General features: G+C 44.7%; 4 protein-coding genes and 1 pseudogene across 17 annotated transcripts; 1 reads left to right on the top strand and 4 right to left on the bottom strand.

Annotated features, from left to right (window-relative positions):
* Positions 1 to 26,514: 26,514 nt before the first annotated feature.
* Positions 26,515 to 29,636, bottom strand: SAT1 (spermidine/spermine N1-acetyltransferase 1). Its single transcript, XM_055269053.2, has 6 exons — positions 29,313 to 29,636; positions 29,021 to 29,072; positions 28,847 to 28,930; positions 27,301 to 27,402; positions 27,167 to 27,207; positions 26,515 to 27,041 (listed from the first exon to the last, which is right to left on the bottom strand). The coding sequence occupies exons 1-6, from the start codon at positions 29,376 to 29,378 to the stop codon at positions 26,871 to 26,873; spliced, it is 516 nt and encodes a 171-aa protein (XP_055125028.1). The 5' UTR covers positions 29,379 to 29,636; the 3' UTR covers positions 26,515 to 26,870.
* LOC129476266 (uncharacterized) lies at positions 29,314 to 29,452 on the bottom strand. Its single transcript, XM_055269054.2, has one exon. It carries the CDS (start codon positions 29,450 to 29,452, stop codon positions 29,363 to 29,365), a length of 90 nt encoding a protein of 29 aa, XP_055125029.1. The 3' UTR covers positions 29,314 to 29,362.
* Positions 29,637 to 29,695: 59 nt separating the features above from the next.
* On the top strand, positions 29,696 to 103,248 carry ACOT9 (acyl-CoA thioesterase 9). Of its 10 annotated transcripts, none has more exons than XM_055269042.2 (17): positions 29,696 to 30,139; positions 39,784 to 41,220; positions 70,229 to 70,326; positions 71,936 to 71,962; positions 73,080 to 73,125; positions 75,621 to 75,791; positions 76,043 to 76,080; positions 84,042 to 84,125; positions 85,134 to 85,237; positions 93,949 to 94,022; positions 99,285 to 99,352; positions 100,476 to 100,587; positions 101,071 to 101,161; positions 101,335 to 101,420; positions 101,848 to 101,935; positions 102,084 to 102,234; positions 102,944 to 103,248. In XM_055269042.2, exons 2-17 carry the CDS (start codon positions 41,168 to 41,170, stop codon positions 103,030 to 103,032), a joined length of 1,380 nt encoding a protein of 459 aa, XP_055125017.1. In that variant the 5' UTR covers positions 29,696 to 30,139; positions 39,784 to 41,167; the 3' UTR covers positions 103,033 to 103,248. The 10 variants fall into 10 exon arrangements, with proteins under 10 accessions (XP_055125017.1, XP_055125018.1, XP_063490834.1 ...); XM_063634765.1 differs by lacking the exons at positions 29,696 to 30,139; positions 39,784 to 41,220; positions 71,936 to 71,962 and adding exons at positions 44,503 to 44,597; positions 52,608 to 52,723; positions 55,746 to 56,051; XM_055269043.2 differs by lacking the exon at positions 71,936 to 71,962 and having other exon boundaries at positions 29,849 to 30,139.
* A 2,959-nt stretch (positions 103,249 to 106,207) lies between these two features.
* Positions 106,208 to 140,539, bottom strand: PRDX4 (peroxiredoxin 4). 5 transcript variants are annotated; one of them, XR_010119621.1, is made up of 9 exons: positions 140,150 to 140,501; positions 136,006 to 136,123; positions 132,571 to 132,687; positions 128,144 to 128,266; positions 125,270 to 125,400; positions 124,129 to 124,163; positions 123,165 to 123,306; positions 121,667 to 121,717; positions 121,321 to 121,433 (listed from the first exon to the last, which is right to left on the bottom strand). XR_010119621.1 is itself a non-coding variant. In XM_063634768.1 (8 exons), the coding sequence occupies exons 1-8, from the start codon at positions 140,388 to 140,390 to the stop codon at positions 121,430 to 121,432; spliced, it is 816 nt and encodes a 271-aa protein (XP_063490838.1). In that variant the 5' UTR covers positions 140,391 to 140,516; the 3' UTR covers positions 121,321 to 121,429. The 5 variants fall into 5 exon arrangements, 3 of the variants coding, with proteins under 3 accessions (XP_063490839.1, XP_063490838.1, XP_055124381.1); XR_010119620.1 differs by having other exon boundaries at positions 121,667 to 123,306; positions 140,150 to 140,513; XM_063634768.1 differs by lacking the exon at positions 123,165 to 123,306 and having other exon boundaries at positions 121,671 to 121,717; positions 140,150 to 140,516.
* LOC129476641 (uncharacterized) lies at positions 114,904 to 115,074 on the bottom strand (annotated as a pseudogene).
* Positions 140,540 to 142,550: the final 2,011 nt, after the last annotated feature.

The raw sequence follows: 142,550 nt of genomic DNA, 5'->3' as shown, positions 1-142,550 counted from the left end.
AGCAGGTAGTTCTATTTTTAATTTTTTGAGGAACCACTATACCGTTTTCATCTTTTGGTTTTTAACTCAGATATGTAAGTTTTAATCTGTTTGTTGATTAAGAAGTGTACGTCAGGCCAGGCACAGTGGGTCATGCCTGTAATCCCAGCACTTTGGGAGGCCGAGGCATGCGGATCACCGGAGGTCAGGAGTTTGAGACCAGCCTGACTAACATGGTGAAACCCTGTCTCTACTAAAAATACAAAAATTAGCCGGGTGTGGTGGCACGTGCCTGTAGTCCCAGCTACTTGGGAGGCTGAGTCAGGAGAATCGCTTGAACCCGGGAGGCCGAGGTTTCAGTGAGCAAAGATCATGCAACTGCACTCCAGCCTGGGCAACAAAGTGAGACTCTGTCTAAAAAAAAAAAGAAAAGAAAAAAGAAAAAGAAGTGTATGTCAAGGAAACACCACTATTTTGTCACACAATGAGAAAAAAATGGGTGGAGCAGAATTTATATCAAATTGAAATTACAAAATGAAATTATAGCAACCTTCCAGTAGTGAGCCTTTCATTTTGAGATCAGACTCTTCAAAATTTAGCTTCATTTTCAATCTATGATGTTTCACTTCTTTGTACTGTTTTTGTTCTCATCTCATCAAACTTCATTTCCTCTACTAGAATGAATTCTCAGAGATAAAGAGGAGTTAGAAATCTACTTTTTTCTCCTTTGGAGCTCTCTTTAATTATTAGACAGGTGAAATAAAACTAGACAAAAAACAAAGTTACTGCATGCTCACCATTACATATTTTTATGGCTAATATTTTGTATACTTTTGTTCAGACAGATGGTGCTGTTAAGAAGGAAACTTCTAGCTGGGCGCAGTGGCTCATGCCTGTAATCCCAGCACTTTGGGAGGCCAAGGCGGGCAGATCACAAGGTCAGGAGTTCGAGACCAGCCTGGCCAAGAGACCAGCCTGGCCAATATGGTGAAACCCCGTCTCTACTAAAAATACAAAAATTAGCTAAGCATGGTGGCAGGCGCCTGTAATCCCAGCTACTCGGGAGGCTGAGGCAGGAGAATTGCTTGAACCCGGGAGGCTGAGTTTGCAGTGAACCGAGATTGCGCCACTGCACTCCAGCCTGGGCGACAGAGCAAGATTCCGTCTCAAAAAAAAAAAAAAAAAAAAAAAAGAAGGAAACTCAACCTCCCAGGCTCAAGCCATCCTCCTGCCTCAGCCTCTCCGAGTAGCTGGGACTACAGGCGCCCGCCACCACGCCCGGCTAATTTTTTGTATTTTTAGTAGAGACGGGGTTTCACTGTGGTCTCGATCTCCTGACCTCGTGATCCGCCCGTCTCGGCCTCCCAAAGTGCTGGGATTACAAGCGTGAGCCACCGTGCCCGGCCGAAGAAGGAAACTTCTTGATGGAGCTCTGCTGTGCTATACCTTTACACCAAAGTACTCTGATTGTTTGTTAAAATACACACACACGGCCGGGCGCGGTGGCTCACACCTGTAATCCCAGCACTTTGGGAGGCCGAGGTGGGCAGTTCATGAGGTCAAGAGATTGAGACCATCCTGGCCTACATGGTGAAACCCAGTCTCTACTAAAAATACAAAAATTAGCTGGGCATGGTGGCGGGTGCCTGTAGTCCCAGCTACTCAGGAGGCTGAGGAAGGAGAATTGCTTGAACCTGGGAGGCAGAGGTTGCAGTGAGCCGAGATCGTGCCACTGCACACCAGCCTGGTGACAGAGCGAGACTCTGTCTCAAAACACACACACACACACACACACACACACGGTCCAATCTCTTTTTTTGTTTTGTTTTTTGAGACACAGCCTCACTCTGTCACCCAGGCTGGAGTACAGTGGTATGATCTTGGCTCACTGCAACCCCCTGCCTCCTGGGTTCAAGCTATTCTCCTGTCTCAGCCTCCCAGTACCTGAGATTGCAAGCGTGAGCCACCAGGCCCAGCTAATTTTTGTATTTTTAGTACAGACGAGGTTTCACCATATTGGCCAGGCTGGTCTCAAACTCCTGGCCTCATGCAGTGCCTCGATCTCCCAAAGTGCTGGGATGACAGGATGACAGGCGTAAGCCACTGCGCCCGGCCAGAACTTTGCATGTTTCAAAGAGCTCCAGGTAGGCTTTTTTTTTTTTTTTTTGAGATGGAGTCTCGCTCTGTCACCCAGGCTGGAGTGCAAGTGGTGCAATCTCGGCTCACTGCAATCTCTGCCACCCAGGTGCAAGCGATCCTCCTGCCTCAACCTCCTGAGTAGCTGGGACTACAGGCACGTGCCACCACACCTGGCCAGGCTGGTCTTGAACTCCTGACCTTGTGATCCGCCCACCTCGGCTTCCCAAGGTGCTGGGATTACAGCAGTGAGCCACCGTGCCCGGCCTCCAGGTAGGCTCTTACTCGGAGTGTCCACTCGTAGGTTCCCGTGCAGTTTTGCTTCTAGTGGTTCTAGTGAGTATTGAAAGCTAATGACTCACCGGAATATTTACTCTTTTAATTCTTTCAACAGTCAGCCTGCGGGTCTCCTTCTACCTTTGATGTTAACTGGCTAACACTGTGGTTCATTTCCTGTTATTTGCAACTTTGGAATTAAACTCATACATGAAGTCAAAGCAAATGAAAGGCGCAGGTCAGCTATCTTGTTAAGGGCTACAGCTGTGGTTCTGGAAGCTTCCAGTCCAACAACTAGCTTGTTTTCCCTCCTCCCCGCCCCCTGTGGAGGCCTCTCTTTCCTAGGCAGGGTAATTAAGGTTGGCCTAAGGCTCTCTAAGCAAATGTGTGTTCTGCACCAGTGGTTAGTTTTTCCTACACTGAGTCACATATCTTGCTGCTAGGGAAATCTATTTGACAAGACTCAAGTGGAGAATTTGTCACAGTTTGTTTAGCATGTAAGGCCTTGTCCTTGAATGCCCTTTACCCCTTAGATTCTGGATATAATGATATGGTGGTACAAGTTTGCTTATTAGCTGGTGGGAGGGGGTGAAGAGGAGTCTTTATGGGTAGTCGTTTTCTTTTCTTTTTCTTTTTTTTGGGGGGGAGACAGTCTTGCTCTGCCGTCCAGGCTGGAGTGCAGTGGCGCGATCTCGGCTCATTGCAAGCTCCGCCTCCCGGGTTCAAGCGATTCTTCTGTCTCAGCCTCCCAAGTAGCTGGGATTACAGGCATCTGCCACCACGCTTGACTAATGTTTGTATTTTCAGTAGAGACAGGGTTTCGCCATGCTGGCCAGGCTGATCTCGAACTCCTGAGCTCAGGTGATCCGCCCACCTCGGCCTCCCGAAGTGCTGGGATTACAAGCTTGAGCCATCGTGCCTGGCCATGGGCAGTCGTTTTCTTACACAGAATGTGGAGTCAGAGGTACTTGTTTTCATCTCTTTACAACCGGTTCAACGTTCCAAGGTAATAAACTTACACATCTACCTCATAAATTGCTTGTACAGATTAAACAAGATAATGTAAGTTATGTGCAATAAATGTTGTTCCTCGAGTAGCCGCCTATTTAATCACGTATTAGAAAAACATTCTCAGCTGGGCGTGGTGGCTCACACCTGTAAGCCCAGCACTTTGGGAGCCCGAGGCGGGTGGATCACGAGGTCAGGAGATCGAAACCATCCTGGCCAACATTGTGAAACCCCGTCTCTACTAAAAACGTGGTGGCAGGTGCTTGTAATCCCAGCTACTTGGGAGGCTGAGGCAGGAGAATCACTTGACCCCTGGAGGCAGAAGTTGCAGTGAGCCGAGATCGTGCCACTGCACTCTAGACTGGTGACAGAGCAAGACTGCATCTCAAAAAACAAAAACAGAAAAAAAAGAAAAAGAAAAACATTCTCGCTGTATTATAGTTTCTATCATAAGAAAAGCATCAAATTGGCCAGGCGAGGTGGCTCACGCCTGTAATCTCAGCACTTTGGGAAGCCGAGGGAGGCAGATCGAGACCATCTGGCTAACACGGTGAAACCCCGTCTCTACTAAAAATACAAAAAATTAGCTGGGTGTGGTGGCAGGCGCCTGTAGTCCCAGCCACTCGGGAGGCTGAGGCAGGAAAATGGCTTGAACCCAGGAGGCGGAGCTTGCAGCGAGCCGAGATCGTGCCACTGCACTCCAGCATGGGCGACACAGCGAGACTCCGTCTCAAAAAAAAAAAAAAAAATCAAATTTAGGCTAGGCACGGCGGCTCAAGCCTGTAATCCCCAGCACTTTGGGAGGCCAAGGTAAGTGCATCACGAGGTCAGGAGTTCAAGACCAGTCTGGCCAACACGGTGAAACCCCGTCTCTACTAAAAATACGAAAATTAGCCAGGCGTAGTGGCGCACGCCTGTAATCCTAGCTACTCAGGAGGCTGAGGCAGGAGAATTGTTTGAACCCGGGAGGCGGAGGTTGCATTGAGCTGAGATCACGCCACTGCACTCCAGCCTGGGCGACAGAGCAAGACTCTGTCTCAGAAAAAAAACAAATAAAAAAGGATCAAATTTACCAAGTCTTATCTGGTACTCTACTACGTGCCAGGCCTGTGGGTGCTGTGAAAGGTAGAAGGCAGAAAAAAGCATAACATGACATGCTGGCAAGCCATTTAGGACTCAGGCAGGGAGGAAAGCTACGCCATGTGATCTATTAAGTAATATGGGTCAGTCTCTAAGTAAGAGGTACAGTTCTGAGTGGGACTGAGCCCTGTGACCTGGGGTGGAGTCTTGCACTGGGAGTTCAAGGACTGAGAACGGAATAGGAATTCCCCAAAAAAGAAATCGTTCAGGCTTGGTGGCTCACACCTTTAGTCCCAGCACTTTGGGAGACCCAGGTGGGCGGATCACTTGAGGTCAGGAGTTCAAGACCAGCCTGGGCAACATAGGGAGACCCTGTCTCTACAAAAAATAAAAAAATTAGCCGGGCATAGTGGTGCGCACCTGCAGTTGCAGCTACTTGGGAGGCTGAGGTGGGAGGATCGTTTGAGCCCAAGAGGTCCAGGTTGCAGTAAGCTGATATCACACCACTGCCCTCCAGCCTGGGCAACAGAGCGAGACCCTGTCAAAAAAAAGAAAGGGCCGAGCACAGTGGCTCACGCCTGTAATCCCAGCACTTTGGGAGGCCAAGGCAGGTGGATCACACAAGGTCAGGAGTTCAAGACCAGCCTGGCCAACATGGTGAGACCCTGTCTTTACTAAAAATATAAAAATTAGCTGGGCATGGTGGCAGGTGCCTGTAATCCCAGCTACTCAGGAGGCTGAGGCAGGAGAATTGCTTGAACCCAGGAGGCAAGGATTGCAGTGAGCCAAGATTGCACCACTGCACTCCATCCTGGGCAACAAGAGCGAAACTCTGTGACAAAAAAAAAAAAGAAAGAAAGGAGGGAGAGAGGGAGAAAGGAAAGAGGAAGGAAGGAAAGAAGGAAGGAAGGAAGGAGAGAGAGAAAGAGAAAGAAAGAAAAAAAGAGGCCGGGCGCGGTGGCTCAAGCCTGTAATCCCAGCACTTTGGGAGGCCAAGGCGGGCGGATCATGAGGTCAGGAGATCGAGACCATCCTGGCTAACACAGTGAAACCCCGTCTCTACTAAAAATACAAAAAAAAAAAAAAAAATTAGCCGGGTGTGTTGGCGGGCGCCCGTAGTCCCAGCTACTCGGAGAGGCTGAGGCAGGAGAATGGCATGAACCTGGGAGGTGGAGCTTGCAGTGAGCCGAGATCGCGCCACTGCACTCGAGCCTGGGCGACAGAGCAAGACTCCATCTCAAAAAAAAAAAAAAAAAAAGAAAAAAAAAAGAGAGAAAGAGAGAGAAAGAAAAGGAAAGGAAAGGGGAAAGGAAAAAGGAAAGGAAAGAAAAGGAAGACAGAGATCATAAACTGCTGTGCTGTTATGTCAGTGCTTGGCTCAGATTCCCACAGGTCTTGAATGTGCAGGAGAGTCAAAACTCTTCTCTTAGTGTCCTGGCTGGGCCTGAGAATTAAATTGACATAAAGTATATTAACAGGAGAAAAGCATACAAATTTAATGTAAGTTTTATGTGACTCAGGAGCCCTGGGAAGGAAATGAAGACCCAAAGAAGTGACAAAACCAACAGGCTTTTGTATTAGGTTGAACAAAGAGAGGCAATTGTGGAAAAGTAACTAAATTATGTGGGGAGTTTGTTAAAGGAAGGTAAGAATTAGTTTCGCAAAGTATGTTTGTACAGGATTCTCAGAGCTGTGACTCCCCGGTGAAGAATGTTACCTTTTTCCTGGTACAGGGAGGGCATGTTCACATGGGAGTTTCTCTCTCCTGTTTGCAGGAAGCAAAGGGGAGATTAGAGTGCCCTTTTTGTATCTGCTGTTTTTCAAGTGCCTTTAGCTTGAAGTAATCCTTACGTCATGGTGGCATATTTTGGCATAGAGTATTCTGACACCCTTCAGCTGCATTTTGTAGCAGGCGCACCCTCAAGGCAAGGAAGATGACAGCCAACAGCCCCAGGCTACAGCCTCCAGCTTGCGAACTATTGTGAAATAGTGTTAGCCATGAAATCCTGGCTTGGCCCAGTTCGCCCAGCCCTGAGCCAACTCTTTGGGAGGGTCTTGGAGAGGGGCAGGGCATCATGACTGATCATTTTACCAGGTAACCATGCAAGCAGTAGAGGAGTTCTCCAAACGAATGAAAGGAAATGGGGGCACTTTGGGAGGCCGAGGCGGGTGGATCACCTGATGTCAGGAGTTCCTGGCCAACATGGTGAAACTGTCTCTACTAAAAATACAAAAAATCAGTCGGGCATGGTGGCGGGTGCCTATAATCCCAGCTACTCAGGAGGGTGAGGCAGGAGCTTCACTTGAACCCAAGAGATGGAGGTTGCAGTAAGCCGAGATATCGGCACTGCACTCCAGCCTGGGCAACAGGAGTGAGACTCCATCTCAAAAAAAAAAAAAAAAAGAAAAAAGTTTAATATGTTGCTCATTTCTCAGCCCCTGCTGTTCAGCACGTTTTCCCCACAGGTTCTGACAACTCCTTTGTTTTTTTTCCTGCTCACTTTCCTTGTCCTACTTGCAAATCATGTGATTCTACTTTTCAGTGCTTTCTCTTTCTCTTCATCTACCTTATCCTTTGGACTCTTCATTATGTCTTGTTTTGGACTTTTTCTAAAACAAAGCACTAATAATGAAAACCTTTCCTAAAAGTTGTTAGGGTACTGTATGCTATATATAGTGGGATAATTGGGCCTGTTACCCTAGGAACCACCCCAGACTGCCCCCTAAGAGTATAGGTGGGAATGTATAGATTGTGATGATGATATGATTCTGTTTTATAAAATGAAAGAAGTTAGACATGAATCCAACAGCATCAGCCATAACAGCTTCAAAAAGAAGTCTTCCATATAAATAATTCATATTAAAAGATTTTTTTTTCAGTTAGAATAATCCCCTTCTAAACCTTTAAATTATCCAGAAAACGTATTTGATGTTTCTGTCCCCAAGTATATACGTGTGTTTTATTTTTTATTTTATTTTATTTTTTGAGACGGACTCTCATTCTGTCACCCAGGCTGGAGTGCGGTGGCATGATTTCGGCTCACTGCAACTTCTGCCTCCTGGGCTCAAGCGATTCCCCTGCCTCAGCCTCCCAAGTGAGTGGGATTACAAGTATGTGCCACCATGCCTGGCTAATTTTTGTATTTTTAGTCGAGATGGGGTTTTACCATGTTGGCTGGGCTGGTCTCAAACTCCTGGCCTCAGGTGATCCACCCGCCTTGGCCTCCCGAAGTGCTGGGATTACACGTATGAGCCACTGCACCCAGCCTATATGTGTGTTTTATATTCTTTGCTTATTTTCAGTACTCAAATAGTAAAGGCAAAGGTTTATCTGAGTTCTGATGATAGCTTCCTTAACAGGAAATGAAACTGCCAATGTTCCACAAAGCAGACAAAGTACCTAATTTGTTGAAAAAAATCATGCTGAATCACCAGAAGAAAACTGTCTTAAGCGTAATCAACTGAACATTTGTGTGTAAGTATTTTTAAAATTAACTTGCCTTCAAAATTAAATGGCTCTATAGACAGTCATGTCATGGCGTGATCCACAATTTAAAATGTATTTTTAGAATTTCCGACTTACATGCTGATTAGAAAACCTGCAAGTCACAATCATTTGACATTTTGGAATAGGGCAGTTAGAGTTGGAAGTGGGAAGAAAAGTCACTGGAAAATTTTAAGAACAAAGTAATGTTAGGCCATATATACTACTTTTTATTTCTTTATAGTCTAAATTTTTTGTGAACTGCTTTTACTTTAACACGATTAGAAAATTGCATAGCTTTACACACTGTCAAAGGTTTTTGGAGGGCTTGTTTTTATTTATATTTATTTTTATTTATTTATTTATTTTGTAGAGACAGGGTCCCACTGTGTTGTGCAGGCTGGTCTCGAACTCCTGGCCTCAAGCAATCCTCCTGCTTTGACCACCCAAAGTGCTGGGATTACTGGCGTGAGCCACTGAGCCTAGCCTTGTTTTGTTTTTTATTTTTGTTTATTTATTTTTATTTTTATTTTTGAGATGGTGTCTCTCTCTGTTGCCCAGGCTGGAGTGCAGTGGCGTGATCTCAGCTCACTGCAACCTCCATCTCCTGGGTTCAAGCGATTCTTCTGCCTCAGCCTCCCGAGTAGCTTGGACTACACGTGCGCACCACCATGCCCAGCTAATTTTTGTATTTTTAGTAGAGACAAGGCTTCACCATATTGGCCAGGCTGGTCTTGAACTCTTGACCTCGTGATCCGCCTGCCTCGGCCTCCCAAAGTGCTGGGATTACAGGCATGAGCCACCACGCCCAGCTTGTTTTGTTTTTTTAAGTAACTACTTTGTTACTTGATTATTTGGTTTACCTCACAGTCTTCCAAATTACTTTTTACTTTTATTGGTTTTTAAAATTTTAAATTGAGACGGGGTCTTGCCATGTTGCCAAAGCTGGTCTCGAACTCCTGGGCTCAAGCAATCTTCCCACCTTGGCCACCCAAAGTGCTGGGATTACAGGCATGCGCTGCTGCGCCTGGCCTACTTTTTATTTTTATTTTCATTTATTTATTTTAGTTTTTTTAAAGACAGGGTCTTGCTCTGTCACCCAGGTTGGAGTGCAGTGGCACAACAATAGTAGCCTCAAACTCCTGGGCACAAGGAATCTTCCTGCCTCGGCCTCCCAAGTAGCTAGGACTACAGGCATGTGCCACCATGCCCAGCTATTTTCTTAATTTTTTTGTAGAGACAGAGTCTTACTATGTTGCCCGGGCTGGTCTCAAATTCCTGGCCTCAAGCAGCCCTCTCACCTTGACCTCCCAAAGTGCTAGGATTAAAGGGATGAGCCGCTGCACCCAGCCCCAAATTACTTTTTAGAATATATGCTTTATCACTTTGCTCACTTTACACAAATGAGAAACACTTTTTACTAGAGAAACACACTTTTCTACTAGAGAAACTGGAAAGCAAAATACTAGAATTCCCAGACTCCCTTACAGCTAAGGGTTGCCAGGTGACACGTTGCAGCCAATGAAATGTAGGTGGAAGTGCTTGGAGATGGCTTTCTTCGGAATTTAAAAAACAAAAAAAGGCCAAGCAGTATGAGGAAAGGCTGTGATTTTTTTTACCTGCTGCCTTCCGCCATTTCCCTGTGTAGAATGGACACATTGCAGGAAGCGACATTGAGCTGAGAGCTGAGGGGTCGGGCACAGTGGTTCACACCTGTAATCCCAGTGCTTTGGGAGGCGGAGGCGGGAGGATCACCTGAGGTCTGGAGTTCGAGACCAGCCTGGCCAACATGGTGAAACCCCCGTCTCTACTAAAAATACAAAAAATTAGCTGGGTGTGGTGGCAGGCACCTGTAATCCCAGCTATTTGGGAGGCTGAGGCAGGAGAATCGCTTGAACCCAGGAGGCGGAGGTTGCAGTGAACCGAGATCGCGTCACTGCACTCCAGCCTGGGCGACAGTGTGAGACTCTGTCTCAAAAAAAAGAAAAAAAAATTAGCTGGGCGAGGTGCACACCTGTGGTCCCAGCTACTTGGAAGGCTGAGGCAGAAAAATCGCTTGAACCCAGGAGGCAAAGGCTGCAGTGAGCTGAGGTTGTGCCACTGCACTCTAGAGTTGGCGACAGAGTGAGACTCCGTCTCAAAAAAAAAAAAAAGTTGAGAATTGAGGAAGAATTGGTAGGAGTTAATTAGATGTAGGAGATCAGAGATCTTCAAAGAATAGTGCCCTGCCAAGAAATTACGTTTAATAAAGAATGATTGAAGGACTGGATATCTGACTTTATCTTCAAATCATCAAAAGCCTGCTCAGTGGATGAGGGCAGTACTCCTGCTTCAGCAGGGCAGAATTAAGGCCACAATTGGGTGAATGCAAACAACCGAGGCAGCTTTCAACCACGCTAGTTGAAGATTTTGACAAATAGAACTTTCAAACAGTGCTTTGAGCTACCAGGTAGGTAGTAATTTCCCCATCATTGAATGTGTTCAACCAGATGCTGACCGATGCCCACCCAGGAACAATAGAAATGGTAGTCCTGTGTCAAGGCAGTGATTGTAGTATTTCAGTTTTGTTCAAACAGTTTTGCTCACATATGCCCTAAAAGAATTTTGAATAGCTATATACCCCCTCACCTATTTTGTCTTTTAAATTTTTCATTGTAAAATTTTCCTCCGTCTGTTTCAAATATATGTCTTATATTTGTAAAATCATAGGTTTAAAAGTTGCAGCCGGGTGCGGTGGCTCACGCTTGTAATCCCAGCACTTTGGGAGGCCGAGGCAGGCGGATCACGAGGTCAGGAGATCGAGACCACGGTGAAACCCCGTCTCTACTAAAAATACAAAAAATTAGCCGGGCATGGTGGCGGGCGCCTGTAGTCCCAGCTACTCGGGAGGCTGAGGCAGGAGAATGGCGTGAACCCGGGAGGCGGAGCTTGCAGTGAGCCGAGATTGCGCCACTGCACTCCAGCCTGGGCGACAGAGCGAGACTCCGTCTCAAAAAAAAAATAAAAACAAAAACAAAACAAAACAAAACAAAAAAAGTTGCAAAGGGCCAGGTGCGGTGGCTCACACCTGTAATCCCAGCACTTGGGGAGGCCGAGGAGGGCGGATCACTTGAGGTCAGCAGTTCGAGACCAGCCTGGCCAACAAGGTGAAACCCCCGTCTCTACTAAAAATACAAAAAAAAAAAAAAAAAAATTAGCTGGGCGTGGTGGTGGACGCCTGTAATCCCAGCTACTTGAGAAGCTGAGGCAGGAGAATTGCTTGAACCTGGGAGGCGGAGGTTGCCCTGAGCCAAGATCACACCGCTGCACTGCAGCCTGGGTGAAAGAGTGAAACTCTGTCTCAAAAAAAAAAAAAAAAAGTGCAAAGAGTGTGATTTCTGGTGTAGTATACATTATGCACATGGCTTACATCCGTTTTTTTCTTTTTTTGAGATAGAGTCTTGCTCTGTCGCCCAGGCTAGAGTGCAGTGGCATGATCTCGGCTCACTGCAACCTCTACCTCCTGGGTTCAAGCGATTCTGCTGCCTCAGCTTCCCAAGTAGCTGGGATTACAGGTGCCCACCACCGCGCCCTGGTAATTTAAACCTATTTTTATTGCTTCAGAATCTTGGCACAGCTCATTTAGCTTGTTCGGTTAATGGAAAGTGCCTGTTCTATAACCTAATGACAAAGCCAGTCCTTACTATCAAACCAATCAGCCAAATCAGACTAACTTGTAAACGACTGTGCAGACCAGGCATGGTGGGTCATGCCTGTAATCCTAGCACTTTGGGAGGCTAGGTGGGCACATAGCTTGAGGCCAGGAGTTCAAGACCAGCCATGAGCAAGCTGGCGAAACCCCGTCTCTACAAAAAAAAAAAAAAAAATTAGAATAAAAATATTAGCCAGGCATGGTGGCGTGCACCTCTAGTCCCAGCTACTCGGGAGACTAAAGTGGAGGATCACTTGAGCCTGGAAGGTTGAGGCTGCAGTGAGCCATGATCTCGCCACTGCACTCCAGCCTGAGTGACAGAGTGAGACCCTGTCTCACAAAAAAAAAAAAAAAAGCAGTTTGTCATCTGGATTAAGCAGCTGCCATTTTTCTTTGTTTCTTTTTTTTTTTTTTTTTTTAACCAAAGCTCTCTTCTTTCAGGTCTTGAGAAAGCAAATTGTCCCAAACTTAATCTGGAAGAGAACTTTTAGGGCTGAGGTAATTTATAGTCTGTTCCAGGACGTAATCAGCAATCCTGATGTAATGTTTGAGTAATCTTTTTCTGGAAAGTTATGGTTTCCCCCCAGCTGCCTGGCTGCTGAGACTCTGTAACCCATAGTTCATTTTATCACTTTTATCTCTACCAAGAAAGAAGTCTTTGAACTGACTTGCTCAGGAGCTTCTTTCTTTGTGAAACTTGAAATAAAACCCCAGTACACGCTCCTACCTAAGCAGTCTGAGAAGTGGTCTCAACTCTCTGGGAACTCTTCCCTCGAGAGCTGTACATTTCTGAATTATTCTTTGGTTTGGTGCCCAGAGGTTTTTACGCCTTGGGGGTAGCACCCTCTGCTAAGATTCAGCGTAGGTTAGGGGTACACCTTTCTTTAGTAAGGTGGGAGAAGGGCATTTATTTATTTATTTTAGGGAGAGGGGTTTCACTGTGTTGCCCAGGCTGGTCTGGAACTCCTGGGCTCAAGCAATCCACCCACCTCCTCCTCCCAAAGTGTTAAGAGTACAGCCGAGGCCAGGCACGGTGGCTCACCCCTATAATCCCAGCACTTTGGGAGGCCAAGGCAGGTGGATCACCTGAGGTCAGGAATTCGAGACCAGCCTGGACAACATGGTGAAACCTCATCTCTACCAAAAATACAAAAATCAGCAGGGGGTGGTGGCAAGCACCTGTAATCCCAGCTACTCAGGAGGCTGAGGTAGGAGAATCACTTGAACCTGGGAGGTGGAGGTTGTAGTGAGTCAAGATTGCACCACTGCCCTCCAGGCTGGGCAACAGAATGGGACTCTGTCTCAAAAATAAATAAATAAAAAGAGTGCAGCTGTGAACCACCCCATCTGGCCAGGAAGGGCATTTATGAAAGAGGAGAGAGGCAAGAGGAGCCAAGTGTGTCCTCCTATTATTATTATTTTAAATTTTTTTCTTTTTTAGAGACAAGGTCTCACTATATTGCCCAGGCTGGTCTCAAACTCCTGGGCTCAAGGGATCCTCCCGCCTTGGCCTCCCCAATTGCTGGGATTACAGGTATAAGCCACTGCGCCCAGCCCAAGTGTGACCTCTTAACCTCAGGAGCATTTTCAGGCAGATCATTTCTGGAAAGAGTATATATAGAAGTTGAGGTTTGGAACCCAAGTTCCTTAAAACTCAAGTACCTTGGAATGCTCTTGTATACCTCAAGCAACAAATGTTTCCCAGTTTGATGGCCCTAAACTAGATGTCTCCTATATGCTTGTGGCAGAGGCTTATATAAATGACCTAGAGAGTAACTTATCAGAGATGATGTCAAGTGATTATTCTGAAGGCCCTTGGGGCAGCATCCTTCTACATCTTTTCTAATTTCCCCAAAGTCCGCTCTTCTCAGTTCCAGAGAGATCATATGGTCCCCATTAAAAATAGTCTTTAGAGACTGGGTGCGGTGGCTCACGCCAGTAATCCCAGCACTTTGGGAGGCCGAGGTGGGCGGATCACCTCAGGTCGGGAGTTCGAGACCAGCCTGACCAACATGGAGAAACCCCGTCTCTACTAAAAATAGAAAATTAGCCAGGTGTGGTGGCACATGCCTGTAATCCCAGCTACTTGGGAGGCTGAGGCAGGAGAATCGCTTGAACCCAGGAGGTGGAGGTTGTGGTGCGCTGCGATTGCACCACTGCACTCCAGCCTGGGCAACAAGAGCAAAATGCCATCTCAAAATAAATAAATAAATAAAAGTCTCTAGAAGGCAGGCCTTGATTGAGTACATTTGAAAGAAACAAGCTGTTCTGAATCTGTCCCCTAGAGGTTGGAGCATAAGAAACCTAAGGGTTTGTTTTCAAAGGTAATTCTAAAAAAGTTATCATCTGAATCAAGACTTGTGTATATTTCATTAGAAGAAAGGCATATTCTTTAAACGAATACTTTTGGTTTTGGCTTTTATCACTTACAAATGTCAACTTTAAATTCTCACTTCTTCTCTTGGTCCAAATGTTATGAAAATGTCATTCTTTCCTACAAGTCATTACCAGGAAATACTTAGGTCTTAAAAGGTACCCTGGGCTTTTCCCCACTGAGTTGTAGTTAGAAAGAATAATAAACATCACGAAATTCAAACCTAGGACAATATACTCGGAAAAATACTAACACAATAACCTGGGCTGCAAAACTTGTTTAGCAAGTTTCAGCTGGAGGTTAATTAAAATCGGCTTGGAAACCTCTTAAAATACAGACTGGAATGTAAACCACACACCCACAGCACCACCTAGATTCTTCCCTGAGGAGCTTTCTCCTCTCTACTTCCCTGGATTTCGGTGGGAACGTTTCCCCAGAATTCCATCTGGTCTGGCTGAGACCATGGTGCCCCTGACCGTAACACAAGCCTTTTTCTCCCATTTCAGGGGAGGAGCAAGAGGACAGTGGATAGACAGGCCCCTCCTTCGCAGTTCTAACAAACAGCACCCCCACATTCATCTCCTTAAGCCTTTGAGCCCTTTTGGAAAGTGGGGTGGTATTGGAGTAGGGGTCGGGGCGAATGGAGGATTGAAAGAATTTCCCCCAATGTTACATGTTTTTGGCCAGGCACAGTGGCTCATGCCTGTAATCCCAGCACCTTGGGAGGCTGAGGCAGGTGGATCACTTGAGGCCGGGAGTTCGAGACCAGCCTTGCCAACATGGTGAGACTTCGTCTTTACAAAAATTAGTCAGGTGTGGTAGCATGTGCCTGTAATCCCAGCTACTCCAGAGGCTGAGGTGGGAGGATCACTTGAGCCTGGGAGCTCAAGGCTGCAGTAACCTGTGATTGTGCCACTGCACTCTAGCCTGGGCGACAGAACAAGACCCTGTCTCAAAAAAAAAAAAAAAAAAAAAACAGAGGAGTTTAAGTGACATTGTTCTGGACAGGACAAGAGAGCGTGAAGAGGTCAAAGGCAGAACAGGAGAAGGTAGAAATGCCGCCTGACATTGGACTCGCCTGTAAGAGGCTATTGAACTGGCCGAAACTTCTCGGACCTTAGCTGTGTATTTCTTCAGAAGTTCCTCAGGTTACCGCTATTATTCCTTTTGTCTGGACTTGTTCAGAATGATTGTCAGCTAACACTCCGTTGGTGGATAAGCATCTGTGAGATGTGCAGGAAACAAGGCTGAGTATAATTATAAGATAATTCTATAACAACATTGCCCAAGACTGCCTCAGTACTATATGCCAGAGTACATCATGACTATCTTGCTGACAGGCATTTGGATGGCGATTAGTGTTGGATCCCGTCTGGGAATCAGGCTTGAAGCCAGAGAAACTGGAAAATGATTTTTGTCTTTTAACTCCTTGGAGGCCTGTGTGGAAAATTCAGGAGAACAAATTTTTGTTTCTAGCAACAGAACTCATACGTAATTTGGCCAGGCATGGTGGCTCATGCCTGTAATCCCAGCATTTTGGGAGGCCAAGGCAGCTGGGTCACTTGAGGCCAGGAGTTCGAGACCAGCCTGGGCAACATAGTGAAACCCCCATCTCTACTAAAAATATAAAAATTAGCTGGGTGTCAGCGCAGGCGCCTGTAATCCCAGCTACCTGGGAGGCTGAGGCAGGAGAACAGTTTGAACCCTAGAGGCAGAGGTTGCAGTGAGCTGAGATCGCACCACTGCACTCCAGCCTGGGCGACAGAGTGGGACCCCATCTCAAAGACAAAACAAATGGCCAGGCGCGGTGGCTCACACCTGTAATCCCAGCACTTTGGGAGGCCAAGGCGGGCGGATCACCTGAGGTCCGGAGTTCGAGACCAGCCTGACCAACGTGGAGAAACCCCATCTCTACTAAAAATACAAAATTAGCCAGGAGTGGTGGCACATGCCTGTAATCCCAGCTACTCTGGAGGCTGAGGCAGGAGAATGGCTTGAACCCGGGAGGCAGAGGTTGCCATGAGCCGAGATTGCGCTATTGCACTCCAGCCTGGGCAACAAGGGCGAAACTCCGTCTCAACCACTTGCCTTGCCTCAAAGCTGCCGTAGAGGCCAAGGGAAATCTTTCCCTTCGCCTTCTGACGGTTCACTGGAAAATCAACTGACAAAAGGCAGATTAGTAGGAGAAATGGCATACAAACTTATCAATGTTCGCGAAGGGAAATCACAGAATGATTACTGCAATCCACTCCCCGGGGATACAGAAGTTTATATACCATCTTGAGGTTACAGAAAGAATGGGGCTTGGTAGCTGGGCGTGGTGGCAGGCGCCCGTAATCCCAGCTACTCGGGAGACTGAGGCAGGAGAATCGCTTGAACCCAGGAGTTGGAGGCCGCAGTGAGCCCAGATCACACCACTGCACTCCAGCCTGGCGACAGAGCTAGACTCCGTCTCAAAAAAAAAATTAATAAAAATAAAAGAATGGGGCTTGGATCCTGGCAAAACAGGTTGGAAGAGAAGGCCTCTTCCAACCTGTTTAGGGGGAGAAGAGGAGGCCTGGCTAGCAAAGTGGGTCTTGTTATGTAGATCAAACCTCACAAGTGGCAGCCCTTTTTCAGGCCTCCAAAGGCGTCAGACTCTCAGTTAATCTTTCCTAGATCTGGACAAGTGAGGGCCTCCGAGAAAGCAGGGCTGCATCAATGCGGATTTTCTCTACACATACAAAGCTCCACAAAAGGCAGCTTTGCAGCTATTCTTGTATTTCCAGCCCTTCTGAATCGCCATCTTGAAATACGTCAAAGAAGTATGTTTTGGGGTGAAACATTTTGGTTTCCTTCACTGGTCTTTTGTGGAAGTGTTGAATTTTCTTGCAGAGCTGGCAGAGACATGTTGAGACAGGGAACAGTGGATAGGAAGCCTGCATTCTCCCTGTTCCTCAACGCCGAATCTAAGCACAGGCAAGACCTTTTCCAGGTTTCAAAGAAACAGTCTTAGCCCTAAAGCGCCACCAGTGTTTAATGAGGAAACAGTACCATGAATGGTTAGTGAGACTAGACCATGAGCTGTAGTTCGTGAGATATACGTGGAACCCGGCTACCCAGTTCAGATCTCAATCCTATTGCCTCCTGGTTGTATGACATAAAATAAATTGATTTGCACTGGGCATGGTGGCTCAAGCCCATTATCCCAGCACTTTGGGAGGCTGAGGCGGGCAGATCACCTGAGGTCGGGAGTTTGAGACCAGCCTGACCAACATGGAGAAACCCCGTCTCTACTAAAAACACAAAAAATTAGCCAGGTGTGGTGGCAGGAGCCTATAATCCCAGCTACTCGGGAGGCTGAGGCAGGAGAATAGGTTGAACCCGGGAGGCGGAGATTGCAGTGAGCCGAGATCGCGCCATTGCACTCCAGCCTGGGCAACAAGAGCGCAACTCCGTCTCGAATAAATAAATAAATAAATAAATAAATAAATTTGCTTCCTACATCCTGCCCTCCTCATACACAAAACGATGGCTTTGCTTTAAGGATTAAATGACATAATCCATGTATAACATGTGGGATGTAGAAAGTGTCCTGTAATATTAGCTTTCTTTTTTCAATTAGACTGTGATTCTCAAAATGGGTGTCTGTTATAGGCAAAGAATGACATTAGAATTGATTTCTATCTCAGTTTCCCCCTAAAACGGAGACTGATTTATTCCATTTATTTAATGAATGTTCATGAAGTGTTTAGTATGTGCCATGTATGGAATGAGCCCCTGAGGATACAGAAATTATGGCACACAGTCCCTGCCCCCAGGATGTTTACAATCAAGAGAAGTAAACATTTTTGTGCACACTCTTATGCCAAAAGCATAAGTCAGAAGTCAAATAGTGTAGTTCAGTGGTCCCCAGTCCCCAGGCCATAGACCGGCACCGGTGTGTGGCCTGTTAGGAGCCAGGCCACACAGCAGGAGGTGAGTAGTGGACCAGTGAGCATTAGTGCCTGAGCTCAGCCTCCTGTCAGATCAGTGGCGGCATTAGATTCTCATAGGAGAGTGAAGCCTATTGTGAACTACACATTGGAGGGATCTAGGCTGCACACTCCTTATCAGAATCTAATGCCTGATGATCTGAGGTGGAACAGTTTCATCTCAAAACCATCCCCCCATCTGTGGAAAAATTGTCTTCCACAAAACTGGTCCCTGGTACTAAAAAGTCTGGGACTGCTGGTGTAGCTCAACAGCTTAGAAAAGTGGCAGGAGGCCAGATCTGGTGGCTCACACCTGTAATCCCAGCACTTTGGGAGGCCAAGGTGGGTGGATCACCTGAGGTCAGGAGTTTGTGACCAGCCTGGCCAACATGGCGAAACCCCGTCTTTACTAAAAATACAAAAAAAGGAGTTAGGCATGGTGGCACATGTCTGTAATCCCAGCTACTCAGGAGGCTGAGACAGGAGAATCGCTTGAACCCGGGAGGCAGAGGTTACAGTGAGCTGAGATCGTGCCATTGCACTCCATCCTGGGTGACAGTGAGACTCTGTCTGAAAAAAAAAAAAAAAATCCCAGCACTTTGGGAGGCCGAGGCGGGTGCATCACGAGGTCAGGAGATCGAGACCATCCTGGCTAACACGGTGAAACCCCATCTCTACTAAAAATACAAAACATTAGCTGGGCTTGGTGGTGGGCACCTGTAGTCCCAGCTACTCGGGAGGCTGAGGCAGGAGAATGGCGTGAACCCAGGAGGTGGAGCTTGCAGTGAGCTGAGATCGCACCACTGCACTCCAGCCTGGGCAACAGAGTGAGACTCCGTCTCAAAAAATAATAAATAAATAAATAAATAAATAAATAAAAATAAAAAATGAAGTTTGTTTTTATTCTCATAAATGAAGAAAAGCCAGAATCTAATTCAATTTCCTCTGACTCCAAGTCAAGTGTTCACCAGACCCAAACTGCCTCTGGACCACGTCTCTGCAAACAGAGAGATTTGTTGTTGTGGATGTAGCTGTTTTGAAACCATTTTTATTGTTGTTGTTGTTATTGATTCACTGGATAAAAGAAAGCAGTATAAACACTGAGGTGGAAGAAGACAGTGTTGGCCCACAGCTAGTGGAACACTTCCTCAGGAAAGCCTGGAGTGAATGCCGCCACTCTCAAGCCCCACTTTTCAAAGGATCTCCCTGCTGTGCCTGTGTTATTATCAAAACAGAGAACTGTGAACACCACCTGCTCCCAATAAATGTTGTTTCCCCTGGGAACCGCTGAAGCTCAGAATTACCTAGCCATTGATGTCAGGTCTGGGAGAGGAAATGTACTAGATGAGCCTGGGACAACTTAAAAGGGAAGAAGTTAACAAAGGCTTCTGGGGTCGAGTCCAAAGGACTCAATTCTGGAGCCAACTTGAAGAAGCTTTCACTGGACAATTACGGAAATCTGAGCTTCAATAAGAAAAAAATGGCAAGTAATTAAGACACAGGAAATGCTAAGAGTCCTTGAGTTAATAATAATACTTCAGGCCGGGCGCGGTGGCTCATGCCTGGAATCCCAGCACTTTGGGAGGCTGAGGCGAGAGAATTGCTTGAGCTCAGGAGTCCAAGACCAGCATAGGCAACTTGGTGAAACCCCGTCTGTATATTATTAAAAAAAAAGTAATGCTACTTGAAAGGAAAAAAGCCTAATTAGAAGATGCTGGGGGGCACTAAATTCATTCTTTTGAAAACTAGTAAATAAAAGGGAGTAATTACGCATTTATTCTGCCTCTTCTGGGTGAACTGTGTACCTCAAGGTAACAAAATATAAGATGGGGGAAAGTTCTCTTATTTTAATAATAATAATTATTTTTTATAGAGACAGGGTCTCACTATGTTGCTCAGGCTGGTCTTGAACTCCTGGGCTCAAATGACCCTCCCACCTCGGCCTCCCAAAGTGCTAGGATTACAGGTGTGAGCCACGGCACCCGGGTGGAGGTTCTCTTTATATAAGTATTCTAGGTGATAAATAAAGAAGGAATGATAGAATGTCACCATTTTGCAAGTCCTAATGAATCAGCAGACCTAAGTATTGGTATTAAAAGCTGCTAGCAGCACAGAGACGAGCAGGCATTATTTGCTTCTTGAGGGGAAAAACATCACCTATGAAATATTCTTGCCCAAAACTCAAACCTGAATCTGATCAAGTCTTATCTCTGATGCCTTTGGCACTATTTTTTTTAACCAAACAAAAGCAGGCAGTATTGTATACTGGTCATAGCAGGATTTTTCAAACTTGAGTAACACAGACTCCTTTTAAAAGAAAAAGAATTATCCGGCCGGGCGCGGTGGCTCACGCCTGTAATCCCAGCACTTTGGGAGGCCGAGGCGGGCAGATTGCCTGAGGTCAGGAGTTTGAGACTAGTCTGGCCAACATGGTGAAACCTCATCTCTACTAAAAATACAAAAAAATTATCCAGGCGTGGTGGCGTGCGCCTGTTAATCCCAGCTACTCAGGAGGCTGAGGCAGGGGAATCACTTGAACCAGGGAGATGGAGGTTGCAGTGAGCCGAGATCTCACCACTGCACTCCAGCCTGGGTGACAGAGCAAGACTCTGTCTCAAAAAAATAGAAAAAAAAAAATTCTCATAGACCCTCAGTGGTGTTTGAAATTATTTTTATTATATTACTATAATTATACACTAGATGTGAATATTTTGTGTTTACTGCTCCTCTATAACTGTAAAACCAGTATCCATTTATAAATCAAATACAAACAAAATTACGAAACTAATAACATTCACATGCACAATGCTGATTTAATGTGATGGAAGATGTTTTTCCGTAATGAAGTTGCTGCTTGCAAAGGAACATGGTACTGACTGCTTGGGTGGATATTCTTTGACTTCAGCACTGTATGGTGTGAGATGACAATTCTGCCTTGTTTTCCAAAAACTTTCGAGAAGGTTCTTCTTTAGGCACTGTGATATGACTTCACTTGGTTTTGCTTGGCAAGAGCCAAGGTGAACAGCATAAACACAGACTGAAATGGTTGTACTAACAATTGTGACTAAGATTCAGTTATTTTTTATTTTTTAATTTTTTAATTTTTTTTTTGGAGACAGTCTGGCTCTGTCCCCCAGGCTGGAGTGCAGTGGCACCATCTCGGCTCACTGCAAGCTCTGCCTCCCGGGTTCACGCCATTCTCCTGCCTCAGCCTCCTGAGTAGCTGGGACTACAGGCGCCCGCCACCACGCCCTGCTAATTTTTTTGTATTTTTAGTAGAGACAGGGTTTCACTATGTTGGCCAGGATGGTCTCGAACTCCTGACGTCGTGATCCGCCCACCTCGGCCTCCCAAAGTGCTAGGATTACAGGCTTGAGCCACTGTGCCCTGCCAAGATTCAGTTATAAGCTGCAAGCTGCTTATCCAAATCAGTGGGTCTCAACCCTGGCATCACTTTTTTTTTTTTTTTTTTTTTTTTTTTGGAGACAGAGTCTCACTCTGTTGCCCAGGCTGGAGTGCAGTGGTGTGATCTTGGCTCACTGCAAATTCCACCTCCCAGGTTCAAGCGATTCTCGTGTCTCAGCCTCCCAAGTAGCTGGGTTTACAGGTGCATGCCACCATGCCTGGCTAATTTTTGTATTTTTTTGTACAGGCAGGATTTCACCATGTTGGCCAGGCTGGTCTCGAACTCCCAACCTCAAGTGATCCATCTGTCTCGGCCTCCCAAAGTGCTGGGATGACAGGCGTGAGCCACTGCACTGGGCCCCTGGCATCACTTTGGTATGTGCATAAAAATAGAAGTAAATTAGAAATCTCTCGGGCCGGGCGCGGTGGCTCACGCCTGTAATCCCAGCCCTTTGGGAGGCCGAGATGGGCAGATCACGAGGTCAGGAGATCGAGGCCATCCTGGCTAACACGGCGAAACCTTGTCTCTACTAAAAATACAAAAAATTAGCTGGGCATGGTGGCGGGCGCCTGTAGTCCCAGCTACTCAGGAGGCTGAGGCAGGAGAATGGCGTGAACCCAGGAGGTGGAGCTTGCAGTGAGCCGAGATCGTGCCACTGCACTCCAGCCTGGGGGACAGAGCGAGACTCCATCTCAAAAAAAAAAAAAAAAAAAAAAGAGATCTCTCTCAGGGTGGGGCATTAGTATTTTTACAGTGCTTTCTAGGCCATTCTAATGTGTAGCCCATACTGAGAACCACTGCTTTTGATTATCCAGAAAATGCTTATACTGATTATTCTTTGCAGTAGAATCACACAGAAACACCATATTCAATCATTCTTATAGAGATTGTGAGGTCCTGAGGGCCTATGGCAGGAAGCCCCAGGGGTTTGAGAAATGGTGTGGAGCTTGATTCCCAGGTCTAGTTGCGTGGCCTTGGGCAACTTAACTTCTCTTAGGTTTAGTTTCTCATTGTAAAAAGAAACTTATAATTGTACCAATCTCATACAGTGGTTGTGAGAATTAGATGAGATAATAATGTATACAAAGTGCTAAACTGAAAGCCTGGTTCCTGATTAGTGCTTAATAAATGTTAACTCTTATCACTAGTTTTTTTCTTTTTTCTTTTCTTTTTTTGAGATGTAATCTTGCCCTGTCGCCCAGGCTGGAATGCAGTGGCGTGATCGCAGCTCACTGCAACCTCCACCTCCTGGGTTCACGTGAGCCGAGATGGCGCCACTGCACTCCAGCCTGAGCAACAAAAGCGAAACTCCGTCTCAAAACAAACAAACAAACAAACAAGCATGGCACCAGTCAAGGAAATAGAATTCTAGGAGCAGACATGGTCACCTGCAGACTCAGAGGAAGGCCATGGCTGTCACAGTCAGGGAGGAAGTTGCTTCACTCCTAGCAGGAGAAGGTGGCTCGTTTCCCAGGGCCTGGCAGTTCCATCAGTTGCTGGTGAGCAGCCACTTGCTTCAATGAACCATGATAAGCATCATCCATTCTAGGCCCTGCTGGGTCCCCAGTGGAAAGGAGACTCACAGGAAGGGGTAGAATGGGTCGAAGGCATTAATAAATCATTAGGTTTCTTCTGAATTGTTTCTTCAGCATTTCTATAAAAAATACTCTACTTTCTTTCCCTAGAAAGACTACTGTGTGGAATCTAAGCGGTTGATGATGTTGGACTCTGGTTTTCCATGTTTATCATTGTTTGTTGTTTCTTTTCAGATAATTTCCCTGTAACATGTTTTCTTACTTGCCTGGTGACTTCAAACTTTATAGATTTGCTTTATAGTTCAGTTTTTAAAGAGGTGTCTTTGTAATTGAGTTGAGCTAGTAGTGGGCTAATGCTGTGGTGTTTCAGCTTCTTTTTTTTTCTTTTTGAGATGGAGTCTCACACTGTTGCCCAGGCTGGAGTGCAATGGTGTAATCTCTGCTAACTGCAACCTCTGCCTCGTGGGTTCAAGTGATTCTCCTGCCTCAGCCTCCTGAGTAGCTGGGATTACAGGGGCCAGCCACCACACCTGGCTAATTTTTTGTATTTTTAGTAGAGACGGGGTTTCACTATATTGGCCATGCTGGTCTCGAACTCCTGACCTCGTGATCTGCCCGCCTCAGCCTCCCAAAGTGTTGGGATTACAGGCGTGAACCACTGCTCCCAGCTGGCGTTTCAGCTTCTAAATTTTACAGTTGGCTGGGCACGGGCTCACGCCTGTAATCCCAGCTCTTTGGGAGGCCGAGGTGGGAGGATCACTTGAGGCCAGGAGTTGGAGACCAGCCTGGGCAACATAGCGAGACCTCATCTCTACAAAAAATTTAAAAAAAAAGAGAAAAGCTGGGCGTAGTGGTGCGTTCCTGTGGTCTAGCCACTTGGGATGCTGAGGTAGGAGGATTGCTTGAGCCCAGAAGGTCGAGGCTGCAGTAAGTTGTGATTGCACCACTGCACTCCAGCCTGGGCAATGGAGTGAGAACCTGTCTCAAGAAAACAACAACAACAACAACAACAACAAAAAACAAATAAAAGCAAATAAAAATTAAAATAAATAAATTTTACACTTAAGGGACTTCTTTAAAGTGGACACAAAACTTCATAAAAGCCTTCATCTTCACAACACTGGGCCTTTAAGGCTAAGTTCTAAGAAAGATGAGGAAACAAAGAGTTATATTGTAACTTGGTGGTTAATTTAATTTATTCATATATTTAACCACAGTCAGCATGTAGTTGTTTTCCTCTAAGAGGCTCACTTTCCAAAACACAATTTGCAAAATATCTTACTTCTCCACAAGGCTCTTTGTGTTTAGTTACCCTTTCATTTTTGCCAGTTTATCTTATGTAGTTACTTGCCTACCTAATAGGCCCCTGGTTGATAATTGACTCTGTAAGCCCCTTTTCATGGCATGCTCTCTGAGCCACCAATAAATCCCAAAGCCTTCGTGTATTAAATATAATACAGGGCTACATTTTTGTATATGGCTGCCTTCTAATCTAGGAAGCCGTAACAGATACTGATATAAAGGCTTGCAGGACAACCTTACCTTTGACTGAGGAGGTCAGTATTGATTTCCTGGAGAACTCAGAGAGATATAGAGCATTGTTTTCTGGTATCTGACTTCTTTTGGAAAACATTTATCTTGGACATTAGTCTACAGTGGTCCTTATCAACTACCGTTTTCGTTATTGTGGAAATTAGTCGGTTTCGGAATTTGGGCCAATTTAATGAATAATGAAAGGAGTTCACATATCTAGGGGGAAATGGTCTTTTTCTTTTTCATTTCAGTCCTTAAGAAAGCATTTGTTTACTTCTTTACCCCCGGCAGTTTTAAGGGCTATTGTTTCTCTGCTCTGAAAATCCATTGTATTAACACAGGACTACAAATTCACCCTCCAAATGAGATGTTAATTTATCTGATTTATACTTGTGTCCAACTGGAGCTTTTCTGTTTGCAAATTTCCTGTAAAAAAATGTGTACTTTTTCAGTACACATGAGACCCTAATTTCAGTGATCCAATTTACCTTCAAAATTATCTTGGTCAGGTGCCATGGCTCACACCTGTAATCCCAACACTTTGGGAGGCCAAGGCAGGAGGATCTGAGACCAGCCTGGGCAACTTAGCGAGACCCTGTCTCTACTAAAAATAAAAAAAATTACCCGGGCATGGTGGCATGCAGCTGTAGTCCCAGTTACTTTTGGGAGGCTGAGGTGGGAAAATCGCTTGAACCTGGGAAGATAAGGCTGCAGTGAGCTGTGATCACACCACTGCACTGCAGCCTGGGCGAAAGAGTAAGACCTTGGCTCTATTAAAAAAAAAAAAAGTTGCCGGGCACGGTGGCTCACGCCTGTAATCCCAGCACTTTGGGAGGCCGAGGCGGGTGGATCATGAGGTCAGGAGATCGAGACCATCCTGGCTAACACGGTGAAACCCCGTCTCTACTAAAAAATACAAAAAATTAGCCGGGCGTGGTGGCAGGCGCCTGTAGTCCCAGCTACTCTGGAGGCTGAGGCAGGAAAATGGCGTGAACTCTGGAGGCTGAGGCAGGAGAATGGCGTGAACTCAGGAGGCTGAGGCAGGAGAATGGCGTGAACCCAGGAGGAGCTTGCAGTGAGCCGAGATCATGCCACTGCACTCCACACTGCCCAGTGTGGGTGACAGAGCGAGACTGTCTCAAAAAAAAAAAAAAAAAAAGAAAAGAAAATTCCGTCAGATGCAGCGTATAGTGTCATCAATGTAAAAAGCCATGTTTTGCCAGGTGCTGTGGCTGACCCTTGTCATCCCAGCACTTTGGTAGGCTGAGGTGGGTGGATCACTTGAGGTCAGGAGTTCAAGACCAGCGTGGCCAACATGGTGAAGCCCCGTCTTTACTAAAAATACAAAATTTAGCTGGGTACGGTGGCACATGCCTATAGTCCCAGCTACTCAAGGAGGCTGAGGCATGAGAATTGCTTGAACTCGGGAGGCAGAGGTTGCAGTGAGCTGAGATTGCGCTACTGCGCTCCAGCCTGGGCAACAGAATGAGACTGTGTCTCAAAAAAAAAAAAAAAAAAAAAAAAGTCATGTTTTACATGTTGCTATGTATAAAACCTTGATAGTCAACTGGTCAACTGGCTTCTATCCAGACTTTGTTAATACTAGCATAACGGCCGGGCGCGGTGGCTCATGCTTGTAATCCCAGCACTTTGGGAGGCCGAGGCGGGCGGATCACGAGGTCAGGAGATCGAGACCACGGTGAAACCCCGTCTCTACTAAAAATACAAAAAATTAGCCGGGCGTGTTGGTGGGCGCCTGTAGTCCCAGCTACTTGGAGAGGCTGAGGCAGGAGAATGGTGTGAACCCGGGAGGCGGAGCTTGCAGTGAGCCAAGATCGCGCCACTGCACTCCAGCCTGGGCGACAGAGCGAGATTCCGTCTCAAAAAAAAAAAAAAAAAAATACTAGCATAACACATGACCATAAAAACTTTAGATTGGGTTAAAAACTATTTTGAGCAATTCTGTTTATCCAATGATGTTTGCGGGTCATTTTTGTCTTCAACAGCAAGAAAGATGTGTAAGAAAGAAAGAATTAGTAAAAATGCTTACACCAAACAATTAAATCAAAGAGTAGTTTATTAAAAAAGAATCAAACAGAAACTCTAAGTACCAGTGTGTACATTGTACACATTTAAATGACTCACGAGAATGAAGTTTTTTCAAATATATTAAGATCACACCACCTTGTTGTTTATCGAAAGATATTCAAGGAGAAAGATCTGATTCTCCAAACTGCATCTGAGATTGCCACTTTAAACAGACCTCATTTCAAACATGCAACAACGCCACTGGTAATAAAGCTTTGGAATGGGTGCTCATTCTATTATTTCACTACAAACAGCATAGAAAGCAAGATAAGTTGGGAATTTATTCTAAAATAGAATGGAGGTTGTCATCATCTACACCAGCACCCCTCACTCCTCTGTTGCCATTTTTAGCAAGTACTCCTTGTCGATCTTGAACAGTCTCCAACCCTCTTCACTGGACAGATCAGAAGCACCTCTTCTTTTATAGAAGTTGATGGATGACTCATTCCATTCTGCTACCAAGAAGTGCATGCTGCTGCAGCGACACCTCATTGCAACCTATCATGAGAGAGTAAAACACACACTTGGTGACATTTCAGCCTGCTTTCAAGACCCAATTTTTATTCCATCATTAAAATAATCCAGTAAACTTACAAATTTGGAAACCAAAAACTAAGACATACCTGGCTTAGATTCTTCAGAATTTCTGATCCTATGCCAAAACCTAAAAAGAAAGAGAAGCACAATTTAAAAAGTCATTGTAAGGACTTATAACCCTGAACTCTCTTCAAACCCTCTGCTCCGAACTCAATCATACCTCTATAATCACTCATCACGAAGAAGTCCTCAAGATACAATAACTTGCCAATCCACGGGTCATAGGTAAAATAATACATGGCAAAACCAACAATGCTGTGTCCTGTAATAAGAGTATCACATGAGATGTGCAGAAAGAAAACATTCCATAAAAGTTGCAGCTGCAGAATCAGAGGCCTATGATAGGTTTTAAAAAACATACATGCATGTATTACAGAAACAAGTAGCCATGACTGTCTCATGATTTTTATGTGAGTGCAGTCCAGGCCACTGCTGGATGATCTCACTGTTCTGAGAACATGTATTTGCAAAAAGCACACATCAGAACGCACTGAAGTCAGGCTACAACTGTGGACTGGCCACTCTGCAGTCTGCTGGAGCTCACACTCAGGAAGTGAGAACGCTTTCATTACTTTGCCAGAGCAAAACTGCTATGGTTTTAAACTCAACACACACATTATTCACATCCTATTGGTATACTGGTATGTTGACTTGGGAATACGTCAGGTTTACACGGCAGTTCAGAATAGTAAATATTTGGAAGTTTACAAACTCTTGCTTCCTTAAAGGTCAGAACATCAGGCCAAAGTACAACGTTTAATTTCAGAACTTGCCTTCCAATTTACGCATTTTCAATTTGCTCTCCCCATTTGTTGAGTCAGAAGAAGCAGCATTGCCCAGAAACAGGTATTACGTAACATGCACATACTCTAAAAGTACTCATCCCTTGTTTTCTGCTCATTTCTTCTAGCCTGAGGAACAGACGTCAGAAAAAAAGCAACCACCCAAACAACTTCCCCTTTTAGCTGAGCTGTCTTCTGACCAATCAACAGGGACCAGCCAGAAAAAAAAAAAAAAAAAAAAGGCATCTGACACCCTCTTAACGGGTGTCTACTATTCCAAATGGAGGCAAAGGTTTCAAATTAAACTTTCTAGCCATTTCATATTCCTTAGCAAACAGACAGGAAGCGAGTATCATAGTGGGTTTCTGATCTACCGTGTTTGAAGTGTGTGATAATAGGACCTTACCTCATTTATCATGATCATCTACTTTATTGTGTAAAGGATCTTTTAGTTACCTCCCCGCCCATCCATGTACACGGAAGGGCCATGTACATGGCGAAGCTAGAGACTGTAACCTGAAGATTGGGACAAATTAAAGAAAAAAATGTGATTTAACACAATTACAAAAACTGTTACGTTAGGGTCAAACAAGAACCATTTTATGAAACTGAATTACAACAAATGACATTATACCTAACTCTTCCGGGTCTCCACAGCACTTATACTTACTTAAGCAGCTTAAACTCTTCCGAGTCGCCACAGCACTCTGATACTTACTTAAACAGCTCTTTTAACCTGCCCTAGTATTCTTAAGTGCAGCATATCTAATTTTTTTTTCCTCAGTAGTTTGAACACTTGCTGGCTATTTTTTCTGTCCAAGTTCTCAGTAACTTCGGCCTGTGTAGTCAGTGGTTCTACACAGCCGACACTACTTCTTACATAACACTCGGTCTCTCTGGCTTCTGGAAAGGGAGAGGGGTTACCTTCCGGAGTCCAGTGCTCTTTGGGCACTTCTGCAACCAGGCAGTGGTAAAAGGGGTGCTCTCCAAAACCATCTTCTAGCAGATCTGCAAGAAGGGGGAGCAGGGACGGTAATGGCCTTGGCGAAGGTGACAAGCACAGAACGCTTGTCCCCCGTCCCGCCACTATTGAATTACCTTTTTCAGTTAAGATTACTTGTTCTTCCATGTATTCATATTTAGCCAGCTCCTGGGGGGATGCACATAGGAGAGAAAAAAGTAGAAAACAAAATGAGGCTCCAGCCCGGCCAGCTCAGGGGAACGGAATGGGGAGGGCGGGCGGGGTGGCGGCCGGGCCGGAGATGGGCGCAGAAAGGGGAACAGGCTGGGCTCTCACACCGGCCGAGACCTCAAGACGTGAATCACTCCACCCCGAGAAACGGAGCCACCTCCACCCCACGCCCCGGGAGGAGCTCTGGCTCTCCTCTACCTTGATCAGCCGCAGTATGTCACTGCAGTCGGCGGCAGTGGCTGGGCGGATCACGAATTTAGCCATTTTCGTCTTTTGCTTTTCTTCCCTTTGCGGACCAGGCCCCTGTACTTGAACAGTAGGAGGAGGTGGTTCCTCATTCGTCTCCCGGGAGCGTCCTCTTCTCAGTCAGGCTGGCACCATGACCCAGGGAACCTCGGCGAGTAACGGATAAACCTCAGTCGACCTGCGACTAAGAGCTGCGCACTTGAACATTGGCCCGGCTCGGCTTTTAAGCGCAAAGAAGCCCCGCCTCGGGCCGTGAGGTGGGACCTCTCATCCAATGAGGCCGCGGCCCCGGGGCGCATCGTTTCCTCTCCTAGGCACCACCCTCTCTTCCGGGCACCCGTGTGAACCCGGAGGACAAAAGTGGGGGTAGCGGGGCTCGCTGTGGGATTCGCTAGTGGCGCCCTCTGGTGGCGCTTCGCGGAGCCTTGGCGGAAACCCTACTGGGAGCCGGTGTGTCCCCCAGTAACATTTGCAAATGAAAGAGGGGAATTCCCTCTGCAGCCCCCCCGACAAGTGACCTTGCTCTTTTCTCCTTGGCCGGTCAGGGAAGCAAACTCAGGAGCCCTGGCCTTAGGAGATGGGAGGAAGATTAAAGCAGCAGTTCTCAACTCTAGATCCTTTCTAGAGTTTCGGTGGGAGAAATAGTTTTAGAGTTATAGACGTCATTTGCCTTTTAAACTCACAATGGAATTTTCCAGAGGCGACCTGATGTCTAATGATGACACTGCTCTTATGACCAAAGGAATGTGAGCTCGTATATTCTTTTAGAATTTCCTAAGGTAGGTTATTTGGATTTCCCAATAATCTTTTTTCTTTATACTTGTAGTTTTTAGAGTTGACAGCATATTTTTTCTTACTTTTCTAGCCTTCTTATACCTTCTTAAATCTCTAATCTTCCTTGACACTTGATCTTGACACTTTTCCTTCTGCCCGAGGTACATTCTTCATAATTTCCTTTAGTAAAGATCTGCTTTTGCCAAACTTTCTCAGTTTTGCTTATCTGAATGTGTCTTTAATTACTCTTATAATTCTTTTTTTTAGACTAGTCAAGTGCAGTAGTGAGAGTAAAATAAGGAGTTTGATCTGTAACTGATTGTGAACAATCAACTGAGATAACTCACTACCTTTGGACCAGCCCATCTTAAAATTCTTGAAGGATTTATTTCACTGTTTATAGATTTTGAGGTTCAGAAGTTTTCCTCTTTCAGCACATTGATGATATCTGTCTTCTGACTTCGGTTGCTGTTGAAATTTGTTGTAATCCCTACATGATCCATCTTCTGTGCTTCATTTCTTTTAACTTTTTTTTGAAATAATTATACATTTACATAATATGTGATGATGTTATTGCTCTGGTGACTGAAAGAATATGTGCCTGTGTATTCCCATGTTTTTTACAATTTTCGAAGGTAAGGTCTTTGGATTCCTTGATAATTTTTTTTTTTTTTTTGGTAGAGATAGGGTCTCACCATCTTGCCCAGGCTGGTCTCGAACTCCTGGGCTCAAGTGCTCCTCCCACCTTGGCGTCCCAAAGTGCTGAGATTACAGGCGTGAGCCACCACGCCCGGCCAAAACAATCACTATTCTATTAAACTAAGCAATCCAAAAAGAAGATGGCTTTGGTTTTGCTTTAGTTACGCAGCTATCACTAGTGCTTAGTCATAGCGGTCTAATTTACTGTTACCAGGAAATGTATGACAAGCTCTCCTAAGTGTTGACATTTTAGACAGAAGCGGAGGAGGAAAAGGCCTTCTGGTCATCCATGAGGTCTAGCCAACACTGTCAGGAAAGACTAGTAGCTGTAACTTAGGCAGTTGAGAATCAGTGATTTTTAAAGATCTTTGAGAAAGACGTTTGAGTTTCATAATCTCTCAGGGCGACTCAGTATCCGTGGAATCCCCCTAGGGCAGGAAGGGTAACAGAGAATCTACTTCTGCTTTCTTTTCTACGTACAGGATATTGCTAGCAAAGGCAGAGAATCACTTGTTGAATGTTAGGGGTGGTCTTTTGGGGATAGTCTGATCCCTCGTTCTACAGAGGCAGGTGGATCACGAGGTCAGGAGTTCGAGACCAACCTGGCCAACATGGTAAAACGCCGTCTCTACTAAAAATAATAATAATAAAAAAATTGGGCATGGTGACGAGTGCCTGTAATCCCAGCTACTCAGGAGGCTGAGGCAGGAGAATCGTTTGAACCCAGGAGGCGGAGGTTACAGTGAGCCGAGATCGCGCCATTGCACTCTAGCCTGGGCGACAGAGCGAGACTCCGTCTCAAAAAAAAAAAAAAAAAAAAAAGTGGAATAGTGATTGTTTCATTAAAATGCATTATAATTTTTTCTATTTGTTTTTCCAGTTTAAGTTTCTTTTTTCTTTCTTTCTTTCTTTTTTTTTTGAGATGGAGTCTCACTCTGTCACCCAGGCTGGAGTGCAGTGGCGTGATCTCCGCTCAGTGCAACCTCCGCCTCCCGGGTTCAAACCATTCTCCTGTCTCAGCCTCCTGAGTAGCTGGGACTACAGGCACACGCCACCATGCCTGGCTAATTTTTGTATTTTTAGTAGAGACAGGGTTTCACCATATTGGTCAGGCTAGTTTCAAACTCCTGACTTCAGGTGATCCACCTACCTGGGCCTCCCAAAGTGCCAGGATTACAGGCGTGAGCCACCGTGCCCGGCCCAGTTTAAGTTTCATGATCTTTTGCTTTGCTTTGTCCTTATGACAAGAAGAACCTATTCTGAAAAACAGATGGTGGCCAGGAGTGGTGGCTCATGCCTGTAAACCCAGCACTTTGGGAGGCTGAGGTGGTTGAATCGCTTGAGCCCAGGAGTTTGAGACCATCCTGGGTAACATAGGGAAACTCCGTCTGTACAAAAAAAATACAAAAATTAGCTGGGTGTGGTGGCGTGTGCCTGTATCCCAGCTATTATACTTGGGAGGCTGAGGTGGGAGGATCACTTGAGCCCAGGAAGTCGAGGCTGCAGTGAGCCATGATCACGCCACTGCACTCCAGCCTGGGTGACAGAGCGAGACCCTCTCTCAAAAAAACCAAAACAGACGGCTAAAAAAGCCCCCTGTGACTGTGTTTGTGGACATGAAGAAGCCTAGAACTCTAAGAAGTTTGAATGTTTTTCATGGCAGTGAATCACATTATGCTTTTCCATTGTCATGAATGGATAGATGCAACCAACATTACATATATATATATATATATATATATATATATATATATATTTTTTTTTTTTTTTTTTTTTTTTTTTAAACAGAGTCTCACTCTATTGCCCAGGCTGGAGTGCAATGGCACAATCTCAGCTCACTGCAACCTCTGTCTCCTGGGTTCAAGTGATTCTCCTGCCTCAGCCTCCCACCTGCCACCACGCCCAGCTAATTTTGTACTTTTGGTAGAGACGGGGTTTCACCACGTGGGCCAGGCTGGTCTTGAACTCCTGACTTCAGGTGATTCACCCGCCTTGGCCTCCCAAAGTGCTGGGATTACAGGTGTGAGCCACCACATTCAGCCATATATATATATTTATATATATATATAAAATAAAAAATTATTATTTTTTGAGACGGAGTTTTGCTCTTGTTGCCCAGGCTGGAGTGCAATGGTGTGATCTCAGCTCACTACAGCCTCCACCTCCCGGGTTCAAGCAATTCTCCTGCCTCAGCTTCCTGAGTAGCTGGGATTACATGCATGTGCCACCACACCCTGCTAATTTTGTATTTTTAGTAGAGGTGGGGTTTCTCCATGTTGGTCAGGCTGGTCTCAAACTCCTGACCTCAGGTGATCCACCTGCCTTGGCCTCCCAAAGTGCTGGGATTACAGGTGTGAACCACTGCGTCTGGCCTATTTTTTTTTTTTTTAAGAGACAGGGTCTTGCTCTGTCACCCAGGCAGGAGTGCAGTGGCATGATTATAGCTCACTGCAGCCTTGAACTCCTGGGTTTAAGCGATCCTCCCACTTCAACCTCCTGAGTAACTGGGACCACAGGTATGTGCCACCATGCCCGGCTAATCTTTAAAATTTTTTTGTAGAGATGGGAGTCTTTCTTTTATTTATTTATTTCTTTTTTTTTTTTTGAGACAGTCTTCCTCTGTCACCCAGGCAAGTTCTGCCTCCCAGGATCAAGCGATTCTCCCACCTCAGCCTCCCGAGTAGCTAGGATTATAGGCGTGTGCCACAACACCTGGCTAATGCGATAGGAGTCTTTCTATGTTGCCCAGACTGGCTTTGAACTCCTGGCTTCAAGGGATTCTCATGCCTTAGCCTCCCAAAGTGCTGGGATTACAGGCATGAGAAATCTCATGCCCAGCATGGAATTTATATTTAAAATGGCATATATAGCTCCTGAACAGCAGGGGGAAAATGGTGTGAAAAAAGGGATTAACTGTCTAGCATTTGGAAAACTTTTATTTGGTTAGTGAGTTGGCAGATGAACATGTGTTTACTGAGTCTTGTGCTAGGTACTTGGAGGTTTTAAAGGATGACCAAGTTTTGAAACCAGCCCTCAGGGTATACACATTACTTTTAGAGATGTGTGTGTGGTTTTTACAGCAGAATTTAATCTTTGTGAGAAAGAGAATCCCTGTAACTGAGGAGGATTGGGTAGGGGAAGAGTATTGGGAAGGGAATCAGCCAAGGCATTGTCTTAGGCAGTTTGCTTTAATTGTCTCATTTGATTCTTACAACTTTTTTTTTTTTTTGAGACAGAGTCTCGCTCTGTTGCCCAGGCTGGAGTGCAGTGGCATGATCTCAGCTCACTGCAACCTCTGCCTCCTGGGTTCAAGCGATTCTCCTGCCTCAGCCTCCCAAGTACCTGGGATTACAGGAATGAGCCACCACACCGAACTAATTTTTGTATTTTTAGTAGAGATGGGGTTTCACCATATTGGCCAAGCTGGTCTTGAACTCCTGACCTCAAGTGATCCACCAGCCTCGGCCTGCCAAAGTGCTAGGATTACAGGCGTGAGCCACCATGCCCAGACTAAATTTTTTTTTGTTTTTTTGAGAGGGAGTGTTGCTTTGTCACCCATGCTGAAGTGCAGTGGTGTGATCTTGTCTCACTGCAACCTCCGCCCTCTGGGTTCAAGCGATTCTCCTGCCTCACCCTCCTGAGTATCTGGGATTACAGTCATGCGCCACCACACCCAGCTAATTTTTTTATTTTTTTTATTTTTTAGACAGAGTTTCACTCTTGTTGCCCAGGCTGGAGTGTAATGGCGCAATCTCGGCTCACCGCAACCTCCACCTCCCAGGTTCAAGTGATTCTCTTGCCTCAGCCTCCCAAGTAATTGGGATTACAGGCATGTGCCACCATGCCCGGCTAATTTTGTGTTCTTAGTAGAGACGGGTATTCTCCATGTTGGTCAGGCTGGTCTCAAACTCCCGACCTCAGGTGATCCACCTGCCTCGGCCTCTGAAAGTGCTGGGATTACAGGTGTGAGACACCGCACCTGGCCCATTTTTTTTTTTTTTCTTTAAAATTTTAGTAGAGATGGGGTTTTGTCCTGTTGGCCAAGCTGATCTCGAACTCCTGACCTCAGGGGATCCTCCTGCCTCGGCCTCCCAAAGTGCTAGGATTACAGGCGTGAGCCACCACACCAGGCCCTATTTTTTTTTTTTAAACAGCGTCTTGCTCTGTTGCCCATGCTGGAGGGCAATAATGCAATCATGGCTCACTGCAACCACAACTCCTGGGCTCAAGCAATCCTCCCACCTCAACCTCCTGAGTGGCTAGGACCACAGGCACATGCCGCCATGCCTGGCTAATCTTTAAAATTTTTTTGTAGGGATGGGATCTTGCTAAGTTGCCTAGGCTAGCCTCAAACTCCTGGCTTCAAGCACTCCTCCAGCCTCAGCGTCCCAAAGTGCTGGGATGACAGGTGTGAGCTGCCATGCCTAGCCCTTACAACTATCTTGTGAAATAAGTAATAGCACTGTCTTTACAGTTGGCAAAACCTGAAGCTCAACAGGGGTTACAAAACTGTTAAAGTTGGGACATGATAGAGTTATGAATGTTTATGATTTAAGACTGGTTTTATTGGACCAAGGGCCACTGCTGTCTACCATTCTACCATGAACACTTTTTTTTTTTTTTTGACATAGTCTTATTCTGTCACCCGGGCTGGAGTGCAGTGGTGTGATCTTGGCTCACTGCAACCTTGAACCACTTCCCAGGTTCAAGCGATTCTCGTGCATCAGCCTCCCAAGTAGCTGGATTACAGGCATGTGCCACCAGGCCCGGTTAATTTTTGTATTTTTAGTAGAGATGGGGTTTCACCATGTTGGCCAGGCTGGTCTCCAACTCCTGACCTCACGTGATCTGCCTGCCTCAGCCTCCCAAAGTGCTGGGATTACAGGCGTGAGTTACCGCGCCTGGCCCTATTTTCATTTTTTTTTTTTTTTTTTTGATATATACCCAGAAGTGGGATTGCTGGATCATGTTACTTAAATTTTTAACTTTTTGAGTAATCTCCCTACTGTTTTCCATAGTAGCTGAACTGTTTTACGTTCCCAACAGTGTATAAAGGTTCCAATTTCTCTACATCTACACCAGCAGTTGCCATTTTGTTTTCTGGTTATTTTTATTTTTTATTATTTTTTTTCAAGTGACAAAGTCTTGGTTTGTCATCCAGGCTAGATGGAATGCAGTGGCATGATCCTAGCTCATTGAACCCTGAACTCCAGGGCTCAAGCAATCCTCCCACTTCAGCCTCCCAAAGCACTGGAATTACAGGTGTGAGCTACCATGCCTGGCCTTTCTTTAATTAAAAAAAATTTAAAAGTATTTTTAGGTAGAGATGGAGGTCTCACTATCTTGGCCAGGCTGGTCTTGAACTCCTAGGCTCAAGTAATCCTCCTACATAGGCCTCCCAAAGTGTTGAGATTACAGGCGTGAGCTGCCACACCTGGCCACCTTTCAAAAAATAGTGGCAGTTACAATAGATGTGAGGTGATATTGTGGTTTTAATTTGCATTTCTCTGATGATTAGTGATGCTGAATGTCTTTTTATATGCTCATTGTCTGTTTATACATTTTCTTTGGAGATATGTCTATTTAAGTCCTTCATCCATTTTTATTTTTTTTCTTTTTGGAGACAGGGTCTTGCTCTGTCTGGAGTGCAGTGGTGCGATCTTGGCTCACTGCAGCCTCTGCCTCCCAGGTACAAGCAATTCTTCCACCTCAGCCTCCCAAGTAGCTGAGATTATAGGTGCATGTCACAATGCCTGGCTAATTTTTTGTATTTTTAATAAAGAAGGGGGTTTAGCTATGTTGGCCAGGCTGGTCTCAAACTTCTGGCCTCAAGTGATCCTCTTCCCTCGGCCTCCCAAAGTGCTGGGATGATAGGCATGAGCCACTGTGCCCAGCCTCCTTCATCCATTTTTAAATTGTGTTATTTGTTGTTTTGGGTGTTTTTTTTTTTTTTTGGCGATGGAGTCTAGCTCTGTCGCCCAGGCTGGAGTGCAGTGGTGCGATCCTAGCTTACTGCAACCTCTGCCTCTCAGGCTCAAGCAATTCTCCTGCCGCAGCCTCCTGAGTAGCCAGGATTATAGGCGCATGCCACCATGCCTGGCTAGTTTTTATATTTTAGTAGAGATGGGGTTTCACCATGTTGGCCAGGCTGGTCTTGAACTCCTGACCTCAGGTGATCCACCTGCCTCGGCCTCCCAAAGTGCTGGGATTACAGGCGTGAGTCACCATGCCTGGCCTAGCCAAAACTTATTAAGGTCTGTTTCCTACCAAGCATTGTGCTTGGGGAGTGCCAAAATAAATATGGCATAGTATCTGCCCTCTGGGGACTCACAGTTCAGTATTACAAGCCCTTAAGGTACTGGTTGTGGTAGGAAAGGATCCAGCCTTCTGGAGAAAAAGGACAGGTACAGTTAGAACTGAGGGGCAGAAACACGATTCGTAACCCATTCCGTGTGACCTACCTCCTCCGGGCAGCCCTTCCTTTCTCCCCTCCTGAGACTGTGTCTAAAAGAGGGACTACTGCCTATCACTCAGCTCAGAGATCAAACCTTTAACTCCTTATAAATACTTAGGATATCTGAAAAGTGCAGTCAACTATCCTTAGGCCTCCTAAAGTATCAGCTCTTGGTGGGAGCCATGGCTCACGCCTGTAATCCCAGCATTTTGGGAGGTCGAGTCGGGTGGACTGCTTGAGCCCAGGAGTTTGAGACCAGCCTGGGCAACATGGCAAAACCCCACCTCTACAAAAAACACAAAAATTAGCTGGACATGGTGGTACATACCTGTAGTCCCAGCTACTTGGGATGCTGAGGTAGGAGGATCACATGACTCCTAGAACTTAGCTTCTGAAATGCCACTCCTGCACATCTTGGGTTTGGGTTTATTCCTTTTTTTTTTTTTTTTTTTTTTTTTTGAGTCAGGGTCTCACTCTGTCTCCAAGGCTGGAGTGCAGAGGTGCAATCATAGCTCACTGCAGCCTTGAACTCCTGGACTCAAACAATCCTCTCAACTCAGCCTCCCATGTAGTTGAGACTATAAGTATGTGCCACCTGGCTGGGCGCGGTGCCTCTCACCTGTAATCCCAGCACTTTAGGAGGCCGAGGCCAGCAGATCACAAGGTCAAGAGATCGAGACCATCCTGGCCAACATGGTGAAACCCCGTCTCTACTAAAAATACAAAAATGAGCCAGGCGTGATGGTGCACACCTGTCGTCCCAGCTACTTGGGAGGCCGAGGCAGGAGAATGGAGGTGGAGGTTGTAGTGAGCCAAGACTATGCCACTGCACTCCAGCCTGGCAACAGAGGGAGACTTTGTCTCAAAAAAAGGAAAAAGTATCTGCTACCATACCCAGCTAATATTTTACTTTTTGAAGAGATGGGGTCTCACTATGTTGCCCAAGCTGGGCTCAAGCGTTCCTCCCACCTTGGCCTCCCAAAGTGCTGGGATTACAGGTGTGGGCCACCATGCCTGGTCCACGTCTTGCATTTATATACCTAGATTGTCCTCAGGTTTATGATTCTACACCTGATCTTATTAGAATTCAGTTGAATTTGTCTTTAATTCTCCATTTTCTCTTTGAATTCTGACCCTATCCCACAAGGAGTTTTTTTCCTCCCTAATCCCTCTCCTCTCAGCCTCTTTTCAGAATAGTCTGCAAACCAGTTCCATAAATGGCTTTTATTTGGCCAAGAGGCTCATATAGTCTGAGCAACAGAAAGTAAAGATAATGAATATAGAATTTTTTCTGATGCATTCTATCTTCAATTCTTTGAAAATAATCAGGCCGGGTGCAGTGGCTCACGCCTGTAATCCCAGCATTTTGGAAGGCTGAGTTGGGCAGATCACTTAAGGTCAGGGGTTTGAGACCAGCCTGGCCAACATGGTGAAAACTCATCTTCACCAAAAATACAAAAATTAGCCGGGCATGGTGGCGCATCCCTGTAATCTCACCTACTTGGGAAGCTGAGGCACAAGAATTGCTTGAAGCCAGGAGGCGGAGGTTGCAGTGAGCTGAGATCGTGCCACTGCACTCCAGCCTGGGTGACAGAACAAGTGAGACTCAGTCTCAAAAAAAAGAAAGAAAGAAAGAATCAGTAAAGGGGGGAGGGGACTAAAACAACAAAATAATAAGTAAAGCCAATATACTAATTCAATTCCATTTAATTCATTTATTGAGCATCTACTACATGTCAGGTATTATGCTGGGTCCTGAGACTACAAAGATCAAACAGGGAGAGTTCCTGACTTCTGAGAATTTGCCACCTAGAGAGAAAGAAAACAGAAATGTAATCAAATACATTGTGATAACTGCTTTAGTGAATAATGTGCCACATGATCTACAGGAAGCAGTAAACAATTAATTCTGCCAGGATGGAGTGCTAGCGAAGTCTTGGTGATGAGGCAGCATAGTGGCCTGGAATGCTACAGAGAGGAAGTGACATTTGTCTAAAGAGAAATGAAACTAAATTAGAGAAAAAGAAACTAAGTTATCCAAATTGAATTTCCTAGTTTCATACTAAACCTTTTATAAGGGGCTAAGAAAATTTCCAAAAAATTAAAGGAAAACATGTTTATTTGTCTTTCTTTTTTTTTTTTTTTTTTTTTTTTTTTTTTGAGACGGAGTCTCGCTCTGTCACCCAGGTTGCAGTGGCGCGATCTCGGCTCACTGCAAGCTCCGCCTCCCGGGTTCACGCCATTCTCCTGCCTCAGCCTCTCCGAGTAGCTGGGACTACAGGTGCCCGCCACCACGCCCGGCTAATTTTTTTTGTATTTTTAGTAGAGACGGAGTTTCACCGTGGTCTCGATCTCCTGACCTCGTGATTCGCCCGCCTCGGCCTCCCAAAGTGCTGGGATTACAAGCGTGAGCCACCGCGCCCGGCCGTTTATTTGTCTTTCTGTCTCACTTTATCATATATCTAAATCTTAATTAAAATGTCATTTTAATTACAGGCATTCATGAAAGGTGGCCGGGTACCACTGTATCAATGGCCCAGTTGCCCATCTCCTGGCGAGAGATTTCCCTAAGTGACCTGGCAGTGTCACTATTACCACCACCCCACATGAATCTTGTGCTGGAGGCGACTAGAGCTGTGTGTCCCTCAGCAGAAGCAGGTGGCATAAGCAAGAGTTCCCTTTTGGTTTCATTTTCAGAGGACCCCAATTGCGCACTCTGCAAGAAATAATGTGCCTCTCAGGATGATTCCAAGCTGAGCCCAAATCACTGAGGGAGATTCACTGAGGGAGCTACCCACTCTGGGTCCCTTCTCCACGGAGAGCTGGACACTTACTGGGACAACCTGCCTGCGGAAAGGAGCTACCTACCCACTTCAAGTTTCCCGAGAGCTGTTCTGTCACTCAATAAGGCTCCTCTCCGCCTTGTTCACCCTCTAGTTGTCCGCATACCTCATTCTTCCTGGATGTGGGACGAGAACTCAGGACCCAACGAATGGTGGGACTGAAAGAGCAGTAACACAAACAGGGCTGAAATACGCCCTCCTCCCCTCCCCATGCCCCCGCGACTTGCCACGTTGCAGGTGATGTGAAGGAGAGAAGTGCTGTGGCCCTTCAGGGAGCCCAGACCTAGTGGCTCCCTGAGCCAGGGCTGCGACACCCTCTATGGGGCTCTGCGGTTTCTGGTATCTTCAAACTTCCGGGCACCACTGCATTCCCCTTGTCCAGACACAGTGCCCACAGCAGAAGCCGCTTGTGGTTCATCAGATCCAGCTGCAGACTTGCATGGAACCGGCACCTTTGCCGGCGCCTGGAGCTGCCTGCCCAGCTGCAGCAGCTGGTGTGTCTGGCTGTGCGCAGTGGCCAGACCCTGCGTTCGCTCGCCTGCACACCCCTCGCTGTTCCGTGCCCGGCTCACCCTTGGCAGGCGTGGAATCCTGGCTGGTAGCATGAGCTGAGCGCAGCCTGCCAGGCCACGTCAGTGGAACAAGCCTAGCGGGCCTGATCAAAACTCAGGCAAAGGCACCACTGGTCACAGAGCTTTCTAGCTGGAAAAGCAACACCCGAAGGATCCTGTGACACAATCAACATGCTAGGAGATCCCTGCCACCCTGAGAGGCTGCAGGAAGCTGCCTCCATCCAGGCCTCTTCACAGAAGGAGAATTGCAGAGACCATAGGATTTTTCTACTCACAGGAACAGATGGTGTCCGGTCAGGACGATAAAATGCTTCAAGGAAAGTGCAATACGGATTATAATACTGATGATCTGAGACTCTGATAATGACTCTGAGATGATTCCCAATTCTATGATGAATCATCTCAGAATGACTCTGAGATGATGATTCCTGATTCTACGATGATTGAGGCAGATCTCACTGGTTGATGAATCTAGTTGGTAAAGCTGAGGCATCACAATACCATCATTTCTTTCTGAGGTGAGAGCTATCCCAATACTTTGAAAATGGTCTACTGGCTGCTCTACCTGTGGAGTAGCCATTCTTTATTCCTTTGCTTTCCTAATAAACTTGCTTTCACGGCTGGGTGTGGTGACTCATGCCTGTAATCCCAACACTTTGGGAGGTGGAGGTGGGCGAATCACTTGAGGTCAGGAGTTCAAGACCAGCCTGGTCAACATGGTGAAATGCCGTCTCTACTAAAAATACAAAAATTTGCCGGGTGTGCTGGCACATGCCTGTAATCCTAGCTACTCAGGAGGCTGAGGTGGGAGAATGGCTTGAACCGGGAGGTGAAGGTTGCAGTGAACCGAGATTGTGCCACTGCACCCCAGCCTGGGTGACCGAGCGAGATTCTGTCTAAAAAAACAAAACAAAACAAAAACAAAAACAAACAAACTAAACTTGCCTTCACTTTAAAAAAATGGTGCACATCTCTTCATTTATGTTCTTCCCTCATAGATAGAATACACACTTATCCTCAGACAGGGATTATGGATTTTTCCATCCATGCAAGTGACTTAGAGAATGCCAGCGTTTTGGCATGATGCCAAATGGTAGTTGACTCAGTAAGTCCTTTTAGGAAGGTGGAGCTAAGTGTACTTCTTGTGTGGCGGAAAAAGCAGGGTTTTTTTTTTTTGGCCAGGCACATTTAGATGCAAATCTCAGTGCTGCCAGTTACCAGCTGTGTGATTTTAGACGAGGTACTTGAATTTGAGTGTGATTATGTGTAAAATGAAGTGAATAATAATAGCTTCCTCCTCCTAGGGTTGTAAATACTAAATGATGTTATAAAGCCCTTTGTAGAGTGCCTAGAATATAATAGGCACCCTCTAAATGTTTATTCCTTTCTGGCTACCTGGCGATATAAGGATTCCAACTATTTTTGGGTTAGGAAGAACAGCTGTGAATGGCCTAATGGGGCCCTAAAGTTGTTTTATCCTGCCCTTACACAGGACCGTTCTCTTATTCATTGACCTTTGGCATGAAGCATTCACCTTCCTCACGAATAATAAATGTGTAATGATTCTTTTTTTTTTTTTTTTTTTTTTTTGAGACAGAGTCTCGCTCTGTCGCCCAGGCTGGAGTGCAGTGGCGCAATCTCGGCTCACTGCAAGCTCCGCCTCCCGGGTTCACGCCATTCTCCTGCCTCAGCCTCCGAGTAGCTGGGACTACAGGCGCCCGCCACCGCGCCCGGCTAATTTTTTGTATATTTTAGTAGAGACGGGGTTTCACCGTGGTCTCGATCTCCTGACCTCGTGATCCGTCCGCCTCGGCCTCCCAAAGTGCTGGGATTACAAGCGTGAGCCACCGCGCCCGGCCATAAATGTGTAATGATTCTTGTTTGCCAACCAATGAGGTGTGGCTCAATAGTCATAGAATCAGGAATCATTAGAGTATGGATAATCAGTATTGTAAACCCCATTGTACTTTGCTTGGAGCATTTTATCTACCTAGCCAGACACCTTGTGAACAGGGTTCAATCCAGAACACATCATCTGGGTAAATTATTTACAAGTCTGTCTCACTTTAGAAGTGGACCTTATTCATGACCTAAATAGCATTCAACTATAATCTACACTTGGGGATTTTTTTTAAAGAAGCAAGCTTACAGAAAAGATGAAAGTAGGAGAAAATGTTCAAAAGGCCATGATTCAGAATATATCAATTCACACAACTTTTCTTCCTTGTTCTTTTTTTTTTTGTTTTTTTTGAGACGGAGTCTTGCTCTGTCACCCAGGCTGGAGTGCAGTGGCACGATCTTGGGTCACTGTAACCTCCACCTCCCAGGTTCAAGCAGTTCTCCTGCCTCAGCCTCCCGAGTAGCTGGAATTACAGGTGCACACCACCACACCTGCCTAATTTTGGTATTTTTAGTAGAGACAGGGTTTCACCATGTTGGTTAGGCTGGTCTCGAACTCCTGACCTCAAGTGATCCGCCTGCCTTGGCCTCCCAAAGTGCTGATATTACAGGCGTGAGCCACCGTACCTGGCCCTTTGTTCTTTTTATAGATATTTTAGAGATATCAGATCAGAGGAAATTATGCAGTTATAATGCTTAGAATCTGGACAGGACAGCAGACATAACCATTTCTCAGACTTTCTATTTTTTTCCTTTTTTTAAAAAAAATGTCAGAAACCTATTTCTTGCTAAATTTTCCCAAACTTTCTTTCAGTACCTAGTCTCTGAAGCCATGGTTAAAAACAAAAATAGGGCTGGGCACGGTGGCTCATGCCTGTAATCCCAGCACTTTGGGAAGCCGAGGCAGTCGGATCATGAGATCAGGAGATCGAGACCATCCTGGCTAACACGATGAAACCCTGTCTCTACTAAAAAATGCAAAAAAAATTAGCCCAGTGTGGTGGCGAGCACCTGTAGTCCTAGCTACTCGGGAGGCTGAGGCAGGAGAATGGCATGAACCCCGGAGGTGGAGCTTGCAATGAGCCAAGATTGCGCCACTGCACTCCAGCCTGGGCGACAGAGCGAGACTCCATCTCAAAACAAAAACAAAAACAAAAACAAAGCAAATTTAAGGACCTGTGAATAGCAGTTAAGCACTCTTTATTTACCTTCTATAATATATATTAGTACAACGCAATTCTCAATTTTGTAATTCTTATTCTACATTTGGAATGCGCCAAATTTATTGAAGACTATAAATTAACACATCTAAGAATTCCAGTGAATCCCAAGCTGCATAAACACAAAACCAGGATTAGAGAATTTTTCTTTTTCTTTTTTTGAGATGGAGTCTTGCTCTGTCACCCAGGCTGGAGTGCAGTGGTGCGATCTTGGCTCACTGCAACCTCTGCCTCCCAGGCTCAAGCGATTCTCCTGTCTCAGCCTCCTGAGGAGCTGGGACTACAGGCATGTGCCACCATCACCAGCTAATTTTTGTATTTTTAGTAGAGACAGGATTTCACCACGTTAGCCAGGCTGGTCTTGAACTCCTGACCTCAAGTGATCCACCCACCCTAGCCTCCCAAAGTGTTGGGATTATGGGCGTGAGCCACCATGCCTGGCCTGATTGAGAGAAAATTTTAAAGATGAGACTGATGGCTGGTTTCTCATTAAAAACAATGCAAACCAGAGATGGTGGAATGACATCTTTAATGAGCTGAAAGAAAAACACTGTCAGCCTAGAATTTTATATCCAGTGAAAATGTTCTCCAAAAATGAAGGCATAACCCAAAAATGGATTCATATTTCAGGAAAGCTAAAGGCGAAAGAATTCATCACTAAAACTGTACTACGAGAAATGCTAAAGGAAGTTGTTCAGACTGACAGAAAATTATACCAGAAGGACACTTGAATTTACCCAAAGGAATGAAGAGCACCAGAAATGGCAAATGTGTGGGTAAATAGAAAATATATTTTTCTTGTTTTTAACATCTATAAAAGATGTTTAACTATCTAGGGTGAAAGTAATGGACATGTATTATGGGCTTTATAACTTTTGTGGAAGTGGCCGGGCACAGTGGCTCACACCTGTAATCCTAGCACTTTGAGAGGCTGAGGCGAGCAGATCACTTGAGGTCAGGAGTTCAGAATTAGCCTGGCCAACGTGATGAAACCTCGTCTAGACTAAAAATACAAAAAAATTAGTGGGGCAGCTGGGCGCGGTGGCTCATGCCTGTAATCCCAGGACTTTGGGAGGCTGAGGCAGGTGGATCACCTGAGGTCAGGAGTTTGAGACCAGCCTGGCCAACATGGTGAAACCCCATCTCTACTAAAAATACAAAAATTTTAGCCAGGCATGGTGGTGTACGCCTGTAATCCTAGCTACTCGAGAGGCTGAGGCAAGAGAATCACTTGAACCCGGGAAGCGGAGGTTGCAGTGAGCCGAGATCGCACCATTGTACTCCAGCCTGGGCAACAGGGTGAAACTCAGTCTCAAAAAAAAAAAGAAGGGAATGGCTTAGGGTAGGCAACTAAAGGTGTTTACTAGGTTCAGTCCTGGACACACAGAAAAAGAAGAACCTCAAAGGCCAAAATTGGCAAATTGACACCACTCAATCTGGTACTGCACTGGGCACAAGAATACCCTGATGCAAGAACTTTAGTGGCTGAATCTTGAAACAGGGATATATATATATATATATATATATATATATATATATATATATATATTTATTTATTTATTTTGAGACAGAGTCTCACTCTTTCACCAGGCTGGAGTGCAGTGGCGTGATCTTGGCTCACTGCAACCTCTGACTCCCTGGTTCAAGCAATTCTCCTGCCTCAGCCTCCCAAGTAGCTGGGATTAGAGACGGGGTTTCACCATGTTGGCCAGGATGGTCTCAATCTCCTGCCCTCATGATCCGCCCACCTCGGCCTCTCAAAGTGCTGGGATTACAGGTGTGAGCCACTGTGCCCAGTCAGGGATCTGTATATTGTGGAGATAGATACATCAGTCTGTCTTTATTCATTCGTTCAGCAGATTTTTTTACTGTGTCAGGTACTATTATAATCTCTGGAATTATGACAGTAGAAAAATCAGACAAATCTTTACCATCATGGTGCTTACACTCTTGTGAATGTATCTTAGCTGAATGCAACTGATTTCATGCTCATCAATAAATCTTCTAGTTATAATTGGGCTTCTCATGACCCTCAAGCAGACCCACATCTCATTATAAATTAAAAAATTGAGGCCAGGCCGGGTGTGGTGGCTCATGTCTGTAATCCCAGCACTTTGGGAGGCCGAGGCGGGTGGATCATTTGAGGTCAGGAGGTCGAGACCAGCCTGGTCAACATGGTGAAACCCTGTCTCTACTAAAAGTACAAAAATTAGCCGGGTAGTGGTGATATGTGCCTGTAATCCCAGCTACTTGGGAGGCTGAGGCAGGAGAATCGCTTGAGCCCAGGAAGTGGAGGTTGTGGTGAGCCGAGATTGCACCACTGCACTCCAGTCTGGGCGAGAGAGTGAGACCCTGTCTCAAAAAAAAAAAAAAAAAAAAAAAAGGCTGGGCGTGGTGGCTCACGCCTGTAATGCCACCACTTAGGGAGGCCGAGGTGGGTGGATCACAAGGATAGGAGTTTGAGACCAGCCTGACCAACATGGTGAAACCCTATCTCTACTAAAAAATATAAAAATTAGCTGGGCATGGTGGTGCGTGCCTATAATCCCAGCTACTCAGGAAGCTGAGGCAGGAGAATTGCTTGAACCCAGGAGGTGGAGGTTGCAGTGAGCTGAGATTGCGCCATTGCACTCCAGCCTGGGTGACAGAGTGACATTCCGTCTCAAAAAAAAAAAAAATGAGGCCAGATGTGGTGGCTAAGGCCCATAATCCCAGGAGGCTGCGGTGTGAGGATCACTTGAGCACAGGAGTTTGAGACCAGCCTGGACCACATAGGGAGACCTCGCCTCTACAAAAAAAAATTAAAAAATTAGCTGAGCATGGTGGTGTGCACCTGTGGTCCCAGCTACTTGGGAGGCTAAAGTGGGAGGATTGCTTGAGCTTGGGAGGTTGAGGCTGCAGTGAGCCATGACTGCACCACTGCACTTGAGCCTGGGTGACTGAGTGAGAGACCCTGTCTCAAAAAAAAAAAAATTGATATTCTAATTTCATGTATCAGTCTCTTGGCTAATGTGAGTCCTCCTAGACACACAGATTTACCTTTAGTGAAGTGACAAATCAAGTTTCAGACTTGCATATCGGAGGGCCAGTATCCGAACCACAGTAAACTCAACAAGGCATTTCAATCCCGTGAGCCACTGTGGGAGACAAAGAGCCACACAGCTTTTTCCAGTTAATGACACCAACTGCGCAGGGTAGCCTTTCCCTTATTTAGAGTGTTTACACGTACTCATATATGTGAAAGGGATACAAGATGCAAATATTAAATTACAAGCATTTGAAATCTATCCAAGGAAGGAGTACTGACCTTGAAACTGATTTGGCAATGCATTATGAATTAATTGGATTAAAAATCATTCCTTGGAGCGTTCAAAGTTAAAAAAAATTCCTGTTGACGGACATTTAGATTTGTTTTCTCTTTCTTTCTCCTCCCTCCCTCCCTCCCTCTTTCTTTCTCTCTCTCTCCCTTCCTTCCTTCCTTCCTTCCTTTCCTTTCTCTTTCTTTCTTTCTTTCTTTCTTTCTTTCTTTCTTTCTTTCTTTCTTTCTTTCTTTCTTTCTTTTTCTTTCTTTCTTTCATCTCGCTCTGTTGCCCAGGCTGGAATGCAGTGGCGACATCTTGGCTCACTGCAACCTCCACCTCCCGGGTTCAAGTGATTCTCCTGCCTCAGCCTCCCAAGTAGCTGGGATTACAGGCGTCTGTCACCAGGCCCGGCTAAATTTTTGTATTTTTAGTAGAGATGGAGTTTCACCATGTTGCTCAGGCTGGTTTCGAACTCCTGAGCTCAGGCAATCTGCCCACTTCGGCCTCCCAAAGGGCTGGGATTCCAGGCGTGAGCCACCGCGCCTGGCCTTGTTTTTCTTTTCTTTGGCCATTTCAAACAATGTTGTTTGAAACAATATTCTCGTGTATGTCCTTGTGTATGGGAGCAAGAATTTATAGGGTATTTACCTAAGACTGGAATGCTGGGTCACAGGGTATGCACGTGTTCAACTTTGTGAAATGGTGCTAACTTGCTCTCCAAAGCGATCATACCAATTTACAACCTGTACTAGCAGTGAATGAGAATTCTTGGTGCTTCCTGTTATCACCAACAGTTGATATTTTCAGACCTTTTGGTTTTGCTTATCTGATGGGTATGAAATGGTATCTTATCATGGTTTAAATTTGATTAATGTGATAGTGATCTTTTCATATGTTTATTGGCCATATAGTTTTCTTCTTCTGTAAAATGCTAACTTATAACTTTTGTCCTTTTTTTCTTTGAGACAGAGTCTTGCTCTGTTGCCCAGGCTGGAGTGTAGTGGCATGATCTCAGCTCACTACAACCTCCACCTCCCGGGTTCAAGCGATTCTCCTGCCTCAGCCTCCCGAGTAGCTGGGATTACAGGCACATGCCACCACGCCCGGCTAATTTTGTATTTTTAGTAGAGACGGGGTTTCACCATGTTGGCCAGGCTGGTCTTGAACTCCTGACCTCAGGTGATCTCATCTTGGTCTCCTAAAGTGCTGGGATTACAGGCGTGAGCCACCGCACCCGGCCAGTTTTTTATTTTTAAATTTTATATGTTATTGTTTATTTATTTATTTATTTTTTTGAGAAAGGGTCTTGCTCTGTCACCCAGGCTGGAGTGCAGTGGTGTGATCACAGCTCACTGCAGCCTTGATCTCCTGGGCACAAGTGATCCTCTGCCTTAGCCTCCTGAGTAGCTGGGACTACAGGCACATACCATCACCCTGGCTAATTAATACAGCTTTATTTATTTATTTATTTATTTATTGAGATGGAGTCTCACACTGTCGCCCAGACTGGAGTGCAGTGGTGCCATCTCCGCTCACTGCAACCTCCGCGTCCTGGGTTCAAGCGATTCTCCTGCCTCAGCCTCTTGAGTAGCTGAGATACAGGCGCCCACCACCACGCCCGACTAAGTTTTTGTATTTTTAGTAGAGATGAGGTTTCACTATGTTGGCCAGGCTGGTCTTGAATTCCTGACCTCGTGATCTGCCTGCCTCGGCCTCCCAAAGTGCTGGGATTACAGGCATGAGCCACCGTGCCCGGCCAATGCAGCTTTATTTTTGTGAATATTTACCTGATAAGCCTTTTTCCTCATCTTTACTTTCACTCTTACTGTATCTTTATGTCAGTGTCATACCAAGGACAAGACAGCAGAAATGGTCCACTCCAGTTGCAGACAGTAAAGACCCTGTAGCTCCAGCATCAGCTTACCATTCTGGTTTTGAATTTCATGCTTATTACTGTCCTGTCATCACCTACTGTTTCCATGGTAGACTGGACTAAGAGATGGGTAAGAATGATACATGTGTAAGGATGTAACCAATAAATGACACAGACTCACATCCACCTGAAAGGACACAATGAAATAGTAGTAAGAAGTCCAGAATCTATTTTTGCCAAAGTACAGTGGAAAGAAGTGGAAATACAGTTTCCTTATTTATTGGCTTTAGGTAGAAAAGACTCCTAGATTATGAAAATTAAATGCAGACATAGGCTTCTGAAATGACAATTTTCAAGTCATTTTATTTGCAATATGGTGGGGAGCCTGTTAATTAAGTTAGAACTATCTGTCATTCATTATTTTATAATTTACCAGAGTAAAAATAAATTAGAATACATTTGTCCCCATGGGGAGACAAACCAAAAAGGGAGAAATATTGTCTGAAGGCTTGGAAAATGCTGAATATGTACATGAAAGGGGAACTTGAATATTACAGTTTGAGGCCCTGTGATCATCTAGGTTTCTAGATGATTTCTCATTTCCAAGTTTGAGTCCTGTGACTTCAGTATCCGCTGATTCCACCAGTGATTGCTGTTATCAATGACTGGGGTCATGAGCCTACTTTCAGATCTACCCCATTATCAGGTTTTCGCAACAAGTCTCAGGTGCAGGACTGCGCCCTCTGGTGCAGAAGAACACAACTAATTACACATCTGATAATAGCCAGTACTTACTTTTTTTTTTTTTTTGCCATTACTTTCAGTGGCAAAAACTGCAATTACTTTTGCACCAACCTAATATTTGGTAAATGTGTGCTAGCCATCAATTGCTCAATAAACCATACTATTATTTGGTCACTTTTTTTTTTTTTAGACGGAATCTTGCTCTGTCACCTAGGCTGAAGTGCAGTGGCACAATCTCGGCTTACTGCAACCTCCACCTCCCAGGTTCAAGCAATTCTCCTGTCTCAGCCTCCCAAATAGCTGTGACTACAGGCGTGTGCCACCACACTCAGCTAAGTTTTGTATTTTTAGTAGAGATGGGGTTTCATCCTGTTGGCCAGGCTGGTCTCAAACTCCTGACCTTAAGTGATACACCCGCCTCGGCCCCCCAAAGTGCTGGGATTACAGGCATAAGACACTGTGCCTGGCCCAATCCTATAATTTTTACCCTGGCAAATTTTTACTAATTATGTTAAACAACAATACAGAAATTCAATAGGAACCCTTTTTATTTGTTTTTGTTTTGAGACGGAGTCTCGCTCTTTCACCCAGGCTGGAGTGCAGTGGCGCGACCTCGGCTCACTGCAAGCTCCACCTCGCGGGTTCACGCCATTCTCCTGCCTCAGCCTCCCGAGTAGCTGGGAATACAGGCGCCCGCCACTGCACCCGGCTAATTTTTTGTATTTTTAGGAGAGACGGGGTTTCACTGTGTTAGCCAGGATGGTCTCGATCTCCTGACCTCGTGATCCACCCGTCTCAGCCTCCCATAGTGCTGGGATTACAGGCGTGAGCCACCGCGCCCGGCCTAGGAACCCTTTTTAAAAATACCAACTAGTGCCTGGGCGTGCATGGTGGGTCATACCTGTAATCCCAGCACTTTGGGAGGCTGAGGCGTGTGGATCACTTGAGTTCAGGAGTTCGAGACCAGCCTGAACAATATGGTAAAACCTCATGTCTACTAAAAATACAAAAATTAGCTGGGCATGGTGGTGGGCTCCTGTAATCCCAGCTACTTGGGAGGCTGAAGCAGGAGAATCGCTTGAACTCAGGAGCCAGAGGTTGCAGTGAGCCGAGATTGTGCCATTCCACTCCAGCCCGGGCAACAAGAGCAAAACTCTGTCTCAAAACCACAACAATAACAACAACAACAACAACAACAACAAAACAAACCGACTAGTAAGAGTTGCTTCTGGTGATATTCTTTTATGACTTTGCTGAACCCAAATGTAACCAGCCCTATCACCTTTCACTTGAAAAATTCATTACTTTTAACCAAAAGGCCTTGCGACTAACCCACTCATCAGCAATGGAGGATTCCAACATTGGTGCCTTCAACTGTCAGTATTTTTCTTGTATTCTGACTTCTTCTTGCCTAGTGGTTCACGAGTTAGATATCTAAGCCCTGGAATAGGACAGGAAGGTACATCAGGGGCTGGCACTCTGGTGGGAGGTGATATATGGACCTACGGTCCCTGCTCTGATGAAATCCAACAATTTCTTTGTGTGTGGGAGGGGTAAGGGAAATCAGATAAATCTGTCTTCTAGCTGAATAGGAGGGCTATCACTCAAAATGAACTCTGACCTCTTGGTTAGTCCAAGATCTTGGCTCTTGATTTCACTGGTCAATCCAACCATGAATCAGGGCCGAGATTAGGAAAAGGCAAGTGAGACTCACCTGTGCAGAATTTAAAGGGGGGAAACCCCAATAATCAAGATAAATAATATTTCAATGGAATATTAGAAAAATCAAATTTGCATTCAAGGCAAATGCCTCACTTGCCACACCCTGGTCCTGACCCTGGCCCTGCTTGATATAACTGCTTCTATAATTAGTCACAAGTGAAGGGAAGTAAGTAGTGAGGTCAGTTATAGGCTGGGCATCAGACATCAGTAACAATCAGGGATTAATCAATCCTCAATCTCCTAAGTGCCATGGGAGGCAAGGAGTTGAGATGACCGTGGAATAGAGAATTGGGGTGGGAGGGTATGGAATAATATGCACCTGTTCTGTACATCTGCTAACATTTACCCAATGTCTGGACTGAGAAGTGGGGTTATTTTTTCTCATTACGATGTCGAGGTGGACATCCTCCCCCAGGCACGTGGAATGGCATATGGCAGCATCCTGCATTCATGTTTGCAGAATACATGTCTGAAACAGCCTTGGAGGACTACTACTCTGGTTTAGGGCTGCAAACCACACTGTGTCATTGAATGAACTAGCAATATTTAACCTGAACTCAAGAAGATGGAAGGAAAGGAGTAAAATGGCAAATATTTAAACTTGAAGGCTTGCACAAGAAAGTCGGACTAGGCTGGGCATGGTAGCTCACACCTGTAATCCCAGCACTTTGGGAGGCCGAGGCGGGTGGATCATGAGGTCAGGAGATCGAGACCATCTTGGCTAGCACAGTGAAACGCCATCTCTACTGAAAAATACAAAAAATTAGCTGGACATGGTGGCATGCACCTGTAGTCCCAGCTACTCGGGAGGCTGAGGCAGGAGAATTGCTTGAACCCGGGAGGCAGAGGTTGCAGTGAGCCGAGATCACACCACTGCACTCCAGCCTGGGCAACAGAGCAAGACTCCATTTAAAAAAAAAAGAAAGAAAGAAAGTGGGACTAGACTTGGACTTATTCTGTGTCATATCAGGGGCAGTTCCAGGAAGCAGATATTAGCTCCATGTGAAGAAAAATGTTTAATAACAAGAATACCCCAAGAGAACTGCCCCAAAGAATGGGGAGCTTCTGGAAAAAGGGTTACAAAAGGGCATTTCTACTTTATGGGGCAGGTTTGCTTAACCTGTTCTTTTTTTTTTTTGACACAGTCTCGCTCTGTTGCCCAGGCTGGAGTGCAGTGGTGTGATCACAGATCACTGCAGCCTCAACCTTCTGGGCTCAAGTGATCCTCCCACCTCAGCCTTTCAAGTAGTTAGGACCCCAGGTATGTGCCACCACACCCGGCTATTTTATTTTATTTTGTAGAGACAGGGTCTCACTATATTACCCAGGCTGGTCTCAAACTCCTGGGCTCCAGTGATCGTCCTACCTTGGCCTCCCAAAGTTCTGGGATTACAGGCGTGAGCCACCATGCCCAGCCTGAACCTGTTCTTATAGGGTTGTTGCCAATTCCTATATTCTATTCTTTTTTCTAGATTGGCTGCCAGGAAACATTTGACTCCTATTATATTACTATAAGCATCTTAGGTCACTTCCATAAAAATAGCACTCAGAGTAAGAAGGGAGACCAAGGTGGAATTTTCTGATTCATCTCTGCCTCAAATCATAAAAAAACTTGCTTAACTGATTATTGTAAAAAGTTTGATTCCTTTTTCTTTCTTTTCGTATGTAACTTTCTTTTATAAAAGTTGCAGCTTGATTTACCAATTGGAAAATATGTCCTCTTTTCTCATAACATGTGCTTAGCCATGCAAATTGCTGTTGTGTACACCCATAGCCCTTGAGAGATGATGTAGGGGGCTGAAAAATGTCTTGGCTGGCTTTTAGGAGGCTTGGATTATAGTTCTGGCTCTTCCACTATGGCCTTAGGCAAGTCTTTTAAGTTCACTAAGTCATATTTTCCTTGTTAAAAACATTGTTTGGTTTTTGAGACGTAGTCTTGCTTTATCGCCCAGGCTGGAATGCTATCACAGTTCACTGTAGCTTGGACCTCCTGGGCTCAAGTGATCCTCCTGTCTCAGCCTCTCAAGTAGCTGGGACCACAGGCGTGCACCACCATGCCTGGCTAATTTTTGTATTTTTTGTAGAGACGAGGTCTCATTATGTGGCCCAGGCTGGTCTCGAACTCCTGTTCAAGTGATCCTGCTCAAGTGATCCTCCTGCCTTGGCCTTCCACATTTTTGGGATTATAGGTATGAGCCACCATGCCCAGCCTCATTGTTAAAAAAGTTGTAAAAAAATTTATAAAAACATTTGTATATGAGGAGAGAAGGAATAGGATAGTTTTCCAGGTCTCTTAGAGCGCTGAAATGTAAAGTTTTTATCATCGCTGAGCTGAGTCTAGTGAAGTTGTTTCATGTCTTGATCCCACTTCTTTCCTCACCTCCACCCCCAGTCAAATGATGATAGATGGTGCGGGGTCAGATAATCAGGTAATGTTACATGACATTTCAGAAAACCAATTTTTTTTTTTTTTTTTTTTTTGAGAAGGAGTCTCACTCTGTCACCCAGGCTGGAGTGCAGTGGCACAATCTAGGCTCACTGCAACCTCCGCCTCCCAGATTCAAGCAGTTTTCGTGCCTCAGCGTCCCGAGTAGCTGAGATTATCAGTGTGCACCACCATGCCTGGCTAATTTTTTGTCGTTCTTGTATTTTTCGTAGAGACAGGGTTTCGCCATGTTGGCCAGGCTGGTCTTGACCTCCTGGCCTCAGGTGATCCACCCACCTTGGCCTCCCAAAGTTCTGGAATTATAAGCATCAGCTACTGCGCCTGCCTTAGAAAACCACATTTTAAAAAATGGACTTGATGGTAGTCTCCTGAGCTACTAGGCACAACTGTTTATGGAGCAATTTTTTTTATTTTTTATTTTTTTGAGACTGAGTTTTGCTCTTGTTGCCCAGGCTGGAGTGCAATGGTACGATCTCGGCTCACCGCAACCTCTGCCTCCCGGATTTCAGTGATTCTCCTGCCTCAGCCTCCCGAGTAGCTGGGATTACAGGCATGCGACACCACACCCGGCTAATTTTGTATTTTTAGTAGAGACGGGGTTTCTCCATGTTGGTCAGGCTGGTCTCGAACTCCCGACCTCAGGTGATCTGCCCACCTTGGCCTCCCAAAGTATTGGGATTATAGGCATGAGCCACTGTGCCCGGCCAGCAGTATCGTTTTTAACTGGGTTTTTAATCCAGTAGACATTTACGTTAATTGCTCACTTGCTGTCCTTTTTCTGAACTGGCAGTCCGCATGTTGACTTGGTGATTGGCCCCCAAGCACAGAGCTTCAGTGTATCTGGTTGAGCAGTAATGCCTGCTGTGTTTGCAATTAGACGTTAGGGACACTCATAGCTCCAGGGACTTGCACCAGTGCTTTCCCCAGGTTCTCAGGCCTCATGGGCTCAACAGCATGGACTCCCACTTACTGAGGTTCACCTGGCTACTGCCACCTTTGAATGTCCAACCTGCCATCAGAGACCAATGCCAAGTCCCCTGACATGGCACTCTTCTTCAAGCAGACTCACAAGCTACTAGGCAAGTTGATGACATTGGACCCCTATTACTTTAAAGGGCCAGCGATTTTTTAAAAAATATTTATTTATTTATTTATTGAGATGGAATCTCCTCTACCACCCAGACTGGAGAACAGTGGCCCGATCTTGCTTCACTGCAACCTCCACCTCCTGGATTCAAGCAATTCTCCTGTCTCAGCCTTCTGAGTAGCTGGGATTACAGGCACACGCTACCACGCCCAGCTAATTTTTGTATTTTTATAGAGATAGGGTTTCACCATGTTGGCCAGGCTGGTCTTTTTTTTTTTTTTTTTTTTTTTTTTTTTTTTTTTTTTTTGAGGCGGAGTCTCGCTCTGTCACCCAGGCTGGAGTGCAGTGGCGCAATCTCAGCTCACTGCAAGCTCCGCCTCCCGGGTTCACGCCATTCTCCTGCCTCAGCCTCTCCGAGTAGCTGGGACTACAGGCGCCCGCCACCACGCCCGGCTAATTTTTTTTTGTATTTTTTTTTTTTAGTAGAGACGGGGTTTCACCGTGGTCTCGATCTCCTGACCTCGTGATCCGCCCGCCTCGGCCTCCCAAAGTGCTGGGATTACAAGCGTGAGCCACCACGCCCGGCCAGCCAGGCTGGTCTTGAACTCCTGACCTCAACTGATCCGCCTGTCTTGGCCTCCCAAATTGCTGGGATTACAGGCGTGAGCCACTGCGCCAGAGGAGGGCCAGAGATTTGCTCTCACAGGAATCAGTATTTTCTCTGACTATGACTGCCTTTCCTACCTGTAGGGCCTCATTTATCATCATTATCCTGGGGCTTTTGGAATGCCTGATCCACAGGCCTGGATTCTCACACAAGATGGCATCTGAGGAGACCTGCTTCATCATGAAGGAGGTGTGGGAGCAGGTCCTGACCAATAGGATTCATCGTTCATATCATATACCACAGCATTCACAAGTAGCCATCGTAACAGGGCATTTGAATGATCTGCTGAAGGTGTAATTGAAGTGCCAACTTGGAGACAAGACTCTGCAAGCATGGGGTACCATCCTCCAGGATGAAATATAGGCACCGTATTCATGTCCTATTGCTAGGTAACAAATTAACACAAATTTAGTGGCATAAACAACACATATTTATTACCTTACAGTTTCTGTGGGTCAAGAGTCTGGGCATAGCTTAGCCAAGTCCTCTGTTCAGGGTCTCCAAGGCTGGAATCGAGGTGTCAGCTGGGGCTGGGGTCTCTCTTCTAAGTTCACTTGGTTGTTGGCAGAATTCATTTTCTTGCAGTTGTATAACTTCTTTTTTCTTCAAGGCCAGCAAGAGAATTCTTTTTTTTTTTTTTTTTTGAGACAGAGTCTCACTCTGTCACCCAGTCTGGAGTGCAGTGGTGTGATATTGGCTCACTGCAACCTCCGCCTCCCAAGTTCAAGCGATTCTCCTGCCTCAGCCTCCCGAGTAGCTGGGACTACAGGCGCGTGCCACCATGCCTGGCTAATTTTTGTATTTTTAGTAGAGACGGGGTTTCGCCACTTTGCCCCGGCTACTCTTGAACTCCTGGCCTCAAGTGTCCGCCCTCCTCAGCCTCCCAAAGTACTGCGATTACAGGCTTGAGCCACCGCACCTGGCCTCCAATTACTATCATTTCTAATGGCCCACAGGGGCACCCATGTTTCCTGAATTTGCAACTGTGGACTCTGCAGAGTTCAAGGTTCTGTTCTGCAAAGGGGCGCATTCTTGCCAGTGGGCACAAGTGTGGGTGTGGCCAGGCCTTTGGACTTCTTGTGGCCAAGGAGTCAGCACCTTGGCAGGGATACTTGCTCTCAATCAGCAGGAAGAGTCTGCTGTTGTACAACAGGGCAGAGAGGAATGTTTGTGGAACTTGGGTGATCAATCTAGTTGGGCACTTCTTGGTATTCCCTTGCCTGGTTGTGACTGCGAATGGACAAGTGCAGCAACCCTGGTGTGAAATGGATATGATTACCAGGGGCTCAGAGCTCACAGGAATGAGGGTTTGGGTTACACCATCGGGAAAGCTAGAAGTGAGGGGAATTCAGAATACATGGTACAGGAAAGACAGGATGAGAACCAGCTGTGACTCCAATACAACTGTAGTGACAGGGACTGTAGTTAGTCCTAGTAACCTCCCTCTTCTAAGTTTCCCTTCAGGAAGAGAGACCCATGGGAACCACGGAGGAGTTCCCTGAATGTGTATGGGGAAATCGATCTGTGCAGTGCAGGGGGTGACCCGTGGTAGCCATGGAGGTGTCCCACTCAGATCTCCCTACAGCAGACCTGCCACAAGGGGTGGAGTTAGCAGACAGCCTTCAAGATCTGCCTCAGCTTTCAAGCTGAGGCTACATGCTTCCCAGACAGCCTCTAAGCAAAGGCCAGGCACTGCCATGGTACAAGGGTTCACCATTTCTGGCCAGTACGGGAGTCTTCGGGAGGGCAATCTTTGCACCAGCACTCCCTGTTTTGCAGGCCTAGGCTTTCTCAGAGCTGCACTGCAGTCCAAGGCTCCTCCTACCCAAATATCTTTTCTGGCCCCTCTCCTTTCTCAGGTTTTAGTCCTACATCACGAACTAAAGGTGTTCCCTGTCTGGTCCTGTTCCCTCTCCCTTTTATGTTTTATAGGCATTGCCCCTAATAAACCTTTTGTACATCTGACTCTGTATCCCTATATTATTGAAAGAGACAGCTTTATTGAAGGTGACACCCTGAAATGAAGATGTCCTGTTCTTACAGATGCCCTCTGATCCTATGTTAATAATAGTATTACATGTTTTAAATGTTTGCTTTCTTCTTTCTTTCTTCTTTCTTTTTTTTTTTTTTTTGGAGATGGAGTTTTGCTTCATCCCCCAGGTTGGAGCGCAGTGGCACGATCTCGGCTTACTGCAACCTCTGCCTCCCAGATTCAACCAATTCTCCTACCTCAGCTGCCTGAGTAGGTGGGACTACAGGCATGAGCCACCACACCCGGCTAATTTTTGTATTTTTAGCAGAGACGGGGTTTCACCATGTTGACCAGGCTGGTCTTGAACTCCAGACCTCAGGTGATCTGCCCTCCTTGGCCTCCCAAAGTGCTGGAATTACAGGTGTGACCCACCGTGCCTGGCCATGTTTGCCATTTTTAAGCAAGAGAAAATTGTTAGAGGGAAAAGCATTTCTTTTGTTTGTTTGTTTTTTGAGACTGAGTTTTGCTCTGGTGGCCCGGGCTGGAGTGCAATGGCGTGGTCTCGGTTCACTGCAAACTCTGCCACCCGGGTTCAAGCAATTCTCCTGCCTCAGCCTCCCGAGTAACTGGGATTACAGTTGTGCACCACCGTGCCTGGCTAATTTTTGTATTTTTGGTAGAGACAGGGCTTCACCATGTTGGTCAGGCTGGTCTCGAACTACTGACCTCAAGTGATCCACCTGCTGCAGCCTCCCAAAGTGTTAGGATTATAGGCATGAGCCACTGCACCCGGCCTGGAAAAGCATTTCTAAAGACAAGGACCTTTCTCTCTTTTTTTTTTTTGTGAGATGAAGTCTCACTCTGTTGCCCAGGCTGGAGCGCAATGGCGCGATCTCACTGCAACCTCCGCCTCCTTGGGTTCAAGTGATTTTCCTGCCTCAGCCTCATGGACAAGAACCTTTCAACACTTGGATTTGAAGAACAGTCATAAAAATGGAGCTGGGTACTCGGAGAGGCTGAGGCAGGAGAATGGCGTGAACCCGGGAGGCGGAGCTTGCAGTGAGCCGAGATCGCGCCACTGCACTCCAGCCTGGGCGACAGAGCGAGACTCCGTCTCAAAAAAAAAAAAAAATGGAGCTGGGGGCCACAAAATTACAAAAATTAGCCGGGCATGGTAGCAGGCACCTGTAGTCCCCGCTACTCAGGAGGCTGAGGCAGTAGAATCGCTTGAACTCAGGAGGTGGAGGTTGCAGTGAGCCAAGATTGGGCCACTGCACTCCAGCCTGGGCGACAAGAGCGAGACTCTGTCTCAAAAAAAAAAAAAAAACAAAAAAAAAACCAAACAAAAAACTAAGCACATTCACGTAACAGCCCACTAGTCTTCCTGTTTTTTTCTTTAATGTTAGGGTGGAAAATACTTTTTTTTTTTTTTTTTTGGGACGCAGTCTCGCTCTGTCACCCAGGCTGGAGTGCAGTAACACGATCTCGGCTCGCTGCAATCTCCGCTTCCTGGGTTCGAGTGATTCTCCTGCCTCAGCCTCCTGAGCAGCTGGTACTACATGTGCGCGCCACCACGCCCAGCTAATTTTGAATTTTTTGTAGAGACAGGGTTTCACCATATTGGCCAGGCTGGTCTCGAACTCCTGACCTTGTGATCCATCCGCCTCGGCCTCCCAAAGCGCTGGGATTACAGGCTTAAGCCACTGTGCCCAGCTGGAAAATACTTTTACATTGTTTCCTTCTCCCCTCCTAACTTTATTATTACTATTATTATTTATATTCTGAGATGGAGTCTCCCTCTGTTGCTCAGGCTTTGAGTGCAGTGGCGCCATCTTGGCTCACTGCAACCTCCGCCTCCCAGGTTCAAGCAATTCTCCTGCCTCAGCCTGGCAAGAAGCAGGGAGTACAGGCGCGCGACAGCATGCCCTGCTCATTTTTTGTACTTTTAGTAGAGACAGGGGGTTTTGCCATGTTGGCCAGGCTGGTCTTGAACTCCTGACCTCAGATGATCTGCCTGCCTCGAGCTTCAAAGTGCCGGGATTACAGGCGTGAGCCACCGTGCCTGGCCCTCCCCTCCTAACTTTATTGTGGATCCTTTTGTATAATCTGAATAATTCAGGAAATAAGATATATTTTTAAAAAGTTTCTCTGTCCTAATTAAATCGTAGTTTGAATCACTTTGTTTGAAAGTTGATGACATTTTTCCAGGAACATTTTCTACCTAAATCAGATATCCAAAAGTATATATTATTCAGCAGCCCAAGGAAAGATGGTAACCGGATATTTTTCACTCATAATACTAGATTGAACTAACAATGCCTTTGGCCGGGTGCGGTGGCTCACGCCAGTAATCTCAGCACTCTGAGAGGCCAAGGCGGGAGGATCACGAGGTCAGGAGTTCAAGACCAGCCTGGCTAACATGGTGAAACCCCATCTCTACTAAAAATACAAAAATTAGCCGGGCGTGGTGGCACGTGCCCATAATCCCAGCTACTTGGGAGGCTGAGGCAGGAGAATCACTTGGACCCAGGAGGCGGAGGTTGCAGTGAGCGGAGACCGCGCCACTGCACTCCAGCCTGGTAACAGAGAGAGACTCTGTCTCAAAAAAAAAAAAAAAAAAAAAGAAGAAGAAGCACTGACAATGCCTTGTTAGGTTTTGTTGTTTGATTCAAACAATTTTTTTTTTTTGTAGAGATGGGGTCTTGCTCTGTTGACCAGGCTGGTCTTGAGCTCCTGTTCTTAAGCAATCCACCCACCTCAGCCTCCCAAAGTGCTGGGATACTGCTTTCCAGCCTTGTTATTTGATTTTATTGTTTTACTTGTGATAATGACATTAATAATATCTTATGTATCTGTCAGTGCATGATTAGGTAACTTTTAATTACACAATTGATAGCATCTCTGTTATCCTGAGACCATATTAAAATAGAACTAATAGAACATAACAGGAAACAAAAAGGTTGGGTAGAGAACCTGTTACTTAAGGACAGTGATTCTCACCACTATACAATTGTTGTACATTTCCTGTTCTGATTTTGTGACCATTTCCCCTTCCTTCCCTGCTATCCAAAATGTGGTATAGCATATATGCTTGACAATAACGACGACAACAACAACACACAGAAATCAGAGTTGCTAAGCTGTTTTAAGAATGTTATGCATGCTGCCAATTGAGATAGTTAGAGACTTGTGGATGAATGCTGGGCAGGCTAGGTCTAGCAGGGGTTCCCTGAAGTTACAACTAAGGTAGGTGGGCTAAGTGATGTGATCATTTTTTTCCCTCTTTAACCCTGTAGTGGACATCTATGTGGTTGGCTGCTCCGTACTCCTCTTCTTTTCTTTTTTTTTTTTTTTTTTTGAGATAGAGTCTCTGTTGCCCAGGCTGGAGTGCAGTGGCGCGATCTCAGCTCAGTGCAACCTCCGCCTCCCAGGTTCAAGCGATTCTCCTGCCTCAGCCTCCCGAGTAGCTGGGATTACAGGCGCCCACCACCACAGCCAGCTAATTTTTGTATCTTTGGTAGAGGCAGGGGTCTCACCATGTTGGCCAGTCCAGTATTGAACTCCTGACATCAGTTGATCCACTCGCCTCAGCCTCCCAAAGTTCTGGGATTACAGACGTGAGCCACCGCGTCCAGCCTCGGTACTCCTTTTCTAAGAAGGTGCTCCGTATCCCCATCTGTACAGTTACAGAAATAGCCGTGTTAGTAGATTGTAACCCAGTACCTGGCCATGAGTCTGGGTAAGGGGGTTCCTGGTAAGTCAGGGCAAGGGTTCCTTACCCTGATGCCACAGTTGGCTAGTCCACGAGTGTGTACCTGATCCAAATTGGACCAATGAATCTCTTCTCAGAACTTTTCTGTACTTGGGCCGTAGAAATTTCAGTCAGTCTGTATGTGTGTGGCTGTGGTTGTAAGATGTAAAGTTCAGGAGCTTCTATTTTCATATGGAGGATGTCATTACATAGAGAGAAAAAAGAATGAAGCCAGTATGCAAAGGAAAGCAAAGATAAGCAATAGAGAGAAGGTATCTGCATGGCATTAAGTCCCTGGTTTCAGCTGTTCCAGCTAAAATCGATGGTGTTTATTATATTGATGAGAATGTGTCTTTATAATTTGGAAATTGACGGAAAGTGACTTGATTGCAGGAAAAACTATAAACTGTACCTACCTTTTATACCATTTACAAAAATTATCTCTTGTACTTATTTTTTCTCCCTGAGCCTCCTATTGCTTCAAAGAAAAGTTCAAGTAAAAAGAAGAACAAAAATAGCATAATTCAATACAATATTTATTGCCCTCTGTGTTAGGTGTGGTATAGAGAAATATGGCTGACCCCAAACCAGCAAGACAGTCACTGAAAAGGCACAAACAATGTGAACAAAAATGAAGGAGAGATCCTTGTAGGCTAAAAGGGGAGTCTTCCAGATGTGAGATTGATAAAAGCAGGGAAAATTCAGTAGAAAGAGAAAGCCGAAGACCATGCTCCATGTTTAACTTATGAAGTGATTCAAAACAGAAAGCTAGCTTAATTCAAATCAATACATTTTTACTAAGTACGGGGTATTGCGAAAAAGCATATGGCCCTTGCCTTTTAGGAAATTGCCATATTTAGAGGCAAAGCAAGACTTGCTTATATTCTCAAAAGATCCTCACTCATTACCTTATTTCCCCTTTAAACCGCTTTACCATATTTGAGATCATGTTATTTGCTAACTTGTTTGTTGATTTGTTTTCCTACCTTATCAACAGGCAAGCCCCCTTAAGGGCGGGGATTTTTGTCCTTTTTTCTTTTTGCAACCCCAACCTCTGCAATAGTGCCTGGCACAATGCAAACAGCTCAATAATAATTCATTGAAAGAAATGGAGAATTAGATCGTAGGGTGAAATAATCTTAAACTCTCTGGTCTTGAATCTCTCTAGCTCGACCAAGATGTCAAACATTAGGGGTCAGGCCGAGAAGAGAAGAGGAACAATTTTTTCCTGTTAGGTCAGTGGTTCTTAGCCTTTGGTTACATTAGCATCACCTGGGGGCACCTTTAGACATCATCCCAAAGCCCAGACCGCACCCAGGACTAAACTAGAATCTCCAGCCAGTGGGTCTCAAGCATCAGTTTTTTTTTTTTTTTTTTTTTTTTTTTTGAGACAGAGTCTCCTTCTGTCGCCCAAGCTGAAGTGTAGTGGTGCGATCTCGGCTCACCGCAACCTCCGCCTCCCAGGTTCAAGTGATACTCGTGCCTGTCCCCCGAGTAGCTGGGATTACAGGCGTATGCCACCACTCCTGGCTAATTTTTGTATTTTTAGTAGAGACAGGGTTTCGCCATATTGGCCAGGCTGGTCTTGAACTCCTGACCTCAGGTGAACTGCCCGCCTAGGCCTTCCAAAGTGCTGGGATTACAGGCGTGAGCCACCGCGCCCGGCCAAGTATCAGTATTTTGGAAAGCTGCCCAGGAGATTCCAATGTGCAGCCAAGGGCAAGAACAGACGGAGCCAAGGCGCGGGGGATCAAGGATAAAGGAGACAAGCTCCATTAGGCAGGGCCCGGCCTCTTCTCGACGTCACGCCCTGGCGTTGCTGCGTGGTTCGTTTACTCAACCAAGAATAGGCCGGTCCTCGCTCTAGCAACACGACCCTCACAACTGATTGAGTGGGAAGCTCCGCAGAGGCGGACTCCAGCCTCCCGCCAATGAACGGGTAGGGTCCGCCCGGCACAGCGCGGCCCCGCCCCGGCACAGCGCGGCCCCGCCCCGGGACAGCGAGGCCACGCCCCCCGGACGCCGCGGTCCCGCCCCCGGACAGCGCTGTCAGGCTCCCGGGCTGTCCTCAGCAAGGGCGTGGTCTGGTGCTCTTGCGTCTTTTATCGCCTCAATTTCCCTCCGCCGACTAGCGCGCGGGGCCCGGTTCTCCATCGCGCGCACAGCAGCCTAGTGCAATGAGGCGGGCAGCACTGCGGTAGGTGGCGGGGCGTGGAAGGGGCTGGCAGGGCGGTAGCCTGGGGTGCCACCGTCTTCCCCTAGAGCTTCGGGCTGGCCCCAGCGGAAGAAGTGGGCCACGCATGGGCATTTGGGCTCGATGATAAGGGGCGCTCGCCCACTGTGACTGCGGCCGGACATGAGCCCGCCGGTCTTTGGTTGGGAGAACCTCGCCCCCGCTTTGGCGACTTCTAGCACTGAGTTTGATATTAAAAGCAAAGCAGCACTTTTAAGGGAGGAAGTTGGGTGTTCCCTAAAATTCCTTTCGCCTTGCTCATCCGGGGTGTGGTTGGTAGCCGCGTTGGGGTAGCCCCTTGTCAGAAAGATAGTATTTGGAGTTCTGTGTTACCTCTAGCCCTTCATCCTCCTTTGGAGAACATTTTTAGGATTAAATGCTTGTCCTACTTGGGCTCTGACTTAAGTTTGTTGTAACATTGGCAGAGATTGCAGGGTACCTTTTGGCTCCCAGGACCCTAGGACTGTGCGTCTAGGGCCCTGGTGCCGATTTGAACTTTACCTTTAATGAGCCGCAAAGCCCTTATAAGAGGCTGGGTGCTTTGATTGGGCCACGTGGGTAAGGGAGGATGCCTTTTTGTATATGTAATCTTCCCAGCTGGCACAGTTAAGGCCTGAGGGCCTTAGACTCCAGAGCGTGTCTGGCTCTCCCTAATTCCTTTCACCCGAGCATGCCAGCCTTTCCAAGTTTTCTGCCTGGCTGCATCCCAGGGGGCTCACACCTGCTCCAGTTTCTGAAGTTATCTCGCCGCCAGTGGGCCTGTCCCCGTGATGTGACTCATAGTGCTTTTGACTCACATTAATCCCATCAGTTCTCTTGGGGGTCCTGGATCTCTCTCACTGTTCCTGGGGACTTTGTTATCAGTTGTAAGGGTTCTGTCTTGTTTATAGTACTTAAAAAGAAACAAAAAACCTTTGTTAAACTGTTTGAAGACAGACTGAAAGTCATTATGAGAGGGGCCACAGTTGACTTTAGCTTGCAATGTGAAAGGTCTTCTACAAAAGCTCCATGGTCTTGTTCAAGTTCTTTCTCTCATAACCCTGTGTTCCTTTCTTGAAAATTCTATGAGGCCAGGCGTGGTGGTGCACGACTGTAGTCCCAGCATTTTGGGAGGCTGAGGTGGATGGATCACTTGAGGCCAGGAGTTTGAGACCAGCCTGGCCAACATGGCGAAACCCCCTCTCTATTAAAAATACAAAAATTAGCCGGGCATGGTGGTGCATGTCTGTAGTCCCAGCTACTTTGGAGGCTGAGGCAGGAGAATCGCCTGAACCGGAAGGCAGAGGTTGCAGTGAGCTGAGATCGCGCCCCTGCACTCCAGCCTGGACGACACAGTGAGATTCTGTCTCAAACAAAAAACTATTGAAACTTAAGCAGATAATCTCTTAGTGTCTAGTGAGAGGAGGAGTTCACAAATGAATGTAGACTGAGATGATTAGGTTCTTGGACTGGTGGGCAACCTTTGTAGCTTCTTTTCTTTTTTAGACTTGCAAGAGGCACCTGACTTTGTTTAGTCTCTAAATAGAGGTTATTTCCTTAGAGTGGAGGGCATATGAGTAGTATTGCCTGTTATCGCACTGAACACTCTTCCTTGCCAACTGCTGTAAGCTTGGGACACAGGGCTGAGCCATGGTGACTTATGTGACTCCCTAGACGGGCCATGGAGGCCTTGAGTTTCTTGATCTCCTTTGATTGGAAAGGTTCAGTCAGAAGGTCCTGGGATTTGAGTGTTGCAAAGTCCTCTCCGCAGTAAAGGCCTAGAGGTTTTGCTATAAGTAAGACTCCTGAGGGCTTATCAGGAGATAAGCCAGTAACCCTGAGGTACTGAAGTGTTGAGTATTGATTAAAACCATTCTTCCACCTCCTCCACCTCAGTGAGGTGTGTGTGTGTGTGCACGTATGTTTGTGTGTGTGTATGTATTGGGGGAGATCGGAAGAACTGGGCTCTGCCGGTGTGCCTGTTGACTGGCACTGGGGGAAAGTCATCTGAAATTGGGGCCTCAGTTTCTTAAGGAGGTTGGTTTGAATCAGAATCTTCAAATATAGGGGGACCCGGGGGTATCAAAAAAGGTCTGTGCACCTCCTGAAATAGTATATACCATTTTCTGTGTGAGCAAAAATGTATTCCAACCCTTCCCATGCGTGCTCGAGGTCCACAGTTTCCATCAGATGATCAGTAAATAGGATACCAAATGTAGTGAAAAGTTACCATTACATGCCAGGCACGGTGGCTCACGCTTGTAATCCCAGCACTTTGGGAGACCGAGGTGGGCAGATCACTTGAGGTCAGGAGTTCAAAACCAGCCTGGTCAACATGGGCAAGCCCTGTCTGTACTAAAAAATACAAAAACTAGCTGGGCATGGTGGTGCACAGCTGTAATCCCAGCTGCTCAGGAGGCTGAGGCAGGAGAATCGCTTAAACTCAGGAGGTGGAGGTTGCAGTGAGCCAAGATGTCGCCACTGTACTCCAGCCTGGTGACAGTGAGACTGTCCCCAAAAAAAAAAAAAAAAGTTACCATTACCCGAATACTCTCGAATGCTATGTTGACAGTATGATATAGATTTATTATTACCAATATGCTATTGGTGTAAGCAACATTTTTAAAAAAGTGTTCCAATTATGCCTTTCTTGTGCCACAGGAATGTATTTCCAAATTTCTTAAGGTGTCGTGCAAAGGAATGGGGCCCTAGGACCACAATTTTCCAAATAAGTTGGCCCAAGTGTTTCTCTGTATTCATTAACTCCCTTCTTCTGTCTCCTCATTTGATTCTATGTTTGGCAGTGGTCCATGATAGTGTCTGGCTTAGGCTATCTTTCCTTTTTTTTTGGAGACAGAGTCTTGCTCTTTTACCCAGGCTGGAGTGCAGTGGTGCGATCATGGCTCACTGTGGCCTCGACCTTCCCGGGGCTCAAGTGATCCTCCCACCTCAGCCTCCTGAGTAGCTGTGACCACAAGTGTGCACCAGTACGCCTGACTAATATTTTAAAATTTTTTTGTAGAAATGGGATCTCCCTATGTTGCCCACACTGGTCTCAAGTGATCCTCCCGCGTTGGCCTCTCAAAGTGCTGGGATTACAGGCATGAGCCATTGTGCCCAGCCTGGTTCTTTTAGATCTTTAGGGGAGACTTTGGAGAAGCATGACTTTCTAGAATAATGATAGCTAGAGTTTTTTGAGGACTTGTCAGTATATTAGACATGCTCTTCTAGACGTGCCCTTCAGGGTTTAATATGTGTTAATTCCTTTATCCTTTTGACAATCCTATGGGATAGGTAGTATTATCATCCCCATTTTACAGATGAGGAAACTGAGGATCAGGGAGGTTAGGTAACTTGTGTAAGGTCACTCAGCTAACAAGCAGCACAATCGGGCTCTTTTTTTTTTTTGAGACAGAGTCTCGCTGTGCAGTGGCACGATCTCGGCTCACCGCAGCTTCCGCCTCCTGGGTTGAAGCAATTCTCCTGCCTCAGACTCCCAAGTAGCTGGGACTGCAGGTGCCCGCCACCATGCCCAGCTAATTTTCATATTTTTAGTAGAGACGGGGTTTCATCATGTTGGCCAGGCTGGTCTCAAACTCCCAACCTCAAGTGATACGCGTGCCTCGGCCTCCCAAAGTGTTGGCATTACACGCATGAGCCACTGCGCCCAGACTTTGGGCTCCTAACCCCTATACTGTATTGCCTCTCACACAAGCAAGATGGAATGATTTTCATCCCTTTTCAGAAAATGCTGCTTCTTAGTGTAACAAAACAATTTCTGTATATATGTGTATTTATCCAGGTATGTGAGACTGGTTATATAGCTCCTGCTAGTGATGCGTATTCAGGGTATTTAGCCATTCAGAATCAGATCCCATTTCTTATGTTGGATACATTTAACGTATCTATTATAGTTGCTATTAATGTGTTGGGGGTCATGTTTTTTTGCTCTTTCAGCTAATGGTAGCAATAGAAAGGATTAGCTTTTCCCAGTGTGTTCTTTAAAACCAGATATATTCGGTTGTAGAATGCTAGTTTCTTTTTTTGAGATGGAGTCTTGCTCTGTTGCTCAGGCTGGAATGCAATGGAGCCATTTCAGTTCACTGCAACCTCCGCCTCCTGGTTTCAAGTGATTCTGCCTCAGCCTCCAGAGTAGCTGGGGCTACAGCTGTGCGCCACCATGCCTGGCTAATTTTTATGTTTTTAGTAGAGACGGGGTTTCACCATGTTGGCCAGGCTGATCTCGGACTCCTGACCTCAGGTGATCCACCCACCTCGGCCTCTCAAAGTGTTAGGATTACAGGCATGAGCCACCATGCCTGGCTGCTTCTTTCTGAGATGGAAGAATGAAGGAATACTTACTCTGTTTCCTTCAGTAAGGCATATGTACCTATAGAAGATACATAAAACAAAATAATGAAAAAACTGGAAAATTCAAATCGTGTTCTGAGAAAATGCAGATTAGATGGTCAAAAACAAAAAGACGTACAGGTGCGGTGGCTCACGCCTGTAATCCCAGCACTTTGGGAGGCTGAGGTGGGCAGATCACAAGGTCAGGAGTTTGAGACCATCCTGGCTAACACAGTGAAACCCCGTCTCTACTAAAACTACAAAAAATTAACTGGGCGTGGTGGCGGTGCCTGTAGTCCCAGCTACTTGGGAGGCTGAGGCAGGAGAATGGTGTGAACCTGGGAGGCGGAGCTTGCAGTGAGCCGAGATCGCGCCACTGCACTCCAGCCTGGGCGACAGAGCGAGACTCTGTCTAAAAAAAAAAAAAAAGACAAATATTAATCTGCATACAAAAGTACAGGAATTGAATATTTATCGCGAAAAAGTGAAGCTAAAATATATAAGAGAGAGGCTTGTTAGCTGTGTGATTGAAGAATAAACAGAGATCCAAAATCCCAAACCCTCCAGCAAGAATTTTGGTCTTAGTGGACCAGCAGGGATTGTGTTGCAACCAAATAAGATGACTGGTGACTAAGAAGTTCAATTAGCCAATGAGCATGTGCTCATATTTCTGTGTTCTGTGCAATTAGATGATTTGACTTGGTGAAAGTGTAAGGATTTGTTCTAACAGCACAGTGTCAAAACTGCATGTAGATTTTACAGAATACTATAAATACTGAGAGGCTTTCTCTGAATGCTGTCATTCAGAAGAGAAACCTATAGTAGCTTGGTCTCTAAAGAAAACTAAAAATATCTCTTTTTTTTGTTGTTAGTCATTGCTTATTCCCACATTAGGTAGGAGAATTTACTAGTAAATTGAACTAGAATGAATGACAGTATCTGGGTTCTGGGTTTTTTTTGTTTGTTTTGTTTTTGTTTTTGTTTTGAGACAGAGTCTCGCTCTGTCGCCCAGGCTGGAGTGTAGTGGCGTGTTCTTGGCTCACTGCAACCTCCGTCTCCTGGGTTCAAGCGATTCTCCTGCCTCAGTCTCACAAGTAGCTGGGATTACAGGTGCCTGCCACCACAGCCGGCTAATTTTTGGATTTTTAGTACAGACAGGGTTTCACCATGTTGGCCAGGCTGGTCTCGAACTCCTGACCTCAAGTGATCCACCTGCCTTGGCTTCCCGAAGTGCTAGGATTACAGGCATGAGCCACCATGCCTGGCCTGCGGGGTTCTTGACCTATTCAGTGCCTTGCCTTCTTCAACTGTGCTCTCACAGATCAGTTTATTAATCTGTGATATTGCCTGTGTGCTACCCCTGACATAATATTGTGTGATTAAGAGTCAACACTTAAGCAATAATGAACCAAAATCAACTTATTTTGGGAGAGTAGGTTAGGCACATTTAGGTAGACAGCTTTTATTTTTTATTTTTTTGAAGCAGGGTCTCACTCTGTTGCCTAGGCTGGAGTGCAGTGGTGCAATCTTGGCTCACTGCCCCCTAGACCTCCTGGGTTCAAGTGATCCTCCCATCTGAGCCTCTTGAGTAGCTGGGACCACAGGTGCATGCCACCATGCCCGGCTAATTTTTGTATTTTTTGTAGAGATGGGATTTTGCCATGTTGCCCAGGCTGGTCTGGAACTCCTGGGCTCAACCTATCTACTTGCCTCAGCCTCCCAAAGGGCTGGGATTACAGGCCTGTGCCACCGTGGCCAGTAGATAGCTTTTATTTTATTGTGTTGGGACTCTAGAAAATTTCTGCGTAAGTTAAATAAATACTTTCTTTGCATCTGGAAAGGGCTAATTCAATTTTCAAAGTTTACTTTATAATTGGGTTTATCTAATTTATTGAGGAAATATGGTGCAATAATAAAGAACAGAATAAATCGTTCATAATGAGTTTGCTCAGTTGTTTACCAAATCGATTATGGACTTCTGAAACTAATAAAATAGAAAGACCAATAATAAATCCATTAAACCTAGTTGCCGTCTTTTATTTATTTTGTAGATAATTACCTAATTGGTCTCTGCTCTCAAGAAATGTTTACTCTAGTGGGAGAGATGATTTATGGAATAGCCTCATGAAAACATACATACACTTGTGAAACAACTACAGACTCCTAAAAGACAATATATACTAAGGGTGATATGGCCAGATACTCTGGGGGGAGGGTAGGTCTTAAGGGTTGCCAGGGAAGAAGCTGTGGAATCTACTCTGTGTTTTATCTTGTTTTATAGGCTTCGTGCCTTGGGCAAGGGGCAGCTTACTCCTGGAAGAGGACTGACTCAAGGACCCCAGAACCCCAAGAAACAGGGAATCTTCCACATTCATGAAGGCAAGCATGGTGTCTCTGTTTTATGCCCTATGTGGTGAAAAACCTTGTTTTACTTTTATTTGGAAGGTATACAGAGTGATAGTTTAGAGCAAATGAGGCATATTAAAGGTAGATCTTTCATAAACATTTCATTGACAAAATGACCAGGATAGCTGCATAATATTAATAGCTTCAGGTAGAAGTCACATTCAGATTTTGAACTGTTGTTCCTGGGAGCCTTGAGGACTGAGCTCTTTTAGTTAGGCGATTTCCACTTCCTGTGTGTAGGTTCTGAAAGCATGGAAAAAAAGAGATGGGCCCATTAGCTGTACCAAGTAAACACTCCTAGTCCATAATTATGTTCGAGGGATCCTGTTAGTCCATGCTTAATTAAAGTTAATTTCAATTACCAATATGATATGTAAACTATGGATTGTCTTTATTAAACTAGGAGTATTCGTTATAATTAAAATTGTGGCTTCTTTAAAGGGTCCAAATAAATTTATATTATGTGTGTATATAAATATATATGTAAGTAAAATTTAAAATTTTTTCCTTCTTGGCCCTCAGTACTTGCCTCTCTTCTTACACTGATTAAGCTAGTAGTAATTATTTTATGTCAGTGAGCATCAGTAGTCCATGTACTATTTGAGGTAATTTCTGTCCATTCTTTTTTTTTTTTTTTTTTTTTTGAGACAGAGTCTTACTCTGTCGCCCAGGCTGGAGTGCATTGGGTGGCAGGATCTCAGCTCACTGCAACCTCTGCCTCCCTAGTAGCTAGGATTACAGGCATGCTCCACCACGCCCAACTAATTTTTGTATTTTTAGGAGGGATGGAGTTTCGCCACGTTGGCCAGGCTGGTCTCGAACTCCTGGCCTCAAGTAATCTGCCTGTCTTGGCCTCCCAAAGTGCTTGGATTACAGGTGTGAGCCACCGTGCCTGGCCTGTTCATTCTTTTTTTTTTTTTTTTTTTTTTTTTTTTTTTGAGATGAAGTCTCACTCTGTCGCATAGGCTGGAGTGCAGTGGTGGGATCTTGGCTCACTGCAACCTCCACCTCACAGGTTCAAGCGATTCTCTGCCTCAGCCTCCCGAGTAGCTGGGATTACAGGCGCCCACCATGCCAGGCTAATCTTTGTATTTTTAGTAGAGACGGGGTTTTACCATCTTGGCCAGGCTGGTCTTGAACTCCTGACCCCATGATTCACCCACCTCGGCCCCATCCATTCTTTTATTCAAGGAACTTAGAAGGAAAAAATCAGAAATAAGACTAAGTTACTAATGATTGTTTGCAGTTCTCTAACATTTAATTGTAATTATACACCAAATTTATGGTGTATCCATAATTACCTAATTGGTCTCTGCTCTCAAGAAATGTTTACTCTAGTGGGAGAATCAACCATTTTTCATGAAAGTTAAAATGCATGTTCATATAAATCATATTTGGTTTTGTTCAGTTAGTTATTGAAGGACCGAGGATTGCTATAGTTAATTTCCTATAACTGGAATACATATTTTGAAGTGCTAGGAAAAACACATAAACTCAACACAGTATTTGAAATACTACAGATTTATCTTTTAGTTTCAAATTATTGCTGGTTCTCTAATTGATTTTCCCTTTATTCATATAGCATGTTCACCTATACATGTGAATCATGGTGTGTGTGGTAATTAGTATCAACTTTTCTCTTAAGAGCATAAATTTTGTAAGCACTAATATACGCTTGCACTTTTGGGCAGTGGCATTAACTAAAATTGCATTCTTTGCCTTAGCTTGATGTAAGTCTTTGCTTCATTTTTCTGGCTTAAACTTTTCTAACAACTAGGAGACTATAAATATATGAGAAATTAATTATAATGAGACGCAGATTTGGATATTAGTATTAGTCTCTGAACTAAGTAATTTGATCTAATACTGCGTATAAGAAGATAGGTGGGGGCCAGGCGCGGTGGCTCACACCTGTAATCCCAGCATTTTGGGAGGCCGAGGCAGGCGGATCACCTGAGGTCAGGAGTTCAAGACCAGCCTGACCAACATAGTGAAACCCCGTCTGTACTAAAAATACAAAATTAGCCGGGCATGGTGATGCCTCCCTGCAATCCCAGCTACTCGGGAGGCTGAGGCAGGAGAATCACTTGAACCCGGGAGGCGGAGGTTGCAGTGAGCTGAGATCGTGCTATTGCCCTCCAGGCTGGGCAACAAGAGCGAAACTCTGTCTCAAACAAAACAAAACAAAACTACAAAAATTAGCCAGGTGTGGTGGCACAGTGCCTGTAATCCCAGCTACTTGGGAGACTGAGGCAGGAGAATCGCCTGAACCCGGGAGGTGGAGGATGCAGTGAGCCGAGATTGTGCCACCGAACTCTAGCCTTGGTGACAGAGTGAGACTCTGTCTCAAAAAAAAAAAAAAACAAAAAACAAAAAAGAAGATAGGTGAGAATCCTGTTCATATCTCCATCATAATGGCTAACACTGATACAGCCTCATTAAATGAATAATTGAAGTTATCCTTTTTGTTTGTTTATATAAACCCCAGTGATTGGCACAAAGGTATTCATTTGTGCACTAAAGAGACAGTATAGTTCTTTCAGGTTTTTAGGGAGCAGAGGCTTGATCCTGTCCCTGAGCTGTTTGTTGTGGCATTAAATGGAAATCTATGGATCTTTAAATCTTTTGAGTGCATGAATTGCTTTTTGTAGTTCTTGAGCTCATTGCCATAATCCGTTTCTCATATTTCTTTGTTTCATGGAATGACCTCTTTATTTTTGTTTCAGTTCGAGATAAGTTGCGGGAGATAGTAGGAGCATCCACAAACTGGAGGTATGCATCTTTGTTTTCACTCATTCTTTTCATCCCCAAGATATTATACTAGGCTGTATTTAGGCTCAGTTGATGGTCTCACAGTGGGGATGGGGAGCCCTGTGTTCAGAGATAGGTTGAGAAGTACTTTGCTTGGGGGAGAAGGTCAACATTTCAACATACTCATCAGATGACACCTCATTGTCATGAAGGAAGTTGATTTACATATATTCTGCATTTTCAAAGTGCATTTAGGTATATTACTTCACTGATTCTCATAAAAAAACTTGTGACATGCTTATGACATATGTTCCTGTTCCTTTTTTTACACATGAAACTGAAACTCAGAGACTGAATGATTAAATGTCAGGGTTTGGGACTTGAACCCAAGTCTCTTAGTTTCTCTGTTTCATGCACCTTGATTCCTTTATTGCTTCTTGTCAGTTCAAAATTAGTCAGGCCTCCCATATTGTCTTTCTCGTTCTTGCAATATTTCCTTGTTGTAAAATAGGATCATATCCCTCTTGGTGTACAGAATTTTGAGGCTAAAATGAGATAGAAAAAACACGAGTGATCACTAGATATATAATAATCTATTGTTGGTATAGAAATTATCTAATGAGGCCGGGCGCAGTGGCTCATGCTTGTAATCCCAGCACTTTGGGAGGCCGAGGCGGGCGGATCACGAGGTCAGATCGAGACCATGGTGAAACCCCGTCTCTACTAAAAATACAAAAAAAATTAGCCGGGCGTGGTGGCGGGCGCCTGTAGTCCCAGCTACTCGGAGAGGCTGAGGCAGGAGAATGGCGTGAACCCGGGAGGCGGAGCTTGCAGTGAGCCGAGATTGCGCCACTGCACTCCAGCCTGGGTGACAGAGCGAGACTCTGTCTCAAAAAAAAAAAAAAAAAAAGAAAAGAAATTATCTAATGACTTATTTTTAAATTCTTTATACGAAAAATTTCAATTTACTAAAAGGTAGAAAGAATGAATACCTGTGTACCCACCACCTGGATTCGATACTTATTAATATTTTGCCAAATTTTCCAATATACACATATTGCCTGAACCATTTCTAAGTGAATTATAGACACCACGACACTTCAGCATGCATCTCTAGTAAATGTTTTATAAAACCAGCCTTTGCTTATCTCCAACAAATAAGACATTCTCTCATATAATCAAATTGACAGCAATTCCCTGCTAGTATATTACTCATCCATAGTCACATTTCCTCAACTGTTACCATTTGTTTTAATAGATTACTCCTTTTAACAAAAATGTTTTTATAGCTGTTTAAAAAACATCAAGATCCAATAAAGGATTGCATGTTGCATCTGGTGGTTATGACTCTTTAGTCTCCCCTAATCTAGAGTAATGGATAGTCGTCCTTCCCCTATTCTTCCCCCACGAGCTTGACTTTAAGGAAGCCAAGCCATTTGTCTTGAGAATCTTCCACATTCTGGATTTACTGGTGTCATTTAACTCATTTCTCTATCTCCTGTAGTTTTTGTAGGGTAAACATTTCTGGAAATAATACTTTATAAGTTAAGCTTAGAAAGACATCTCAGCTAATGTTCGTATCAACATTGTCGTTCCGTATCCCCTTGTCTTTCTTTTCTCTTCCACCTTAATCTTCTCTTCTTTTTCTTCCCTTTCTGTCTCCTTTTCATGTTCTGTTCTTCTTTACCTTTTGTTCTGCCTTCCATACTTCCTTTGGATATAGTCCATTTTCCCTCCTCTGTCTCTCTTTCCTGAAATTGAAGGCAGAGAGAGAGAGAGAACTGGGGCTCAAAGAATCCGAGAACTGTCAGGTGAGAAATGGGAATATAAAGTAGAGTGGCCAAGCCATTCTTTAGCATATATATATATATATATATATATACTATTTTGTCCATCTCTCTGAATTTTTAATTTAATTTCAAATATTCTGATCTTTGAGTAAACTTTTTGATAAAGGTGACTATATGGCTCATTTGGGTATATCTATATCACTTTTAAGTTTTTTTTTTTTTTTTTTTTTTTTTGAGACAGTCTTGCTCTGTTGTCCAGGCTGGAGCGCAGTGGTGTGATCTTGACTCATTGCAACCTCCGCCTCCTGCATTCAAGCAATTCTCCTGCCTCAGCCTACCAAGTAGCTGGGATTACAGGTGCCCACCACCACGCCTGGTTAATTTTTTGTATTTTTAGTAGAGACGGGGTTTTGCCATGTTGGCCAGGCTGGTCTCGAACCCCTGACCTCGTGTGATCCACCCGCCTTGGCCTCCCAAAGTGCTGGGATTACAGGCGTGAGACACTGCACCTGATCTTAAGAATGTTTTTAAGCTTGAGAAATGATACCGGAAATGATCAATTTCACCAAGTGGTGGGTGGGAAGGGAGGGAAGGAAGAGAAGGTGAAAGTAGGTCCAGACCTTCTTTTTCCTCCTTTGATGGTATCTTACTGGCCTGTGTGTGTACCACTGGAATTGTGGGCTAGAACTGCTCTTGTTTTATGAATCCTGCATCCTTTTTTCTCAGAGACCATGTGAAGGCAATGGAAGAAAGGAAGTTACTTCATAGTTTCTTGGCTAAATCACAGGATGGACTGCCTCCTAGGAGAATGAAGGACAGTTATATTGAAGTTCTCTTGCCTTTGGGCAGTGAGCCTGAATTACGAGAGAAATATTTGACTGTTCAAAACACCGTAAGGTAACACAGTGCTATTTTTATGTATTTGTTTTTATTTCCTTGTTTTATAACAATTTTGAAATATAATTCACACACCACACAATTCGCCTGTTTAAAGTGTACAATTCCATGGTTTTGATATATTTAGAGAGTTGTGCATCCATCACCACAATCAATTTTAGAACATTTTCATCACCCTGAAGTGTGTTATTTATTTTTAAAAGGAGACCAACATGATTTGCATTTAATTCACTGTTTGCTTTATTTCACAGATTTGGCAGGATTCTTGAGGATCTTGACAGCTTGGGAGGTAATGGTATTATTTTAGTCTTTCTAATAGATAACTACAGATACACATTGAATTCTGTGACTGGAAAGGGCTCTTTTATTCTTTAACCTGCGCAGATGGTGATATTCTAGAGTGCACAAAAAAAGAAGGACATCGGCCAGGCGTGGTGGCTCACGCCTGTAATCCCAGCACTTTGGGAGGCTGAGGCAGGTGGATCACTTGAGGTTGGGAGTTTGAGACCAGCCTGACCAACATGGCGAAACCCCGTCTCTATTAAAATACAAAATTAGCCAGTTGTGGTAGTGGGCGCCATAATCCCAGCTACTTGGGAGGCTGAGGCAAGAGAATCACTTGAACCTGGGAGGCAGAGGTTGCGATGAGCTGAGATCGTGCCATTGCACTCCAGCCTGGGTAGCAAGAGTGAAACTCCATCTCCAAAAAAAAGGGGGCATCTACTACTTCTGAATTGTCATAATTTTTTTCTTATAAATGTAGATTCCTATTTAATGGAGGTATAGTCTGAATAATCTTTCTTACTAGTCACTTTAAAAAAAGAAAGTCTTAAACTTACAGAAGAGTTGCAAATACAGTATAAAGAATTTTTCTGTGGCCAGACGCGGTGGCTCACGCCTGTAATCCCAGCACTTTGGGAGGCTGAGGCAGGCAGATCACAAGGTCAGGAGATCGAGACCATCCTGGCTAACATGGTGAAACCCCGTCTCTACTAAAAATACAAAAAATTAACCGGGCGTGGTGGCATGTGCCTGTAGTCCCAGCTACTCAGGAGGCTGAGGCGGGAGAATCACTTGAACCTGGGAGGTGGAGGTTGCAGTGAGCCGAGATCGCGCCATTGCACTGCAGCCTGGGCGACAGAGTGAGACTCCATCTCAGAAAAAAAAAAAAAAAAGGAAAAAAAATTTTTTTTGTCCCTTAATTATGTGAGAATAAGCGGCTGACATGATGCCACATCACCCCCAAATATTTGAATATGTCTTTCCTACAAACAAGGACATTCTTCTACATAACTACAAAACAACCATAAAAAATCAGGAAATTAACACTGATGTATCATACTGTCTAATCCTCAGGTCCCATTCAACTTTTGCCAGTGGTCCTTCATAGCAGAAGGATCCAGTTCTGAGCCATATGTTGATTTAATTGTCATGTCAAGACTAGTTCCTTAATCTTTCTTTGACTTTCGTGACTTTGACATGGTTCTTTTGTGTATTGTCCCTCAATTTGGGTCTGTGTGATGCTTCCTCATGATTAGCTTTGGGTTATGCATCTCTGGCAGGAATGTCACAGAAGGGATGCTCTGTTCTTATTGTATCCTATCAAGTGGTGCATGGTTTTGATTTGTCTCATTACTGATGATATCAGCTTTGCTTACTGGATGACGATGATGTCTGCCACTGTTCTTCACTGTAAAGTTACTCTTTTCCCCTTTGTAATTAATAAGTATCTTATGTGGGGGGGTGACAGGTAACTTTGAGACCTTCATCAGACTTTCAATTCATTATTTTTAAATCAGTATGGACTCAGGAATTCCTATGTTACTGAATGGACTATAATATGATACTATCATCTATTTGATGTTCACATGGTCCAAGGAGTGTCCCAGTCCCTTCAGGCTAGCTTCTGTGTGGTTTTCTTTGATGTGTCCCCATTATTCTTTGAGCACTTTCTCACTTTCTGGCACAATAAGATATTGTAGGCTCATCTTATACTTTTCCCTGCCCCAGTCCTAGCATCACCCACATCTCCAAGGAGCCCTTTTTTTTTTTTTTTTTTTTTTTGAGACGGAGTCTCACTCTGTCGCCCAGGCTGGAGTGCAGTGGCGCAATCTCGGCTCACTGCAAGCTCCGCCTCCCGGGTTCACGCCATTCTCCTGCCTCAGCCTCTCTGAGTAGCTGGGACTACAGGCGCCCACCACCACGCCCGGCTAATTTTTTTGTATTTTTAGTAGAGACGGGGTTTCACCGTGGTCTCGATCTCCTGACCTCATGATCCACCCACCTCGGCCTCCCAAAGTGCTGGGATTACAAGCGTGAGCCACCGCGCCCGGCCAAGGAGCCCTTTTTTGAAATGGAGAATGATATTTTGAAGTGGAGGATGGTATTTTGAAATGGAGAATTATATTTTGAAATGGAGGATGATATTTTGAAATGGAGATATGTGCATTGGGAGTGGTCATTGCTCCTGGGTATCACTGCTCCCAAACCCTCTTAGTGGAGGAGCTGGGAAATATATGTGCATATACATACATATATGTTATTTCTAAATCTTTGTACAGATGTATATATGAAAACCATGGGATCACACTGATAGCTCCAATTCCAGTTTCACCATGGGGTTCATTCTCATTTCCTTCCTTTCCATATTTGTAATTCCCTTCTCCAACTGGCTCCATTCTCCTTAATATATTGACTTATTTAATCAGTTCCCCTGTATGTGACCAATTTCCTATGGCTGCCACCCCTCATGCATCATGGATGCTCTCCTCACCACACCTGGGCTCTGGTACCCCACACCAGGTCCCCCTCTGCAGGCTCACCCTCTTCATTGTGCTCAAGCTGTGACATGCTCTGCCATCACTCTTGCAGCCTCTCTGCAAGGATGTCCTCCTCACCCTGCTTGGACGCCAACACCCTACTCTAGGCTACCTTACTTGCTCCCACCTAATGATATTTGGGCTGAATGGTTGGGAAAGGGTCTGAAAAAAGGTTCTAATATATTTTTAAAACTATTTTTTTATAGAGATGGGGTCTCCTTGTGTTGCCCAGGTTTTTCGTGAACTCCCGGGCTCAAAGGATCCTCCTGCCTCAGCCTCCTAAAGTTCTGATTACAGGTGTGAGCCGCCGTGCCTGGCCTTGTTTTTTTTCTTTTTTTTGAGACAGAGTCTCACTCTTGTTGCCCAGCCTGGAGTGCAGTGGTCCGATCTTCGCTCACTGCATCCTCCACCTCCTGGGTTCAAGCGATTCTCCTGCCTCAGCCTCCGGAACAGCTGGGATTACAGGTGCCCGCCATCACGTCTGGCTAATTTTTGTATTTTTAGTAGAGACGGAGTTTCACCATGTTGGCCAGACTGGTCTCGAACTCCTGACCTCAGGTGATCTGCCTGCCTCGGCCTCCCAAAGTGCTGGGATTACAGGTGTGAGCCACCACGCCAGGCCCTAACTTTTAAAATACAAATACAAGCTTGTTGTTAAGCTTACACCTAGCAACTACTTTTCTCTAGATTAAATAAACCCAGTTAAAAATTCTTGGCTGGGCACAGTGGCTCACACCTGTAATCCTTGCACTTTGGGAGATTGAGACAGGAGGATCGCTTGAGGCCAAGACTTTGAGACCAGCCTGGGAAACATAGTGAGTCCCCATCTCTACAAAACCCAAAAAATTAGCTGGGCATGGTGGCATGCGCTAGTAGTTCCAGCTACTCAGGAGACTGAGGTGGGAGGATTGCTTCAGCCCAGGAAGTCGAGGCTGCAGTGAGCTGTGGTGACACCACTGCACTACAGCCTGGTTGACTTTGGTTTGCTTAGGCGTCCTTATATACACAAACTCCCCTGCCACTACTCTCTTTCTTGCTCATTAACTTCTGTTGATGGCCAGTCCCTTTAACCTGTTCACTTGATTCTATTCCTTCTATTTCTTCAAGGAACTGCCTTATCACTTGGCTTTCTCCCTCATTTCCTGAGCCTTTTCTCAACTTCACTTTTCCCTCAAGTTATAAACATATTCAAGGTTCTTCCATCTTGAAATGAAAAATAGGCCGAGCAGGGTGGCTTACGTCTATAATCCCAGCACTTTGGGAGGCCGAGGCAGGTGGATCACTTGAGGCCAGGAGTTCGAGACCAGCCGGGGCAACATGGTGAAACCCCATCTCTACTAAAACTACAAAAAGTAGCCGGGCGTGTGGTACGTGCCTGTAATCCCAGCTACTCGGGAGGCTGAGGCACGAGAATCGCTTGAACCTGGCAGGCAGAGGTTGCAGTGAGCTGAGATTGTGCCACTGTACTCCAGCCTGGACAACAGAGCGAGACTGTCTCAAAAACACAAAAATTAGCCAGTTGTAGTGGCATGTGCCTGTAGTCCCAACTACTCAGGAGGTTGAGGCAGGAGAATGGCTTGAACCCGGGAGGTGGAGGCTGCAGTGAGCTGAGATTGCACCACTGCACTCCAGCCTGGGTGACAGAGTGAGACTCTGTCTCAAAAAAAAAAAAAAAAAAAGTAAAAAATCTTCTTTCCTTATAACACCTCACACTTTCTTCCTTACTTCACAGCTCACTTTCTGAAAAGAACCAGGAAAATCACCTGCTCTCATTGCCTCTTTATGCTAACTTCCTGTTAATTAAATATTTCCCGTTCGGCTGTGTTCCGGCTTCTGCTCCTCCACGCCATTGAATCTGCTCTTGCCAAGCTCGCCATTGGCCCCTTTACTGCACAGTTGAATGGATACTTTTCAGGGCTGATCTGACCCCTCTGTGGCTTCTTATATCATCCAGCCCATCCTTGGGCTTTGGTGACATTTCATTCTGCTTCTCAGGCTGCTCTTTTGTAGTCCCCTTTGTAGGTTCCTCTTTTTCTGTTGATCCCTTAAATGTAGGTTATCTCCAGGGTTTTGTCTTTTGCCTTTTCAAAAAATGATTATTTTTTGAATTTATTTTATTTTATTTTGTTTATTTATTTATTTTTTGAGCTGGAGTTTCGCTCTTGTTGCCCAGGCTGGAGTGCAATGGCACGATCTCGGCTCACTGCATCCTCCATCTCCCAGGTTCAAGTGATTCTCCTGCCTCAGCCTCCCGTGTAGCTGGGATTTCAGGCACCCACCACCACGCCCGGCTAATTTTTTCTATCTTTAGTAGAGACGGGGTTTCACCATGTTGATCGGGCTGGTCTCGAACTCCTGACCTCAAGTGATCCACTCGCCTCGGCCTCCCAAAATGCTGGGATTACAGACGTGAGCCACTGTGCCCGGCCTTTTGAATTTTATAATTTGTTCATATTAATTAAATTTTAAGGCATTTTAAAATTTAACATGAAAATTGTTAAATCTTTTAAAATTTTTTTAGTTTTTGAGACAGGGTCTCACTCTGTCGCCCAGGCTGGAGTGCAGTGGCGTGATCACAGCTCACTGTAGCCTCGACCTCCTGGCTCAAGCAGTCCTCCTGCCTTAGCCTCCTGAGTAGCTGGGACTACGGGTGCACACCACCATGCCCGGCTAATTTTTTTGATTTTTAGTAGAGACAAGGTCTGCCATGTTGCCCAGGCTGGTCCCAAACTCCTGGACTCAAGGGATCCCCCCACCTCGGCCTCCCAAAGTGCTGGGATTACAGGCGTGAGCCACTGTGCCCAGCCCTATTGTTTTAGTTGAGGTTAAAATATAAAATTTACCATCTTTATCCTTTTTTTTTTTTTTTTGAGACAGAGTCTCACTCTGTCACCTAGACTGGAGTGCAGCAGCACCATCTCGGCTCACTGTAACCTCTGCCTCTCAAGTTCAAGCAATTCTCCTGCCTCAGCTTTCGAAGTAGCTGGGATTACAGGCATCTACCACAACGCCCGGCTAATTTTTGTATTTTTAGTAGAGATGGGGTTTTGCCATGTTGGTCAGGCTGGTCTCAAACTCGTGACTTCACGTGATCCCCCCACCTCAGCCTCCCAAAGTGCTGGGATTACAGGTGTCAGCCACTGCGCCTGGCCCATCTTTATCATTTTTAAGTGTACCAATCAGTGGTAAAAACTACATTTATATTACGTTTTCCTCCGTCTCTTCTCTACCCTTCCCTTCTGCCCTTTTTTGGGTTGACATTGCAGATTCTGTATAAACTCGTCTACTCCCAGTGTTTCAGTTGCTATCAGTATGCTGAATACTTATGAAGCTACATTTTCTGGCCTGCTTTTCTGAGTTTCAATCAATTTTTCCTCTTAGCTACTAGATCTATTTTTCTTTTTTAGAGACAGTCTCACTCTGTTGCCCGGGCTGTAGTGCAGTGGTAAAATCATAGCCTACTGCAACCTTGAACTTGTGGGCTCAAGTGTTCCTTCTGCCTCAGCCTCCTGAGTAGTTGGGACTATAGGCACACTGCACCATGCCTGGCTAATTTTTATATTTTACTGTAGAGACGGGATCTCACCATGTTGCCTGGGCTGGTCTGGAACTCCTGGGCTCAAGTGATCCATCTGCCTCTGTCTTCCAAAGTGCTGGGATTACAGGCTTGATCCACCATGCCTGGCCTAATTTTTAAAGTTTTTTGTAGAGACAGGGGTCTCACTCTGTTGCCCAGGCTGGTCTCAAGCTCTGGGCTCACGTGATCCTCCTGCTATGGCCTTCCAAAGCCCTAGGATTACAGGTGTGAACAACTGCGCCCTGCCCAATACCTTCATTTGGATGTGCCATAGGCTCTTCAAATTCAACACATTGAAAATGGCCCATTCTTTTCTTCCTATGTTCTCTTTTTATTTTGAGACAGAGTCTTACTCTGTTGTTCAGGCTGGAGTGTAGCGGCATGATCATGGCTAACTAAAGCCTTGACCTCCTGGGCTCAAGCAATCCTCCTACCTGTGTCCCCAGTAGCTGGGACTACAGGCATGTGCCACCACACCTGGCTAACTTTTGTGTTTTTGGTAGAGATGGAGTTTCTGCTGTGTTGCCTGGGCTGGTCTTGAACTCCTAGGCTCAAGTGATCCTCCTGCCTTGGCCTCTAAAAGTGTTGGGATTACAGGCGTGAGCCCCTGTGCCCAGTCTGTGTTCTCTTTTGCAGTGACTAGTACACCATGCTTACCTATCCAAGCTAGAAAACTGAATTTATTCAAGTCTTGTCAGGTTTACCTTCTTCTTAACTCATAGTCTTTTCATCTCTACTCCTGTTGCCATAGGTTGGAACCATCTGATTTCTTCGCTGGACAAAGACTTTTAAATGGAGTTTATTGCCTTTAGCCTATCATTCCCCCAGTGCGTCCTTTAGCAGGTGCATAGATGGAAGGATTTACAGTTACTCAACAAATATTTATTGAGCCACATATCTTGTCCTGAGAGTTTGTGATACAAATTTGAATGGATCATGGGAGAAGCAGGGAGCCAATCAACATATAATCATACAACTTTTTTTTTTTTTTTTTTTTTTTGAGACAGTCTTGCTTTGTTGCCAGGCTGGAGTGCAGTGGTGCGATCTCGGCTCACTGCAACCTCTGCCTCCTGGGTTCAATTGATTCTCCTGCCTCAGCCTCCTGAGTAACTGGGACGCCACCACGCCCGGCTAATTTTTGTATTTTTAGTAGAGATGGGGTTTCACCATGTTGGCCAGGATGGTCTCGATCTCTTGACCTCGTGATCCACCTGCGTTGGCCTCCCAAAGTGCTGGGATTACAGGCTGAGCCGCCGCACCCGGCCTAACATATAATTATACAACTTTAAATGAGTTGATATCTGTAAGGTGCATAAACCATGCTTGGCACATATAAATGCTTGTTAAAATATGGAAAGTATACAGATAACCACAGGGTGGTATAGGAGTCAAGGATGTTATGGGGAAGGAGGGATAACTGAGTGAAATAATTGTTTCATGATTAATTAGGACAGAGCCAGGAGGAAAACAGGTAGCCAAGTCCCTGTGATTTGTTTCTCTTTCCTGAAGATGTTTGATACTGTCAGACCCATGTGCTGAGTTCTTACTCTGATTTGGGCACTGAGTCTCTGTGGAGTGGTAACAAGCTGTCTGGTGGTTCTGGGCTTGCTTCGGGCTTTGATTTATTCACTAAATCTTAAAATCGAGGGGGCAGTCAGATTGGAGGATCTCCCAAATCCTTCAATTTATAAAAGTGTTTGATCCTAGGATAAGATGATCAGTGGAATATTGGGGGCTGGGTCTTCAAAACGAGACAAGGCTTTTAATGGATTTCAGTGAGTGAATTTTAAATGTTGGGAAATAATTCTGCCTTTTTAAAATTTTAAAATTTGGTGCACTCATGTTTTCCTGCAGTTCTTATTTGTTACATGCACAACAAAATCCATTCAGCCAAGATGTCTCCTTTATCGATAGTTACAGCCCTGGTGGATAAGATTGGTAAGTGATATCATTTTCTCTCTTTTTTTTTTTTTTTTTGAGACGGAGTCTCGCTCTGTCGCCCAGGCTGGAGTGCAGTGGCGCAATCTCAGCTCACTGCAAGCTCCGCCTCCCAGGTTCACGCCATTCTCCTGCCTCGGCCTCCCGAGTAGCTGGGACTACAGGCGCCCGCCACTATGCCCGGCTAATTTTTTGTACTTTTAGTAGAGACGGGGTTTCACCGTGTTAGCCAGGATGGTCTTGATCTCCTGACTTCGTGATCCGTCTGCCTTGGCCTCCCAAAGTGCTGGGATTACAGGCGTGAGCCACCACGCCTGGCTAGTGATATCATTTTCTATGCATACTTAGAATTCTTAGTAATTTCAAGATTATTAATTATTGAGATTATGGGAAGTACTCTCCTTTTATGGGAATTTTTTTTTTTTTTGAGACGGAGTTTTGCTCTTGTCACCCAGGCTGGAGTGCAATGGCACGATCTCGGCTCACTGCAACCTTCGCCTCCCAGGTTCAAGCAATTCTCCTGCCTCAGCCTCCCGAGTAGCTGGGATTATAGGCATGTGCCACCACACCCAGCTAATTTTTGTATTTCTAGTAGAGACGGGATTACACCATGTCGGCCAGGCTGGTCTCAAACTCCTGACCTCAGGTGATTCACCTGCCTTGACCTCCCAAAGTGCTGGGATTACAGGCATGAGACACTGCGCCTGGCCCTTTATGGGGAATTTTAATGTACATATGCATAGGAAAATGTCTAGAATGCTATATACCAAGATATTTATTATAATTAGGTGGGTTTTGCATGATTCCAGTTTTATTTTTTATATTCTTTGCTTTTTCTGCATTTTTCAAAAACACATGTAGATTTCTTCCTGCGTGTCAAACAAGTTATTTTAGTTTTGAAGACAAAAAAGAAATGTAGTGGAATTTGCCATAATTTCTAATTGTTCCTATTTACAGAACAGAAAATTTTTGGTATGATTTGGACCCTGACTGACTTCTGTTTTGCAGATATGTGTAAGAAGAGCTTGAGTCCAGAACAGGACATTAAGTTCAGTGGCCATGTTAGCTGGGTCGGGAAGACATCCATGGAAGTGAAGATGCAAATGTTCCAGGTAAATATGCGCCTGAAGATTGTCCACTGTTTAAATAAGACCAGCTAGTCTCCATGCAAGAAAAGCTTATTTACCTATGTATCTGTAGACAGGTATGTTGTTCACTGCTTCTAGAAAAACAGTTGAAAGCTCATGTCATACAGATGGTGGGTTATTAATATCCTCCTTGTGGACAAAGCCTGACGTACTATTTGTTGTTTATATTTAATATTTATTACTTTCTGATCATATACAGCTCCATGTTAAGGTGTTTGTTTCTGGTTCTGCCTAGGAGAATTTCACAGACGTCTGTGTTATGGTAGGAGTGAATGGAATTGATTACTGTATTCATTTCCCAGGACTGCTGTACAGTTGGCCCTCTGTGTCTGTAGATTTCATGTCCACAGATTCAACTAACCATGGACTGAAAATGTTTGGAAAAAAACAATGAAAAATAATATAAATAAAACACAATACAGTATAACAACCATTTTTTTAAAAAAAATAGAGATGGGGCTGGGTGCAGTGGCTCACGCCTGTAATCCCACCACGTTGGGAGGCTGAGGTGGGCGGATCACTTTAGGCCAGGAGTTTGAGACCTGCCTGGCCGACATGGTGAAACCCTGTCTCTATTTAAAATATACAAAAATTAGCCAGGCTTGGTGGTGCATGCCTGTAATCCCAGCTACTTAGGAGGCTGAGGGGTGAGAACCGCTTGAACCCAGGAGGTGGAGGTTGCAGTGAGCTGAGATTGCGCTACTGCACTCCAGCCTGGGCGACAGAGTGAGACTCATCTCAAAAAAAAAAAAATTAAAAATAGAGAAATGGATATGGAGTTTCGCCATGTTGCCCAGGCTGGTCTTGAACTTCTGGCCTCATGTGGTCCTCCCACCTTAGCCTCCCAAAATGCTGGGATTAGAGGCATGGCTGGCCTTAAAACAACTATTTATATGGCATTTATATTGTATTAGGTATTATAAGTAATCCAGAGATGGTTTAAAGTATACAGGAGGAGGTGCGTAGGTTTTATGTAAATATGACACCATTTTATATAAGGGAGTTGAACATCTGTGGATTTTGGTATTGGCGGGTGGTGGTGGGGAGTTCTGGAACGAATCCTGCATGGATTCCAAGGGGCAGCAGTACCACAAAGTACCATAAACTGGTGGCATAAAAACAGAAAATTTATTGACTCACAGTTTGGAGGCTACGAATCCAAAATCAAGATGTCAGCAGAGCCACGCTCCCTCGAAAACCTGTAAGAGAGAAGCCTTCCTTGTCTGTTTCTTGCTTCTGGTGGTTTGCTGGCAATCCCTGGCGTTCCTCGGCTTCCAGCTGTAGCACTTCATTGAGTCTCTGCCTCCGTCATCACATGGTGTTCTCTCGTGTGTCTCTGTCTCTCTGGTGTCTGTTGTCAGGATGCTGCTAATCACACTGGATTAACCGCCCACCCTACTCCAGCATGACCTCATCTGAACTAATTATGTCTGCAATGACCCTATTTCCAAATTCAGTCGTGTTCACAGTTATGGGGGTTAGGATTTCCACATGTCTTTTTGGGGGACACAGTTGGACCCTTAACAGTCATTTGAGCTATTACAGTAGTTAGGAACAGCTCATCTGATGAGTAAAACTCAGAATAGCTATTACAAACAATTGAAGAAATTTGACCAGAAAAAGTACCTCAAAGAGGATAACAACACAGAAATAAAATGATTCAGTGTATGTCCAAGATTTCATTGTGGAAAACTTATTTAAGAATGACTGGCCGGGCGCGGTGGCTCACACCTGTAATCCCAGCACTTTGGGAGGCCAAGGCCGGCAGATCATGAGGTCAGGAGATCGAGACCATCCTGGCTAACATGGTGAAATCCCATCTCTACTAAAAATACAAAAAATTGGCCTGGTGTGGTGGCGGGCACCTGTAGTCCCAGCTACTTGGGAGGCTGAGCCAGGAGAATGGCGTGAACCCAGGAGGTGGACCTTGCAGTGAGCCGAGATCGTGCCACTGCTCTCCAGCCTGGGCGAAAGAGCAAGACTCCGTCTCAAAAAAAAGACTTATTCAGTTATGCCAGGGTATTCAGTAGACCAGGGGTCCCCAACCCCCGGGCCACGGGCTGCATAGCAGGAGGTGAGCTGTGGGCAAGTGAGAATTACCACCTGAGCTCCGCCTCCTGTCAGATCAGCAGCAGCATTAGATTCTCATAGGAGCACGAACCCTATCGTGAGCTGCACATGTGAGGGATCTAGGTGGCACACTCCTTAGGAGAATCTAGTGCCTGATGATCTGAGGTGAAGCAGTTTCATCCCAAAACCATCCCCGCAACCCCATCCCATTCCGTGGAAAAATTGTATTCCACAAAACTGGTCCCTGGTGCAAAAAAGGTTGGGGGGCCACTGCAGTAGACCTATTATTCAGATGCATTTTTTCCTGCTATGGAATGATGAAGCATTTCACCTTTTGGTGAAATAAACTTTCATACTTTCAGAAAAAGCCTGAAGCTAGCTCTGTAGTAGTTATTTGTCAGAATAGGTTTTTTTTTATTCAGTACTATATGCAAGTGATTGAATCTTTCAATTCCCATGTTTGATGTAACTGACAGTAATACTGTTTTATTTTGTTTGTTTGAGACAGTGTCACTCTGTCTCCCAGGCTGGAGTGTAGTGGCGTGATCTCAGCTTTCTGCAACCTCTGCCCCTCGGGTTCAAGTGATTCTCATGCCTCAGCTTCCCAAGTAGCTGGGACTACAGATGTGTGTCACCATGCCTGGCTAATTTTCGTATTTTTAGTAGAGACGGGGTTTCACCATGTTGCTCAGGCTGGTCTTGAACTCTTGGACCCAAGCCATCTACCCGCCCTTGCCTCCCAAAGTGCTGGGATTACAGGCGTGAGCCACTGTGCCCAGCCAATAATAATGTTTTAAAAACAAAACATTGCTGGAATGCTGCTATGATCTGCCTACAGTCTTTTTTTTTTTTTTTTTTTTTTTTGGAGACGGAGTCTCGCTCTGTTGCCCAGGCTGGAGTGCAGTGGTGCGATCTCGGCTCACTGCAAGCTCTGCCTCCTGGGTTCATGCCATTCTCCTGGCTCAGCTTCTCGAGTAGCTGGGACTACAGGCGCCTACCACCATGCCCGGCTAATTTTTTTTTGCATTTTTAGTACAGACGGGGTTTCACCGTGTTATCCAGGATGGTCTTGATCTCCTGACCTCATGATCTGCCTGCCTCGGCCTCCCGAAGTCCTGGGATTACAGGCGTGAGCCACCGCGACTGGCCTGTTCTGCCTACAGTCTTTTAAAAAATATTCTTGGTTAATTCCTAGTCTGCTCAGTGCCATGCACAGCAGATTCCTGGCACAGGACCTGCCTTTTAGGGAATCTTGACAATTTGCCTCTTGGACAAATAGGTTGAAAAAGAGATACAGGAATTATTGAGAGAGAACCAGTGGAACTCAGTGTCAGACAGGTAAACACTTTTGTTTTAAATTTGCATTCTTCACTGGCTATTTGACTAATAACTCATGACTCGAGTGATCCTTTTTATTCCAGAGAAGTGGTGTGGGGATAAGCACTCTGCCTCTGGTTTGCGTAGATTTAGGTTCTAATCCCAGCGCTGCTGCTTCCTAGTCATGTGGCTATGGATAAACCACTTCTCTGAGCCTCTGTGTTCTCAAATGTAACATGAAAATAATAACAGAGTACCATGTTATATGGTTGTGGTAAGGGAAATTTGAAAAAAAAAACCATTCATGTGAAGTACTTTGGTACAGTGCCTATCACACAGTAACCACTGTTGGAAATTTTTTTTTTTTGAGACAGGGTCTTGTTCTGTCACCCAGGGTGGAGTGCAGTGGCATGATCTCAGCTCACTGCAGCCTCTGCCTCCCGGGTTCAAGCCATTCTCCTGTCTCAGCCTCCCTAGTAGCTGAGATTACAAGTGCACACCACCACGCGTGGCTAGTTTTTGTATTTTTTATACAGACGGGGTTTCACCATCTTGGCCAGGCTGGTCTCGAACTCCTGACCTCAAGTGATCCGCCCACCTCAGCCTCCCAAAGTGCTGGGATTATAGGCGTGGGCCAACACCCCCAGCCTGGCAATAATATTAATTTATTATAAATACTGTTGAGGTGGCCTCAAATTTCTATTTTGGGCTTGACCTTCATACCCACTTTCCTGAGTGCTCCTTATATTTCTCCACCTACATGTGCTGTTGCTACCTCAAGTTCCAATAAACAGTACGTTCCAAACTGAATGGCTCCAATTCTCATCCTCCTCCAGTCTCCCCTTTGCCAGCCTCCTGCTTTCTCCAGCTCCAGACCTTTGTGACAGCTTTAATTTTCCCTTTCCCATGCAGCCTTTTGCCAGGTCTTGCAAATTCATCACCCACAGCAACTCACCAGAATTCTTTCTCCCCATATCCTTTTGGCCCTGTGTTTGATTCAAGTCCTCACTGCCTCTTGTGTGAGTGCCTTAACCGTCTTTTAATTAATCTGACTTTCTCTAGCCTGACCTCTCTTTTAATTTTATGCATTTTTACCACATAAGTCTTCCAAAGCTGATCTTGAATCAGGTCACTTCCCTTCTCAGAAACCTTCAGTGACCATTCATTATCTGTGGATTAAAGTCTAAACTCCTTTGACTAGCCCAGGTGCAGTGGCTCACGGCTCCAATCCCAGGACTTTGGGAGGCTGAGGCAGGTGGATCTCCTGAGCTCAGGAGTTCAAGACCAGCCTGAGCAACATGGTGAAACCCTGTCTCTACAAAAAGTACAAAAAATTGGCTGGGCGTGGTGGCCATGTCTGTAATCCCAACACTTTGGGAGGCCGAGGCAGGCGAATCATGAGGTCAGGAGTTTGAGACCAGCCTGGCCAATATGGTGAAACCCCATCTCTACTAAAAATACAAAAATTAGCTGGGGGTGGTGGCACGTGCCCGTAGTCCCAGCTACTGGGGAGGCTGAGGCAGAAGAATTGCTTGAACCTGGGAGGCGGAGTTTTCAGTGAGCCGGGATTGCGCCACTGCATCCCAGCCTCGGCGACAGAGTGAGACTCGGTCTCAAAAAAAAAAAAAAAAAAAGTACAAAAAATTAGCTGGTGTGGTGGCGTGCGCCTGTGATCCCAGCCACTCGGGAGGCTGAGGTGGGAGGATCGCTTGAGGCAGGGGGGTGGAGGTTGCAGTGAGCCGAGATTGCGCCACTGTACTCCAACCTGGGTGACAGAGTGAGACCCCATCTCAAACAAAAAACAAAACTCCTTTGATTAATTAGGGCCCAAGGGGCTTCATAAACTAGCCCCAGCCTACCTTTCCAACTATATTCCCTTTGACTTATCATTTATATACCTTCTTAATGCTCACCACTGGCCTTCAAGCATTGTAAGAATAGGGAGTTATTCACGTTTGCATTCTAGTGCTTGGCACTAGTGGGTGTTCATGATGGTAAACCATAATGTACATATAGGTTGAACATTGCAACTCTGAAATCTGAAATGCTCCAAAATCTGACTTTGAGCACTGACATGATGCCCAAAGGAAATGCTCATTGGGTTTGGAATGTTCGACCTGTAAGTGTTGAATGCAAACATTCCAAATCCAAAAATCCAAAATCCAAAATAGTCTGGAATACAGAACACTTCTGGTCCCAAGCATTTTGCATAAGGGATATTCAACTGGGAGTGAGTGAATGAGTATAATTGCTGATGGTTTTTCCTTTGCCTGAAATTCTCGTGCTCTGGCTCTGTATCCACATTCTCCCTGTGCTCCAGGATAACTTCATGCTCAATCCTTTCCTTATTCTCGCAGCATGTAACACCTGTTCTCAGGCCTCCTCCCTCAATACCGTCTCTCTGACTTGCTCTCCTGGCACCTGCTAGTCTCCTACAGAGCTGTGCATGAATATGTCTTTTCTCTTCCACTGTGGACTCTACTCCTCAACGATAGGACCTGGGTTTGAGTAACCTAGCTCACTTCCTGACATCCATTCATTTCACATTCACTTAGCAATCATTTATTAAGTGCCTGTCCTGTGCTAGGCATACAGCAGTGAGCAAAACAGATAAAGTTCCATTCTCTTGGAGTTGACATTCTAGTAGTGCCTAGAACCTGCCTCCTTCATTCATTGGCAAATATTGATCAGGTATCTGCTATCTGCCAGTCTTTGTGCTAAATACTAGGGGTATAACTGGGGGAAAATGGTCTTTGTCCTCCAGGAGCTCACGGTGTAGTAGGGAGACAGTCACATAAACAAATGATTATGATATAGTATATTGTTATGCAGTATTTTTCAACAGGGACACTGTTGGCATTTCTGGTGGAAGCATTCATTGTTTTGCAGGTCTATCCCCTGCATTGTGAGGGATTTAGCTCCCTGTTTACCCCCCTCCATAGTAATGCCCCCCAAGTTATGTGACAACAAAAACTACTCTGTATTTTTCAAATGCCCACCTAGTAGAGTGATATCTACTTGTCTTACATTGAGAACCACTGTCAAGAGAGGACTGTTTCTATTAAGGGGGCTGAATGAAGGAGGCAAAGATAAACTTGGTCTGGGGAATAGGGATGGGGGAGGGGAGGAGTGTCGTGAAGAATGAGGCTGCTGAGGAAGGCATCAGGTAAAGATATAGACAGGAGGCAGTCAACAGCCTGTTCTATCCCAGGACTTCTCAGTTGTTAGTTAGCTATGGCTAGAGAAAAAGGTGCAGGTATGAGCACAGTATTTGGTGAACAACTGGAGAGGAATCGTGGGCTCTGTTGTGGAGCGCTTTATATGCCACGCTAACAGGATTAGCCCAGGTGCTGGTGGAAGAAAGGAGGAACTATTGAAAGGCAGAGGCATAATGAGATTGGTGAGACTGCTCCTGCAACTGAGGGGGAAGGCGGTAAGGGCCTAAGTAGGCAGTAGTGATGAGGCTCGTATCATTTGTTGAGGAGGGAACCGAATATACTCTCAGGTTATAAATAGCTTCTGTCATTACTTTATGGTATGACTTTCCTGGAAGTACTGACTTCTAGGGGATAAAGAAACATCCTAAGGCCCAGGCATGGTGGCTCATGCCTGTAATCCCAGCATTTTGGGAGGCTGAGGCTGGCAGATTCCTTGAGCTCAGGAGGTCAAGACCAGCCTGGGTAACATGGCAAAACCCCATCTCTACAAAAATTAGCTGGGTGTGGTGGTGCACGCCTATGGTGTCAGCCACTCGGGAGGCTGAGGTGGGAGGATTGCTTGAGCCCATGAGGTCGAGACTGCAGTGAGACGTGATCGTGCCACCGTACTCCAACCTGAGTGACAGAGTGAGACCCTCTTCCGGCAGGGGGGGCGGGGGGGAAGAAACATCTTCAAACCTCAGAGGCCTATGCATTGTAAATACAGTTTGAGTAGCATTGTAAATACAGGTTGAGTATTCCTTACCTGAAATGCCTGGGACCAGCAGTGTTTCTGATTTCAGAATATTTATATTTACTGGTCGAGCATTCCTAATCCCAGAGTTCAAAATCTTGAAATGCTCCAATGAGCATTTCCTTTGCGTGTCATGTCAGTGCTTGAAAAGTTTTGGATTTTGGAGGATTTTTTATTCTTGGATTAGAGATACTCAACCTGCATTTAACTTAACCCACATAATCATCTTTGATTTTACCTCTTCTTGGGAGCTCCTGTGCCCAGCCACGGAGGCATAAACATGTGCTAGTGGTTGGCACACTACAGTTCCCTGAAACATACTAGTGTTTGTGAGCATGGGTAGGTGTGCCATCAGGAGGACAGGCACGCCCTGCAAGAAGCTCAGATTCTGAGGAAAGCAGGCAAATTAAACGCTGATGATACCCTCTGTGACCCTTGCCTTTGGGTCCCAGTCTTGCACAGTTCCAAACTCCATGCCAGCAGCCCATCTCATGCAGTATGCTGTTTGCGTTTTGTTTATTTTGTTTTGGAGATGGGATGTTTTCTGTCACCCAGGCTACAGTGCAGGGATGTGATCATAGCTCAGTGCATCCTCGAACTCCTGGGCTCAAGGGATCCTCCTGCCTCAGCTTCCCAACTAGCTGGTACTACAGGCATGTACCACCATGCCTGGCTAATTTTTATTTTTAGTTAGAGACCAGGTCTCGCTGTGTTGCCTAGGCTGATCTCACTCTCCTGGTCTCAGGCGATCCTCCCATCTAGGCCTCTCAAAATGCTGGGATTATAGGCGTGAGGTACCATGCCCAGCCCCCGTTTGGGCTTTGAGATATTTTTCTCTTCTGCTAGGCCACAGGCTCCTTTGTCATCCTGCCATTCCCAGAGCTTAGTGCTGCGCCTGGCTTAGGGTAGGCCCTTAGCAGACAGTGGTTAATGAGGGTGCTTCTCCTCTTTTTCCAGTTTCAGGCTTTCTCGCTCTCTCTTTTTTTTTTTCTTTTTTGAGACAGAGGCCTGCAATCTCGGCTCACTGCAACCTTGGCCTCCTGGGTTCAAGCAATTCTCATGCCTCAGTCTCCTGAGTAGCTGAGATTAGAGGCATGCGCCACCACACCCTGCTAATTTTTGTATTATTTAGTAGAGACAGGGTTTTGCCATATTGGCCAGGCTGGTCTCAAACTCCTGACCTCAAGTGATCCTCCCACCTTGGCCTCTCAAAGTGCTGGGATTATAGGCATGAGCGACTGCGCCTGGCCAGCATACATACTGTCTGTTAGAATCGTGGTAGGTCTTCCCAATAAATCCATTTCTCATATGTACATTTTCTTTCCTTTGTTCTTTAGTTACATGGTGATGAATTTTGTCCTGTTTTGGATGCAACATTTGTAATGGTGGCTCGTGATTCTGAAAATAAAGGGTAATTGCTATTTTTTTCATAATTCTTTATTTTGAAGAATTTCAAAGATACATAAGACTGGAGAGAAAACTATAATGAATGTCCATATACCTATCACTTGGACTTAACAGTTTTAATTGCAATATTTTGGCCATTTTTATTTTAAGGCAAATCCCAGACATGACATTTCACTCTTTAATACTTTAGGCATCTTTTAAAAAATGAGAATATTCTTAGGCCGGGAGAGGTGGCTCACACCTGTAATCCCAGCACTTTGGGAGGCCGAGGCTGGCGGATCACTTAAGGTCAGGAGTTTGAGACCAGCCTGGCCAACATGGTGAAACCCCATCTCTACTAAAAACACAAAAATTAGCTGGGTGTGGTGGCACGCACCTATGGTCCCAGCTACTGGGGAGGCTGAGGCACGAGAATCACATGAATCTGGGAGGTGGAAGTTGCAGTGTACCGAGATTGCGCCATTGCACTCCAGCCTGGGTGACAGAGCGAGACTCCATCTCAAAACAACAACAACAAAAAGAGATGTTACACAATTCTGTGAATATACTAAAAGCCATTAAATTGTACACTTTCAATGGGTGAATTGTGTGGTATGCGAATTATACCTCAATAAAGCTGTTACCAAAAAAAAAAAAAAAAACAGACTTACAGACATAAAAATCAAATGTAATATGTGGACCAGATTTGGATCCTGATTTGAACAAATCATTCAAAATATATTTGAAGAAAACTGGATATGAACTAATATTAGAATATATTAAGGACTTATTTTTGTTAGGCATGACAATAGTAATGTAGTTACTTAAGAGAATATTATCCTTTTTTTTTTTTTTTTTTAAGATGAAGTTTTGCTCTTGTTGCCCAGGCTGGAGTGCAATGGCGGGATCTTGGTTCACTGCAACCTCCGCCTCCTGGGTTTGAGTGATTCTCCTGCCTCAGCCTCCTGAGTAACTGGGATTACAGGCATGTGCCACCACGCCTGGCTAATTTTTGTATTTTTAGTAGAGATGGGGGTTTCACTATGTTGCCCAGGCTGGTCTCGAACTCCTGACCTCAAGTGATCCACCCACCTCAGCCTCCCAAAGTGTTGAGATTACAGGTGTGAGCCACCGTGCCCAGCTGAGTTGTGCAATCTCTTAAATCTGTTTTAATCCAGAACAGTTGTGTCTTCCCCTATTGTTTCTTATTCACTCATTGAGCGTCTGGATCATTTGTTCTAAATAGTGTCCCACTTTCTGGATTTGTTCTATTGCTTTCTCATGGTGGTTTGTTTGTTTGTTTTTTGATCTTGTTTCTCTATCCCTAGTAATTTCTCTAAACTGAAGTTAGATCTAAAGCCTTGTATTAGATTTAGGTTGAGCATATTTGGTGAGAGTACTACATAGGCGATGTTGTATATCTCGTATTTCATATTGCATCATATCAGGAGGTACAGGTTGTCCCACTCACAGTGATGCTAAGATTAGTGTGTGGGTTCAAGCAGTTACAGCCTAATCTCTCCTTTGTGAAGTTCAGTTTTTCCTCTTCTGATCAGCAACAATCTACAGGGGTGTAATTTGTCATCCTGCAAATAGCTGAGTTTCCCATCAGTCTTTTTCCAGTGCTTTCAATGTCCACTGCTGATCATTGCTTTAATTAGTATCATTAGGCAGTTTAGAGTAATTCTCAAATTTTGTCATTCCTTCTACATTTATTAGCTGGAATTCTGTAAAGAAGAGCTTTCCCTTAACAACTAGGGCAATTGGGTTTGAAATGGAGTTAGGATCAATGCTTCATTCTTGTCTTTTATTTACATGTTTTCAGAATAAGGAGTTGGTTCACTAGCTAGTGATGACATGCTTTTCCCAGTTTTTTGGCTTTTTAGAAAAGTACCATGTTTTTAAATTTCTTTTTTTTTTTTTTTTCTGTGTGTGTGTTTTTGAGATGGAGTCTCGCTCGGTCACCCACGCTGGAGTGCGGTGGCACAATCTCGGCTCACTGCAGCCTCTGTCTCCTGGGTTGAAGAGATTCTCCTGCCTCTGCCTCCCAAGTAGCTGGGACTACAGGCATGCCCCATTATGCTTGGCTAATTTGTTTTGTATTTATAGTAGAGACGGGGTTTCACCATGTTGGCCAGGCTGGCCTCGAACTCCTGACCTCAAGTGATCTGCCCGCCTAGGCATTCCAAAGTGCGGAGATAACAGGTGTGAGCCATTGCACCCAGCCCGTTTTTTTGGTTTTTTTTTTTTTTTTTGAGATGAAGTTTTGCTCTTCTGTCCAGGCTGGAGTGCCAGTGTCATGAGCATGGCTCACTGCAGCCTGGGCCTCCTGTGCTCAAGCAATCCTTCCGCCTCAGCCTCCTGAGTAACTGGGACCACAGGCACATACCACCATGCCCAGCTAATTTTTTTTCTTTCTTTCTTTTTGAGATGGAGTTTCACTCTTGTTGCCCAGGCTGGAGTGCAGTGGCGCAATCTTGGCTCACTGCAACCTCCACTTCCTGGTTCAAGTGATTCTCCGGGCTCAGCCTCCTGAGTAGCTGCCCAGCTAATTTTTAAATTTTTTGTAGAGATGGGGTTTTGCCATGTTGGCCAAACTGATCTCAAAATCCTGGGCTCAAGTAATCCTCTCACCTCAGCCTCCCAAAGTGCTAGGATTACAGGTGTGAGCCACTGTCCTGCCAGAAAAGTATCATTATGAATTCATGGTTGTAATATATTACATGTATTTCAATAAATTGCAGGCGTTGTTTCTCTTGATGCTCTGAGTGTGCCTTCTTTGGGCAGTGGGAGTTCCTCTAAGCTGGCTCCTTTCCACCTGTCTGTTTGATACCTTCCTGCTCTCTGACACAAGATGTCTTGGGCTCATCTTACATATTTCCTGCCCCAGGCCTGGAGTCAGCCATTTCTCCAAGTAGTTCTGGGGTTCCTTTTAGTGGGAGCTGGTATTTAGACATCAAAATCTGGGCACTAGAACTGTACATTGTTACTAGTTTGTTATTGTTTCCAGGCCTTTTCTGTGGACAGAGCTAGGATATATTTTAAACAAACAAAAAACCTCATGAGAGCTGGGTGTGGTGGCTCACGCCTGTAATCCCAGCACTTTGGTAGGCCGAGGTGGGCGGATCACTTGAGCCCAGGAGTTTGAGACCAGCCTGGCCAACATGGCGAATCCCCATCTCTACTAAAAGTACAAAAAAATTAGCCAGGTATGGTAGCATGTGTCTGCAGTCCCAGATGATGTGGGAGGCTGAGGTGGGAGGATTGCTTTAACCCGGGAAGCAGAGGTTGCAGTGAGCCAAGGTCGCACCACTGCACTCCAGCCTGGGCGACAGAGCAAGACCCTGCCACAAAAAAAGAGCCTCATGAGTTTATATGGTCATTTTCAAGTCAGATTTAACCATATAGACTTCAACTTACTTTACGTCATCTTTTTTCTCTGAAATTGAATTCTTGGTTTCTAACAACAGTTACACCCAAACTGAGAAAAACTAATTGTGGGGGTAGAGCTGGGGTGAGAGGGATTGCTCTTTGCATAGGACAGAGTCCAGTGGCCTGTGGGAAATCTCATTTGTATTAGAAACTTGATTTAGGAGTCAGCAGTGAAAAATCTTTGCTGCTGCGTGGAAAGCTGACTTGGAAAGCCAAATTAAGATAGAAAAATATGTTGGTCCCTTAGTGATCTGAGGGAAGAATAACACCCATCTACTCTGGCCCTTCCTGCCAACCCCAGCTGACCTGCTGTGGCCAGTGACTGGCCTGGGGCTTCTATTCAAGCACTGAGGCCATTGCTGCAAGTTTCACTCCCAGCTGATGCATGTCACTTTTCCAAGCTGTTGTTTCAATTCTTTTCTTTTTGTTTTCGAGACAGAGGTTGGCTCTTGTCACCCAGGCTGGAGTGCAGTGGTGCGATCTCGGCTCACTGCAACCTCTGCCTCCTGGGTTCAAGTGATTCTCCTGCCTCAGCCTCCCTAGTAACTGGGATTACAGGCACCTACCACCACGCCCGGCTAATTTTTGTATTTTTAGTAGAGACGGGGTTTCACCACGTTGACCAGGCTGGTCTCGAACTCCTGACCTCAGGTGATCCACCTGCCTTGGCCTCCCGAAGTGCTGGGATTACGAGCGTGAACCACTGCCCCCGGCCTGTTTCAATTCTTTTGTTTCCATTGTTGTTTCATCAAATCTTTGGATTCTACCACAGTTAAGTATTATCCCTTTTCCCTTATTTTTTATTTCAAAAAATTTGATGCTTACAGAAAAGTAGAAAGAATAATGCAACAAACATATGCCTTTCACCTAAATTGTATTACATTTGCGTTATTCTCTTACCCTCTCTCTATAAATACACACATTTACATATTTTTTCCCATGAATCATTGGAAAGTAAGTTTGAGACTGCTTCACCCATTCAGGAGTTCAGCATGTATTTCCTAAGAACCAGGTATTTCTACATAACCTCAATGCCTTTATTATATCCGAGAAATTTAACAGTGATACAGTTATTTAATATGTGATGCGTATTCAGATTTCACCAGTTGTCCCTAAAATGTCCTTTATAGCTATCTCCCTGATTCAGGACCCAATCCATCAAGGATTGTATGTTGCATTTGGTTATCCTGTTTCTTTAGAATAGTCTCTCTGCCATTTGCTGTCTTTCAAAAATTGATATTTTTAAAGAGTTCAAGCCAGTTTTCTTATTCTTTTTTTGAGACAGAGTTTTGCTCTTGTTGCCCAGGCCGGAGTGCAGTGGCATGATCTTGGCCCACTGCAACCTCCGCCTCCTGGGTTCAAGCAATTCTGCCTCAGCCTCCCGAGTAGCTGGGATTACAGGCATGTGCCACCACGCCCGGCTAATTTTGTATTAGTAGAAATGCGGTTTCTCCATGTTGGTCAGGCTGGTCTCGAACTCCCAACCTCAGGTGATCCCCCGGCTTGGCCTCCCAAAGTGATGGATTTACAGGCGTGAGCCACTGCGCCCGGCCTAAAGCCAGTTTTCTTGTAGAATGTTCTACAACCTATATTTGACTGTTTCCTCATGATTAGAATCAGGTTAAACATTTAGCAAATGCCAGTATCCTTTTTATAATGTTAAGTTTCTAGTGTGCAATTAAGGCTGTAACCATAAGGCTTCCCTAATTGTTCCAGCGTTCACGTGTAAGGCAAGCAGTAAGCGCTACCCAAAATGAAAAGCAGATTCTTTAAAACTAGTAGGTGATTGTTCATTTTCCGGTTTTATTAGATAATGGCATATCTTAAATTATATTCTTTTTTTTCTTCTTTTTAGGCCGGCATTTGTAAACCCACTCATCCCTGAAAGCCCAGAGGAAGAGGAGCTCTTTAGACAAGGAGAATGTACATTAATTTGTTTATAATAAAATAAATTTGAAAAGCACATTAATTACACTGCAGAAGAGATTATTTAAGATTTTATATGGGCTCTTCATACCAGTCAAATGTCTTTTTTTTGTTGTTTTTTTTTTTTTTTTTTTGAAATGGAGTCTCTCTCTCTCTCGCCAGGCTGGAGTGCAGTGGTGCCATCTCGGCTCACTGCAACCTCTGCCTCCTGGGTTCAAGCGACTCTCCTGCCTCAGCCTCCCGAGTAGCTGGGACTATAGGTGCGTGCCACCACACCCAGCTAATTTTTGTACTTTTAGTAGAGACAGGGTTTCACCATGTTGGCCAGGATGGTCTCGATCTCCTGACCTTGAGATCTGCCTGCCTTGGCCTCCCAAAGTGCTGGGATTACAGGCGTCAGCCACTGTGCCTGGCCCAAATGTCTTATTCATACCAATAATTTATTGAAATTAAAAATATTCTTTGTTCTTTGGAGTCCATACTTTGAATGATTTTATTGATCAGACAATATTTATTAAGTGAAGTAATTTGTTATCTGTTTTTTTTTTTTTTTTTTAGACAATTCTTGCTCTGTTGCCCAGGCTGGAGTTGGGCTTGGGTCCAGGAGTTTGAAGCTACAATTATAGCCTCGATCTCCTGGGCCCAAGCTATCCACCCATCTCAGCCTCCTGAGTAGCTAGGACTATAGGCACGTGCCACCATGCCTGGCTAATTAAATTTTTTTTTTGTAGAGACGGGTCTCACTATGTTGCCCAGGCTGGTCTTGAACTCCTGGACTCAAGCAATCCTCCTGCCTCAGCCTCCCAAAGTGTTGGGATTACAGGCATGAGCCACTGCACCTGGCCTGTTTTCTCCGTTTTAATGAAGTGAGAAATGCATCTTGATGGGATAACTGCAGGTCAGGGCTCTAGATCAGGATGATACCAAGTGATCTCACACCGAACCAATATAATTTCCATGTGGAACCAAAGACTCACTGCGAGTTTTATGTGGCCTCTGCAGTTTTCTCTTGGATATGTGTATAATTTTCAGTGAGATTTTGAAAGGCATCCCAGGTCAGAATACCCTGTGCTGTAGTGCGACCCTCCTGATCATTGCTCCTTATTCTCCCTTGTTGCAGTGAACAAGGGGAGAAGAATTGCCTTCAGCTCCATGTCGTTACTGAAAATGGCCCCCAGCGCTGAGGAGAGGACCACCATACATGAGATGTTTCTCAGCACACTGGATCCAAAGTAAGGATGGTGAGATTCCACGTTGGGAAAACATTTAAACCTTGGCCTTTTTTTTTTTTTTTTTTTTTTTTCCCCAAGACGGAGTTTCGCTCTTGTTACCCAGGCTAGAGTGCAATGGCACGATCTCGGCTCACCACAACCTCTGCCTCCCGGGTTCAAGCGATTCTCCTGCCTCAGCCTCCCAAGTAGCTGGGATTACAGGCGCCTGCCACCACGCCTGCTAATTGTTTTGTATTTTTAGTAGAGACGGGGTTTCACCATGTTGGCCAGGCTGCTCTCAAGCTCCTGACCTCATGTGATCTGCCTGCCTCGGCCTCCCAAAGTATTGGGATTACAGGCATGAGCCACCACGCCTGGCCTAAACCTTGGCCTTCTCCAGAGCCACAGTTGTCTGAGTGTATTGGGAGTGACTTGCAAATGTTTTTACTTTTCAACAAGAGAACCATGGCATTAACAGGGTTTAATAAATATTCATTTGTACAGGACTATAAGTTTTCGGAGTCGAGTTTTGCCCCCTAATGCAGTGTGGATGGAGCATTCAAAACTGAAGAGTTTGGAAATTTGCCACCCTCAGGTATTATAATTTAGTGAGAAATCTGAATAGGATCGCTTCCATTCATGATATTTGTCCAAGATTTGACACACCTTTAAACTGGCCTTTATCCTGTGGCATTGTTAATTCCTCTGTTCTGTATACAAGGGTGGCCGTAAGTTTTGTATTCATTGATATTTATTTATGTCCTGTAGGAGCGGAACATTTTTAATCGGATCTTTGGTGGTTTCCTTATGAGGAAAGCATATGAACTTGGGTGGGCTACCGCTTGTAGCTTCGGGTGAGTTACATGTAAGGCAGTCTTACTTCTGAGAAACAATTTATATCACCCCACTGAAATGAAACATTTCGGACCAGTGTGGGTGTGTGTGGGAATATGTTATGTTTTTAAATGAATACCACACTGATACCAGCTGAGTTTGATCTTCATTTTAGAAGGTTGTTTCTCTGACTTTGTAAGTTCGTACATTAAAAAAAATACTGAGAAAATACAGTGATGATATGTAGAAAGGAAAAGATATAGTTATTTTGGCCCTAATCTGCTCACGATGGCGTCTCTTACCGTTCCTCACTGGTAGGATCTTTTCCCCCTTCTCTAACTTTATTCTTCGTTCATTTTTATTTTGCTTCAGCTAGTTGTTAGGGGAAAACATTGAGATCATCTGAATTTTGCAATGTATCCCAAATTCTGTCTTTTCCCCCAACAGTGGTTCTCGACCGTTTGTGGTAGCAGTAGATGACATCATGTTTCAGAAACCTGTTGAGGTTGGCTCATTGCTCTTTCTTTCTTCGCAGGTAGGTGTGTGATGAGAGATGACATACAACTTTTTTTTTTCGTTTGAGCCTAGAAGTTTCTATATCCAAAAGCCACTGTTTTCTCTTATGACTGCCTTTTTCCCCTTCCTAGTGCAGTTGACTGATTATGGTGTCTATAATCTGTTAGGTATGCTTTACTCAGAATAATTACATTCAAGTCAGAGTACACAGTGAAGTGGCTTCCCTGCAGGAGAAGGAGCATACAACCACCAATGTCTTTCATTTCACGTTCATGTCGGAAAAAGAAGTGCCATTGGTTTTCCCCAAAACATATGGAGGTAAGTAGTGATTATTGCTTGTTCCTAACAAAGGGAAGAACTTCTAAGGACATTTTTCTCCTTTTGAATTGTAGGAAGTGTATTTGATGCCTGTCAGCACAAGAGCATGTCTTTAGGAGATTTTGCTTTTGAGATTTGGCAGCCCTGAAGGCCAAAGATGCCTGTGGCTCCCAGGCAGGCAAGCAGCCACTGGTAGTCAAAAACTGATCCAGCCAGGCTGGGCGCGGTGGCTCATGCCTGTAATCCCAGCACTTTGGGAGGCCGAGACGGGTGGATCACGAGGTCAGGAGATCGAGACCATCCTGGCTAACACGGTGAAACCCCGTCTCTACTAGAAATACAAAAAAAAAAAAAAATTAGCCAGGTGTGATGGTGGGCGCCTGTAGTCCCAGCTACTCAGGAGGCTGAGGCAGGAGAATCACATGAACCCGGGAGGCGGAGCTTGCAGTGAGCCGAGATCGCGCCACTGCACTCCAGCCTGGGCAACAGAGCGAGACTCCGTCTCAAAAAAAATAAAAATAAAAATTGATCCAGCCAAAGGAAGGGGCCAGGAGTCATGGCCTGCTCCTTTGGGAATGTGGCACACCCCGGCCCAACAGTGTATCTTGTTCTGTCCCAGTATTCCCAAGTAGTCTTGTGTTTATATGATGATATGATGGTTTTCTAAGGTGTTACAAGTTTCTCCAGGCTTCTCTTTCTTGTGTTTCAGAGTCCATGTTGTACTTAGATGGGCAGCGGCATTTCAACTCCATGAGTGGCCCAGCGACCTTGAGAAAGGACTACCTTGTGGAGCCCTAGGAACACCACATTTGTTGAAAACTAGCACTCCACCCACAGTGACGTGGTATCTGATGAAGACCTGATCGAGTGTATTGGTTTTAGTGTTGCTTCGTGTCCTCCATACAGGAGGAGGATGTATTCAGCCTTTAGGATGATCAGAAAAGCAGAAAGAGAGAGTGGCCGGATGGGCTGAGGGGAGAAAGAATTATTAAACAATAAATACTTTCAAAACAATTTTAATTGTGAACCTACCATGTTGCCTCCCATCTTCTGAAAAAAACAAAAAAATTGAGAGGCCGGGCGTGGTGGCTCATGCCTATAATCCCAGCACTTTGGGAGGCTGAGGCGGGCGGATCACGAGTTTGGGAGATCAAGACAATTCTGGCCAACATGGTGAAACCCCGTCTCTACTAAAAATACAAAAAATTAGCCGCGGTGGCATGCGCCTGTAGTCCCAGCTGAGGAGGCTGAGGCAGGAGAATTGCTTGAACCCAGGAGGCGGAGGTTGCAGTGAGCTGAGATCGCACCATTGCACTCCAGCCTGGGCGACAGAGCGAGACTCTGTCTCAAAAATTAATTAATTAATTGAGGATACCATTGGATGCATTCTTTTCTTACGCATATTGCAACTGTCAGTATACAGGGTTTGCTGCCAGGGTGTTTGGATGACGTTCTTTAAACCTAACCGGTTCCTCTGTGCTGTCTAAATCCCATCAGCCGTACATGATTCCTTTGCTTCCTTCTATTTCCCAGCTTTTGTTGTCAAAGGGTAGATGAAAAGTTGGGGCAAAGGGATTTAACAAAAGTTACTGCATCCGTAAAGATTTGTGGGAAGATTTAGGTCTGAAACCATACCATGAGGAGGTGTTTAGAGATGATCTAGATAAGGAAACACAGGACCATTTGGTCATTCTTTTTTTTTTTGGAGACGGAGTCTCGCTCTGTCGCCCAGGCTGGAGTGCAGTGGCGCGATCTCGGCTCACTGCAAGCTCCGCCTCCCGGGTTCATGCCATTCTCCTGCCTCAGCCTCTCCAAGTAGCTGGGACTACAGGCACCCGCCACCGCGCCCGGCTAATTTTTTGTATTTTTTAGTAGAGACGGGGTTTCACCGTGGTCTCGATCTCCTGACCTCATGATCCGCCTGCCTTGGCCTCCCAAAGTGCTGGGATTACAGGCGTGAGCCACCGCGCCCGGCCCATTTGGTCATTCTTTCATTCACCAGACAGCTATTTAGCACATTCTGCTAGTGGCTACGCAGGATATATCTGATTTAAAAAATGGGAACCACAATAATAATAGCTGCTTATGCTTATGGAGCATTGCCATGTGCTAGGTAGGCACCATCCTCAGCCCCTGGCAGGTCTGAGCTCCTTTATTCCATTCAACACTATGAGGCAGGTTCTGTAACCCCCCTTAGGGTTAGGCCACTCAGGAAACTGAAGCACAGAGAGTTTAAGTAACTTGTTCGAGGTCCGATGCGTAACACGTGGAGGTGCTGGGATTCAAAACCAGGCAATGTGGGTCCAGGACACTCTTGACCAGTACCTGTACTGCTTTCAAGGAATAGAGCAAGGGAGGTCATACCGAATATCACAGTGTCACCTAGGAAGCCCAAGGGAGGTATTCCCGCTAATCTGCAGCCAAGGCCAGGTGCGGTAGCTCATGCCTGTAATCCCAGCACTTTGGGAGGCTGAGGCGGATGGATCATGAGGTCAGGAGTTCAAGACCAGCCTGGCCAAGATGATGAAACCCCGTTTCTACTAAAAATACAAAAATTAGCCAGGTGTGGTGGCGGGCACCTGTAATCCCAGCTACTTGGGAGGCTGAGGCAGAGAATTGCTTGAACCCGGGAGGCAGAGGTTGCAGTGAGCTGTGATCGTGCCACTGCACTCCAGCCTGGGTGACAGAATGAGACTCCATCTCAAAAAAAAAAAAAACAAAAAACCTGTAGCCAAGACTGTTCCTTTTTTGACAGGAAGGTACCTTAGAAGAAAAAATAATCTCTGAAAAAAGTGCTCCCAAGAAAGAAGCAATATTTACTGTGGGTTCTACATTAGTGTTCACAAACTTGGCTCTGCCTCAGAATTAGGTGGAAAGCCTTTTTGTTTTTTGAGACAGCGTTTCACTCTGTCTCTCCAGCTGGAGTGCAGTGGCACGATCTTGGCTCACTGCAACCTCTACCTCCCAGGTTCAAGCAATTCTCCTGCCTCAGCCTCCTGAGTAGCTAGGATTACAGGTATCAGCCCCCATGCCTGGCTAGTTTTTGTATTTTTAGTAGAGACAAGGTTTCACCATGTTGGTCAGCTGGTCTTGAATTCCTGACCTCAGGTGATCCACCTACCTTGGCCTCCCAAAGTGCTGGGATTATAGGCGTGAGCCACTGCACCCAGCCGGTGGAAAGCATTTTTAACAAAAAATTTTTAAGCCAGGCACAGTGGTGGCTCATGCCTGTAATCCCAGCACTTTGGGAGACCGAGATGGGAGGATCGCTTGAGACCAGGCTGGGAAACAGCGAGACCCTTTCTCTACAAAAAGTTAAAAAATTATCCGAGCATGGTGGTGTGTACCTGTAGTCCCAGTTAGGAGGCTGAGGTGAGTGGATTGCTTGAGTCCAGGAGTTTGAGTCTGCAGTGAGCTGTGATCATGCCACTGCACTCCAGTCTGGGTGACAGCAAGACCCTGTCTCAAACAATTTTTTTATATTAGTTTATGTAATGTTTATTGAAATCAGTGTCAACAAGCACCTCTGCCATGAAATAGTCACAGGAGCAAACACAACTATCTCTTGGAAGCATGCAGTTTGACTCATGGAATCAAGCATGTGCTGTACTATAATAACTTGTCTCTCCATGCTGTAATGCCATCCTGACTGAGATTTACCTGGCCCTTCAATATAGCATTTTGCATGTCTACCTATGACATGATGGGAGGTGGCTAATGGGGAGGGATGCGCCCTGGGGAGTTTTGTGAATGTGGTAAGTGGAGTTAAGAGACCTACTGCATGCTATTGTATAGATTATACATTATATATTTAACCATTTGTTGCTGTACACTGAAGCTTTTTCTAGTATTTCTTTTTTGCTATTATAAACGATGTTGCAGTAAATATCCTAAATACTCTAAAACATTTGACCCTTAAATTATTTTCTTTGGAAAAATATTAAATGAGATATTTAGGTCAAATAGGCACACGTTGAAGGCTTTGAATATGTATTTCATGTAACCCTTCAGAACAGTTTCACACAGTCACACATCAGCATTTTCCCTGAACTTTGCCAATTTTTATCTTTTCTTTTTAAAATATCTTTACCATTTTGATAGGTGAAAAATGACCTTCTGCTGGATGTGGTGGCTCACACCTGTAATCCCAGCACTTTGGGAGGCCAAGGCAGATTGCTTGAGGTCAGGATTTCAAGACCAGCCTGGGCAACAGGGTGAAAACCTGTTTCTACAAAAATTAGCAAGGTGTTGTAGTCTTGCCAATGCACCAAAACGTAGCAGTCTTTGGTTGTCTGAGATAGTATCCGGAGTTCTTTGTCTCACGGAGCATGAACACAAGGGTGAGGTTGGAGCAAAAGTTTAATAAGCAAAAGAAGAAAGCTCTCGGCTGGGTTCGGTGGCTCACACCTGTAATCCCAGCACTTTGGGAGGCCTAGGCTGGTGGATCACCTGAGGTCTGGAGTTCAAGACCAGCCTGACCAACATGGAGAAACCCTGTCTTTACTAAAAATACAAAATTAACTGGGCGTGGTGGCACACGCCTGTAGTCCCAGCTACTCGGGAGGCTGAGGCAGGAGAATTCGCTTGAAGCCGGGAGGCAGACGTTGCACTCCAGCCTGGGCAACAAGAGCTAAACTCCGTCTCAAAAAAAAAAAAAAAGCTCTCCGCAGCGGAGAGTGGGGGCCTGAACGGCTTGCCCACTATGAGGTTGGGGTCGGGGGTTTTTGCGGACTGGGAAGGGGAAGGAATTTGCTTAGTCTGTGAGCTGTCTTGGAGAAAGCGAGATTCAGCTTGGCCCGGGACCAATCAGGAGCTGAATTGATGATTCCTCGGTGCTACTCAGCTTGGCCCGGGACCTATCAGGAGCTGATGTGAAAGCTTGGCCCGGGGACCAATCGTGCTGAAGTAATTCTTAGAGGCCGAGCTCACAGCCGAAAAAGGAAAGGAAGGTGCCCACCGGAGTCGTCGGAGCCCACGGTGTTCATGCCCACGAAAGGAGAAGAAACTTTTTCCTGGGAACCTGCTGATTATACAAAAGACAAAGACATTTCTATGTCAGGTTTTGTTCTCTTATCTGAGTGAGCCGGAGGTTTGTGCAAGTTTTTATCTAAGTAGGCTGGAGGTTCTCCGATCTGTGCAGCCGCGGACTTGTCTCCAGGCACACCACCACCCTGTGCTAGTTTCCTTATCGGTGCCTGCAGCTTGATTTTTATCCCCAGGCTGCTTTTTCTGTTATGTGGGGATGAGGCACTGACCCGTGGGTTGGGGGCTCTTTGGGGACCCTTCCCTTGCTGTCTACCTAAGGAAAGCTAGCTAACTCCTCTCAGCGTGATGGTGCACACCTGTAGTCCCAGTTACTCAGGAGGCTGAACTGGGAGCATGGCTTGAGTCCAGGAGTTTGAGGCTGTAGTAAGCCAAGATCACGCCACTGCACTCCAGCCTGGGCAACAAGTGAAACCCTGCCCCCCCACCCCTCAACCCCCACCCCCAAAAAAGAAAACTGACATTTGTTAATTGCCTTTCTTTGAATTCTACTGAGATTGAAATTAAATTGCTTATTGTCTTTTTTGTCTTTTTGTTAAATTGTTCACGTAATTTTGGATACCAGAATCTTCACCCCAAATCTGTCCTCTACCAATACAGATATAAAAGCTAGAGGTTTCTGTTTTTAATACAGGACTTTTAAGAAGATGAGGTGAAGCAAACTAAAGAATATACACTAGGTTCTGGATTATTAGTGTTATGTCCCTCTCAAAGAATAAAGGAGAATTTTTGACCGGGCGCGGTGGCTTACGCCTGTAATCCCAGCACTTTGGGAGGCCGAGGCGGACAGATCACCTGCAGTCAGGAGTTCAAGACCAGCCTGGCCAACATGGTGAAACCCCGTCTTTACTAAAAATACAAAAATTAGCTGGGCATGATGGCAGGTGCCTGTAATCCCAGCTACTGGGATGGCTGAGGCAGGAAAATCGCTTGAACCTGGGAAGCAGAGATTGCAGTGAACCGACATGGCGCCATTGCACTCCAGCCTGGGCGACAGAGCGAGACTGCGTCTGAAAAAAAAGTTAAAGGAGAATTTTTAACCAGCACCAGCACTGCTAAGTTCTAGCATACATCTTCCTCATGTGAGTTGGACATTGTTTTATATTAAATAGTCCGTGCTGAGATCCCAGTTTTACTTCAGGCATTTATTACCAAGTTCTTAGTTTTTGCCTCCATACTTCTTCAGTGTGTAGTCTTTGAGGATGGTGTCTTTATCACTGGTTTCTTCAGGAGAGTTTACTTCATTCTAGAATGCTTTGCCCTGTGTTGGGCATGTCCGTGTGATTCTGTGGTAACCCAAATCTTCTGTCAACATGTTCCATCTGATACCTGTGTTTGCTCTGATCCAATCTGCTTTCTTGCACCTCTTTGAATAGAGCCAAGCACTTGACTCCTGGAGAACTGAAGTTGCACCCAACTCCCCTGGGGTTTCAACATGTTTCTTTTTCTTTTCAATTAGTTAGTGCAGTTTATCTTTCTAAAGACTTACTTGATTCTGTGGGATGGCTGGGCTTACCTGGGAGGTTCTTCTGTTCCATGTGGCACTGGCTAAGGTCAGTCAGCTCTGTTCATCTGGGAGTTCATCTGGGGCTGGGACATCTGGTGCCTCAGCTGGGGTGGCTGAGGTGGCTGGCTACCAGGCTGGTTGGATTTCTTTTTTTTTTTTTTTTTTTTGAGACAGAGTCTTGCTTTTTCACCCAGGCAGGAGTGCATTGGCACTATCTTGGCTCACTGCAACCTCCGGCTCCTGGGTTCAAGCGATTCTTCTGCCTCAGCCTCCCGAGTAGCTGGGATTACAGGTGCCCACCACTGCACCCAGCTAATTTTTATTTTTTTTTAGTAGAGATAGGGTTTCACCATGTTGGCCAGGCTGGTCTCGAACTCCTGACCTCAAGTGATCTGCCTGCCTCAGCCTTCCAAAGTGCTGGGATTACAGGCGTAAGCCACTGTGCCCGGCCTTGGATTTCTTTTTTTTTTTCTTTTTTTTTTTTTTTTTTTTTTTTTTTGAGGTGGAGTCTCGCTCTGTCACCCAGGCTGGAATGTAATGGCAAGATCTCAGCTCACTGAAACCTCTGCCTCTCAGGTTAAAGCGATTCTCCTGCCTCATTCTCCTGAATAGCAGGGATTACAGGCACATGCCACCATGCCCAGCTAATTTTTGTATTTTTAGTAGAAACAGGGTTTCACCATGTTGGCCAGACTGGTCTAGAACTTCTGACCTCGTGATCTGCCCGACTCGGCCTCCCAAAGTGCTGGGATTACAGGCATGAGCCACCATGCCCACCCGGCCTTGGATTTCTTAAATGGTGGCTTGAGGGCTCTAAGAGCAGCCAGATTCCCAGGTCTTAACCACAGCACTCTCCTTCCTCTCAAAGCCATTTTCTTGGAGGGATCAGTGGTGTCACTGAAGGTGGTAAGGATGAATACTGGGAAAAGGCCATTGATTGGGTGATTAAGAGGTCCCTATTAAAGTTTCAGCCAGGCACAGTAGCTCATACCTGAAATCCCAGCATTTAGGGAGGCTGAGGCAGGAGGATTGCTTGAGGCCAAGAGTTCAAAACCAGAGCCTGGCAACATAGTGAGACCCTATCTCTACAGAAAATAAAAAAATTAGCCGGTCATGGTGGCATGTGCCTGTAGTCCCAGCTACTTGGAAGGCTGAGGCGGGATGATTGAGCCCAGGAGTTCGAGGCTGCAATGAGCTGTGATAGTGCCACTGCACTCCAAAGTGAGACAACAGAGTGAGACCCTGTCTCTAAAAAAATAATAAGTGCCGGGTGCAGTGGCTCACGCCTGTAATCCCAGCACCGTGGGAGGCCAAGGCAGGTGGATAACTTTAGGTCAGGAGTTCGAGACCAGCCTGGCCAGCATGGTGAAATGCCTATAGTCTCAGTACTTGGAGAGGCCGAGGTTGGTGGATTGCTGAGTCCAGGAGTTTGAAACCAGCCTGGGCAACACGGTGAAACCCTGTCTCTACAAAAAATAGAAAAATTAGCTGGGCCTGGTGGTGTGTGCCTGTAGTCTCAGCTACTTGGGAGGCTGAGGTGGGAGAATTGCTTGGGCCCAGAGGCAGAGGCTGTAGTGAGCCAAGATGGTGCCACTGAACTCCAGCCTGGGCAACAGAGGGAGACCCTGTCTCAAAAAAAAAAAAAAAAGATGTAATCGTATAATTTTTATATGTGGCTAACACATATGTGTCAGGCACTGTACTAGTGACATTAAAATACTCTCATTTAATCCTTACAGTAATTCTTTGAGATCAATACTATTATTACCCACATTTTGCAGATGAGGAAACAGGCTTAGAGAGGGAAGGTAACTTCCTAAAGCCTAACTTGTAACTATATAAGTGGGAGAGGTGAGACTAGGTCTAGAATTTTGATCCTTTGCCGCATTTCTGACATATTTTCTCAGCTGTTCTAGTAAAGGGTTAACTAATGCCATCTATATATGCATCAGATGCAGTTAAGTCTCAACCATAAGAATGAATGATGGCTGAAATATTCTGGGCATTTGGTTTTTTCCTCTTATAATAAAACTTTTGCTACAATTGTGATTGACTCTCTAAATTGACTTGTGTTTTTTTTTTTTGAGATGGAGTCTTACTCTGTCACCCAGGCTGGAGTGCAGTGGCACGATCTCAGCTCACTGCAACCTCTGTCTCCTGGGTTCAAACAATTCTTCTACCTCAGCCTCCCGGGTAGCTGGGAGTACAGGCACCCACCACCACGCCCAACTCATTTTTGTATTTTTAGTAGAGACTGGGGTTTCACCATGTTGGCTAGGCTAGTCTCAAACTCCTGACCTCAGGTAAGCCGACCTCCTCTGCCTCGCCTCCCAAAGTGCTGAGATTACAGGTGTGAGCTACCGTGCCCAGCTGACTTGTGTTTTCTTTCCCTTCTGTTGGCACCAAGTAATGAATTTACTATAAAATAGGAAACAGAAAAGAGGATTTAAAAGAAGGGATTAGGGCCAGACTTGGTGGCTCATGCCTGTAATCCCAGCACTTTGGGAGGCTGAGGCGAGCGGATATCTGGAGCCCAGGAGTTCAAGACCTCCTGGCTAACATTGCAAAGCCCCATCTCCACAAAAAAATGAAAAAACTAGCCAGGCATGGTGGCACGCACATGTAGTCCCAGCTACTTGGGAGGCTGAGGCAGGATAATCACTTGAACCCGGGAGGCGAAGGCTGCAGTGAGCCCAGATCACGCCACTGCACTCCAGCCTGGGCGACAGAGCGAGACTCTGTCTCAAAAAAAATTATATATATATATATCGGCCAGGCACGGTGGCTCACACCTGTAATCCCAGCACTTTGGGAGGCTGAGGCGGGTGGATCACGAGGTTAGGAGTTCGAGACTAGCCTGACCAACATGGTGAAACCCCGTCTCTACTAAAAATACAAAAATTAGCCAGGCGTGGTGGCGGGCGCCTGTAGTCCCAGCTACTCAGGAGGCTGAGGCAGGAGAATCGCTTGAACCTGGGAGGCGGAGGTTGCAGTGAGCCGAGATTGCGCCACTGCACTCCAGCCTGGGCGACAGAGTGAGACTTTGTCTCAAAAAAAAATATATATATATATATATGTATATGCATAAAATATATATATATATTTTTCTAACTATGGGCTTGAAATTATTGGGACATAAAAATGAATAGGCTTGAATATTTAAAAAAAGTAAAAAACATCAGAATGCATCATGCATAGTAACGTTAAGTGTTGTGTGACACGTTATGTATGCGCATGGTACACACATCTGCGTGAGTACTAGGTCACAATGTAAAATGTACTTCTACATGGGTTATGGTTAAAAAGTTTGACCTTCCATCATGGATGGAAGGAGTATACTTAGTATACGTTCACATACCTACTTAAGTTGTGCTTAGTTTTAAATTGTTCTGAATTTCTGTTATTTTCCTGTTTTTTAATAAATTAAATTTATAAAAACATTAGTTTGATAGTTAATTGTTGCTCTTTTAGTTTAGCCTGAAAGGCACTCCCCCGCGTTACCCCCAACCGCTGGCGCGCCCCCTACCCCCACCCCCCCACCCGCCTTGGCTTCGCAAGTGGCTGTTTGATTTCTGTGGGCTGGGTGCCATCTTGTGGCCTTTGTGTTACAGTGCAGTGTATTCCCTTTAACACAACTTGGAAATCCTGTTTCTGATGTCCAGAGTGAACTGTACAAATAGCCAGAGCTTGAAGTTGATGAAATCAAGACTACAGATTCCATTCTTTTTTTTTTTATTTGAGACAGGGTCTTGCTCTGTCACCCAGGCTGAAGTGCAGTGGCTCGATCACGGCTCACTGCAGCCTGGACCTCCTGGGCTCAAGTGATCCTCCCACCTCAGCCTCCCAAATAGCTGGGACCACAGGCTCACACCACCAGGCCTGGCTATTTTTAACAATTTTTTTATAGAGTTGGGGTCTCACTCTGTTGCCCAGGCTGGTCTCAAACTCCTGGGCTCCAGTGATCCTTCTGCCTCGGCCTCCCAAAGTGCTGGGATTACAGACATGAGCCACTGCCCCCAGCCTTGATTCAATTCTTAAAATTTCCATCTGGCCTTGGCCCCATATTGGACCCCTAACCCTAGCCAATCAACTCTAAAGCATGTGCCATTTCCCAGTGGATAATCATGAAACAGGAAAACCAGTCAGTGCTTGGTCTCTTGACATTGGGTGATAAGTACTGTCTTCTGTAAGAGCTACTTGCAGGTGATATGGCCTTCAGTGGAGAAATGGGAAATGGGTGTACACCTCTTCTTCCCTGTGAAACCCTCCCTCATTACATCCCTGATTTTTCTTGTGGTTGTTTGAGCTCACCATGGAACCTCCACAGGAGCTGGCGTTTTTAGCACTTATTCCACTGTATTGCAATTCCTTTTTAAAATTTTTATTTATTTATTTATTTGAGACAGTGTCTTACTCTGTCACCCAGGCTGGAGTGCAGTGGTGTGATCATGGCTCACTGCAGCCTCAACTACCCCAGGGCTCCAGTGATCCTCCTGCCTCAGCCTCCCGAGTATCCGGGACTACAGGCATGTACCACCACACCTGGCTAATTTTTAAATTTTTTGTGGAGACAGAGTTTCACTATGTTGCCCAGGCTGATCTTGAACTCCTGGGCTCAAGTGATCCGCCCGCCTTGGCCTCCCAAAGTGTTGGGATTACAGGCGTGAGCCTCTGTGCCTGGCCATAATTCCTTTTCTTACATGGTTTTTTTTTTTTTTTTTTTTTTTTTTTTTTGAGACGGAGTCTCGCTCTTTCACCCAGGCTGGAGTGCAGTGGCGCGATCTCCGCTCACTGCAAGCTCCGCCTCCCGGGTTCACGCCATTCTCCTGCCTCAGCCTCTCCGAGTGGCTGGGACTACAGGCGCCCGCCACCACGCCCGGCTAATTTTTTGTGTTTTTAGTAGAGACGGGGTTTCACCGTGGTCTCGATCTCCTGACCTCGTGATCCGCCCGCCTCGGCCTCCCAAAGTGCTGGGATTACAAGCGTGAGCCACCACGCCCGGCCTTACATGTTTATTTCACTTATGAGACTGTGGGCTTCTTGAGGGAAGGAATTGTATCAGATCTTTTTATTCCTATTGTCTAGCAAAGTCCCTTGCACATATTTAGGTAATAAATCTTTTTTGTGTGAACAAATATATGATTTAGGTGAATTTGGGTGTTCGAGTTGGCTTTTGAATTTGTTAATTAAGAAAATTGTAACTTAAGACTCAGGAAGGAGGCTATTTTAAAATATATTTTTGGGCTGGGCATGGTGGCTCATGCCTATAATCCCAGCACTTTGGGAGGCTGAGGCGGGCCATTCACTTGAGGTCAGCCTGGCCAACATGGTGAAACCCTGCCTCTACTAAAAATACAAAAATTAGCCAGACGTGGTAGTGCTTGCCTGTAATCCCAGCTACTTGGGAGGCTGAGGCAGAATTGCTTGAACCTGGGAAGCGGAGGCTGCAGTGAGCCGAGATTGTGCCGCTGCACTCCAGCCCGTCTCAAAATAAATAAATAAAATATATTTTTAGCATTTTACATAAATGTACAATATTATGCTAAAATTGTTATTTAGTAACAGGATTGGTAAAAATTACTTTGCTATATGAAATTAAATACATAGTAACTATGATAAACATTTTCTTTTTAAAAGGTAGGTAAAAAATATAATGAGTTTGTAGAAGCATCTGTGTGTGTATATATATATATATGTGATATCATTATATATATATATATATATATATATAGCTTTTTGTCCATGGTTCCTGGCTCATAACTCCCATAGCCCTTATTATTTCCTAAGTGATTAAACGATAAGCATATCTTTTGTTAAAGTATTCGTCCTTTAGTCCTTGGTTCCTGAAGCAGCTTTGGAAGTGCTTCAGAGCTATCAAAGGAAAAGACCGACTTTGGTTTTAATGTGCGGGTGCTGTAGGCCTCAGAAGCAGGGCTCAGAAAGTAGCCTCTCCCTCTGACCTTCTCATACCCTCCTTTTTCACCTGCTCCTTTGTCTCTCCAAGGCAGGCCATAGAAACTGAAAATAAAATCTGCCCCCACCTTTGTATTTGGAGCCGGTCATAAAGAAATTCTCTGACCTACCTTGTCTGATTGTAGGTCATAAGACCCTCATTTTAGAAAGGGTCCTGCCCTCTACCCAGGAGGAAGGAGTGCTGTACAGAGAGGCCAACAGGAATCTGAACAGACAGGCCTGCTAGGATTCCCCACTCCGTCTATTAGCATTAGATCATGCCCTTTTTGTCCAATCACGTTTTGCACTTGATCTTAGCCAAAAGGCTGAGAAGCGATCCAATCACATTTTGACACGGTTGTCCATGCTTCAGTCATGCCTATCCAATGAAGTCTCCATAAAAGGCCCAAGAGGACCAGGTACGCAGAGCTTCTGGACAGCTGAGCTGGTAAAGGCTTGCAGGAAGGTGAACAAGAATTCACCCATGTGTTGGGATGATGGTGCACCCCAACTCCACGGGAACAGAAGCTCCTGTGCTCAGGACCCTTCCAGACCTCGCCCTGTGTGCCTCTTCATCTGGCTGTTTATTCGTATCCTTCAAAATATCCTTCATAAGAAACTGGTAAGTGTAAGTGGGCGTTTCCCGGAGTTTTGCAAGCTGCTTTAACAAATGAATTGAGCCTAAAGAGGGGGTCATGGGAACCCCAACTTGAAGTCAGTTGGCCAGAAGTTCCAGAGGCCTGTACTTGGGAGCTGGTGTCTGAAGTGGGGGCAGTCTTGTGTGGGTCTGAGCCCTCAACCTGTGGTATCTGATGCTATATCCAGGTGGACAGCATCAGAATTGAATTGGATCAGAAGATTCCTGGCTGGTGTCCACTGCAGAATTGATTGCTTGCCTGTTGGTTGGGAAAATCCCTACACATTTCATCACAGAAGTCTTCTGTATTGATTGTTGTCATGTGAGAACAGAGGAAAAACAGTTTTTCTTTTCTTTTCTTCTTTTTTTTTTTTTTTTTTTTTTTTTTGAGACAGGGTCTTGCTCTCTCGCCCAGGCTGGAGTGCAGTGGTGTGATCACAGCTCACTGAGGGCTTGACCTTTTGCGCTTAAATGATCCTCCTGCCTTAGGCTCAGGAACAGCTGGGACTACAAGTACAAGACACCACGCCTGGCTAATTTTTGTACTTTTTGTAGAGATGAGGTCTCACCATATCGTCCAGGCGGGTCTCAAATTCCTGGGCTCAAGTGACCTTCCTGCCTCGGCCTCCCAAAGTGCTGGGATTATAGGCATGAGCCACTGCACCCAGCTGTAAAAGTTTTTTGACCCTATATATATGTATGAATATATATAGACACACAAATACATAGATATGTGTATATATATTCCCCCCCACCGCAGACACCTTTATGAAACTTTTTTTTTTTGAGAGAGAGTCTTGTTCTGTCACCAAGGTTGGAGTGCAGTGACACGATCTTGGGTCACTGCAACCTCCGCCTCCTGGGTTTAAGCGAGCACGTCTGGCTAATTTTTGTATTTTTAGTAGAGACAGGGTTTCACCATGTTGGCCAGGCTGGTCTCGAGCTCCTGACCTCAAGTGATTCGCCACCCTCGGCCTCCCAAAGTGCTAGGATTACAGGTGTGAACCACCATGCCCAGCCTATGAAATTATTTACCTGAAACACACATTTTGTTACATCTTATATATTAATAACCTTGTATTCAAAGATTTCTCAGTGACATAGTGTTGTCACAAAGTTCATGGGGGGGTTAGGATACCAAATATCATTAAATAATAAAATAGTAGTTAATGTGTTTGAGAACGAAATATACAACCTGGAAACCTAGTGACAGATGGGAAGTTTAGGATGTAGGGTTAGATGAGCTCTTAGACAGAGAAGAGACAATGGGGATGTGGCGGGGAGGGCGTGAGGAATGATCTCTTGTGTGAGATTCCAGGGACTAAGAAATCCCTGAAAGAGCTGTCCACCATGATCACTGGAAACCTCAGAACACTGGCCAGACTTAACTGCGAAATATTCAACAGAAGACTAGAAATTATAGGGAGAAGCAGGGAATAATAGATGTCATTCATATATTAGTGCACTGGAAAGATATTGCCTGGTGTGTTTCATAGAAACTTCAGGTCACTTCTGTTTTTTTGAGACCGAGTCTCACTCTTGTTGCCCACGCTGGAGTGCAATGGCGCAATCTCGGCTCACTGCAACCTCCGCCTCCCAGGTTCAAGCGATTCTCCTGCCTCAGCCTCCCAAGTAGCTGGGATTACAGGTGCCCGCCACCAAGCCAAGCTAATTTTTTGTACTTACTAGAGATGGGGTTTCACCATGTTAGTCAGGCTGGTCTTGAACTCTTGATCTGAGGTGATCCACCCGCCTAGGCATCCCATAGTGCTGGGATTACAGGTGTGCGCCACCGTGGCCAGTCAGTCACCTATTTATTTACATTTTTTTTTTTTTTTGAGATGGAGTTTTGCTCTTTTTACCCAGGCTGGCGTGCAATGGCATGATCTCGGTTCACTGCAACCTCCGCCTCCCAGGTTCAATGGATTCTCCTGCCTCAGCCTCCTGAGTAGCTGGGATTCCAGGTGTCTGCCACCATGCCCGGCTAATTTTTGTATTTTTAGTAGAGACAGGATTTCTCCATGTTGGTCAGGCTGGTCTCGAACTGCCGACCTCAGGTGATCTGCCCACTTTGGCCTCCCAAAGTGCTGGGATTATAGGCGTGAGCCACTGCTCCTGACCTCCTATTTATTTGCTAATTTTTTTTTGAGACAGAATCTCGCTCTGTTGCCAAGGCTGGAGTGCAGTGGCGTGATCTTGGCTCACTGCAACCTCCGCCTCCTGGGTTCAAGTGATTCTCTTGCCTCAGCCTCCCCGGTAGCTGGGATTACAGGCATCCACCACCATGCCTGGCTAATTTTTGTGTTTTTAGTAGAGACGGGGTTTCCCCATATTAGCCAGGCTGGTCGAAAACTCCTGACCTCAGGTGATCTGCCCGCCTCAGCCTCCCAAAGTGCTGGGATTACAGGCGTGAGCTACCATGTCCGGCCTTATTTACTATTTTTTAAATGTTTGTGGGCAGGTCATCTCTTGATCTATTATTTTGGATAAGCTCCTACTGTTGTGGCATTGTTCTGACCTCCTGCTGTACAGGCAGCTACTAAATGATACTGGTCTCCTCCTTTCCTTAGTCTCTAGAGCGGGTTTTCTCAACATTGCCACAGTTAACATCTTGAAGCAGATAATTCTTTGTTGTGGGACTGTCCTGTGCATTGTAGGATGTTTAGCAGCATCCTTGGCCTCTACCCACCAGATGCCAGTAGTATTTTCAATTTTTTTTTTTTTTTGAGACGGAGTCTTACTCTGTCGCCCAGGCTGGAGTGCAGTGGCGCGATCTCGGCTCTGCAAGCTCCGCCTCCTGGGTTCACGCCTTTCTCCTGCCTCAGACTCCTGAGTAGCTGGGACTACAGGCGCCTGCCACCACGCCTGGCTAATTTTTTTTGTATTTTTTTTTAGTAGAGACAGGGTTTTACAGTGTTAGCTAGGATGGTCTCGATCTCCTGACCTCATGATCCACCCACCTCGGCCTCCCAAAGTGCTGGGATTACAGTCGTGAGCCACCGTGCCTGGCTGTATTTTCAATTTTGACAATAAAAACACCCCAGATATTGCCATGTCCCCTGGGGGCAAAATCTCCATCCCTCCCCATTGAGAAGCACTGCTCCAGATTATGGTAGGTCAGCATCTTCTGGGAATAGGTCTCTAGTAGCTGCGTCCTGGTTAGGCCCAGGGTCCATCCTCTCCAGTAGGGCAGGGGACTATCCTTTCTCAACTCTTTTTCCAGTCTTGTAAATGGCCACATGAGACCATCTTTAAGATGTAAGCTTGGACTTAACGGACTTTCAGAACTCAGCTCTTTGAAGGAATAGTTTATAAAAGGCACTGACAAAAGGGGTGCATTTAGTGCTATTTTATTCAGAGGCTACGTATATCACTCAGTTAATATGAAAAGTGGTGAGAGGCCAGGCGCTGTGGCCCACACCTATAATCCCAGCACTTTGGGATGCCGAGGCAGGCAGATCACTTGAGGTCAGGAGTTCGACACCAGCCTGAGCAACATGGTGAAACCCCGTCTCTACTAAAAATACAAAAATTGGCTAGGCATGGAGGCACATGCGTGTAATCCTAGATACTTGGGAGGCTGAGACAGGAGAATCGCTGGAACCCGGGAGGTAGATGTTGCAGTGAGATGAAATCGTGCCACTGCATTCCAGCTTGGGTGACAGAGCGAGACTCCGTCTCAAAAAAAAAAAAAAAAAGTGGCAAGTCAGGGTGTGTATCTTCACTTACTTGTGAGTACCAAGAAATTACTATTCTATCAGCACCCGCTTCAGTAATCAAATACTGAGCTCCTTGATGGCAGAAATTTGTTATTTGGTCATTGATGTATGCCAAGTGTTTAGGTGGTCAATAATTGCTGAATGTTGAGTGAAACATTAATGACTGGTTTTTCTGAGTGGACCTACAAATAGTTCTCCTTGTAAACCATACTAAAATGAACAGGAGGCTAGAAAAGCTCCAAAGAATGGAAACTATTAATCAAGAGGATGCTGCTGGTGCATGCTTGTAGTCCCAGCGACTTGGGAGGCTGAGGTAGGAGGATCGCTTGAGGCCAGGAGTTTGACGCTGCAGTGAGCCATGATTATGCCACTGCACTCCAGCCTGGAGTGTGGTGTATGAATATATAGACACATAAATACATTGATGTCAGAGTGAGGCCCTGACTCTTAAAAAACGGGATACCAGCTTATTTCATGAGTAAAACATTTGTACTTTTTAGATTGTAAGGAGGAAATCTGCACATAGAATTCCAATTGTATTGGACCTATTGACAAGGTTATCAGAAACCTGTTTAGATATCAAGGTACTAGCAGTCTTCAACTTTACTAATAGATTGGTTTATAAAACTTCAACTGTAAACTAGCATTAGAACATACTCTGCTATAGAAAAAGGTTATAAATGGCAGCTGGATTCCCGTCTATCTACAAATCACCTGCCATTTGTGAAGGAACTCAATTTCAGCCAGAAGCCCAGTAATCCCCCCACCACTTCTAGTGATTGCCTTTCCCCAGGAGAAGGGCTTTTTGTATTGAGAGAGGATGGCTGGGCACAGGGGCTCATGCATCTTCCCACGCTTTGGGAGGCCGAGGTGGGTGGATTGCTTAGGCTCAGGAGTTCGAGATCAGCCTGGGCCACATGGTGAAACCCCATGTCTACAAAAAACATAAGGCCGGGCACGGTGGCTCACGCTTGTAATCCCAGCACTTTGGGAGGCTGAGGCGGGCGGATCACGAGGTCAGGAGATCAAGACCACGGTGAAACCCCGTCTCTACTAAAAATACAAAAAATTAGCCAGGTGTGGTGGCGGGCACCTGTAGTCCCAGCTACTCGGAGAGGCTGAGGCAGGAGAATGGCGTGAACCCGGGAGGCGGAGCTTGCAGTGAGCCGAGATCGCGCCACTGCACTCCAGCCTGGGCGACAGAGCGAGACTCTGTCTCAAAAAAAAAAAAAAAAAAAAAAAAAAAACATAAAAATTAGCCGGGTATGGTGGTGCATGCCTATAGTCCCAGCTACTTGGGGGGCTGAAGTGGGAGGATTGCCTGAGCCCGGGAGGTTGAGGCTGCAGTAAGCTGAGACCATACCACTGCACTCCAGCCTGGGTAACAGAGACCCTGTCTCAGAAACAAAACAAAACGAACAGAGATTAGCAGATTAGCATGGAAGACAGGATGAAGTTAATTCTCCTGGGTATTTGGTCTCTTAACTACATGGCATGTCTACAGATAATGACAATAAAGTAATTGCCATTCTGGGGTGGCAAATGGGGTGATGAAGTAGCACCGGAGTTCAGCTTTGTATATGGTCATTTGTTAAGAGCTAGTTGTATGTATTTAAGGATTCAAATTTTGTTAAACTAAATATAAATATCTAACTTACTTATAAATTTGGTACAAGCTGAAGATGTAAATTTAGAGATGAGGGTGGGGGCAAAAGGCTTTATGTTTGTTATACAGAGCAGTGGGCCATGGGGCCAGCTATTCCTATTACTGTGGAGGGTGAGTGTGCTCACAACCTGTTCTTTACTGCTACCCTCAAAGGTATGGAGAGGTGAGCCACAGTGGAGTGTTAAGATCTCAGAAACTAGAATTAGCCTGTCTGGGTGCAAGGTCGGATTTTGCCTTTGCTAGCTAGCTATGTGACTTTGGGTGAGTAATTTACCTGCACTTCAGTTTCCTCATCTGTAAAATAAAGAACTCAGTGAGTTGCTGTGAGGATTAAATAATGCCCCTAACCTGCTTAACACAATGCCTGGCACATGGCATGTACCCCATAAATGTCATTATTGCTATTACTCAGTTTGATTCAATCATCTCCCATTTCTTCCTTTGGAAAGACAGAGAATAACTGCTTGTCTTTTGGCATCAGTGTCTAATGCTAATGCTAAATATTTTTGGACTTTGACGTGGATTTTTATATTCTCCAAGAAATTACTACTGCAACACAATGTGGTAATGAAACCGTGAACTTTATTGAGAACTTTCAAGCATCATTACTTGAAGAAGTATTTCTCAATTCAGTTTATCGAAATACTTCAGCTTTCCAGCTGGATCTGGGATTATCTGTTAAAACAAAACAAAAAAAGGAAATTATTCATTTTAAAGCCAAAGTACATAATGAGTAGTCTGACATTAGTTGCCCATGCCTTGACTAAAAATTATTTTTGTATATCAGATTGTATATTTAGAAAAAAATGAGATTTGTCCTACCTACTAATTTCGGCTATTCCAAAAGACAAATATTTTTATTTTTTGTGAATAAATTAACATCTGTACTCAAGCACCCCAAAACTTACTTACAGCTCTTCTCTTGGCCACCAGGCTTTCATGGTATCTTCAGGTTTGATCTAATTAAGTCAAACACATTTAGAGAGCATGGCTACAGATGTTAATGTACTTTTAAAATCATTTGCTGCTAAAATGATGGTATGCCACAATTATCTGAAAAGGAGGCAGGTGTTCACTAAGGGCTTACTAAAGTCCAGAATACAACTTTTAAATCTCAAGCTGCAAAGTAAAAAAAAAAAAACAAACCCAAACTCAAATATATCAAGCACTACTGTCAATAGTTAATGAATACTGTTGTGTTCCCTCTAAGAGCATCACAGCCTTAGAAACCTGTTTGTTAGACTTAAAAAAAATTTCCAATATAATTTTACCTCACATTATGTTACTTGCTAGTTATAGGTAAAGTACATCTATCTTTATATATATAAAAATAACTTATTGTAACTTTTGTAATTGACTGATTCTGAATCAATTTCTGATGGGTTTGCAAAACAGTTTTGCCTTTGAGGTCAAAATTAATGTTACAATAGCAAACTTACTCATCTCTATGTTGATCTGATGGATCTCAAAGGGGATTTGAAATTATACATTAAAGGTACTTTGACCACTAGGTACCTTAAAGTATAAATCAGTCACGTTAGTTTACATTTGTTGATTATGAGGCTTATAGAAAGAAATATGAATCAGAAGCTGCTGGCTTAAGCAGCAGCTTAAGAAGCCTTAAAAAGCATTTCAGACACATCTTCAAGGTAGGGGGCACTTCCCCCTGGAGTTGCAGCAAAACCCTGTGACTGATGAAAAAATCATCTCCAATCACAGGCATGTGCTAGGTGTCCAAGTTCCCAGAGATCAGTGAGAGCTCCCAAGAAGTACAGTTTCACTCTGAAAGGTATTATAGGATGAGTACTGGACATTTCGGAAAACATGTTGACTATTTACATGATTAACTTTTGGGGGCCACAAATCTCTGATAATCTGATGAAAACTATGGATTCTCCCTCCAGAAAAATGCATACGTGTTATCACCTAACTGTGGTGGTCATTCTTTTTAATTTTATTTTTGATTGACAAATAATAGTTGTATATATTTATGTGTTTGGACATTCTTTCAACAGACTCGCTATATGGAAACTACTCAAAGTATTATGATAGGCAGTATTTATTAGTGAACAACACAGCCAAAGTCCCTGCCCTTGGAGTTACATCCTAATTTTAGGTTGTGGTAATAAATGCTTTTATAAATAGGTTGGTTGGGCCAGGTGCGGTGCCTCATGCCTGTAATCCCAGCACTTTGGGAGGCTGTATAATTTTTTTTTTCTTTTTTGAGACAGAGTCTTGCTCTGTCGCCCAGACTGGAGTGCAGTGGCATGATCTGGGCTCACTGCAACCTCCGCCTCCAAGGTTCATGCGATTCTCATGCCTCAGCCCCCTAAGTAGCTGGGACTACAAGCCTGCACCACCACACCCAGCTAATTTTTGTATTTTTTGGTAGAGACAGGGTTTCACCATGTTGTCCAGGCTGGTCTCAAACTCCTGGCCTCAAGTGATCCACCCTCCTCGGCCTCCCAAAGTGCTGGGATTACAGGCATGAGCCACTGCTCCCAGCCAGGAGGCTGTATAATTTATAGACGATCCCTGAAGTAGTCTCCTGCCAAAATACAATTTAGAAACTTGCTTGAACCTTTTTAGGAAGAACATGTTTATCTTCTAAAATTCAAGAGTTTTACACAAGCTGCAGTTAGGAAATTGGAAGATACTAGAGCATTAGAGGAAGAAATCATTATCTTTGGGTAATAGAAAAATATAGACTCCTAAGACTTTCTTCCTTAGCAAACCAAAGAAAAGTACCATTAGCCATAGATAACCACTGGTAGAAATTTGCGCTCTAACCTCAGATGTGCCCCTTTCTGGTCCTTGAACGTGCTAAGCTGATTCCTGCCTCAGGGCCTTTGCCCTTGCTGTTCTTTCTGTACTCCGTCTGCATGACTAGTTCCCTCTCTTTGCTCACATTTCAGCTCAAATGTCATCTTAGAAGTCTTTCCTCACCACTTGATCCCCACCCTAGACATCCTCCAACCAACTTTTTTTTTTTTTTTTTTTTTTTTTGAGACGGAGTCTCACTCTGTCGCCCACGTTGGAGTGCAGTGGCCCGATCTTGGCTCACTGCAACCTCCGCCTCCCAGGTTCACACCATTCTCCTGCCTCAGCCTCCCAAGTAGCTGGGACTACAGGCACCCGCCACCACGCTCGGTTAATTTTTTAATTTTTTATTTTTATTTTTTTTAGTAGAGACGGATTTCACCATGTTAGCCAGGATGGTCTCCATCTCCTGACCTCGTGATCTGCCTGTCTCAGCCTCCCAAAGTGCTGGGATTACAGGCGTGAGCCACCACGCCTGGCCAGCATTTTTTTCTTTTTTTTTTTTAACTCTAACCATCAACTTAACATAAAAAAATATATATATACTTACTGTTTCACTACCAGGTTTCCAGCCAGCAGGGCAGACTAAAAGAAACAAAAAGAGGCAGAAGACATTTTAAAAACAGAATTCAGTTACCTTCAGCAACTGACTTTTTCTGTTTCTATATGAAACTGAAGTTAATAGAATATACTAATAAGAACATTTCCAGACCACCGAGCACATGACTTCTATTAGCCTCCTATTCACACCAAGGAATTTTAGTCATGGAGCTCATCAGCAGGCAGCTAATCTATTTTCATTTTTACCAATTATGTTTAGTTACATTTAAAATATAAGAAATCAAACTGATTGCCCCTCTAATACAGTTGGAAAGTTTGGGAATCTGGTGAGCTGAAAGGCCTGGGCATGGCAAAAATTCCTCCAAATTTACATAAACTTCCAGTAAGCTTGTTTGCCATGTATCCTGCAGTACTTTGTACTGATGACATGATTCACTGTTTGTCAAAAGAGACTTTAGAATGCATCCTGACTCAGTGACATTTTTAAAAGGAATATATAATGTGTTCTATTTTAGCAAAATGATGAACTTGTAGATTACAAATGTGATACTGAATAAGCCCAGAGATTACATTACTATACTTCATCTTAGCTGAAAGGCAGAGAAGTGATCAAGGATTATTTAAAAGGCTAAATTCAATAATGCAAAGAGGCAAATGAAAACTACATCACTAAATGTTGCCAGATTGACACATTCTAAGCTTGCAGAAACATAATTTTAAAAATTGCAGTAGCAGAAACTTTTTGAGTTTATCAAAAAGAACTATGCAAATAGTGAATATTTTTGCATCTTATTTAGTAAGCAGAATATATTAGTTTATATATATATTCGATTTTTAGTAGAGGTGAGGTTTCACTGGGTTGCCCAGGCTGGTCTTGAATTCCTGAGCTCAGGCAATCCTCCTACCTTGGCCTCCCAAAATGCTGGGATTTCATGCATGAGCCACCATGCCTGGCCTGATATTTTGTTAAAGCACTGTAAATTATAATTTGGTCTGTTAAAAAGATCTGCTAATAATTTGTAAATAATCAGAAAACTTCGGAAATATCCAGATTACTTTTACGATAAGAAACCAAACTAATTATGCTATCTTTCAAACTAAAAAATCAAAAGGTTAGAAGGGAGAGGTACCTTCTCCATGTTTGTCAGTGTACTGGAATGCTTGAACCAAACGTAGTGTCTCATCCACTGATCTACCCACAGGAAGATCATTCAGAGTAATTTGTCTTAGGATTCCTTTGTCATCAATAATGAAGAGACCTCTGTAAAACAGAAGAATGGTAGAGATGAGGCCATTTCTTCTCATTTATGTATTGTGAATTCCTATACCATCCACACAGAAGGATGCTATACAGAACAAACACACTACCTACCTACTCCAATGGTATACACACATACACACACACGTGTGTGTGCACATCCCTCCCTCAATCTCATGTATAATTTGGAATTATCACTGTAAAACTGCAGCTTTAAAAATTTCTTTTTGGCTAAGAAATGTACCAGAGTATTTATAGTTGTTGAAGATAATCTGACCTTTAAAAACTATGTGCAAATGTGCATGTATTATTTTGAAAATAAATAATAAATTTTTAATTTGTTTTCAAACAGGATCTCACTCTGTTGCCCAGGCTGAAGTGCAGTGGCATGATCTCGGCTCACTGCAGCCTCAACCTCTTGGGCTCAAGTGATCCTCTCGCCACAGCCTACTGAGTAGCTGGGACTACAGGTGTGTGCCACCACGCCCGGCTAATTTTTGTATTTTTTGTAGAAACAGGGTTTCGCCATGTTGCCCAGGCTAGTCTCAAACTGCTGGACTCGAGCAATCTACCTGCCTCGGCCTCCCAAAATGCTGGGATTACAGGCGTGAGCCACCATGCCCGGCCTTAAAAAAAATTTTAAAAAGAAACTATTGGCTCAGGTCAAATAATATAGCTAACATTAAATAATTTTACTTGGTTAATGTTCAAATGATTCCACATTTTAAAACTGCCTCAGTCTTTTTTGGGGCATATTTACTCTTGGAAATTAACTTAGTAACAGACTTTATGAAAGCAGAAAACATTAAAGACTTAGCAAGTACAAAAGAGGGGAAACTACTGGTAGCAATACATAATACAATACAATGAACCTTGAGAACATTATGCTGCGTGAAAGAGGCTAGTCATAAAATGTCCAGAATAGGCAACTATAGAGACAAAGTAGATTTGTGGTTGCCTAAAGCCAGGAGAAGTGGGTTAGGGGAAACAGGGAGTGACTGCTAACGGGTATGGGGTTTTTTGGAGTATGAAAACATTCTAAAATTGTGGTGATGGTTGTACAACTCTGTGAATACACAAAAACCACTGAAATGTATTCTTTATTTTTAATTTTAATTATTTTTTTAGAGACAGGGTCTCACTCTTGTTACCCAGGCTAGAGTGCAGTGGTGTGATCATAGATCATTGCAACCTTGAACTTCCAGGCTCTAGCGATCCTCTTATCTCAGCCTCTTGAGTAGGCTGAGACTATAGGAATGTGCCACCACAACGGGCTAATTTAACAAAAAAAATTTATTTATTTTTCTGTAGAAGACAAGGGTCTTGTTATGTTGCCCAGGCTAGTCTCAAACTCCTGGGCTCAAGGGATCCTCCCGCCTAGGTCTCCCAAAGTGCTGGGATTACAGGCATGAACCACCATGCCCAGCTGAATTGTATTCTTTAACTGGGTATTGTATTATATGTGAACTATATTCCAATGAAGTTGTTATAAAAAACACAAGATTATAAAATACTGACACTTTCACATAAAACATTCAAGAAAAACTATTGGCACTACAAAGCAAATCAGCAATACAACCAAATTACAACTGTTTCACACTAAAATTGACCCCTTTTCAAAGAATTCTATTAATGTTTGTTAGCTCAAGTAACCCAGTGAGAGCGTCTGGGTAAAATATTTCCTTAATTTTTCCTACTCCAAAGACACAGGTTTGCTAAGTAGTATGACACTTGTATTTAGAAAAAAACATTACTGGAGTCAGGTTGGAAAAAAGGAAAAAGAAATGGACAAGGAGTTGGGGGACCTGGATTTAAGTCTGGGCTCTGCAATTAAATTATTATATAACTTTGGCTAAGATCACGGAACTCTATGAATCTGTCTCTTTTATCTGTAAGATGACAGGGTGGGTGAAAGACCTCTAAATAATCTTCCAGCTCTAAAAGTCTATGATGCTAACATAGTTTAAGCAGGGTAATATAAACTAACAGTTTAAATTTAGTAGTTTAAAGACTAATAGAACAAAGTAATATTTTTCTTTTTTTTTTTTTTTTTTTGAGACGGAGTCTTGCTCTGTTGCCCGGGCTGGAGTGCGGTGGCGTGATCTCGGCTCACTGCAAGCTCCGCCTCCCGGGTTCAAGCGATTCTCCTGCCTCAGCCTCCCAAGTAGCTGGGACTACAGGCGTGTGCCACTATGCCCAGCTAATTTTTGTATTTTTTAGTAAAGATGGGGTTTTACCATGTTGGTTGGCCAGGATAGTCTCGATATCTTGACATCATGATCCGCCCCCCTCGGCCTCCCAAAGTGCTGGGATTACAGGCGTGAGCCACCATGCCCAGCCAATTATTATTATTATTTTTTTCACTCTGTCACCCAGGCCGGAGTGCAGTGGCATGATCTGGGCTCACTGAAACCTCTGCCTCCCAGGTTCAAGCAATTCTCCCACCTCAGCCTCCCAAGTAGCTGGGACTACAGGCATATGCCACAATGCCTGGGTAATTTTTGTATTTTTTGGTAGAGACAGGGTTTCACTATGTTGGCCAGGCTGGTCTCAAACTCCTGACCTCAAGTAATCTGCCCACCGTGGCCTCCCAAAGTGCCAGGATTACACGCTTGAGCTACCGTGCCTGGCCTCAAAATTCTATTTCTTGATCAAAATTTGTTCTTCTATTCATAAATAACATCTATCTCAAGGAGGATTATAAACATGCTTGGATTTGTCATAATATAAAACCACTGAAAGGTACCTAAGAGTGTGGCCTGAGTCCTCTAGGTATACACCATAGTCCTTTGAGATCTGATGGGTCAAATCTGAAAGAAGTGGAATCCTTATTGGCCCAAGTCCTCCTTGTCTTCGAGGGGTATTAATCCTGTAACAAACAGAACGCTCACCTCTCAGAGCTAAGTAAACGGCATATATTAAAACAGCACTCTTTCTCTATACATGCACACACATGAAATACACACATTCTTTCACTAACAAAAACAGGCTAATATACTTTCCATTTTCTTGCTTTTCCCATTTAATATATTCCTATCCTTTAAACATTAAAAAATATATATACACAACACACTTTTATTTTATGTTTTTGAGACGGGGTCTTGCTCTGTCTCCCAGGCTGCAGGGCAGTGATGTGATCATAGTTCAGTGTAGCCTAAAACTTCTAGGCTCAAGCGATCCTCTTGCCTCAGCCTCCTGAGAAGCTGGGACTACAGGTGTGCACCATCACACTGGGCTAATGTTTTAAACACTTTTTTGTAGAGATGGGGGTGTGGCTTTGTTACCCAGGCTGGTCTCGAACTCCTCGCTTCAAGCAATCCTCCTGCTTCACCCTCCCAAAGTGCTGGGATTATAGCCGTGCGCCATTGTGCTCAGCCTACAACGCATTTTTGTTTTTTCTGAGACGGAGTCTTGCTCTGTCGCCCAGGCTGGAGTGCAGCAGCGTGATCTCGGTTCACTGCAACCTCTGCCTCCCAGATTCAGGCGATTCTCCTGCCTCAGCCTCCCAAGTAGCTGGGATTACAGGCGTGTGCCACCACACCTGGCTGATTTTTGTATTTTTAGTAGAGTCAGGGATTTACCATGTTGGCCAGGCTGGTCTCGAACTCCTGACCTCAGGTGATCCACCCGGCTTGGCCTCCCAAAGTGCTGGGATTACTGGCGTGAGCCACCGCGCCTGGCCTATAACACATTTTTAATATATGGATACACAGATACTCCTTGACTTAAGATGGGGTTGTTTCTTTTTTTTTTTTTTTTGAGATGGAGTCTTGGTCTGTCACCCAGGCTGGAGTGCAATGGCATGATCTTGGCTTACTGCAACCTCTGCCTCCCAGGTTCAAGTGATTCTCCTGCCTCAACCTTGTAAGTAGCTGGGATTACAGACACCCAGCACCACGCCCAACTAATTTTGTATTTTTAATAGAGACGGGGTTTCACCATGTTGCCCAGTCTGGTCTCAAACTCTTGACCTCAGGTGATCCGCCCACCTCGGCCTCCCAAAGTGCTGGGATTACAGGCCACTGTGCCCGGCCGGGGCTGTGTCTTGATAAACACATTATAAATTGAAAATATCATTAGCTAAAAATGTATTTACTATCCCATAAACCAACTGTAAAGTTGAAGAATTATACATCGAACCATCTTTTTTTTTGCTGTATAAACACTGCTGAAAACATCCTTTTATGCTTACTTTTATACACTTGTCTAATTGATTTCTGAAAGTGAAACTGATAGATCAAAAGATACGCAGTATCATAAGCATAACCTTAGTAGTGTGATCATAAGATAAAGCCTTGAACAGACAGGCAGGATACAAATGGATGACATTTTAATATTCTGAGAGACAAAGAAATGCAAAGTCCACTTGAAGCAGTGAAGGAAGTTAGTTATAATATCAGATGCATCAGTCTTCACTACAGGTTGAGTATCCCTTATCGGAAGTGCTTGGGACCAGAAGTGTTCTGGATTTAGGATTTTTTCCGATTTTGGTATATCTGCATACTTACTGGTTGAACATCCCTAATCTGAACTCTGAAATGCTTCACTGAGCATTTCCTTTGAGCATCATGTCAGCGCTCAAAAAATTTTGAATTTTGGAACACTATGGATTTCAGATTAGGGACGCTCAATCTGTATTCTGTAACTTGAAACCAGGAGACATGGGCTGATGCTTTAACAGGAGGGTACTGACACAGCAGATAGAAAACAAAACGACACTGCTCTAGATATCTGGAGCCCCAGTTCTGACACCCAAGTAGAAATCTCTGGTTGATGTGAACCCTATCAGGCTGAGAATGTATCCCCAAATTTCCTTGGGAAAGCAATCCCAAATTATTTGGGATGACATAACTTTTTCCTTAGTGGATATGTATTTTAATCCTCGGAAGATTTAGAATTACTACAGAAGTGATGAAGCACAGCCCGGGCAACATGGCAAGACTCCATCTCTACAAAAATAAAAATTAAAATAGGTATGGTGGTGCAAGCTTGCAGTCCCAACTATTTGGGGAGGTAGAAGGATTGTTGGAGCCCAGGAGTTCAAGGCTGCAGGGAGCTATGATTGATTGTGTCACTGTACTCCAGCCTGGGCAACATAGTAAGACCCTGTCTTTCTTTTTTTTAAAGGAAATGATGAAGCAAATTAAGCCTATATTTTAATTTTTTTTTTTTTTTTTTTGAGACAGGATCTCACTCTGTTGCCCAGGCTGGAGTGCAGTGGTATGATCTTGGCTCACTACAGCCTCGACCACCTAGGCTCAGGTGATCCTTCCATCTCAGGCTCCCGAGTAGTTGGGACCACAGGCATGCACCACCAGACCTGGCTAATTTTTTTTATTTTTTGTATAGATGGGGTCTCACTATGTTGCCCAGGCTGGTCTTGAACTCCTGGGTTGAAGTGATTCTCCTGCTTTGACCTCCCAAAGTGCTGGGATTATAGGTGTGAGCCACCATGCCAGGCTATTTTAATATTTTTATATTGGCCGGGCACGGTGGCTCAAGCCTGTAATCCCAGCACTTTGGGAGGCCGAGGCAGGCGGATCACGAGGTCAGGAGATTGAGACCATCCTGGCTAACACGGTGAAACCCCGTCTCTACTAAAAATACAAAAAATTAGCTGGGCGTGTTGGCGGCCGCCTGTAGTCCCAGCTACTCGGGAGGCTGAGGCAGGAGAATGGCGTGAACCCGGGAGGCGGAGCTTGCAGTGAGCCGAGATCGCGCCACTGCACTCCAGCCTGGGGGACAGAGCAAGACTCTGTCTCAAAAAAAAAAAAAAAAAAAAAAATTTATATTAAGAAATAATCAGTACATATTTCTATGTTATTTATAATGTTTAAGAGAATTTGGCAAATTAGAACTACTTAAGTATTTGGGAAGGTTTGTCTAAAAATTGAGATTCTTAAGGAATTCAAATATATTAAATATATAACTGCATTTAAAAATACTTTTGGGAATTAATTTCTTAGGGAAATGTAATTAATTAAATTGTAGCTCACCAAGCAATGAAAATTTGTTATACACACACACAGATTATAAATGAAAAAAAGCTCGTGTTTTAAATTTGTAACTTTAATAAATTGAATCTTATGTTTTAAAATCAAAATAGTTCTGAATCTTTTTTTTTTTTTTTTTTTTTTTTTGAGATGGAGTTTCACTCTTGCTGCCCAGGCTGGAGTGCAATGGCGTGACCTCGGCTCACTGCAACCTCCACCTCCTGGGTTCAAGTGATTCTCCTGCCTCAGCCTCCTGAGTTGCTGGGATTACAGGCACCTGCTACCACGCCTAGCTAATTTTGTCTTTTTAGTAGAGACGGGGCTTCTCCATGTTGGTCAGGCTGGTCTCAAACTCCCAACATCAGGTGATCTGCCTGCCTCGGCCTCCCAAAGTGCTGGGATTACAGGCGTGAGCCACTGTGCCCGGCCCAATTCTGAATGGTCTTTATTGTGCACAAAGTTTTCTGCACAAGACTGTGGACACTATAAAAACTCATATTAACATGTAAATTTCCAATTTTGAGACATATTGCCCAACTGCTCTCCAGAAATGCTAAACAGCTGTGTGTGAGTGCCGTTTCTTCAATTTTTGTCCACAGTAGATACATTTTTTCAATCTTTTAAATCTTGGCCAACCAGACAGGGAAAATTGGCATCTCTTGTCATTTTAATTTGCAATTTTTTACAATGAATTTAGGTAGAACATCTTTTTATGATTAATGAATTTTTAAACATTTTTTAAAACTAATTTTTAAAAAGTATTGTTTCTTGAAAATTGTAAAAGCTGAGTTTGACTATATAACTGTGTAACAGAGAAATGGCATATTTTAAAGATTTTTTTCCTCCAGATTATGGTAACCCAATTTATTATAATAAAGTAATCATATAATTCAGTGGTTTTCGCTATAGAAATCACATCTATTGCATTTAACTTTTCCCCTTATTTTGAAATGTCCTATAAAATCCTTAAGCATTTTTACTATAGCAGCTGATTATATTACTCTTCTCTTTTTTTAACCCGGAAAATGTGTAGATGCATGTATTACTCTTAGATAAATCTATTCCTGAATTGTCTGATAAATGACTATATTCTTATTATATCATATCAAGAGTTATCTGCCCACGCTTTAACAGTAAATCCATTCTTTTTTTTCTGCAAATGTAAGTGTAAGATACTGACCAGGCCAAATGGGTAAACTGGGAATCAACAGAGCATGCTACCACTTCAGTATTTATAGATCTGAATTCTTCAAGTCTATCGCCAAAAGCGATAATTTCAGTTGGACACACAAATGTGCTGAAAGGTAAAAAAAAAAAAAAAAAAAAAAAAAAAATTCAGTATTCTCCAAATAAGCATATACCTAAACTTTCAAACGACAATTTTTACAAATACCTTTAATAATAAAAATGCACATTAAGAACAATTTTTGAACCTTTTCAAAATGGAGTAGTCTAAAAGACTGTCATTTAATCAAATATTTAAGAAACAAACATATTAGAGTTCCCAACTACATCTCAATAAACTTTCTTATTACAACTTAATAGATCAGTAGTCAACCAGTGTTCCCCTCTCCCTTATAGCAATAGCCACCCCCTATTTTATTACTTTTATTTAATAATACCTTTTATTTATATAGTACTTTATAGCTTTCAAAGGATCTACACAAATTTTACATCATTTCACTATTTTTTTTATATTCCTATACCAACCCTATGAACTAGATGCATCTATCTGTATTTTGGAGAGGAGGCAATGTTTTCCAGTACCCCCACCCCTCCTTTCTTGATAAGGTCCTCTTCCACCTTGTCTACCAGTCCTGGGCAGCCAGGGATTTTATACCTTAATACCCTCATGTTGTCAGGCCATGTTTAGAGAATATTACTAGGGTGGCATTTTTTCAAATCGTGGTAGAGACTCCTTAAATCAACTGAGTTCTAAACAACATTTTTAAAAAGTGAAATCGAATAGAAAATAGGACACTCTATCATACATAGTAAGGGTAAATTATGAAACACATATTTGTATATACAAATACATATATATGTTTGTCTTCAACAGTGATATTCAAAATATTTAACAATCTTAACTCAAAGCTGGCTTTAGTTCTGGAGGTTTCTGAAAGGGATCAGGCAGGAGGACTAACTAGTTGGGGAGGGAAGGGAAGTGGCTGTTTACCACATGATATGGGGGTTTTTCAGTATTTTAAGGAGCATGGCTGTGCTGGTGCATCCAGATGGAATGTTACCGTATATATATGTGCCTGTGTACTGGCTGACAATGAAAAATGTATTTCCTACTGTGAGACATGGTCAAGAAAGTTTGAAAAACATAGACTTAGTTAGGGTACAAGTTCCTACCAGAGACCAATACAGGATTTTAACATGTTTCAGTTGTTCAGGTATAGCACTGTCATGTCCAAGTAGACAGTTCTAATCTCGGATGATGTCCCTGGAAACCTGGGCTAGAAAATGTATTTTTAATATTTTCTAAAGGGTAGGAATGGCCAACCTCAGCCTTCCTTTATTTTTTTTTTGTGGCAGGGTCTCGCTCTGTCGCCCAGGCTGGAGTGTAGTGGCGCGATCTCAGCTCACTGCAACCTCCGCCTCCCAGGTTCAAGCAATTCTCCTGCCTCAGCCTGCTGAGTAACTGGGACTACAAGCGCCCACCACCACGCCCGGGTAATTTTGTTTGTATTTTCAGTAGAGACGGGGTTTCACCTTGTTGGCCAGGCTGGTCCAGAACTCCTGACCTCAGGTGATCCGCCCATGTTGGCCTCCCAAAGTGCTGGGATTACAGGCGTGAGTCTCTGCCTTTCTTCTTATTTCAAGGAATGCTACCTAGAGATACATTTGACCAACTTCTTAGTGAAGACAGAAAAAGTTTTGGCAGGAAACTGAAGGGTTACGTTTGTAACTTTCCTCCTTGTAGACTGTGGCAAATGCCCCAGAATTCTTCCTTCTCTAACCAGCATTACATGAAAACAGGAAGAGGCTATCTTAGCTCCTTGTCCCAGAAGACCATTGCTAACAACATGCTCCAATTAACTATCTCTTACCCATTATGGAGTTATGAATAACAATAGAGAAACACAGAACATATTTTTCTGCTACATTAGACTAATTTCCAAATTCAGGGTGTTAGTCGTATATATTTAACATACATGTTAACCTTCTGGTTTTATAACAACATGAATTTAGAAGGCCTGTAATTTTTTATGTCTATTGAAATTTCTACTTCTGGTTTCTGTTAGAAATTAAGCTATACTTAAAATCAAGTCACAATATGAGTTGATTAGAAAGAAGCAAGTTCTTATAATTTAAAAGATTATATATTATGCAGACTCATAACTTTAGTCTCAATGTAATAATTTTCATGAGAATTCTTCCTATGTGGCTTAGAGCGGGGGTTGGCAAATAAGTCAATAGGCCAAATCCAGCAGAAAAAATTTGTTAATCCCTGGCCTAGAAACAACCTATAGAAATGAGCTTAAGTATACCCTCCCTGCAAGTTTAAATTTGATCTATGTAGTTCCAGATTAGTCCTAATGGAAAAAGCACAGTGGCAAAGATACAGGAGGAAACTTCTAGTTACTGGTTGTAACCAAAAAGTAAGTTCCAAGAGAATAAAAGATAAAAATTGACATAACTCTTTTTGGTCTCTTCTCACTTTCATGAGTTTTGAAAAACATTCAAAATAGTGTTTTTCAAAATAAAATTAAATCCTCAATGTGAATAAAGCTGTAAGAGTATTTACTTTTAGTCAACTTTCTGACCATATACAAAAACGTTCACTGTCACAGAGTTAAAGAAAGACGAGAAACCCCACAATAACCATAACATATACACAGGTGTTATTCCTTATTCCTTAAGCAGTATATAATATTTTCAGCAAAATGTTCAAATCCCAGAAAAGCAACAGATGCAGCAAACAAAAATGGAAAAACCACAGTTACATGGTATCAGTAGAGAAAATGGCTTAATTTTCTTTTTCTTTTTTTTTTTTGAGATGGAGTCTCGCTGTCTGCCAGGCTGGAGTGCAGTGGCGCTATCTCGGCTTACTGCAACCTCCGCCTCCAGGGTTCAAGCAATTCTCCTGCCTCAGCCTCCCGAGTAGCTGGGACTACAGGGGAGCACCACCACGCCCAGCTAATTTTTGTATTTTTAGTAGAGATGGGGTTTTACCATGTTGGCCAGGATGGTCTCGATCTCTTGACCTTGTGATCCACCTGCCATGGCCTCCCAAAGTGCTGGGATTACAGAATTAATTTTCTAATCAAGAGAGATAAAGTAAAAAGAATTACGGCATAGGTCTTGCTATTAAATGCTTTCTAATATATTATCAGTCCATTTTCTTGCCTTAGTAGGTATGGCTTAATGAATATATTGTAGCTTTCCTCTAGTGATTCCATTATAACATAATCATGTAGACATAAGTATTGAGGTTGGTGTGTTATGACTCTGAAATATATGGTAGATGTTACCTTTTTAAATACATTTCTTTACTTCAGCTTGCCTTTTTAAAAACCAAGAGCTCAACAAAATAATTTGTTTGATATTCCTGCAAAATAATTGATAAAGACTGAGATTTTACTAGCTATTTACATGTATTACTTACAAATCAAGTGGGTAGAAGAAAAAAACCAAGTATTTCCCACGATAATCAGTTAACTTCAGCTCCTTAAATTCTCCATCGATCACAGCTGTTCCTTCCCAGTAGGGTGCTGGCTTGGAAACTAAGAAAGAAAAACACATGATGTTCTGTAACACTGAGAAAAGTTGGTGGAATGGTAGAAGGACATCTTTAGAAAATCACTAAAAATCAGGGCTACCTTTGATCTCTTTGGCAGTCTGGTGTTTACAGACTTCTTAAAAGAGTGTTATTGAATGCAAAAAGGAAAATACATAGAATTACAAAAGAAACCAATTGTATTTAAATGCAATTATCAAAATATTTAAAAAAATTGGTGATATCATAATACACGTGCTCTATAACACTTCAAAACTGCAAGATCTAGTTGTGATATGACAACTACCTAAGATAACGATGAATGAAAATGGTGTTTCAGGTTACCTGTGATAACCATAATGTAGCAAGAAAGTAACTGTGATTCTATTGGTGAAAGATACAAGCAAGTACTGCTGAAGGTAGTGTAGTTTGTTGCTGACATTCACAATAGAAGGAAACAGTAAATGTCAGATGGGGGTTAGTGAAAATAAATACTTTTTTCCCCTATTCATGCTCACAGACCCCTTAAATTCTACCCTGCACTAAACCCTCCTGGATACTTCACCATAGCCCCGCTTCAAGTTGTCAACTTCCTACATTTGAAATAATTAGATTTTCCTTTCTTTAATGGCAGTCTTCCAGATGTACTAGTTTGTCCAGCTTCTGACATACACATGGAGGACCTGCTGCAGATGAGGCTACACAAAATGAGGAGCGAATGTACAAATATGTCAGGCCACAAGTGTAAAATCCCAGACCATGGGATCATTTTCCTAGAGGGCTTTGAAAGAAGACTCCCTTGAACAGGTTTCAAGTGACCCAATGGAAACTGAACAGTTCATGCTGGTCTCTTGTAAGGGCGTACAGTAATTTTACCAACACACTTAGATAATAATGCACCTTCATGCTCTGTTAACACATTCAGATAGCACTTATACTTTCAGACCCCTTACAAACACTGAAGTCAATACTTGCTTCTAAGTTTGGCTAAGGGTCCTAGAAAGTAAGGCTTATACTTCTGTGTAACAGCCACCATTTATGGGTCACTCCGAAATAGAGACAAACAACATGAATTTCTCTTAAAAATTAATATATAACATGATTACTTATTTATCTTGAGCCAGCATCCTACCTCATATATATAATCCTGATCTGATCAGGTAAAGGCCAGGAGGGAGAAATAGACAGCAGAAGGGTATTCAATTATATATACTTTAAATACATTACTTAAAATGCTACTCAAGTGAGAAGTTATAATAATTGTGGCCAGGCACGGTGGCTCACGCTTGTAATCCCAGCACTTTGGGAGGCCGAGGCGGGCGGATCACGAGGTCGGGAGATCGAGACCACGGTGAAACCCCGTCTTTACTAAAAATACAAAAAAAAATTAGCCGGGCGTGGTGGCGGGCGCCTGTAGTCCCAGCTACTCAGGAGGCTGAGGCAGGAGAATGACGTGACCCCGGGAGGCGGAGCTTGCAGTGAGCCGAGATTGCGCCACTGCACTCCAGCCTGGGCGACAGAGCGAGACTCTGTCTCAAAAAAAAAAAAAAAAAAAAAAAAAATAATAATAATAATAATTGTAATGATCTATTACAATGACACGCCTTAATGATTTTAGCATACTGGGAAAACCATATTTGAAAAATAAATTTTGTTCTGAAAATTGATTTTGGAAATATTTGGTTAAGAATGGTGGTTACTTTGCTAAGATCTATAAATGGAATTCCCAAAGCAATCCCTTGCATTTATTAAAAAAACAAAAATTGTCTTAAATATAAATTATGTAATTAACATAAAGATTCTGGTAAATGCAGAGAAGTACAAAGAATACTTAAATCCTCTCTCTCCATAACTCCCATCAACTACTGTTAACATTCTGATGTCTTTCTAGTCTTATTTTTTTTAATTTTAGTTATTTATTTATTTTTTTTGAGACAGTCTGTCTGTCGCCCAGGCTGGAGTGCAGTGGTGTGATCTGGGCTCACTGCAACTTCCGCCTCCTGGGTTCAAGGGATTCTCTTGCCTCAGCCTGACCAGTAGCTGGGATTACAGCTATGCGCCATCACACCCGGCTAATTTTTGTATTTTTAGTAGAGACGGGGTTTCACCATGTTGGCCAGTCTGGTCTCGAACTCCCAACCTCAGGTGATCGGCCGGCCTCGGCCTCCCAAAGTGCTGAAATTATAGACATGAGCCACCGCGCCTGGCCTTTCCGTTCTTTTTTAAACACAAATTTGCCACGTGTTTGCATCCCCACCTTTTTTTTCTCCTTAAAGGAAACAGTAAATTAATTATGAACAGTTTTTGATATTACTAAAAATTATTTGAAAATATGGCCTTCATGGCTCCATAATAGTCTTTACTAACAAAAGTCTTTGTATCTTTAATTCTAGGTAAGCCTACATGTGACAGAGAAATGTAGTAAACAACTAAAATGTTGTTTTGCTGGTAAAGGGAAAGCTTTGAAGTATATTTGTTTCCTATGGAAAATATATGTAATGTAAGTAAACACTTAACTGGCTGACATATCTAAAATACTTTCCCAGGCAAGTAAAACCAGTGGGACTTGGAAATACTGATTTTAAAATTTAAGACTGGTTTTCTTAAAAATCTCAAAGTAGGTCGAGCGCAGTGGCTCACACCTGTAATCTCAGCACTTTGGGAGGCTGAGGCAGGCGGATCATGAGGTCAGGAGTTCCAGACCAGCCTGGCCAATATAGTGAAACCCCGTCTCTACGAAAAATACAAAAATTAGCCGGGTGTGGTGGCGCGCGCCTGTAGTCCCAGCTACTTGGGAGGCTGAGGCAGAAGAATCGCTTGAACCCGGGCGGTGGAGGTTGCAGTGAGCCGAGATCGTGCGACCGTACTCCAGCCTGGGTGCCTGGGTGACAGAGCGAGACTTCGTCTCAAAAAAAAAAAAAAAAAAAAAAAAAGTCCCAAAGTAGTTTACTGAAAGTACTTACTTTCAGTAAGTAAGAACTGTAAATGTTTAAGAGGACAAAACAGTTTTTCTCATTTATCACTCCCAACCCACCCTAAGTCATAACAACATTCCATTTAACTCTAGGGATTCAGAATTGTGAAGCATTACTTTTTCCACTGAATACTGGCATGGAACATGCTGTAACTGAACCATAAAAGCCAACTACACACCTACAGAATGTCAAATGATCTGCAGGAAAAGCAGGTTACTGAATAGCAAGCAAGAGACAGCCTTTATCTATAGCCACTGTTCACTTTTGGTTAATTTTAACATCCAGATGTAGCAGGTCACAACTTTCACAGTATCTACTTCGTCTGACGTGTCATTCCTGAAAGTGGCCATTAGCTTTGTACACTGGACAGAAATGCAAATAATCAAAAACCAAATTGGCAGGACACAAATTTGCCACGAGGTTTATCATCAACCCAAATGCATACTTCTAATCTCCTTTTCCCCCATTTCCCTCAAAAGTACACTCTGTAATAGATTCTTCATGTCTGAGAAACATAAGGAATATCCATTAACTACACAGGCTTTGGGGAAGGTGGCTTTTAGTAATAATCTTTGTAAGATGCAAACAAAAAGGAAGAAAAACGAAATGTTTGACCTCCCGAGCACTGTGTTTAGCAACCTTTCTGTTTAATCAAACTTTTTGTGAATCATTATTCAACCTATCAATGTCTTCCTTCGCTGAAATAGTACCTGAAAAAGACGGGATGTGCTGAAGGCACTTTGAGATGTTTCAGGAACTGTTTCAGTTTGCCCAACATCCTCGATGCAAACTCGGGACTAGGGCCACCCACTTTCCCTCAGCTGCGGCTTTTGGGGTAACCACTACCTCTTCTAAAATCTGATCAGTGGAAACCATACCTTTCCTCACAGCTAGAACTCCCCTTTATTCCCCTCCCCGCCCTCCTAGGAGAGAACCAGGCCCGCCCAGGGCCCGGAGGCAGCCCAGGGGGTGCCGCCCAAGCACAGACTCTGGGGGTGTAACCGGGTACACGTGTCTCCGGAGTCTCCCCTCCCACCCTTTGGCGGGACACCACCTACTCTTCGCTTTGCTTAGGTGCAGGGAGTGGTCGGCGACCGATACCCGGGATGCCTCTCCCGGGTACACTTGTCCACCCGCGTAGAAGTGGCACTCCTCTTCGCGGGTCCGGGGCCTCTCCTCTGTCTCCCAGCCCTGCACAGCTCCAGCCGGCAGCAGGAACAGCAGTAGCGGCAGCAGAAGCAGCCTTCGGTGCCGGCCGTGGCCCGGAGTTGTCGCGGCTAGCAGCGGCAGCGCCTCCATGACCACGCGAGCGCAGAAACACGTCCCTTGGCGCGAGCGCGGCTTCTCCCGCCGCCAGGGAGCTACAACCGCGTGCACGACGCCCGCGCGAGCCGGGGCGCCGCCTCGCGAGACCTGCTCCGCCCCCTCCCCCCTTCTGCTCCCCGCCCCGCCACGTGGGCGCCGGCCGCGCCTCCCCCATCCCAAGCCTGCATTTGCGCCTGCGTTCCGCGGCGGACCAGGACCTGGAGCGTTGCCCAACTCTGCGACGGCAGTGGCAAGGTCTCCTGACCTCCGTGGTGTTTTAGACATCCTTCCACGTCCATCTCTTCCACAAAGCCTCACCACTGCACAGAAGCCCCTCACAAGCGGAATATAACCTATATGCTTGTGAATGGCTTGCATTTTATACTTCTAACAAGCTTTTTAAGTCACTTAACATTTTAAAAAATTATATTTACTTGACAAATCATAATTGTATACATTCGTGGGATGCAATGTGATATTTTGAAATATGTATCCAATGTGGGATGATTACATCACATTAATTAACTTATCCATCGCCTTGTTTACCTATGACTTTTATGGTAAGACATTTCAAATTTACTCTTATTCATTTTGAAATATACATTATTATTGACTGTATTTACCCTGCTACTTACCAGAGGCTGGGAAGTAGGGAAGGCGAGGAGAGAGGGAAGGAATGGGGAGTTAGTTGTTGGTCAGAGGTTACCAAGTTCCAGATAGGCAGGAATAAGTTTCAAGATCTAATAGACATTTACTAATTTTTTTTCTTGAAGTGATTTGTGTGAACGGTGCCATGATCTGCACTACTTGCACCTCTTTTAAGTCCTGGAAAAACTTAGAGAGGATAGGTCTAACCATTTACTTTCCTCCAGCAGGCAAGGGCGAACAGGCAGTTTTTAGTGACCTAATCTATTGTTTCAAAGACAGCTTTTTTTTTTTTTTTTAATTTAAATGAAGACTTGAAAAGTTACCAGAAAACTCTCCCAGCAGTGTTGTTCCTTTTTCTGACAATTACCCCATCACCTAACCCCTGGCCTTTTCCCTGCCCTCCCCACCCATCTCCCCGCCGTGGGCACCGCCCCGCTTGCCGCTGCAACCTGCTGTGTGCGTCTGCGCACTGGGGGCAGGCCCAGGCCACCGAGCGTCCACCAACTGGACTAAGACCACATTGTGTCGTCACTTGTGACCGATCTTCTGCACTCCCACCCTCAGCACTGTTTTAGACCCTGTTCATCCTTCTGGGCCCATCTTGTACACAAAACTTCGCAGGTGACTGGCCTCGCGCCCTCAGCACTGTTTTAGGCCTTCTCATCCTTCACACCTGTTTCTTCCACAAAGCTTCGCCCATGGCTGTCTTCCCACCATTGAAGTGCCAACGACCCTCGCCGCCAGCACTTGTTAGACATCCTTCCACGCCCATCTCCCCCAAAAAGCCTCCTCATCCCACGCCACCCCCGCCCCTCAAAAGGGAAACTAACCTTTGTGCCAATGAATAGCTTGCGTTTTATCCCTCTAACAGACGTTTCTTATTCTTTTCCTTGCAGTGATATTTGTGAACAACCATGACTCCTCTTTCGAGTCAGAGCCCTTTTCAGGTCCCCAGAAAACTTGGAGAAGTAAAGTCTAACCTGAAAAGCCATATCCCTAGACCATTTCTTCTCTTCCAGCTGGAAAGGAACTGTGGGGCAAACAGGCAATGTTGCAACTTAACCCTGCGTTAGGTGTTTTTTTTTTTTTTTTTTAGACAGAGTCTCGCTCTGTCGCACAGGCTGGAGTGCAGTGGCGCAATCTCGGCTCATTGCAACCTCCACCTCCCAGGTTCAAGCAATTCCCCTGCCTCAGCCTGCTAAGTAGCTGGGATTACAGGTGCGCGCCACCACACCCAGCTAATTGTGATCCGCCCACCTTGGCCTCCCAAAGTGCTGGGATTACAGGCATGAGCCTGTGTGATCCCAGGGTGCCCTCTGTCTACCTGCAAGTGCTTGTTATCTTTCTTTTTAAATTAAAAAAAATTTTTTTTGTGGCTACATAATAGGTATATATATATTTATGGGGTATATGGGATATTTTGATTCAGGCACACAATGTGTAATAATCACATCATGGCAAATGGGTTATCCATCACCTCAAGCATTTATCATTTGTGTTACAAAC

This window comes from Symphalangus syndactylus, chromosome X (assembly GCF_028878055.3).
Source record: "Symphalangus syndactylus isolate Jambi chromosome X, NHGRI_mSymSyn1-v2.1_pri, whole genome shotgun sequence".
Taxonomy (NCBI): Eukaryota; Metazoa; Chordata; class Mammalia; order Primates; family Hylobatidae; genus Symphalangus; species Symphalangus syndactylus.
Note: the sequence above shows the minus strand (reverse complement) of the source record. Positions and strands in the feature narration are given on the sequence as shown.

Coding starts and splice junctions, on each gene's coding strand:
- LOC129476266 (XM_055269054.2), bottom strand. CDS start 29,452: ATGAGGAACCACCTCCTCCTACTGTTCAAGTACAGGGGCCTGGTCCGC.
- ACOT9 (XM_055269042.2), top strand. CDS start 41,168: ATGAATCTAGTTGGTAAAGCTGAGGCATCACAATACCATCATTTCTTT. Junction 99,353..100,475: donor GCTCTTTAGACAAGGAGAAT/GTACATTAATTT, acceptor CCCTTGTTGCAG/TGAACAAGGGGAGAAGAATT. Junction 102,235..102,943: donor TTTCCCCAAAACATATGGAG/GTAAGTAGTGAT, acceptor CTTGTGTTTCAG/AGTCCATGTTGTACTTAGAT.
- PRDX4 (XM_055268406.2), bottom strand. CDS start 140,390: ATGGAGGCGCTGCCGCTGCTAGCCGCGACAACTCCGGGCCACGGCCGG. Junction 128,267..132,570: donor CAGTTTACCCATTTGGCCTG/GTCAGTATCTTA, acceptor TGTTTGTTACAG/GATTAATACCCCTCGAAGAC. Junction 121,434..124,128: donor GGAAACCTGGTAGTGAAACA/GTAAGTATATAT, acceptor TTGTTTTAACAG/ATAATCCCAGATCCAGCTGG.
- SAT1 (XM_055269053.2), bottom strand. CDS start 29,378: ATGGCTAAATTCGTGATCCGCCCAGCCACTGCCGCCGACTGCAGTGAC. Junction 28,931..29,020: donor AGTAATCTTAACTGAAAAAG/GTAATTCAATAG, acceptor CCCTTCTTGCAG/ATCTGCTAGAAGATGGTTTT. Junction 27,403..28,846: donor AGAGCACTGGACTCCGGAAG/GTAACCCCTCTC, acceptor CTCTTATTACAG/GACACAGCATTGTTGGTTTT.